General features: G+C 43.0%; 1 protein-coding gene across 1 annotated transcript; it reads left to right on the top strand.

Moving 5' to 3' along the window:
- Positions 1–51,236: 51,236 nt before the first annotated feature.
- si:ch211-236l14.4 (SITS-binding protein) lies at positions 51,237–136,442 on the top strand. The gene is made up of 10 exons (XM_035790381.2): positions 51,237–52,315; positions 64,464–64,635; positions 104,829–105,036; positions 105,495–105,645; positions 112,342–112,548; positions 113,011–113,255; positions 113,338–113,474; positions 115,136–115,257; positions 127,318–127,497; positions 128,443–136,442. Exons 1-10 carry the CDS (start codon positions 51,845–51,847, stop codon positions 128,617–128,619), a joined length of 2,070 nt encoding a protein of 689 aa, XP_035646274.1. The 5' UTR covers positions 51,237–51,844; the 3' UTR covers positions 128,620–136,442.
- Positions 136,443–144,179: the final 7,737 nt, after the last annotated feature.

Here is a 144,179-nt window from a genome sequence, read left to right as displayed (position 1 = left end):
TAAACAAATTAGTCAGAAAGCCCATACATATGGATGAGACCTAATACAGTATGTGGTGATAGTACATTTTTAGTTACTTGATGATGAATATTTTAACTTGTTGTTTGACTCGGTGAAAAAAACTGAATGGCGATAGTTTTGAGGAGAAATCTTTAGTGGTTTGTTTGTAATGATTTACCAAGGCAAATGTTCAACATATCTTGTAAAAAAAAAAAAGTGTATCCTAGAATGACATTCAAAAACATTTCATTTCAATTCAAATGTTTAGTTATTTGTTCTCTGTAAATTTAATCTCAAATCATTTGTAAAACAGCCATTTTACATGCATTCAGAAGTGTATTGACAGTAGATGTAATTGACTGACTTGCAAGCCGGATTTGTGTCGAGATCCCTGTGCTGACCCCTCCCCCTAGCGGTAGACAGGGGTACTCACACCTGCGTTTCTTGTAACCAGGAAGGGGGTAGTGAAGCGACCATAAGCCAACACCTAGGACCTCGTCAAGAGAGGTTGGGATCTCTTGGTGTAATGGCTCTGACTCTACTGAAAAATGTGGTTGTCCCATCTAGCTATCATGAATGCACTAACTGTAAGCCACTCTGGATAAGAGGGTCTACTAAATGACTCAAATGTCAAATAAAAATGTGTTGGGATGACAGTCTCCCTTCCCCCCTAAAATCGCTATATACTGATACCTCAAGTCCTGCAAGCCCTCCTAGTCCAACAGACAACTGTTTACTTCTTTACATGATTCGTTACACTGATTACCAGGGTTGGGGTCAATTCCATTTGAATTCAGCCAATTCCTGAAAAAATGTCCCTCATCTCATTTCCTCATTGCTTTTCAATGAGGAAAATTGGAATGTGACCCATACACTGGCAATGGCTGTCAATATTGTGGCAAATTCTAAGACGATATAGGCCTGATGCATGTTCAACGTTTATTTTTATCACATATTTTTCACATTTCAGAAAGTCAATACAATTCCATTCTGTCTGGACAGATGTGAAGTGAGAAAACGGGATAAAGTGCCAAGTATTCTGTAACTGTATCTGATATCTGATACAACATCATTAAATAGCTGATTAGGCTACACTGTATACCCTTATCTAATGGTTAATTGCTATGTCGTGTAAAGTGTTGCTAAAACCTAAAAGCCACATTAGACATCAGCAGCAGCAGTAGAGGGAGACCTCGTCCCATCGTTCCCCTTAAACCTCCACCAATACCTCCAGCCCCTGCCTCTGACCCTCACACCCCGATCCGGGGAGCCTGCTGTGGGGGTAAGAATGATGCAGAGCAACCTGAGAGGAACATGAGTCCCTGTCACCACTGGTTTTAGCCCTGGTAGGGGACGATAGCTTACAGCCCACCGACAAACCCTGTGTCAGGGAAGTTTCCATCACCTGAGAGACCTAGGTCAGAAGCAGCCCCGAGCCCCTGGCCTTCGATACACTTGTTGTGTAGATCTGAAAGGACTGGATAGGTATAAGCAATGCGGCAATCTATGGACCTAGCCTATGAGAGGGAAAAGTGGTGCTACTATCTTATTGTTGTTACCTACTGTATCAAGTTCTTTCAGATCTACTGTGCATACGTATTTCGTTTTTTTAACTTCTGGACAGGGTTCCTCTAGGATCTTGTTTTGTACATAGGGTAAATTGCACCCGAGAATTGAGAGGGAAAGTGATTTTCCCCTTTTGTCGTTCTCTTTATTTACTGATGGAATTAAAGCTCTCATTATTCTATTTACTGACAAATCAACAGATGCTCTTCCAAATATATGGACTCTCAAGTAACTTGTAAGAGTTATACATATTATTGAATACATTAAATACTTATTTCATTTAACCATTTAGTCATATTTAATCATGTGTAATAATGTTTAATAATGTTAAACATACAAAATGTTATTCATACAACTTATGTATTAATCACTGTACTTCATTTGTTTTTGTTGTTTAAAGGGTGTCATGAATAATGTACTTAATTTAATCCGAATTTGTTTTAGAAGCAGTTTTGGAAGCCTCCCTTCAAATTAGGTGTAACTAATAGCTACTATTCATGCAGTTATTCCATAGAGTGTGATCCCTCTGACACATAATACAGACACTTCTTCAGCAGTGCTACATCAGCCAACACGTGACCCACTTGTGACAGATCTTATTACTAGATTCATAAACAGGGACATTTAATACGAATAGTCATCCAGCAAGACCAGTTTGTGATGGCTATTGCTTGTTGAAATGAAAATGTAGTAAACATGTTTTACATTGGAAAAGGGTTATTGTTATCATGGTTCACTTTTTAAAAGTTTTAGCTTATTTTGCATAGGGTTTTGATGTTTCATCCAAACTGTTTTTAAGTTAGTTAGGTGGTTACATCCAGAATCATCTGACTAGCAAAGGAATAGGTTTCCTTTACCCTGTTCAGTCTATGGACAAGGTATGACAGCAATCCATGCTTTGGTTTTGTTTAGCTGGTCACTGTTTTAAATGCTAACTTTCTAATCCCAAATCCAATGCAAGACAATAGTACCTGTATTAGCATTTTCAGGCTTAAAGTCCAAATCATCCTAAAGTGTCTAAAAATGGATTGTGTAACTTAACTGTCACGTTCTGGCCATAGTTCTGTTATTTTATCTTTGTTTTAGTATGGTCAGGGCGTGAGTTGGGTGGGCAGTCTATGTTTGTTTTTCTATGTTGGTTTTTGAGTTCGGCCTGGTATGGTTCTCAATCAGAGGCAGCTGTCAATGATGGTCCCTGATGGAGAATCATACTTAGGTAGCCTGGGTTTCACTTTTGGGTGGTGGGTGTTTGTCTTCCGTGTCAGTGTTTGTCGCCACACGGGACTGTTTCGTTCATTTCACGTTTATTGTTTTGTATTTCTTAGTGTTCAGTTTATGTTTTAAATAAACATTATGGACACTTACCACGCTGCTTTTTGGTCCTCCGATCCTTCTCGCTTCTCCTCCTCAGAAGAGGAGGACGAGGTTCGTTACATTAACCCTCCTGTTGTGTTCCTTTCATATTAATTAATTCTGTGTTCCCGGTCCAAAATGACCGCTCCATTATAGCTGATTATAAATCCATAATAATACATATATTATCACCTAATGTTGTGCTAGATATTTTTATCAACTTAAGTTCTTGTGAACATTACACGTTTTGAACTTCTATGTGCTATTTATGGCCTGTAGGCCTCATTGACTTGAGCTCATACAACTCGTTTTTGAATTTGGCTATAACAAATACTCAGATGAGACATATTGTGCTATTTATCACAGACTACTTTGTGTCAAAGTCTAACAAGTACGTTTGTTTTGAAACAATTTTAAAAATGTAAATAGTGTCAGGATTTTATGTCATCACCCAGGATATGGCGTATCTCGTTGGCCCTGGGATCATCCTGATAACATTTTCAGCCGACAGCAGACCTCTCCTCTCAGCTGGGGATGAAGACCAGGACAAATTCCCATTCTTTGACCCGGAATGTAACAACAACCTCAGCAGGGCCCTCTTCCTCATCGCTGAATTGTTCCACATCGGTTGTCTCTTGGTCTGGATCATATTCTGTGTTGTCTTCAACTTCTGACACTTCCTCCTCTAATGCATCTTCACTGTCAGTCTCCTGGTCTCTCTCCTCACCGGTGTCATGATCAAAGATATGATCAAGAGCCTCACATACGTATACCGTTTGGTCATTGTGCGGCCACAGAATGAATTGTGAGCAAGGCCTCAAAAAAGCTTTATGTACCAGAGCTGCGAGAAAAGTTCTATATATTATTGAAACAATGAAGCAATTATTTGTGAGAATACCAACAGGTGTGGTTCCCTTGGGGGAAAGATTCTATTGGGGAAAGTTTGTCCTGTGTGGATAAAGTCATGGAACCTTCAGATTAAATTAACTACATTTTTTCAGAGAGAAAACTTGTAAATAGGTCCAATTTGACTAGAACACAGCAGGAGGGTTAAAGAAGTAACCTATAGATGATTTAGACATGAACCGTGAAAATGCTAATACAGTTACCATTGACCTGCGTTGGATCTGTGCCACCAGAACCCTTTGTCAGGTGTCGGAGATTTGCATTTGTGCCTGTTGATCTCACAGCTGATGTGTTTGTTAATGGGTCCTCCTGGGAGAGTGCACTAGAGCAGAATAGAGGAAGGGGGTGGAGAGGGGGGTATCACTGGAGTGGAGAGGAGAGGGGTATCAGGGTATCAAAATGGGTGTAAAGTGGGTGGTGGGTAGGGCGTGAGGTAACAGCAGGGATACCAGCAGCAGAAGGGTCAGAATATCGGTGGCTTCGTGGAGAGAGGAGAGCTGAGAGACAACCAGTGTGTGTGTACCTGTGCGCGCGCATGTGTGTCTGGATGTGTCTGAGAAAAAGAGAGTTGGGTTTGGCAGACCTGGAACCAATGTATTGTTTTGGGGGGAACAGAGGGTGTGCTAAAGCAGACAGGAGGTATCCTAGAGCAGTTCTGTTATGGGGACATGAGAGGGCCAGAGTCAGAATGGATCAGTCCAGTGAAAGGTTCTCTGAGCCTGGCCTGAACCATGTTCCTTGGGGCCCCCTTGGCCCTGATCCCTGGATCCTGGAACCTACTATGGGACCTGCAGCAGTAGCAGAGGTGGCCCTGTAAGGCTGCCAATGTTTAGTGAAGGGCCTGGCCAGGACAGGCCACAGACCCAAGCCGAGAGAGAGAAGGGGGAGATTTGTGGTGGTAGGGTGGGGGAGGGATGGTTTGTGGGGTGGTTGGAGGAGTGCAACACGACCCCTCTCAACCTTCAGCCCCGGTGGGGGTGGGGGGGATGCAACACGACCCCTCTCAACCTTCAGCCAAAGGTCTGCTCATACACCGTTGTCCAACTTTGCCATTTATAGACGCAGAAGGCCCTGAATGGCCAGTCTGTTGTGTCCAGCAGTAGCACTCTGTTAGACTGTGGAGAAATAAAATGGTAAAGTGAATTATATTATCTCATTTGACTGTTTGTGACATCAGTAATATGTGGATGGGGTTGCTGTAAATAGTTTTTTAAACTGTGCGGCACCATTTTATCAAATCGGGTTTCAACCAATGAGCTTCAGCCCCTCGCCATTTGAGTGACAGCTAGCAAGACGCAGACACAGTTGAGTGAGAGAGAGCGCATTTGTGATATATTACGCAATTTTCGTAATATTTTTATATACCACTTTTGGCTCGTGGGCGGGCACTGGTTAAAAAGTATACAAAAGTACCAAAGAATATCTTCATCCTTCTCAACTTCATATTCATAATCTCCAGCACCACCCCAACATCAACATATGTGAAAACAGCAGGTTTGTGTGTTTTGTAGTCAAAACAATGTGCACTAGATGATGTCAAAAACAAACAAAAAATAATGTTTCCTGATGATGTCATCAGAAATACTTTTGACATCATCTGCTGTGCATTGTGATTTTAACCAACTATGTGCCGGCAAAGACCCAGATTAACGTCAAAAGTGTTTCCAGGTGACATCATCAGAAACACGTATCTTCCTCTATCTTCCAATGTATGATGGCCCCATGTTTCATGAGCTGAAATAAAACATTCCAGAAATTTCTCATATGCACAAAAAGCTTATTTCTCTCAAATTTTGTGCACAAATTTGTTTACATCGCATTTAGTAAGCATTTCTCCTTTGCCAAGATAATCCATTCACCTGACAGGTGTGGCATATCAAGAAACTGATTAAACAGCATGATCATTACACATGTGCACCTTGTGCTTGGGGACAATAAAAGGCCAATCTAAATTATGCAGTTTTGTCACACAACGCAGTGCCACAGATGTCTCAAGTGTAGCCTAGGTGTGAGTGCAGAATATTTCCTTGCATTTAAGCCCTTGGTGTGCCAAAGTAACTTTAAATAATACCAACAACTTCTTCATTTCCGCGCTCATGTGTGTGGAATGTGGTGTCAGGGTTTGGGCCTTGTAAAATGCCTCAATGCCTCAAAAAGTGCGAAAGAGAGCGGGAGAAAGAGAGGGAGAGGGAAAAAGGTGGATGGATGGACGGGAAGGTGGAAAAGTTTGTCAGTTGAAGTGAATACTTGTTCTTGTAAAGGGACCCAGGGTTTTAGTGCATTTGTCAGAAGACATTAGAGTATTCTTGATTGATGGTGTTCTGCACTGTACTCTTTTTCCCATACAAAGAGTCAGACAAGGCTCTTTGCTGATAGTCACAGCCTTGACTGTGAAAGTGAAAGTGACTGGGTTTAATGAACATGGTAAATTCAATCGGCTTCAATTAGTAGCAACTGTCAACAAGCCATGGACATGAAGTATAGTTATGACATATTGTAATTTATGTCATTACTTTTGACAGCTAGTACATTGTTAAAATCAGGTACTTTGTAACATCAAAACTAGTGGCAACGGAAGGGAGACAAAACCTTAATTTTTATGGAGTATTGAAGCACATCATCCTGAGATGTTTTGAGAAATGACACGGTGTGTTGAAACACCACTTAATCAAGTGTTGTGGAACACTCTGCCAGGGACTGTGAGCACTAACGGAAAAGGTTGAAAAACCCATCCTCAGTACTGGGCCACTCAACACAGGGGCCCCACAAGGGTGCGTGCTCAGCACCCTCCTGTAATTCCTGTTCACCCATGATTGCATGGCCAGGCACGCCTCCAACTCAATCATCAAGTTTGCAGACGACACAACAGTAGTAGGCCTGATTACCAACAATGACAAGAAAACCTACAGGGAGGAGGTGAAGGCCCTGGCGCAGTGGTGCCAGGAAAATAAACTCTCCCTCAATGTCAACAAAATGAAGGAGCTGATCGTGGACCTCAGGAGACAGCAGAGGGACCACGCCCCTATCCATATTGAAGAGGCCGCAGTGGAGAAGGTAAAAAGCTTCAAGTTCCTCGGCATACACATGACTGACAATCTGAAATGGTCCACTCACACAGACAGTGTTGTGAAGAAGGTGCAATAGCGCCTCTTCAACCTCAGGAGGCTGAAGAAATTTATGTCACAGAAAGGCCAAAAAGATCATCAAGGACATCAACTACCTGAGCCACGGCCTCAATCAAATGTATATATAAAGCCCTTTTTACATGAGCCGATGTCACAAAGTGCTATACAGAACCCAGCCTAAATCCCCAAACAGCAAGCAATGCAGAAATAGAAGCATGGTGGCTAGGAAAAACTCCCTAGAAAGGCAGGAACGTAGGAAAAAAACTAGAGAGGAATCAGGCTCTGAGGGGTGGGCAGTCCTCTTCTGGCTGTGCCAGGTGGAGATTATAACAGGACATGGCCAAGATGTTCAAACGTTCATAGATGACCAGCAGGGTCAAATAATAATAATAATCACAGTGGTTTTAAAAAAAAGGTTTTTCATTGAACTTTTATTTAACTAGGCAAGTCAGTTAATGAAGAACACATTCTTATTTACAATGACGGCCTAGGAATATTGCATTGTTCAGGGGCAGAACGACATATTTTTACCTTGTCAGCTCTGGGATTCAATCCAGCAGCCTTTCGGTTACTGGCCCAACGCTCTAACCTCTAGGCTACCTGCTATTTTAGAGGGTCCAACAGGTCAGTACCTCATGAGTAAATGTTAGTTGGCTTTTCATAGCCGAGCATTCGGAGTTAGAGACAGCAAGTGTGGTAGAGAGAGAATAAAAAACAGCAGGTCCAGGACAAGGTAGCGCGTCCGGAGAACAGGTCAGGGTTCCATAGCCGCAGACAGAACAGTTGAAACTGGAGCAGCAGCATGACTCAGATAGTCCTGAGGCATGGTCCCACAGCTCAGGTCCTCTGGGAGGAGAGGGAGAGAGAGAGAATTAGAGGGAGTATACTTAAATTCACACAGAACACCGGGTAAGACAGGAGAAATACTCCAGATATAACAAACCCTAGCCCGACACAAACTATTGCAACATAAATGCTGGAGGCTGAGACAGGAGGGGTCGGGAGACACTGTGGCCCTATCCAAAGATACCCCCGGACAGGGCCAACCAGGCAGAATATAACCCCACTCACTTCGCCAAAGCACACCACTAGAGGGATATCTTTAACCACCAACATACTACCCTGAGACAAGGCAGAGTATAGCCCACGAAGATCTCCCCCACGGCATGAACCCGAGAGGGGCGCCAAACCCGGACAGGAAGGTCACGTCAGTTACTCAACCCACTCAAGTGACGCACCCCTCCTAGGGATGGGATGGAAGAGCACCAGTAAGCCAGTGACTGTAATAGGGTTAGTGGAGAGAGGCGAACCGGCCAGGCAGAGAAATGGTTCGTCGCTACAGTGCCTTTCCGTTCACCTTCACACCCCTGGGCCAGACTACACTCAATCATAGGGCCTACTGAAGAGATGAGTCTTCAATAAAGACTTAATGGTTGAGACTGAGTCTGCATCTCTACAGACCATTCCATAAAAATGGAGCTCTATAGGAGAAAGCCCTGCCTCCAACTGTTTGCTTAGAAATTCCCGGAACAATAAGGAGGCCTGCGTCATGTGACCATAGCATACCTGTAGGTATCTACGGCAGGACCAAATTGGAGAGATAGGTAGGAGCAAAGCCCATGTAAAGCTGGTAGGTAAGCAGTAAAACCATGAAATCAGCCCTAGCCTTAACAGGAAGCCTTAGAGGCTAGCACTGGAGTAATATGATCACATTGTTGGGTTTTAGTCAAGATTCTAGCAGCCGTGTTTAGCACTAACTTAATTATTTAGGGCTTTAAACGGGTAACCGGAAAGTAGAGCATTGCAGTAGTCTAATCTAGAAGTAATAAAAGCATGGATTAACTTTTCTGAATAATTTTTGGACAGAATGTTTCAGATATTGCAATGTCACGAAGATGGAAAAACCTGTCCTTGAAATAGTCTTGATATGTTCGTCAAAAGAGAGATCAGGGTCCGGAGTAACGCTGAGGTCCTTCATAGTTTTATTTGAGACAACTGTACAGCCATCAAGATTAATTGTCAGATCCAACAGAAGATCTCTTTGTTTCTTGAGTTTAAAAGTAAAAAATGTGCTGCCATCCACTTCCTTATGTCTGAAACACAGGCGTCCAGGGAGGGCAATTTTGGGTCCTCACCTTGTACAGCTGTGTATCGTCTGCATTAGCACTGAAAATTAACATTATGTTTACGAATGACATCCCCAAGAGGTAAAATATATAGTGAAAACAATAGTGGTCCTAAAATGGAACCTTGAGGGGCACCGAAATTTACAGTTGATTTGTCAGAGGACAAACCATTCACAGAGACAAACTGATATCTTTCCGACAGATAAGATCTAAACCAGGCCAGAACTCTGTATAAACCAATTTGGGTTTCCAATCTCTCCAAAAGAATGTGGAGATTGATGTTATCAAAATAAGCACTATAATGTCTAGGGGCACGAGGACAGATGCAGCGCCTCGGTCTGACGCCATTAAAAGGTAATTTGCCACCTTCACGAGCGCAGTCTAAAAACAGACTGAAGCGTTTCATATACATTGTTTGTCTTCAGGAAGGCAGTGAGCTGCTGTGCAACAGCTTTTTCTAAAATTGCAACAGATTTTTCAAAACCGCAATCACCCAGAAGGCGAGGTCAGTACAGCTCCATCAAAGCTGGAAGTTGGGGCACCAAGGAAAATCTTCAGTTTACAAAGTTATAAGTTTCCTAATATACAGTGGGGCAAAAAAGTATTTGGTCAGGAACCAATTGTGCAAGTTCTCCCACTTAAATAGATGAGAGAGGCCTGTAATTTTCATCATAGGTACACTTCAACTATGACAGACAAAAAAAATAATTAAATCCAGAAAATGACACTGTAGGATTTTTTTATGAATTTATTTGCAAATTATGGTGGAAAATAATTATAAGTACATATGATGAAAATTACAGGCCTCTCTCATCTTTTTAAGTGGGATAACTTGCACAATTGGTGGCTGACTAAATACTTTTTTGCCCCACTGTAACTCTTCAGATATTTTAACATCTGATCAATTAGTCTTCTTATTAATTAATTAATATTTACCTCACATCAGTCTCATTCCAAACGTCGTAAATTGTTGGTTATCTGCATGAACGCAGCCTTTACTACGAATCATCCATACACAAATTGGCTTAATCATTTATTTACTAACTAACAAAATAATCACAGAAATGCATAAACAAACAAACAGGAGATATGGTTACAAGGAAATGATAGGGGAGGTTCCCTAGTGGGCTCAGCCGATATGGCGGCTTGGTGGACAAAGGGAAGTGGGTGTGGACTGAGAACATGCGGGAAAGACGAAAGGGATCATTACACAGTTAATAATTATATGAATTGAAATGCTAATCCTTTACACATGAACGCTCACTCATTTGGGAATAATTGCAATATTTACACCCAATGTGTCGTCGTGATCTCTGTTGGAATCGTCAGTTCGTCTGTTGGAGAGTTCATCCGAGTCTCTTTCTCTCTCTCTCTGCTTCCTTGAAGATCAAAGTATTTTGTCGTTAGAATGGATACTTCAGAGTATCATTCAGAAATGTTCTCATAGAATAGATGTTTTGGCGGTTGTCGGTAATAGCATCCCAGGATTACGTAATTTTTAGCTGCAGACTAGTAGTTAGTATCTAAGATTTTCTCTTATTCTGTCGGGATCGATAGTCTCAGAGTTTAACCATTTCCCGCTGTGTAGCCAATACTACATGTGGTATGGTTAGGAATTCAATAACCATTGCAACCTTAGCTTACACTGAGGTTTTTGTGGTCTGAAGAGGATTTCCTCAGGAGGGGGTTTTATTCGTAACAACAGGAAAGGGCAGTTCCATGATGCCAGATCATGTCTGTGGTCACGGGGGTGGGCCAATGACTTAGTTAAACTTGAAAGGGAATACAATTCTCTCACATTAAAGAGTTATTAACATCACATTACATCATTTCACATATAGTTTCATCTTTACTCATTCATTTTATACAATAATTCGATGCAAACCCCATAATTGAGAAATGTACACATTCAGAGATATAGTTATGTGTGTTTCCTGTCCTCTCTGAGGTCACCAAATGAAACACACTCGTCATAACCGTCCCTTAAGAGTCCACAGACCATTCCCACCTTCTCACCAGTGTACATTTTATTTCAAATTCCCATTTTGGGGATTTAGGAGTTCGCCATGTTTGTCTCTCTGTGTCTCTCTTTCTGCATGACCAGGGGGAGAGAGTCTCAGCCAGGAATGTACGACCTGAGATAACAGAACCTGGATGTAGGAGAGAGTGAGAGAGAGGGGGAAGCCACTATCTATACCCAGAAAGGACCACGTCATGACAGTCCCCCCCTGGTGGTTTGGATCTTGTGATTATCCTGCAAGTTACTAATCAACATAAAAAATAATGACCACGTGATGTCCTGTTTGTAGATCATCGTTGCAGTCTGGTGGTTGAACTTGGTAGGCTCTCTGAAAGCAGAGCAGTCCACCACAAGGATGGGCAGTGGATGTCCGGTTGGTGATCGCCGTTGTGGTCTCCCTCTAGTTGTTTACCTTGGTAGGTTTCCTGGAAGCTGCAAAGTACCACAGGAATGGCCAGGGGATGTCCTGGTTTGTGATCGCAGTTGCGGTCCCCCCTCTCTGGTGGTTTACCTTGGTAGGATTGCTGACATTGGGGCAGGCCACCACAAGCATGGGCAGTGGGTGTCCAGATTTAGGATCGCCGTTCTGGACCCGTCGTCTGGTCGTCCAGTCTGGAAGATCTTGGCAGTAACTTATGCTGATGTTAACAATGCACACACCCCCACAACGCACACACACTCACGAAATATATATAAATACAGTAATTCCCCAATGAGCGATGTTGTGCCACTAAGTGATGGTTGTATATGGACTTTGTTTATGGCTCTATCACTTCTTAAGTGTCAAAGGAACTGAACCGAAAAGGAATGAAAGCATAAACAAAATATATACAAAATATAGGATTCACACCAAAATCATCTAATTGGACTGTATTCTATATTCGTCCAATGTCCTGGCAAAATGACTATCATGACATTGTCTCTAATGTCACGTCTAGGGTTTTCTTACTTGGTGTGTTGCTTAGGCACTATCCAAAGTTGATAACTACATGATAAGTCTACAGCTGTAAGGCACTAGTTTTGGTCAGTCTACAGGGAGGATCTATGGACTATTGGTAAACAAACTGGTGAGTGCTGTAGCTGTAGAGTCAAAGGCCTCAAAGTAAATGTTCAACTTCACTAAGGCTGGTATTTTGCTCGGACCCTGAAGTGATCCTAGCATTAATCCAATTGAATGTTTCGTTGTACACGTGCATTTATGCTTACACGTGCGTTTTTGCTTACACAAGCGCACATGTCAAGGGAAGAAAACCAAGTATCCTGGCAGATTACAACTTGTTCAGAATGAGTCTGACGTAATCATGTCATTTTCAGATCAATGCCTGGAGGTCAGTCAGAATTGGTGTTGAAGGAGTCTGTAGTGGTTTTACTACGAGTCACTGCATCTTCCACTATTATAACGGCGATATGTATGTGGAGATAAGTATGAAGAAGTCTATTCCGTAACTATGTTATCCACAGAGGAGCTAACCTCAAAACGGAAGTAGTCTATAAGCACTGGGCCAGTCGTACGCGGTGTGATCATGGCTCATGACTTCTAATAACTTTCCTCCTGAATGGAGGGTTCTATTTATTAGTGGCATGTGTGTTAACCATTGGAAGAGTGCTCTGGAGATTTCCTTACATGTGTTGCACTCTGAGTGACTCCTAACTACTATGTCGATGTTGTCATGGGCAATTTGATTGGTTAGTTCTATAACCTTCTTACTGATTGCAGCTGGTCTGACTGTTGCTGGCATTGGTACTGGTACTAAAGGGGACCAGTTATCCTACCGATTTATTCAGAAATATTATCCTACCGTAACACGTGATTAGAGCATTTTATTAGTTGTATTGTAGTTGAACCTACACATGGCAAGGAATGACTATTTTTGCCATTTGTTTGAGGTGGAAGTCTTCTTCTACGAACAGTGTGGTACACCTCAATAATATCTTAGATGTGTTCTAAGATTATCCCCGTCTAGGGTCCTGCTCTGCTCCTCACTGTTCTCATAGGGGAGTTTACAACTACATTTGTTTTATGCTCTGGTGGCCTCGTACGGTGTTGCACGTAGTCTCAACTCCCCCTTTTGTGTCTCGGGAGCCCCCCGAGATGCTGGTGCTGGTAGCCGAGGCGAAAAGTTTGAACCCTGTGTACGAGTTGTCAGCGGCCCCATTGTTATGAGAATGGCTGTAACCTTTCAACCAAATCTTCTGGTGTTTGTGCTTCAAAACGCTCAGTGGCTGTCGAGGGCTGTCAGTCATCACAGCGTCCGCGTGTGGCAACCTCTTCGGTACCTGCGAACTGAGACGAGGATATCTGTCTGTGATATCGTAAAGTGTTTCACCAGTGGGAGTCATCGGGTCAGTTGCTGGACTGACGCTATTAGTGTCATTGTAAGGGGTGACAGTACCCCACAAAGCGGAAGGTGTATCATCGGAAGCAGAGTAAACTCTGTGCATCAATGTTTTTATTTCTGAGACGCCTGTAGTGCTTGTCCTAATGGCAAGAGAAGTTCATCTCAACTACCGTATTGCTCGACTGCAAGGAGGAGGGAAGTTGCTCATTCACAGAGACAGCTGGCTCGAAATCATGAAAAGAATAGTCAATCAGGTTTGCTGATGGAATGTGGCAAGATATCGTAATATCTCCTTGGATTGGATTCTGCACCAAGAGGTTTCTAAACGTCTTTTCCCCAAGGGGTGCTTTCAACAGATACCCCTTGTGAATGACTGCGTTGCAGCTAGTGTTAGGGGAAGACAGTATGGTCAGTGGAGAAGGCTCTGTGGCCAATGACCATACATGGTTGGTTTACCAATCCATCAGTGGGAGTAACCGATCCATCAAGTCTGCTCCAAGTAGAAGGGGTTCAGATTCGAGGCTGGTAACACACACAGGGTGATCGATCCAACGAGCGATACGTCCTGGAAGTGTAGTTTCAGCATGACTTTCAATATGTGAGGCGAGGTAGTCTGAGCCCTCGAAGTGTAGTATTGCATCATTCCACTTTTAACCACCGTTTAGTTGGTTTCAAAGCTCTTTTGAGATCATTGAACAATGTTTGACAAATGAGCGATATTGTCGCGCCCGAATCAATTAGCACATCACAAGCTAAGCAGTCCTCCAGGACTTGGCTTTAACGAAGCATTTGACCTTTTTCTTCGCAACCTTTGTATCAGAGTCTATAGACAAAGCCCGTGGGCTTGTTTTTTGATCAAGCGGGCCCTGGATAGGGTCTCAAGAAATTTTAATTTTTTAACGTCCTTCATATGGGTGTTAATTCCTGCGAACCTGGTGTCCGTTAATTCCCTGTCTTCTCTTTTACCCTTTTCTCAAAATTTTCTCGCTTTAGTTCTTCACGTAGTGGAACTTCTGGAGAACATTGGTCTATGTTTTGATCGTCCTTTAACCCTTTGTTACCCTTGTGCTCTGACACTTTGTGTGGGTTCGGTGCAGGAACGTAGCGAACAGGTCGACTGTAGCGGTAGTCGTTTCGAAGGCAACGTACTTTACAGTTATTTAGACCGCAGAGGTTATTGGAATCGTGGTTTTGTGGTAGAAACCGTTGTTGTGTGTCATCTCTCTACGCTCCAATACCTGATAATGCACCCTCAAACTGGAGTGAGTGCTCCTGGTCAAACTTCAAAAAACCGACTGGTCAGGGCTCTTAGCATTGCGAACTTTTGATGCCTCAAAAGCTGTGCTTGCAAGCTCTCTGAGGTGTAAGATAGGCAAGCCAATTTTGGGCTTCAGGGTCCAAGTAGGTAATGAAGGTGGGATACATGTTTGACAGAAGCATTTGTTTGAATTGAAAAAACTCTTCCATTCCTGTTTCAGTGAGTAGACCAAAGTAAACTGAATGAAGCCTATGATAGTAAGCTTGTGGGTGTTCATTCCGAGCTTGTTTGACGGTGTTAGCCAGTGAGATATCATGTTTGTGAGTCGCATAACCACTGGATTCTAATTTCAAAGCTGTGGCAAGTTTAGCGTAGTTATTTAGCACCTGTTGCTGTTGTAGACGAATGAACCTCATCACGTGTCTATTTGACGTTCGCTTCAACAGGTAAACCCTGTCAAAACCCGTAGCGTTCAGGTAGTCATCCAATGCGTCCTCTATTTCAGCTAGGAACGTCTCAGTATCGTTTGGCTGACCTGGAACAGGGTCAAAGTTGTGGAAATTCTTGACGAGTTTGTCAAGGTATTCCGCGCCAAGCGGGCGGAGAGGGTTGCCTTCATCCTGTGGGGAAATTTGGGCCGAAGGACCAAGAGGAGAAACCAAGCTTTGGCTTTATTGGCCAAGACGCGCCATATTACTCAGACTTGGGGACACATGAGGGAGGCAAAGTCTGAAACTTCCTCCAGATGGTACCTAAGGGTGGTATTCTACTGCTTGACCACTTAGAGAACTGATTTTGGATACGTGAGTGTCGGACTTGCTCCTTTCGGTCTCAAACTTTTCCGTCATGATTTGCAGATAGAGGTCCTGAGTACGGAGCGAGAGATTCAGTGATGATATTTCCTCCGCTTGCCTAGAAATCAATATTTCCATCTTCATCACCCGAGTTCTCTCATCATTCATTTGGTCAGCGACTTCATTGAGATCTGCTTATCTGTCATCCAATTTAGCCATTGTGTTCATTAACTGATTGTCTTTGGTCTGCAGCATGTTGAGAGAACATTGTTACTGTGAGTAGCGTTCAACAAAACTGCATGGACATTATCAAGTTGAGCGCTCCTGGTTGTAGATAACTCTTCAGATTTATCTAGTTTGGCGTGGACATCATCGTATTTAGTTTTGGCTAAGTTTAGTTGTTCCTGTACCATACAATTTTGTTCCTGTAGAAGACGATTTTGTTGAAAAGTTTGTTCTTGTTCATCATCATAAGTTTTTGCAGTTACATTTAATTGTTCAGTTTTCAAACGCAGTTCCATAGCTAACAAAATGTTTCCCTTTTCGGCATTTGTCATTGGTTTCCCGGTTCTCTCCACCTGTCCCTTTATGTCTACCATTACCTGCTCGTGCTTCCGCTATGCACTCCGGTATTGGACCGATGCCAACCTCGGATGGCAAGACATCAAGGCTAGACTGGAGAGAACCTTCACAAGGCCTGTGCCCGATGGTTGATTTTGGAGAGCGTTGTTCATCTAGGTTAATGTGGAAAAAGTAAAAGATGTCTCATTGTAAAAACCCAATCAATTTGGATATTATTTAAAAGATCCACATGAAAAGGTCAATCTTGTCATTTCACTTGTTAGTTAAATTGAATGAGACATCGATATCCAATCAATTGATTTGCTGGATATCCAAAGTACCCACTTATTGAACATGATCCACAGTTGGGTGTCACCTAATTCTTTTTCCAAGAAATGTACACGCAATTCTTCACCACCAGAGGGGTCACTGATCGCAGAAAGCTGAAATCCCGGAAGTACAAAGGGCGGGACATCCGTCGCGCAAGGCGGAGGAATTTCAAAGTGACACAGGGAAAAGAAAATGTTGTTTACCTTTGTCAGCTTTGCATCTCATGTAAGCTAATCCTACTTTGTACAGAAAGCTCACTTCCAAGCACAAAATAGGGTCGCCTTCACCATGGAAAGGGGGGTTTACTAGGGACGTCTCACATTAACCCATCCGGCACACTATTTGCTTGCATTATACTCCCGGCACAACACGGTAAATACAGATACGCCTGTGGCCTACCTGCACTGGCAAAGCGCGGTAGACAGATAATACTATTCTCTAACTTCTAACACTACAGGCACTGTGCCCTTGCTCTAGAAATTAATATTGACTGACAGAAACAGTACCGTTTGGCCGAAATGACTAAATCTGGAATTTACAACTCATTGCTCTGACGCTATCGACCACGAACGGAGCCGCTTCCAAATAGCTTGTTCAAATGGAAACGCATACAACCAATATCTTTCTCTATTCACATACAACTGTCTGTTTGCACAATTCTGTTTAAACAATTTATATATACAGTTGAAGTCGGAAGTTTACATGCACCTTAGCCAACTACATTTAAACTCAGTTTTTCACGATTCCTGACATTTAATCCAAGTTAAAGATTCCCTGTTTTAGGTCAGTTAAGATCACCAATTTATTTTAAGAAAGTTACAGGTCAGAAGAATACTAGAGAGAATGATTTAATTTCAGCTTCTATTTCTTTCATCACATTCCCTGTGGGTCAGAAGTTTACATACACTCAATTAGTATTTGGTAGCATTGCCTTTAAATTGTTGAACTTGGGTCAAACGTTTTGGGTAGTCTTCCACAGGCTTCCCACAGTAAGTGGGGTAAATTTTGGCCCATTCAGGGCCACCCGGGTGGCGCAGTGGTTAAGGGTGCTTAACTGCAGCGCCAGCTGTGCCACTAGAGACTCTGGGTGTGGGCCCAGGCTCTGTCATAACCGGCTGCGACCGGGAGGTCCGTGGGGCAACAATTGGCCTAGCGTCCAGGTTAGGGAGGGTGTGGCCGGTAGGGAAATCCCCGCACAGTGCGCGCTAACCAAGGTTGCCAGGTGCACGGTGTTTCCTCCAACACATTGGTGCGGCTGGCTTCCGGGTTGGATGGAGCTGTGTTAAGAAGCAGTGTGGCTTGGTTGGGTTGTGTATCGGAGGACGCATGACTTTCAACATTCGTCTCTCCCGAGCCCGTACGGGAGTTGTAGCGATGAGACAAGATAGTAGCTACTAAAACAATTGGATACCACGAAATTGGGGACAAAAAGGTGTAAAATTCAAAACAAACAAAAAAATGTTTTTTAGCCCATTCCGCCTGACAGAGTTGGTGTAACTGAGTCAGGTTTGTAGGCCTCCTTGCTCTCACACACTTTTTCAGTTCTGCCCACACATTTTCTATAGGATTGAGTTCAGGGCTTTGTGATGGCCACTCCAAAACCTTGACTTTGTTGTCCTTAAGCCATTTTGCCACAACTTTGGAAGTATGCTTGGGGTCATTGTTCATTTGGAAGACCCATTTGCGACCAAGCTTTAACTTCCTGACTGATGTCTTGAGATGTTGCTTCAATATATCCACATCATTTTCTTTCCTAACGATGCCATCTATATTGTGAAGTGCACCAGTCCCTCTTGTAGCAAAGCACCCCCACAACATGATGCTGCCACCCACATGCTTCACGGTTGGGATGGTGTTATTTGGCTTGTAAAGCCTCCCTTTTTCCTCCAAATATAACGATGGTCATTATGGCCAAACAGTTCTATTTTTGTTTCATCAGACCAGAGGACATTTCTCAAAAACGTACAATCTTTGTCCCCATGTGCAGTTGCAAACAGTAGTCTGGCTGTTTTATGGCGATTTTGGAGCAGTGGCTTCTTCCTTGCTGATAAGCGTTTCAGGTTATGTCGATATAGGACTAGTTTTACTGTGGATATAGATACTTTGTACCTGTTTCCTCCAGCATCTTCACAAGGTCTTTTGCTGTTGTTCTGGGATTGATTTTCACTTTTTGCACCAAGGTACGTTAATCTCTGGGAGACAGAACTTGTCTCCTTCCTGAGTGATATGACGGCTGCATGGTCCCATAGTGTTTACACTTGCATACGATTGTTTGTACAGATGAACGTGGTATCTTCAGGCATTTGGAAATTGCTCCCAAGGATGAAACAGACTTGTGGAGGTCTACAATCTTTTCTGAGGTCTTGGGTGATTTCTTTTGTGCCTTTTTGTCAAGCAAAAGGCACTGAGTTTGAAGGTAGGCCTTGAAATACATCCACAGGTACACCTCCAATTGACTCAAATTATGTCAATTAGAATATCAGAAGCTTCTAAAGCCATGACTTCATGTTCTGGAGTTTTCCAAGCTGTTTAAAGGCACAGTCAACTTAGTGTATGTAAACTTCTGACCTACTGGAATTGTGATACAGTGAATTATAAATAATCTGTCATAAAACAATTGTTGGAAAAATGACTTGTGTCATGCACAAAGTAGATGTCCTAACCGACTTGGCAAAACTATAGTTTGTTAACTTCTTGAGTGTAGGCAGTATTTTTGTTTTTGGCTAAATAACGTACCCATTTGAAACTGCCTATTTCTCAGGCCCAGAAACTAGAATATGCATATAATATGTCAGATTAGGATAGACAACACTGTAACGTTTCCAAAACTGTCAAAATATTGTCTGTGAGTATAACAGAACTGATATTGCAGGTGAAAAAGCTTTATCCTGAAAGCTCCCTGTTCCATTGTATGCCTTGCCTCCATTTAAAGGGATATCAACCAGATTCCTTTTCCTATGGCTTCCTCAAGCTGTGAACAGTCTTTAGACATAGGTTCATGCATTTATTTTGAAAAATGAGTGAGAAAGAATCCATCGCATCAGTGGATGGCTGGGTGCCAGCAGAGTTTTTCATGCGCAACAGCCATTTTCTCTCTCTCGCCTATGGAAGAAAGCTACATTCCGGTTGACATATTATCGATTATATATTGTAAAAACAACCTGAGGATTGATTACAAAAAACATTTGACATCTTTCTACGCACTTTATGGATACTATTTGGAATTTTCGTCTGCGATGTCCTGACCGCTCGAGCATGTGGATTTCTGAACATAACGCGCCAAACAAATGGAGGTATTTTGGATATAAAAAATAATCTTTATGGAACAAAAGGAACATTTATTGTGAAACTGGGAGTCTCGTGAGTGCAAACATCCGAAGATCATCAAAGGTAAGCAATTTAATTTATCACTTTTCTGACTTTCGTGACCAATCTACTTGGCTGCTAGAGGTTTGTAATATTTTGTCTACTAAATGCTGCCCCCTATCCTAAAAAAGATTAAAAGTGAAGACTGTTATTTTATCAAATCAATACTCTGTAATTATTATTACGTGATTAAAATAATCGTGTAAATGTAATTAACTAGGAAGTCATGTGAACCCAGGAAAATCTTCAGATTACAAAGTTATAATTTTCCTAATATTACTCTGCAGATATTTTAATATCTGATCAATTAGTCTTCTTATTGAAGAATTATTATTTACTCATGTCAGTCTCATTCCAAACGTCGTAAATTGTTGGTTATCTGCATGAACCCAGCCTTTACTATGAATCATCCATACTCCAATTGGCTTAATCATTTATTTACTAATTAACTAAATAATCACAGAAATGCATAAACAAACAAACAGGAGATATGGTTACAAGGAAATGATAGGGGAGGTTCCCTAGTGGGCTAAGCCGATATGGCGGCTTGGTGGATAAAGGGAAGTGAGTGTGGACTGAGAACATGCGGGAAAGACAAAAGGGATCACTACACAGTTATATCATATTAATTGAAATTCTAATCCATTGCACATGAACGCTCACTCATTCGGGAACAATTGCAGTCAATATATATTTACGCCCAGTGTGTCGTCGTGATCTCTGTTGGAATCCTCAGTCCGTCTGTTGGAGAGTTCATCCGAGTCTCTTTTTCTCTCTCTGCTTCCATGAAGATCAAAGTATTCCCTGGTTAGAATGGATACTTCAGAATACCTTTCAGGAATGTTTTGGCGGTTGTCGATAGTAGCATCTCAGGTTTAAAATAATTTCTAGCTGCAGACTAATAAATAGTATCTAAGATTTGCTCTTATTCTATCGGGATCGATAGTTTCAGAGTTTAACCATTTCCCACCATGTCGCCAATGCTCCACGTGGTATGGTTAGGAATTCAACAACCATTGCAACCTTAGCTTACACAGAGATTTTTGTGGTCTGAATAGGATTTCCTCAGGAGGGTTTTTTATTCGTAACAATAGGAAGGGGCGGGCCAATGACTTAGTTCAACTTTAAAGGGAATACAATTAACATTACATCATTTCACAAATAGTTTTATCTTTACTCATTCATTTTCTACAAGAATTTGATGCAAACCCCACAATTCAGAAATGTACACATTCAGACATATAGTTATGTGTGTTTCCTGTCCTCTCTGAGGTCACCAAATGAAACACACTCGTCATAACCGTCCCTTGAGTGTCCACAGACAATTCCCACCTTCTCACCAGTGTACATTCTGTTTCAAATTCCCATTTTGGGGGATTTAGGAGTTCGCCGTGAGAAATCCTTTGTTCTCTCTGTGTCTCTCTTTCTGCATGATCAGGGGGAGAGATTCTCTGCCAGAAATGTATGACCTGAGATAACAGAACCTAGGTGTAGGTGAGAATTTCAAGGGCGGCTTTTTACATCTTCGATAACATTGCGAAAATATGAAACATTCCGTACAAAAAATGATCCAGATAAGAAAAGCCATGCTTATGCCACTTCTAGATTAGACTACTGCAATTTTCTACTCTCCGGCTACCCGGATAAAGCAACAAATAAACTTCAGTTAGTGCTAAACACGTCAGCTAGAATCCTGAATGGAACAAAAACATTTGATCATGTTACTCCAGTGCTAGCCTCTCTACATTAGCTTACTGTTAAGGCTAGGGCTGATTATTATAAAAAAATTACAACTATCGAACAAAGCATTTACATGGGCTTGCTCCTACTTATCTCTCTGATTTGGTCCTGCCATACATACCTATACGTATGCTACGGTCACAAAACACAGGCCTCCTTATTGTCCCTAGCATCTCTAAGCAAACAGCTGGAGGCAGGGCTTTCTCCTACAGAGCGCAATGTTTATGGAATGATCTGCCTATCCATGTGAGGGACGCAGACTCAGTCTCGACCTTTAAGTCTTTACTGAAGACTCATCTCTTTAGTAGGTCCTTATCATGGCTCAGGCTAAGACCCAGATGCAGACATAGGATGCAGATAGTCTGAGTCTCAGAGTGTATTATTGTACAAGGGGCAGACAAAAGGTAAGTCAAGACAGGCAAAGAATCATAATCCAAATGAGAGTCGGGCATGTTTACGACGGCAGGCAGGATCAGGGTCAGGACAGGCAGAAAGGTCAGAACTGGGAAGACTAGGAAAAACAAAAACTAGAGCACAGGAAACATGGGAACACGCTGGTAGGACTTGACGGGACAAGGCAAACTGCCAACAGACAAACAGAAAACGCACAGGAGAAAATGTGGACAAATGGGGGACACCTGGTGGGGGGGTGGAGAAAAGCACAAGACAGGTGAAACAGATCAGGGTGTGACAGTACCCCTCCCCTCTAGGGGCACCACCTGGAGTCCTACCCTGGCACATACCTGGTTGACCGGGGTACCGGCTCTGGACCCCACCCATGAGTGCTGGGTCCAGGATGTTCCTAGCAGGGACCCAGCACCTCTCCTTCCTGCCCCGAGGTTAAACACTCAGGAGGCGCCTCACCGTGTACGCCGGATGGCCGTCAAATGAGACGGGGCCGAGAGGTGGGCATGGAAACAGGAGACAAAGGAAGGTGAGACAGGGGTTTAATTCTAGATACATGGTGTGACGACCCTTCCTACATGGTGTGACGACCCATCTGCTGAATTCTTTAACTTTGCTCTTGTTTTCCTTAACAGGATGTCGGTGGGTGGAGCCGGGAGGGTCGTCAGCGAAATGGGACACACCTGTGCTCGGGTGTGTCCCAGGGATAAATACACCTTTCCCCCATTCATTGAGGAGACTCTCGCCACACAGGCACACTGTATTTTTGGTTGTGGCATTTGTGGCTTGTTTGTTTTGTCACCTCCCAACACCCCTCATTATCAAATCCCAAAACAATTTTGGGACAAGGCTGAACCTTCTAGAGCCACATAACTCACCGTGCAATACCGACTGAAGCCCTCGAATAGGTTTATACAATTTCAGAGTTCTAGGTCTGACGGTTCTTTGATAGTTCGAACCCAGGTAACTATTGCAGGCTTTGTGTGTCTTTAAGCCCCACACTGTTGTCACTCCACATTGACTGTGTGCATGTGTGTGAATACAGAAAATCACAGAAAATCTCGGAAATCACGTAGAGCTCCGAAACCCGCCTTAACGGATTCGCCTTAACATGCCGCTACTGGATCTATAACTTTTTTGAGTAAAAAAACACTTTTATTTAACTTGATGGGACAAGGCGAACTGGCAACAGACAAACAGAAACATAATACAGATAATGGGGACACATGGGAGACACCTGGTGGGAGGTGGTGACAAGCAAAAGACAGGTGAAACAGATCCGGGTGTGACAGTCCTATGATCGAATGTAGTCTGGCCCAGGAATGCAAAGGTGACTGCCCTTGCTGTCTCTGCCTGGCCGGCTCCCCTCTCTCCACGGGGATGCTCTGCCTCTAACTCTATTATGGGGGCTGAGTCACTGGCTTACTAGTGCTCTTCCTCGCCATCCCTAGGAGGGGTGCGTCACTTGAGTGGGTTGAGTCACAGACGGGATCTTCCTGTCTGGTTTTGTGCCCCCTTGGGCTTGTGGGTTGGATGAGATCTTTGTGGGCTATACTCAGCCTTGTCTCAGGGTAGTGTTGGTGGTCTGTTCATATTCCTCTAGTGGTGTGAGGGCTGTGCTTTGGCAAAGTGGGTGGGGTTACATCCTGCCACAGTATCCCATCACCCACCCTTGTTTCAGTCTCCAGTATCTATGCTGCTCTCCTTCCCCTCCCGGAGGACCTGAGCCCTATGATCATGCCACAGGACTACCTAGCCTGATGACTCCTGGCTGTCCCCAGGCCACCTGGCCATGCCAGGCCTTCCTGCGGCTATGGAACCCTGACCTGTTCACTGGACGTGCTACCTTGTCCCGGAACTTCTGTTTTCAACGCTCTCTCTCTTTACGGCACCTGCTGTCTTGACCTCTGAATGCTCAGCTATGAAAAGGCAACTGACATTTACTCGTGAGGTACTGACCTGTTGCACCCTCTACAACCACTGTGATTATTATTTGACCCTGCAGGTCATCTATGAACGTTTGAACATCTTGAAGAACAAGCATGTACTCTTATAATCTCCACCCGGCACAACCAGAAGAGGACTGGCCACCCCTCAGAGCCTGGTTCCTCTCTAAATTTCTTCCTAGGTTCCTGTCTTTCTAGGGAGTTTTTCCCAGCCACTGTGCTTCTACATCTGCATTGCTTGCTGTTTGGGGTTTTAGGCTGGGTTTCTGTACAACACTCTGTGATATCTGCTGATGTAAAAAGGGTTTTATAAAGACATTTGATTGATATATTCTTAATTCCAATCTTTTACTTTTACCTTTATTTGTGTGTATTGTTGTGAACTGCTAGATATTACTGCACTGCTGGAGCTAGGAACACAAGCATTTTGCTACACCCGCGATAGCATCTGCTGAATATGTATGTTACCAAAAAAAATTGAATTAATTTGATTTAAAGAGATTCTCTGGTACTTTTGTATACTTTTTATCCAGTTATTCTGAAAGTAGCACCCATGAGCCAAAAGTGCCCCCCTTGACTTTATCCACATTTTGTTGTGTTACAGCCTGAATTTAGAATTTATTAAATTGAGATTTTGTGTCACTGGCCGACACACAACACCCCATAATTTCAAAGTGGAATTATGTTTTTAGATTTGTTTTACTCATTAATAAAAAATTAAAATCTGAAATGTATTGAGTCAATAAGTATTCAACCCATTTGCCATGGTAAGCCTAAATAAGTTCAGGAGTAAAAATGTGCTTTTTAAATAGTTGCCTAATAAGTTGCATGGATTCACTCTGTGTGCAATAATCGTATTAAACATTACTTTCGAATGACTACCTCATCTCTGTAACACTCACATAGAATTATCTCAGTCGAGTGGTGCATTTCAAACACAGATTCAACCACAAAGACCAGGGATGAATTCCAATGCTTCGCAAAGAAGAGAGCCTGTTGGGTGATACATTCAATATCAATTTGAGCATGGTGAAGTGATTAATTACTCATTGGATGGTGTATCAATAGACCCAGTCACTACAAAGATAGTTGCAGGAGTGGAAGGAAACCTCTCAAGGATTTCACCATGAGGCCAATGGTGACTTTAAAACAGTTAGAGTATAACGGCTGTGATAAGAGAAAACTGAGGATGGATCAACAATATTGTAGTTACTCCATAATACTAACCTAAATGACAGAGTGAAAGGAAAGAATAATAAAAAAGAAAGAAAAGAATAAAAAAAGAATAAAAATATTCCAAAGCATGCATCATGTTTGCAATTAAATACTTAAGTAATATATGTAATGTAATACAAATTAAATGTAAATGTAAATGTAATACAAAGTGTTACATTTGGGGCAAATCCAAGACAACTCATCACTGAGCACCACTCTTCTTCACCACTCTTTCAAGCATGGTGTTGGCTGCATCATGTTATTGGTATGCTTGGCATCGGCAAGGAATAGAGAGTTGTTTAGGATAAAAAATAAATGTAATAGAGCTAAGCATAGGCAAAAACCTAGAGGAAAACCTGGTTCGGTCAGCTTTCCAAAAGACACTGGGAGACATAAATTCACCTTTCAGCAGGACAATAACCTAAAAAAACAAGACCAAATCTACACAGGAGATGTTTACCAAGATTACATTAAATCCTGAGTGGCCTAGTTACAGTTTTGACGTAAACCGTCTTGAAAGTGGCTGTCTGGCAATAATCAACAAACAACATGACAGAATTTGAAAAATTTGAAAAATAATAATATTCAAATAATGTACAATCCAGGTGTGTAAAGCTCTTAGAGACTTACCCAGAAAGACTCACAGCTGTAATCACTGCCAAAGGTGATTCTAATATGTACAGGTGAAGTCGGATGTTTACATACACCTTAGCTAAATTAATTTAAACTCAGTTTTTCACGATTCCTGACATTTAAACTTAGTAAAGATTCGCTGTCTTAGGTCGGTTAGGATCACCACTTTAATTTATGAATGTGAAATGTCAGAATAATAGTAGAGAGAATTATTTATTTCAGCTTTCAGTTCTTTCATCACATTCCCAGTGGGTCAGAAGTTTACATACACTCAATTAGTATTTGGTAGCATTGCCTTCAAATAGTTTATTTAAGCTTGCTTCCACAAGCTTCCCACAATAAGTTGGGTGAATTTTGGCCCATTACTCCTGACAGAGTTGGTGTAACTGAGTCAGGTTTGTATGCCCCCTTGCTCGCACATGCTTTTTCAGTTCTGCCCACACATTTTCTATAGGATTGAGGTCAGGGCTTCCTGGCTGATGGTCAAGGTCAAGCTTCCTGACTGATGTCTTGAGATGTTGCTTCAATATCTCCACATAATTTTCCTTCTCATGATGCCATCTATTTTGTGAAGTGCACTGGTCCCTCATGCAGCAAAGCACCCCGACAACATGATGCTGTTGCTGTTGTTCTTTGATTGATTTGCACTTTTCGCACCAAAGAACGTTCATCTCCAAGAGACGGAACGCGTCTCCTTCCTGAGCGGTATGACGGCTGTGTGGTCCAATGGTGTTTATACTTGTGTACCATTGTTTGTACAGATGAACATGATACCTTCAGGCGTTTTTAAATTGCTCCCAAGGATGAACCAGACTTGTGGAGGTCTAAAATAAAATGCTGAGGTCTTGGCTGATTTCTATTGATTTTCCCATGATGTCAAGCAAAGAGGCACCGAGTTTGAAGGTAGGCATCACGGCCGTCGAATGAAGTAGACCAAAGCGCAGCGTGGTGAGCGTACATATTCCTTTTATTTAGAAATAACGCCGACAAAAACAATAAACAATACAGCACAACCGTGAAGCTACCTTCAACAAAGTTAACTTCCCAACCTGAAAGGAGGGAAAGGGCTACCTAAGTATGGTTCCCAATCAGAGACAACGATAGACAGCTGTTCCTGATTGAGAACCATACCCGGCCAAAACATAGAAATATAAAATCATAGAAAACAAAAGCTTAGAATGCCCACCCCAAATCACATCCCGACCAAACCAAATAAAAACATTAAAAGGCTCTCTAAGGTCAGGGCGTGGCAGTAGGCCTTGAAATACATACACAGGTACACCTCCAATTGACTCAAATTATGTCAATTAGCCTATCAGAAGCTTCTAAAGCCATGACATCATTTTCTGGAATTTTCTAAGCTGTTTAAAGGCACAGTCAACTTAGTGTATGTAAACTTCTGACCCACTGGAATTGTAATACAGTGAATTATAAGTTAAATAATCTGTCTGTAAACAATTGTTGGAAAAATGACTTGTGTCATGCATAAAGTAGATGTCCTAACTGACTTGCCAAAACTTCTACCGACTTGCCAGCAGCATACCACCCTGCATACCACTGCTGGCTTGCTTCTGAAGCAAAGCAGGGTTGGTCCTGGTCAGTTCCTGGATGGGAGACCAGATGCTGCTGGAAGTGGTGTTTGAGGGCCAGTAGGAGGCACTCTTTCCTCTGGTCTAAAAAAATATCCCAATGCCCCAGGGCAGTGATTGGGGACACTGCCCTGTGTAGGGTGCCGTCTTTCGGATGGGACGTTAAACGGGTGTCCTGACTCTTTGAGGTCATTAAAGATCCCATGGCACTTATCGTAAGAATAGGAGTGTTAAACCCCAGTGTCCTGGCTAAATTCCCAATCTGTCCCTCAAACCATCACGGTCACCTAATAATCCCCAGTTTACAATTGGCTCATTAATCCCCCTCCTCTCCCCTGTAACTATTCCCCAGGTTGTTGCTGCAAATGAGAACGTATTCTCAGTCAATTTACCTGGTAAAATAACGGATAAATTAATAAATAAATATAGTTTGTTAACAAGAAATTTGTGGAGTGATTGAAAAACAAGTTTTAATGACTCCGACCTAAGTCTATGTAAACATCCGACTTGTATCGACTCAGGTGTGTGAATTCTTATGTAAATTGGATATTTCTTTGTTTCAGTTTCAATAAATTAGCAAACATTCATAATAACATGTTTTTTCTTATCATTATGGGGTATTGTGTGTAGATGGGTGAAAGATAAAAAATATATATTTGTATTTAAACCATTTTGAATTCAGGGAGGTAAACCAACAAAATGTGGAATAAGTTAAGGGGTATACTTTCTGAAGGCAGTGTACGTGCACCAAGTCATTGCTCTCTCTCTGTCTCTTTCTCTCTCTCTGCTGTGTCCACTGAGCCGTTCGGCCTGCCCTGCAACCTCATTGGATAATGCTGGGCAAGCCTCTTGCTAGCTGTCAGCTCATTGGCTAGAACTCAAATTGCTAGAGGGCTAGCCCACGTGGGGGTAACTGTAGAAGAAATGGCATTGCAGCTTCAAGAAAATAGTCATTTTCAAACTAGGGATTTCGGGCATAACTGAGACGACAGTAATTCTGATCATAGATTATGCATGTATGAACTACACATTGACCCAGGGGGTCAACTTTGGTATTAGAAGTGGAGGGGAAATATATATATATATATGTATATACGTACACTACCGTTCAAAAGCTTGGGTTCACTTGGAAATGTCCTTGTTTTTAAAAGAAAGTCACATTTTTGTCCATTAAAATAACATCAAATTGATCAGAAATACAGTGTAGACATTGTTAATGTTGTAAATGACTATTGTCGCTGGAAACGGCTGATTTTTAATGGAATATCTACATAGGCGTACAGAGGCCCATTATCAGCAACCATCACTCCTGTGTTCCAATGGCACGTTGTGTTAGCTAACCCAAGTTGATCATTTTAAAAGGCTAATTGATCATTAGAAAACCCTTTTGCAATTATGTTAGCACAGCTGAAAACTGTTGTGCTAATTAAAGAAGCAATAAAACTGGCCTGCTTTAGACTAGTTGAGTATCTGGAGCATCAGCATTTCTGGGTTCGATTACAGGCTCAAAATGGTCAGAAACAAAGGACTTTCTTCTGAAACCCATCAGTCTATTCTTGTTCTGAGAAACGAAGGCTATTCCATGCGAGAAATTGCCAAGAAACTGAATATCTCGTACAACTACTCCCTTCACAGAACAGCGCAACCGGTCTCTAACCAGAATAGAAAGCGGAGTGGGAGGCCCCGGTGCACAACTGAGCAAGAGGACAATGCATTAGAGTGTCTAGTTTGAGAAACACACGCCTCACAAGTCCTCAACTGGCAGCTTCATTAAATAAATTAGGTAAAATTCCAATGAAATTCCAATTAAATCTTACTGCCCCAGAAATCCATGGTCCAATTCCCACTTCCGCCTGTCCCACTTTCACTCAATAGGCACTTATCGTGAATAAATATTTAGACTTCACACCATTTGCATTTGTTAATCATTTGATTCTATGAGAAAAATATATATTTTGTGTGTTTAGATGCTGCCTTTTTCATCCACTGAAAACCCCCAAAACACTGTCTTAAAAACACCAATATTCAGTTTGAAGAACCACTTTGAATAAACTCTTTTGAATGTTTCAGAGTGTCTCTTCTGTTTGAAAACACTTTTTTTGCGTATCATAACGCTTACATTTACATTCAAACACCCTCCCAACACCAGATTTCAGGTTAGATGTACAACTTTTCATGGTTTCATTACACAATAATAGTGTTTTGAGTCTTTCTATTTTTACAGTGTAGAATTTGGGGTAGGGACAGTCGGAGACAGTAGGCTGTGGGGTAGGGACAGTGAGAGACAGTAGGATGTGGGGTAGGGACAGTCAGAGACAGTAGGCTGTGGGGTAGGGACAGTCAGACACAGTAGGCTGTGGGGTAGGGACAGTCAGAGACAGTAGGATGTGGGGTAGGGACAGTCAGAGACAGTAGGATGTGGGGTAGGGACAGTCAGACAGTATGATGTGGGGTAGGGACAGTCAGAGACAGTAGGATGTGGGGTAAGGACAGTCAGAGACAGTAGGATGTGGGGTAGGGACAGTCAGAGACAGTAGGCTGTGGGGTAGGGACAGTCAGAGACAGTAGGCTGTGGGGTGACAGTCAGAGACAGTAGGATGTGGGGTAGGGACAGTCAGAGACAGTATGATGTGGGGTAGGGACAGTCAGAGACAGTAGGATGTGGGGTAGGGACAGTCAGAGACAGTAGGATGTGGGGTAGGGACAGTCAGAGACAGTATGATGTGGGGTAGGGACAGTCAGAGACAGTAGGATGTGGGGTAGGGACAGTCAGAGACAGTAGGCTGTGGGGTAGGGACAGTGAGAGACAGTAGGATGTGGGGTAGGGACAGTCAGAGACAGTAGGATGTGGGGTAGGGACAGTCAGAGACAGTAGGATGTGGGGTAGGGACAGTCAGAGACAGTAGGATGTGGGGTAGGGACAGTCAGAGACAGTAGGATGTGGGGTAGGGACAGTCAGAGACAGTAGGATGTGGGGTAGGGACAGTCAGAGACAGTAGGATGTGGGGTAGGGACAGTCAGAGACAGTAGGATGTGGGGTAGGGACAGTCAGAGACAGTAGGCTGTGGGGTAGGGACAGTCAGAGACAGTAGGCTGTGGGGTAGGGACAGTCAGAGACAGTAGGCTGTGGGGTAGGGACAGTCAGAGACAGTAGGGGCAGTTTGGAAACAGTGGCTTGAGAATAAGATATTATATTAAACCAATCTCATCAGACTACATTAAATTAGATATAGTAAATAAATCAGATTATATTATCGAGTATAAAGTGCTCTAGCACCTTTATACTTTATATATTGGCTATAAAACAGAGGAATCTGACCTGAACCAGCCACAGCCACCAGCTAGGCACTGCACTAAGGGTTTTACTGGGGCCAATGGTTTGTGAGTTTGTGACAATGAGCTTTAACTTCATTGTAAGCTTATTAATACATTAGTAACACGTTAATAACTATAACTGACAGGTAAATATGTGGTGTTGTCAAGTATCCTATAATATTTATTGCCTTGTGATGTTGTGCCTGACAATGTGAGCTGTGTGAGCTGTCTGACAGTGAGAGCTGTGCGAGCTGTGTGACAGTGAGAGCTGTGCGAGCTGTCTGACAGTGAGAGCTGTGCGAGCTGTCTGACAGTGAGAGCTGTGCGAGCTGTCTGACAGTGAGAGCTGTGCGAGCTGTCTGACAGTGAGAGCTGTGCGAGCTGTCTGACAGTGTGAGCTGTGCGAGCTGTCTGACAGTGTGAGCTGTGTGACCTGTCTGACAGTGAGAGCTGTGCGAGCTGTGTGAGCTGTCTGACAGTGAGAGCTGTGCGAGCTGTCTGACAGTGTGAGCTGTGTGAGCTGTCTGACAGTGAGAGTTTGTAACTAGTACAGGCATGATGTATCAAATGTCGTTTTCTAAATTCATTGTCACAATAAATTGTTATGTCTGGCGTATTCTTCTTTTAGCCCATATTTAAAGTATAAAGGTGCTAGAACCGTGTGGCATGTCACAACACTCAGAGAGGGAGCGAGTGTATGCATGCCACACGGCAGCTCCCCGCCTATATTTAGTCTGGGGCGATTTGGGGGGTTCTGTTGATGTCATCACATTGACCTTTAACCCGGGAGCTGGGCAGCCACACGGCTGACGTGGAACTTGAATTTCAGGGGAAAGAGAGAGATACACACTCATACAGAGATGGATACATGCATGTGTACAACACAAATACACGGTAAAGATACAGCACATTATACTTATGTACTCGTGTACACTTTTATACACAGACACATTCTCTCTCTCTCTCTCTCTCTCTCTCTCTCTCTCTCTCTCTCTCTCTCTCTCTCTCTCTCTCTCACTGACGGTTGGGATGATAAAGTAGGGAGCTCACAGAGGGTGAGGTTCCCACAGCCTTATCCATTGACTGTGAACCTGCCAGAGATACAGTATGTGGTGGATCAGGAAGCCTGACATGCACCAACAGGGCCAGGGGACACTGATTTTTAATGCATTTGAGCCGACACTCACTGGCTACACGCCGCACTGCATCAGCACCGCACCACGACAGCTCCAAACCTAACAGACATTAAATTACAACACCCAGATATCAATTTATGACATTTAATGACGTTCTCTTGTCCATGCACAAAACATCAGCGATATACACAGTAAACTGATGATGACTTACAAGATAAACGATTTGTTTGTCCATTCTTAGTTGCTCATAAACATATATGAAGGCTATCTATGAGTTAGAGTAAATACATTTTATTACTAGCCCATGCACAGTATGCACGAAACAACAAACCACTAAAACATACTCGGAATGCATGGGAGAAAGAGACAGTAGAGAGGGGGGAGGCAGAAAGAGAGAGTCTGAGAGAATGAGTCAGAGCGGGGGAGAAGGGGAGTCAAATGCAATGAAAGCTTGAACAATTACATAATCAATGAGATGCCACCGTTTGTAGTGGGGGTGCCTCCAAGATGCTATGAGTACATTTTTCTGGCGGAAGAAAGTGTTTGTGATGGTAAGGTCGTACTCCATTGGAGTTGATGTTGCCAATGCCTTCTTTTCTAGTCTTAATGTAGTCTTAATGCATCTTTGTAGTCTTAATGGATCTTGTCTTACCAATTTTATTGTCCACAATAATTCTTCAGTAATGTCAACCACGTGAGTATCGAAGACATCGTGAAAGACAGACTTGGGATTTATACATACACTACATATACAAACGTTTGTGGACACCGCTTCAAATGACTGGATTCAGCTATTTCAGGCACACTCGTTGCTGACAGGGGTATAAAATCGAGCACACAGTCATGCAATCTCCCATAGACAAACATAGGCAGCACGTAAACAATTCTGTTTTTTATTTTAATACACTTGCAAAAATGTATTTCATCCATTTTGGAATAAGGCTGTAACGTAACAAAATGCACTGTAAATAACTCCTTAGTTCTCTTATTTGCATCTGGTGCTGTTGGCCCATATACATTTATCCCTCTTCATTTTGTTCCTCTGAAGAAGCAGTACGATATTGAATGATCGGTGTCTGCAAAGTCTGTTATTCTAAGCTCTTTTAGTTACATACCTTCTGCTGGAGACTTTGTTTCTCACCTTTCTTTTTAACATGGATTTGGAGTGGTGGTGGTGGTGGTGGGAACTAACTCTGGCAGGGAAGGGAGCAGAGGGGAGGGGGGCATTGGGGGAAGGGAATCATTGTCATCTCTCTCTCTTTCGGGGTTGGGGAATTAGTGCTGAAGTCTGATTTGCTCATGTCCTCAAAGGACACTTCTTCCTCATTCTCACTGCGGCTTGACCTGAAGGATTTGATAACCTCATCGACACCTTCGTCTGAGAGCTGGACAAACTCACATTTGGATTCAGCTCCCTTTCTCATTCACTGGCACGTGACTTTCAGCTGCACTCGGACCTGTCGTGGTGACCACCAGCTCGGCTGTGGCACGGGGGATGGAACTCCCTCTCTGGGTCAGTGGCTCTGCCACTCTCTCTCTCTCTCTCTCTCTCGCATCTTTCAGCTCTTCCTCTGGGCTAGATGGTGGACCAGCCCTCGCTTTGTAAGCATACGACTGGGGACACTTGAAGAAGTCGTGGTCCTCTTTTGCACACAGGGTCCACTTGCTTGGAGTATCACAGTACCTGGATTTGTGTCCAAGTTCTCCGCAACTCCGCATCTCATACTTCATATGTGGGAAATCCTTGACCTGTTGGCGGCCCCTGGCAGATGTAACACCGAGGGATCTGTCCAGGGTAGGACTTCCCATTGTACAGGCCCATGGAGATTTAGTTAGGGATTGTTGTTTACTGCCCACTGGTGGTTTTGCGCAAGAGCACTTTGTACTTGCCACCTCCATACCATATCTACCATATCCCAAACGTATCCACACGTTTCACTGCAGGTTGCAAAATAGTTTAGTACCTGTTTAGAAACACTTAATCGTTGTGATCTGGAACTCTTTCCGTCCAGAACTTTACAAAGACCATCTTAACGTCCAGCTTAATGGAAGATTCCATTGTCCAGTCCTTCCACTTTGCAGCTGTCTCTTGGGCTGACTGGACTTCTAAGAAGAGGCATAATGGAGGTTCTTCCTTGAAAGCAAGTATGACATCTCTCCAGTTAGGCAATGCAATGAATGAGTAAACATCAGCTGCACTAATCCAATTGATTGGAATAAGAGTGTCTCTCCAACATAGTCACGGTTTGGTGGATCTAGATTTCCGGTGGATTTCAATCTTGCCCAGTATTGACCAAAACGTGGCATATGCCACCCAAGGATGTGCCATATGGCTCTGAGAGTCCAGAGATACTACAATATTGGACTATTATTATGGGAAATTGTTGATCTACACTTTGTAATGGAGAACCGCAAGGTCGGCCAAACATCATGTTTACTAGTTGAGTTCAAGGGAATGCCTTCCGTTCCTGTCCAAATGTTGTGACCCCGGCCGACCCTGGCATTGAGGTCCCCAAGAATAATTATCTTATCCTAATTTGGGATGCTTGACAGTGTTGTGTCTAAGCTGTCGTATAAAGTCTCCTTTACTTCCTGCTGTGAGTCCAGAGTTGGAGCATAGGTACTCAAAACTGTTGCCATCTCATTGTTAGCAAGAACAATATGGATGTTCATGAGATGCTCACTGATCCCAATGGGAATTTCAGAGAGGTGGCTGATGAGCTGGTTCTTGATAGCGAATCCAAGGATCCTGGACTCATCAGCGGCTTTCCCTTTCCAGAAGAAGGTGTACACAACCTTCTCCTCCTTTATTTGCCCTCCATCTGCCAGCCGGGTTTCAGAGAGGGCAGCTAGGTCAATCTGGCAACAACTAAGTTCTCTGGCTATGATCGCAGTTCTCCTCTCGGGTCGATCACTGGTTGCACTATCCATTAGGGTGCACACATTCCAGGCTCCAAAATATAGTTTCCTTTGTTTCTGACCACATGTAGGTGATCCCTCTGGACATGGTGATCCAATCCGGATTTTTTTGAGGCAGGCTATTTTTAGGGCACCTTTTCTAGCCCCTTCCCCTACTGGGGTGAGCAGTGGATCCTAAAGAGGGCTGCTCAGTCATGGGCGCAGCTGCCGAAGGGCTCTGCTTCAGTCCAAGAGCCCAGCAATTGAATCTAACACCCACCGCTTGATGTGCCAGCTAGTGACTAGGAGCTTCAAGATCAGTGTTAATTTCATCAACAAAAAGAGTGACTAAAATATTAATAAAAAACACTGATTTTTCAGTGGCAATTGACGAGACTATAACTGAGCAAACAGAAAAAAACTATAACTAAACTTTCTGTTGACTAAAATGAGACAAAATTATCTCGGACTAAAATCTGACTACTAAGTGGACTGGACAATAGTTTATGGAGATATTGAGAGCTTTTCAGTGATAAGCACAATTAATATTAGCAGCTCAGATATGCAACGCAGTCCTGTTCAGCAGTGGGCACCCGGCACACACAAAGTGATGACTGTAGCCAGACATGCAGACCGGCTCCGCTCCCCGGCTCCAACTCCGATTAAACATTGATAACAATGGCAATCCTACTTTGCCAATACGTTGCAGAACCATCTGATGATGAACCACCTCCCCCTTGACCTTACCACCATGGGTGAACCTACCAGGAACTAGCTTAGCTCCAGACGGCATCGCTCTCGGGATCATTGGAACTGTGTAAGCTTCTCTACCAAGGCAAGGTGGCGATACTCTGAGAAGATGATATGCAAATGAATTACTTAAAAATCATACAATGTGATTTTCTGGATTTTTGTTTTAGATTCCATCTCTCACAGTTGAAGTGTACCTATGATACAAATTACAGACCTCTACATGCTTGTAAGTAGGAAAACCTGCAAAATCGTGAGTGTATCAAATACTTGTTCTCTCCACTGTACATGGCCTTCATAGATCTTACAAAAGCCTTCAACATAGTTGACCGCCACGCTCTCTGGCAGATACTCTCAAAATACGGCTTCCGTGACAAGCTTGTCAGAATACTAAGACGGCTTCATGATGACGTCTGCCACAGTGCTCAGCAACAGTGGCTCAGTCAGAGCCCTTCACTGTAGAGACAGAGGTCAAACAGGGCTGCATCATTATGCCCACCCTGTTTGCAATCTTCATTGCTGCCATCCTCCACCTTGTTGGCCAATACCTGCCACAGGGAATTCAACTCCTGTACCGGAAAGATGGCTGGCAATTCAACCTCATGGAGCTTCATTATGCCGACAACAATGTCATCACAGCAGACTCCGAAGAAGACCTTCAGTGTTTCCTGGATGCCATTGCCAAGTCATAGAGGCTCCTGGGTCTAGCCTTGAATTGAAAGAATACTAAAATCTTCACCAACCACCACCCAACAAGCCCTCTACTCCACCCACAATACAGGTTGACGATAACACCCTTGAAAATGTGTCTCACTTCCCATACCTCGACAGCCTTACCTTCTCCAACGCCGACACTGACTCGGCGATAAACCACCCCCTGAGTTGTGCCTATGGAGCTTATGCAAGAGCAAAGAACATTTGTGTTTGAAGACCATGACCTATACAACTAGTTCTCATGTCAGAATGATGTTCATCCATGTTTCTCAAACGTCAAATTTCGAAGTTCTTCCAAACATCAAATGTCAAAGTGTTTAAGGGTAGTATTAGTCATTAAATCAGAATTTTTAAGGTTACGGTTAAGTTAAGGCATTACATCCAAATTGTTAAGGTAAGGGTTAAGGTTTGGGATAAGCTTAAAACAAACATTTTTAAATTTACTTTCTATTGCAGGATTTTAACACACAACCTTTGGCATCAGGCAGATTCTTACAGCCATCTGGCATCCCTGTCCACAAAGATCTAGCAAACCGAAACCTACTTGAAGGTAACAGTGCTCACTGGCTGGTTTCTACGACATCTCCCGACATCCTCAGACATGGATGGACGTTGAATACTGACTTGTATCACAGGTGACCTGGCTGGACCTACAGGTCCAAACGAAACTCCTGGTCTACAGGACACTGCTCTAAACAGACATAACTGAAGAGAAAATACTCAAGAGGGAATTGCACTACACAAAAAAAGATATCCACCATGCCGCGGAGGACTAGTGGCAGCTACACAAGTAGAGGCCCAACCAGGAAGGCACAACCACCACCCCTGCCCACACTGCACCAAAATATGTGGCTCCCGGATTGGCCTCTACAGCCATCTGAAGACCCACAACTAGAAGGCACAAATGGAGGACAATCATACTTGACTTAAGTGATCGCCAATGATGGTGTATAAGTAGACTACCATGGTAATGTGAGTACCGGTATGTGTGCTAATAGCTCTATGGGTGTGCTTCAACAGGACATGCGTGTGGTAATGTGTATGTCCCCAGACCACAGTATTACTGTGACAAGCGGAGTGATTTCTATGTGCTTATTTTGGACCTAAGCTTGTCACCTCCTTCCCGCCTTTGGGACAATGACTCCCACTGTTAGGGTGGAAACATGAGCATCCCATAATTATATACAGAACTCTGGCTGTCACCAGCTGTCTACCACCTTAGGTATGGATAAAGTGATTAGCAGACGTGATCAGCAGAGATCGCACCATGGATAGAACACACGTTTTGATTGGTTTACAGTTTATTACTAGGCAGCGTTTGCCTGTCCAGCTAGCAAACATAAAAATAAGTATTTTACAAAAATGTGCAAGAATTGACATTGCCAACACATGGAAATGTATTCAGACCCCTTGACTTTCTCCACCTTTTGCGTTAAGTTACAGCCTTATTCTAAAATTGATTAAATCGTTTTTTCCCTCATCAGTCTACACACAATATCCCATAATGACAAAGCAAAAACAGATTTTTAGAATCTTGCCAAATTTACAAAAAAAATTAAAATATTACATTTACATACAGTTGAAGGAGGAAGTTTACATACACTTTTTTGAGAAATGAACTCTGGTCTCATGAAACAAACTTAGAACTGTTTGGCCATAATGACCATCCTTATGTTTGGAGGAAAAAAGGGGAGGCTTGCAAGCCGAAGAACACCATATCAACCGTGAAGCACGGGGGTGACAGCATCATGTTGTGGGGGTGCTTTGCTGCAGGAGGGACCAGTGCACTTCAAAAATAGATGGCATCACAAGGAAAGAAAATTATGTGGATACACTGAGGCAAAATCTCAAGACATCAGTCAGGAAGTTAAAGCTTGGTCGCAAATGGGTCTTCCAAATGGACAATAACCCCAAGCATACTTCCAAAGTTGTTGCAAAATGGCTTAAGGACAACAAAGTCAAGGTATTGGAGTGGCCATCACAAAGTCCTGACCTCAATCCTATAGAAAATATGTGGGCAGAACTGAAAACGTGTGTGCGAGCAAGGAGGCCTACAAACCTGACTCAGTTACACCAGCTCTGTCAGGAGGAATGGGTCAAAATTCACCCAACTTATTGTGGGAAGCTTGTGGAAGTCTACCAGAAACATTTGACCAAAGTTAAACAATTTGAAGGCAATGCTACCAAATACTAATTGAGTGTATGTAAACTTCTGACATACTGAGAATGTAATGAAAGACATAAAAGCTCATTCTCTCTACCATTATTCTGACATTTCACATTCATAAAATAAAGTTGTGATTCTAACTGACCTAAGACAGGGAATTTTTACTAGGATTAAATGTCAGGAATTGTGAAAAACTGAGTTTAAATGTATTTGACTAAGGTGTATGTAAACTTCTGACTTCAACTGTAAGTATTCAGACCCTTTACTCAGTACTTTGTTGAAACACCTTAGGCAGCAATTACAGCATAGACTCTTCTTGGGTATGACGCTACAAGCTTGTCACACCTCTATTTGGGGAGATTCATTATTCTCTGCTGATCCTCTTAAGCTCTGTCAGGTTGGATGGGGAGTGTTGCTGCACAGCTATTTTCAGGTCTCTCTAGAGATGTCCGATTCAAGTCCAAGCTCTGGCTGGGCCACTCAAAGACATTCTAAGACTTGTTCCGTAGCCACTCCTGCATTGTCTTGGCTGTGTGCTTAGGGTCGTTGTCCTTTTGGAAGGGTAACCTTCACCCCAGTCTGAGGTCCGGAGCGCTCTGGACAGGTTTTTATCAACGATCTCTCTGTACTTTGCTCTATTCATCCCTGCCTTGATCCTGACTAGTCTCCCAGTCCCTGCTGCTGAAAAACATAGGGATGGCCTTAGGGATGGTGCCAGGTTTCCTCCAGATGTGATGCTTGGCATTCAGGCCAACGTGTTCAATCTTGGTTTCATCAGACCAGAGAATCTTGTTTCTCATCATCTGAGTCTTCAAGTGCCTTTTCGTGAACTCCAAGCGGGTTCCGCCTGGCCATTCTACCATAAATGCCTGATTGGTGGAGTGCTGCAGAGATGGTTGTCCTTCTGGAAGTTTCTCCCATCTCCACAGAAGAACTCTAGAGCTCTGTCAGAGGACCACCGTGTTATTGGTCACCTCTCTGACCAAGGCACTTCTCCCCCGATCGCTCCGGCTGGCCAGCTCTAGTACGAGTCTTGGTGGTTCTAAACCCTTTTCATTCAAGAATTACGGAGGCCACTGTGTTCTTGGAGACCTTCAATGCTAAAGACATTTTTTGGTACCCTTCCCCAGATCTGTGCTTCGACACAATCCTTTCTTGGAGCTCTACGGACAATTCATTCGACCTCATGGCTTGGTTTTTGCTCTGACATGCATTGTCAACTGCGGGACCTCATATAGAAAGGTGTGTGCCTTTTCGAATCATGTCCAATCAATTGAATTTACCACAGATGGACTCTAATCATTTACATTTACATTTAAGTCATTTAGCAGATTATCTTGGCAAAGGAGAAATGCTCAGGGATGTAAACAAGTTTGTGCACCAAATTTGAGAGAAATAAGCTTTTTGTGTGCGTCTAGAAAATGTCTGGGATATTTTATTTCAGCTCATGAAACATTGGACCAACACCTTACATGTTGCATTACATTTACATTTACATTTAAGTCATTTAGCAGACGCTCTTATCCAGAGCGACTTACAAATTGGTGCATTCACCTTATGACATCCAGTGGAACAGCCACTTTACAATAGTGCATCTAAATCTTTTAGGGGGGGGGGGTGATAAGGATTACTTATCCTATCCTAGGTATTCCTTAAAGAGGTGGGGTTTCAGGTGTCTCCGGAAGGTGGTGATTGACTCCGCTGTCCTGGCGTCGTGAGGGAGTTTGTTCCACCATTGGGGGGCCAGAGCAGCGAACAGTTTTGACTGGGCTGAGCGGGAACTGTACTTCCTCAGTGGTAGGGAGGCGAGCAGGCCAGAGGTGGATGAACGCAGTGCCCTTGTTTGGGTGTAGGGCCTGATCAGAGCCTGGAGGTACTGAGGTGCCGTTCCCCTCACAGCTCCGTAGGCAAGCACCATGGTCTTGTAGCGGATGCGAGCTTCAACTGGAAGCCAGTGGAGAGAGCGGAGGAGCGGGGTGACGTGAGAGAACTTGGGAAGGTTGAACACCAGACGGGCTGCGGCGTTCTGGATGAGTTGTAGGGGTTTAATGGCACAGGCAGGGAGCCCAGCAAACAGCGAGTTGCAGTAATCCAGACGGGAGATGACAAGTGCCTGGATTAGGACCTGCGCCGCTTCCTGTGTGAGGCAGGGTCGTACTCTGCGGATGTTGTAGAGCATGAACCTACAGGAACGGGCCACCGCCTTGATGTTAGTTGAGAACGACAGGGTGTTGTCCAGGATCACGCCAAGGTTCTTAGCGCTCTGGGAGGAGGACACAATGGAGTTGTCAACCGTGATGGCGAGATCATGGAACGGGCAGTCCTTCCCGGGAGGAAGAGCAGCTCCGTCTTGCCGAGGTTCAGCTTGAGGTGGTGATCCGTCATCCACACTGATATGTCTGCCAGACATGCAGAGATGCGATTCGCCACCTGGTCATCAGAAGGGGAAAGGAGAAGATTAATTGTGTGTCGTCTGCATAGCAATGATAGGAGAGACCATGTGAGGTTATGACAGAGCCAAGTGACTTGGTGTATAGCGAGAATAGGAGAGGGCCTAGAACAGAGCCCTGGGGGACACCAGTGGTGAGAGCGCGTGGTGAGGAGACAGATTCTCGCCACGCCACCTGGTAGGAGCGACCTGTCAGGTAGGATGCAATCCAAGCGTGGGCCGCGCCGGAGATGCCCAACTCGGAGAGGGTGGAGAGGAGGATCTGATGGTTCACAGTATCGAAGGCAGCCGATAGGTCTAGAAGGATGAGAGCAGAGGAGAGAGAGTTAGCTTTAGCAGTGCGGAGCGCCTCCGTGATACAGAGAAGAGCAGTCTCAGTTGAATGACTAGTCTTGAAACCTGACTGATTTGGATCAAGAAGGTCATTCTGAGAGAGATAGCGGGAGAGCTGGCCAAGGACGGCACGTTCAAGAGTTTTGGAGAGAAAAGAAAGAAGGGATACTGGTCTGTAGTTGTTGACATCGGAGGGATCGAGTGTAGGTTTTTTCAGAAGGGGTGCAACTCTCGCTCTCTTGAAGACGGAAGGGACGTAGCCAGCGGTCAGGGATGAGTTGATGAGCGAGGTGAGGTAAGGGAGAAGGTCTCCGGAAATGGTCTGGAGAAGAGAGGAGGGGATAGGGTCAAGCGGGCAGGTTGTTGGGCGGCCGGCCGTCACAAGACGCGAGATTTCATCTGGAGAGAGAGGGGAGAAAGAGGTCAGAGCACAGGGTAGGGCAGTGTGAGCAGAACCAGTGGTGTCGTTTGACTTAGCAAACGAGGATCGGATGTCGTCGACCTTCTTTTCAAAATGGTTGACGAAGTCATCTGCAGAGAGGGAGGAGGGGGGGAAGGGGAGGCGGATTCAGGACGGAGGAGAAGGTGGCAAAGAGCTTCCTAGGGTTAGAGGCAGATGCTTGGAATTTAGAGTGGTATAAAGTGGCTTTAGCAGCAGAGACAGAGGAGGAAAATGTATAGAGGAGGGAGTGAAAGGATGCCAGGTCCACAGGGAGGCGAGTTTTCCTCCATTTCCGCTCGGCTGCCCGGAGCCCTGTTCTGTGAGCTCGCAATGAGTCGTCGAGCCACGGAGCGGGAGGGGAGGACCGAGCCGGCCTGGAGGATAGGGGACATAGAGAGTCAAAGGATGCAGAAAGGGGGAGAGGAGGGTTGAGGAGGCAGAATCAGGAGATAGGTTGGAGAAGGTTTGAGCAGAGGGAAGAGATGATAGGATGGAAGAGGAGAGAGTAGCGGGAGAGAGAGAGCGAAGGTTGGGACGGCGCGATACCATCCGAGTAGGGGCAGTGTGGGAAGTGTTGGATCAGAGCGAGAGGGAAAAGGATACAAGGTAGTGGTCGGAGACTTGGAGGGGAGTTGCAATGAGGTTAATGGAAGAACAGCATCCAGTAAAGATGAGGTCGAGCGTATTGCCTGCCTTGTGAGTAGGGGGAAGGTGAGAGTGTGAGGTCAAAAGAGGAGAGGAGTGGAAAGAAGGAGGCAGAGAGGAATGAGTCAAAGGTAGACGTGGGGAGGTTAAAGTCGCCCAGGACTGTGAGAGGTGAGCCGTCCTCAGGAAAGGAGCTTATCAAGGCATCAAGCTCATTGATGAACACTCCGAGGGAACCTGGAGGGCGATAAATGATAAGGATGTTAAGCTTGAAAGGGCTGGTAACTGTGACAGCATGGAATTCAAAGGAGGCGATAGACAGATGGGTAAGGGGAGAAAGAGAGAATGACCACTTGGGAGAGATGAGGATCCCGCTACCACCACGCCGCTGACCAGAAGCTCTCGGGGTGTGCGAGAACACGTGGGCGGACGAAGAGAGAGCAGTAGGAGTAGCAGTGTTATCTGTGGTGATCCATGTTTCTGTCAGTGCCAAGAAGTCGAGGGACTGGAGGGAGGCATAGGCTGAGATGAACTCTGCCTTGTTGGCCGCAGATCGGCAGTTCCAGAGGCTACCGGAGACCTGGAACTCCACGTGGGTCATGCGCGCTGGGACCACCAGATTAGGGTGGCCGCGGCCACGCGGTGTGGAGCGTTTGTATGGTCTGTGCAGAGAGGAGAGAACAGGGATAGACAGACACATAGTTGACAGGCTACAGAAGAGGCTACGCTAACGCAAGGAGATTGGAATGACAAGTGGACTACACGTCTCGAATGTTCAGAAAGTTAAGCTTACGTAGCAAGAATCTTATTGACTAAAATGATTAAAATGATACAGTACTGCTGAAGTAGGCTAGCTGGCAGTGGCTGCGTTGTTGACTTTGTAGGCTAGCTGGCAGTGGCTGCGTTGTTGACACTACACTAATCAAGTCGTTCCGTTGAGTGTAATAGTTTCTACAGTGCTGCTATTCGGGGGCTAGCTGGCTAGCTAGCAGTGTTGATTACGTTACGTTGCGTTAAAAGAAAATAGCTGGCTAGCTAACCTAGAAAATCGCTCTAGACTACACAATTATCTTTGATACAAAGACGGCTATGTAGCTAGCTATGTAGCTAGCTACGATCAAACAAATCAAACCGTTGTGCTGTAATGAAATGAAAATGTGATACTACCTGTGGAGCGAAGCGGAATGCGACCGGGTTGTTAAGTGGGAAGTTCTATTCAGTAGACGTTGGCTAGCTGTTGGCTAGCTAGCAGTGTCTCCTACGTTAAGGATGACAAATATCTGGCTAGCTAACCTCGGTAAATTAAGATAATCACTCTAAGACTACACACTCTAAACTACACAATTATCTTGGATACGAAGACAGCAAAGACAACTATGTAGCTACCTAACACTACACTAATCAAGTCGTTCAGTTGAGTGTAATAGTTTCTACAGTGCTGCTATTCGGTAGACGGTGGACGTTTGCTAGCTGGCTAGCTGCTGGGCAGATAGCAGTGTAGACTACGTTAGGACGACGAAATACGATAATTACGCAATTATCTTTGATACAAAGACGGCTATGTAGCTAGCTAAGAAGAAATTGCTAAGATTAGACAAATCAAACCGTTGTACTATAATGAAATGTAATGAAATGTAATGAAAAGTTATACTACCTGCGGACCGAAGTGCGAATGCGACCGCTCGCTCCAAGCCGGAAGTAATCAAGTTGTAGAAACATCTCAAGGATGATCAATGGAAACAGGATGCACCTGAGCTAAATTTCGAGCCTCATAGCAAAGGGTCTGAATACTAATAGATTTTAATAGATTTGCAAACATTTCGAAAAACCTGTTTTCGCTGTGTCAATATGGGGTATTGTGTGTAGATTGCTGAGAACTTAAAAACAAATTAATTTTAGAATGAGGCTGTAACTTAACAAAATGTGGAAAAAGTTAAGGGGTCTGAATACTTTCCGAAGGCACTGTATACACAATATGTGACCAACTGGCTCAATTTGGTCTTATGTAGCAATGTTTGAAATTGTGTTTTTTACATTGAATAAAAATAGAGACTGTGCTAGAAAATTGTATATCATACACAACAGTTGAAGAAACAATGGGAAAGTAATTATGCTTTGAAAGTTGAAACACTTGTAACCCCACTTTTGAGAAAATGTCATTGAATTTTTTCGTACACCTACTGGAGAGCTCTTCTTTGTCTACACACATTCAGCATCAATCACACCCTCGTAAGCCCTACCTCCACCCATCTCTTTAAAAAAAATATATATTTTAAGGGGTGGATCAGCTTAATATTGAGTAAAGAATGTTGCTTCCATCAATGTAATTGTCTGCATCATTTCCAATCCCCCATATATTTTTTTGTAAATATATATCCATATACATACATGCATGCATACATATACACATATATACATACCTATATAGACATACAGACTTTTTTTTAGAATATACCTTTATTATTCCCCGCAAACCCTACCACCCCCCCCCCAATTAGAGTAAACCAATAAACACTAAGGCTTCTAGCTTCAGTTTACATATCTTATACACAGACACTTTACAGACACAATCTATTTTACAATAGTTATATTTTGTTTGTTTTTAGTCCTTCCTCTATTTCTGATGTCCATCCAGTTTGATTTATATTTGTAACTGTGCTATTTCACAAAAGTTCTGAATCTATATACATACCCCCACTCATCTCTTTAAGGATTCACATGTGAGGCCATGTGTTAAACAGTGAGTACATTCGTGTACTAAACAACCAAAGATTTCAAGACAAAAGGCTGGTTTATACTACATCTATCGACATGTCTGTAAACAGTTCAATATTACAGGAAAATAAACTCACAACAAGATCATTATTTACAAGTTACAGAATATTAAAGAAAATAGCTTACAGTTGTGAGTGTGAAGAAACAAAAGCAGGGCATTCTACTGGAAGAATTTTAGAACATGGACTCTGTCTCGTTGGCCTAACGTTATATCCTGATTTGACTTTGGTGGGGGTAATGTTGTTCTTTACATTACTGTCTCTGGTAAACACACACTATATAAAAATGTACAAAAGTTTCTTTCTCACATGGACAGGATACAGAAGGTGTAAACGGTACAGTGAAATGGTTAGTTGCATCGTGGAGTCTTTTGTTTAGACATGTAGCTAGCTAGCTAACCAATTAACTATAATCTCAACTCATAACAATACTACCCTGCATGAATCTACAGGCAGCTAAACACTAACAAACTAGGTTCAATGTTAGCTAGCTAGCTAACATTAGGCTATAACTAGAAATGCAATTTGCTCTGAGATGCTAATAATAGTACTGCATAGTTCATACATGTAATTGTCACGACTCCTACCGAAGGTGGCTCCCCCTCCTGTTCGGGTGGCGCTCGGCGGTCGTCGTCACCGAACTACTATGTCACGTTCTGACCTTAGTTCCTTTGTTTTGTCTTTGTTTTAGGATTGGTCAGGGCGTGAGTTGGGGTGGGCAGTCTATATTCTTTTTTCTATAATTTGGGATTTCTGTGTTTGGCCTGGTATGGTTCTCAATCAGAGGCAGCTGTCAATCGTTGTCCCTGATTGAGAACCATACTTAGGTAGCCTGGTTTCACCGTTGAGTTGTGGGTGATTATTTTCTGTTCTGTGTTTTGCTTCAACGTTCAGGACTGTCCGATTTTTTTGTCATTTTATTGTTTTTTGTTCAAGTGTTCAGTATTCGTATGAAATACAACATGGACACCGACCACGCTGCGCATTGGTCTGACATTTCTTACTCCTCGTCTGAGGAGGACGAAGACAAGCGTTACAGAATCACCCACCACAACCGGACCAAGCAGCGTGGTACCCAGGAGCAGAGGGTTCAAGACTCCTGGACTTGGGAGGAGATCTTGGACGGCAAGGGACCCTGGGTACATCCGGGAGAATATCACCGCCCCAAGGCAGAGCTGGAGGCAGCGAAAGCCGAGAGGCGGCATATAGCATGGCAGCGCGGCTGGGACGAGAGGCAGCCCCAAAAATGTCTTGGAGGGGCACAGAGGGATTGTGGCTAAGTCAGGTAGGAGACCTGAGCCAGCTCCCCGTGCTTACCGTGGAGAGAGGTGGACAGGGCAGGCACCGTGTTATGCCGTGAGGCGCACAGTGTCCCCGGGGCGCAGGCATAGCCCGGTGCGTTACATAGCAGCGCCTCGTATCGGCCGGGCTAGAGTGGGCATCAAGCCAGGTGCCATGAAGCCGGCTCAGCGCATCTGGTCTCCAGTGTGTCTCCTCGGGCCGGGGTACATAGCACCAGCCCTGCGCATGGTGTCCCCAGTTCGCCAGCACAGCCCAGTGCAGTCGATTCCACCTTGCCACACTGGCCTGGCTACGGGGAGTATCCAGCCAGGTAGGGTTGGACAGGCTCGGTGCTCGAGGCCTCCAGTGCGCCTCCACGGTCCGGTCTATCCGGTGCCTCCTCCACACACCAGGCCTCCAGTGGCAGCCCCCCGCACCAGGCTGTCTCTCCGTCTCCTCCCTACAGAGTCTCCCGCCTGTCCAGATCGGCCAGAATCTCCAGTCTGTCCAGAGCTGCCAGAGTCTCCCGTCTGTCCTGAGCTGCCAGAGTCGCCCGTCTGTCAGGAGCTGCCAGAGTCGCCCGTCTGTCAGGAGCTGCCAGAGCCGCCCGCCAGTCAGGAGCTGCCAGAGCCGCCGGTCAGTCAGGAGCTGCAAGAGCCGTCCGTTACTCCGGTGCTGCCGGAATCGCCCTTCACTCCGGAGCTGCCGGAGTCTCCCGCCTGTCCGGTGACACCGTCCTCCATCGGATAGGATTCACGATGGACCAGATGATGGAGAGAATGGACCGATGGGAGAGGAGTGGTCTTCTCTCCATCATCTGGTCCATCGCGAATCCTATCCCTTCCCCGTGCACTCCCTAGACAGCCGGCCGTTAGGGTCAGGGTTGGTCAGGAGGCCAGGGGAATCGGCGAATTACATTTTCCACTGCTCTTATCCAGAGCGACTTACATGGTGACAATAGTGCATCTAAATCTTTTAAGGGGGGTGAGGGAATCATAGGTGGGGGGGCGGAAGGTGGTGATTGAGTGGCTCGTGAGGGAGTTTGTTGGGGAGCCAGAGCAGCGATTCACCAGCGTTTCCAGTGGTGCTGGGGATTGCCCTGGCTGGCTAGTCACAATCCTAAGATTTCGTGGAGACTGGGGGTTCTCCAGGGGTGGTCAGAGGAGTGTTCTGGAAGGTGTCTGGGAGTGGGAGGAGGACACAATGGAGTTGTCAACCGTGATGGCGAGAATTAGTCTTCGTTAACGATTCACCAGCGTTTCCAGTGGTGCTGGGGATTCCCTGGCCATCGGAAGGTGTCTGGGAGTTTCCATCGGTGCCACGTCGGTGGAGAGTCCAGACCAGGGTTCCACGGTGCGCATCCCCCCTGAAAATTCCGATTTGGCAATCGCTTTCAGTAAGAAAAGAGCGACTAAATTGCCACCTCATCGACAGGGGGATTGTGCGATAAATCTCCAGGTAAACGCTGCACTTCCCAAGAGTCACGTGTACCCCTTGTCCCAGGAGGAGACATTGGCTATGGAGACATATGTCACGGAATCTCTGGGGCAGGGGTACATTCGGCCCTCCATCTCACCCGTCTCCTCTAGTTTATTTTTTGTGAAGAAAAAGGAGGGAGGTCTGCAGCCGTGCATTGATTGGCCGACTCCTACCACGGTGAAGGAGGTGCAGCGGTTTTTGTGATTTGCCAATTACTACCGGAGGTTTATCCGGGGTTTTGGCCAGGTAACGGCCCCCGTTAACTCACTGCTGAATGGGGGGCCGGTGTGATTGCGTTGGTCAGCAGAGGCTGACAGAGCTTTCAATAGGTTGAAGGCGCTGTTCACAGATGCACCCGTGTTGGCACACCCGGAACCCTCTCTAGCATTCATAGTGGAGGCGGATGTGTCCGAGGCTGGGGTGGGTGCCGTGCTATCACAGCGTTCGGGTACGCCACCAAAACTCCGCCCCTGCACTTTCTTTTCAAGGAAGCTCAATACGGCGGAGTGTAACTATGATGTGGGGGACTGGGAGTTGATAGCAGTGGTCAAGGCCCTGAGAGTGTGGAGACACTGGCTTGAGGGGGCTAAGCACCCCTTTCTCATCTGGACCGACCACCAGAATCTGGAGTATATTCGGGCAGCTAGGAGACTGAATCCGCGTCAGGCACGGTGGGCCATGTTCTTCACCCGATTTAGGTTCACTCTGTCTTATAGACAAGGCTCCATGAACATAAAGGCTGACGCGCTGTCCCGTCTCTATGACACCGAGGATCGGTCCACCGAGCCTACTCCCATCCTTCCAGCCTCGAGGCTGATGGCACCAGTGGTATGGGATGTGGACTCGGACATCGAGCGGGCGTTATGGGCGGAGCCTTCGCTGGCTGGGCGTAAGTATGTGCTGCTTGGTGTTCGGGACCAACTGATTCGGTGGTCTCACGCCCTACCCTCCTCGGGTCATCCTGGGGTGGTGAGGACAGTGCGGGGCCTCCGGGGGAAGTATTGGTGGCCCACCTTGGTGGTTGTGGATCGGTTTTCTAAGTCCTGCCGTCTCCTCCCGTTGCCCGGTCTCCCTACAGCCCTACAGACTGCGGAGGCGTTATTTACCCACGTCTTCCGGCACTACGGGGTGCCGGAGGACATCGGTTTTGATTGGGGTCCCCAGTTCACGTCCCGGGTATGGAGAGCATTCATGGAGCATTCGGTCAGCCTGACCTCCGGTTATCACCCCGAGAGTAATGGGCAGGTGGAGAGAGTGAACCAGGAGGTGGGTAGGTTTCTGCGGTCGTATTGCCAGGACAGGCGCAGGGAGTGGTCGAGGTACGTCCCATGGGCGGAGTTGGCCCAAGACTCACTCCGTCACTCCTTGACGAACCTATCATGTAGGTTGTTGTACACGGCTGTAGGTCATGGTTGTCCGTGTATTTTGTATTTTGCTGGACTGTTTAAGTTGCCGTCGTTTTCACTGTTGTGATGCAAATAAAGCAGCGCTACCCTGAACTCTCTGCTTCCTGCGCCTGACTTCTTTCTCCACTACACCCCGGGCGTAACAGTAATGTTAGCTAGAAAGCCAGTTAACGTTAGCTATCAGTACGCTTTAACTTGCAATGAAAAACAACTCTCTGACAAAAGTAGAAAATTATAATATTTGAAAATGTAGCAAGCAAGACTCTTTCACCTGTAAACATGAATGAAGGCTTCTCCTTTTCTGTCATGGATGCCATGGTTGCCTTTAGTTTGAGGATGTGATCCAGAGAGGTGTTTTATAAACAGCCTTCTGTGTTCTCTTTTTGACTCCCTCCACATTTGCAATCAAACGCCTACATTTTCTCCATCTCCTTAGCTATCATACTCTGCTTCCACCTGGCATTCCACTGACTTCAAAATTTGGTCCTCCGGAAAGTGGATAGATATCTTTAAAATAAATCCCAGTTAGAAAGGATTACCTACAACAACTGAGCAGCTCATTATAGACAGAAGCGTGCTAGATGACAAACCAATCCTAACTTATCTCATCCGATCATGGCTAGCGGGAAGGTTCCTGGCTTTTTCCATTGCTAAATCAACTCGGCTCGTAACTTAACAATTGTATTCGTATTTACAGATGGCATACACGTTTGCTACTAAGGCACTTGAAAGTTCACATGTTCCAGAAGGTATTTCTGTCAAAAAACGCATTTTGAAAACCAGTCATGTAAAAACCAGCTTCTCCCTCAACAGAGATCAATCATCTCCCAAACTAAAGCAGATAGCTTGCTATGGCTCACCACCTAATTGTGACACACCCAAGACACACGTTGTTAGTGAAGCTGCGACTGCCTGTCTGTTACGCCATGCTCCGGTTCAGTAATAAATTACACAGTTTATAAAGAGCCACTTCTTCCAAGGCATAAAGAGTTCCATGTGTTATTACAATTTCATGTATCATTTTTTTATCCAAACATTTGGTAATTGTAAAAGCATCGATCTTGCCAAAAGGTTGCCTGTTTTCAACCAGTTTTACCAAGCTAGCTAGCTAACCAGGCTAGTGATGAGCTAAGCTAGATATCTAGCTAGCGCAGTTCACGTTGGACAATTTCAGTTGAAACTGGAACGAGAAAAGTCTGGGTTCACTTTTAAAATTACATTTATCGACAGCTAGACCATGTACATAATCCTTGACTAACCATGGGGTCTAGAATTTGTTATACATTTCTCATTTGGCATATATAATTTTGTTGTGGTTTGAAGCAGCAGTAACAGCTGTGTTGACAAGACAAATGGGTTCCTAACAGAATGGTATAGAGCTGACCAGCTTGTGGTCCTAAAAAACGGAAATGAGTTACCTCTGGTTCGTTCAGCCATTCATACTGTATGGGGGACATAAGTGGAAAAAGAATGGGGTTTTATGATAAATGCCAAAAATAAGGTCTGAGGTTAACACAGACTCAGTACATCTTACACATTTTATTCTATGATATAATATCAGTCAGTTAACATGACCTATATGAATTATGAAGCCTTTATGCTTGTTTTGATTACATAAACGCTTCAAAATTCACAAAAGGTTATGTTAGCTGAAGAAGATTGTCATAGAACAAAATGTATAAGATCTCCTACACCAGTTTTAATCACATACCTTAATTTCAGCATTTATCCAAAAACCCTACAGAAAAATCCATTCATTTCCCAATATGCTTTGACCAACGAGCCATGGCAGGGTTAGTACCTACAACAAGTGACCATTAGGCTATTGCTCTATGATTGATTTATATTTCTTGTGATTCAATTCAATTAAATTGCAGGCAATTTTGGAGGTTGAGACACTGACACTTATTTCAAGCAACATAAATTGCATCCAGATAGCTTTCTGTGAATATCGGCTTTTAAGGTCAAATTGAATTACAACTGGCCAAATGTAACCTACTTGTTGATGTTTTGCCCACTATAGGCCTACTCCATAGAAAGTCAAGTCAATTGTAACCTAAAGACATTGAGTTCCAAAAATTGTTAAACTACACCATTTTACCCCTCTCCAAATTAATATTTATTCGGCTGATATTAACTTAAGCGCAGTGTTGTAAAAACGTGCAATGGCGAGCCTGCCAGTTGGAGCGCATGCAAAGGGAGCGAGCACCGGTCACTCCCCACCGCCAATGGCCTGCTCGCCCCAACCGGCTGCTCTGGGACTGCCTGTCAAGCCAAGCTCCTCGCGTCTACCGGCTCCCTTATCACTATATCCTCTCTACTCTACCTTTCTGAAGAAACAGCCTGGCGTTACGTCAGACCCGGGCAAAAACCGCAGGGCAAGCAAGTCGGAGTCTAAGGAGCTAGGCATTGCTGCCAAACCCGAGTTAAGGCTGCTCACTCACAGCACAGCGTTCAATGTTATTAAAAAGGAACACTTTTAAACCGCGGCAGCATGTGGTAAGTCAATCTTTCCCTAATTCGTTTTTGCAGCGGTTGGGATTTTTTTTTTAACCGTTCTTACTCACATGACACTTTGACCAGTTGTCTCTAGCTGGCATAATTGCGCAAAACCTGCGGTAACACCGCGTGTTGGAGATTGTTGAAAAGTAGACTAACAAACGTTCAGCCACTTTGAAACCTACATGACATGATGATGAGGCACCCAAGCTTTTCAACAACCACTTGCAGAGATTTTTTTCTTCATTTTTAAAATTTGATTCTTGATCATTTCAAAAACAAACATGCCTCACGCTCGAAATAGGAACCCTAGCCCCATCCCTGAGGTAACATGGGATACGGGATTGAAGGAGATGAACGAAACTTGGAAGGGAGCTATTGCCTGTCTCGGGGTGGCAGTCTTTTTCGTCATGACCATTGGGATCATATACTGGCAAGTGGTGGATCAGCCTAACAAGAACTGGATCCTAAAGGGGAGTTATAGCGGGCTTATCTGGGAGAGACGGACTCACTCTCTGGTCATACAGACACTGACAGAAGACAAGACCTACGTGGAGATTGACGTGGGCAACGTGGGGAACCCCGATATTGAAGTGCCGTTTGTCAGGAACCTGTGCTGGCTCAATAAGACGGAGTTCTGCTACACATGGGATTCCGTGGCGGACGTTAAAATCTCTTTGGAGGTGAATGAGGCGACGGAGACGGAGTGTTATAGCATGACATGGTCGCCGGTGCACTGTCATGTGGAGCTGAAGGTACGGGAACGGTTTCTCTCTCTCTCTATCTCTCTCTCTCTCTCTCTGAGTGTGTGGCATACACACAACCGGTTCAGCCTGTCAGACAGATATCAGCCTATTCATATAGGCGTTTTATTCACATAAACCCATCAGGATATGTTTTCCAAAATGGTCGTTTCCAAATCAATCAATTTTACATACATAAGTGGCTTTTATGATGGTTGTCACACTTTTTATTCTTGTGTGTATTTGTCAGCACCTGTATATTTTACATGAGTCTTTTCAATATTATGAGAAAGACCAAGGTCTTTGGTTGAAATGGGGTCCCGTTTTATCCTGCATATCTTATTCCAACATGGAGTTAGTTATAAGCCATCAAACCCCTCTGTCCACTTGTGACAACCAGCCCCATTGTGGGGTTGGTTGTCACACAGTATGGGGGTTGATTGTCACAATGTTTGCTAGTAGCTTATTCCTTTTGTAACAGGAAAATAAGCAATATAGCATATAGCATATGATTTAACAATATTCCTAACAACATTCCGCATTTTATCCCTTGATAATAACATGACATATTGAGTAAATTTGTGCGTGTGAATGTCAATTTACGAGTGCTGTCATATTTTTGTTCTAAAAAATATGTGTGTGAGAGGGAGGCAAGGAAGTGAGCTCTCTATAGTACTAGCAAAAAAAGATCTTAGGATTTATTGTAATGTCCCTGAACAATATGCCCAGCAAACCAAAATTGGTTCTGTGAAAGTGCCCAGAACATTCGTTAGGTTGTGGCAAATGTTCTCATAACACAAAAACTGTAAAAAAAAAATAAAAAAAACATTTTCCTGATGTTGCAAGAATGTTCCCAGAATTTTGTTCTCACATGTTGTCGCAGCAGTATGTTAATAGTAATAACCCGGTCCAAAAAAACATTACTGTTACATTGTGCTATTTATTACATTACCTGGAAACCTAATGAGAACGTTTGGGTTCGGGGAATGTTATTTTGTGGTTGTTACATTTTAGGGAATGTTAGGACAACATTCCAAGGATATTTTAATTTAAATATGAATGTTTTTGGTATGTTGTCATCCTAATGATTTCTGGTCAAACAACATATGGAAGAGGGGTCTTAGAAAACAGTAGAGTATAGTTCAGTACAATACAGTACAGTAGACTAGAGTTCAGTACAATACAATAGAGTTCAGTACAGTACAGTACAGTACATTTGAGCACACTAGCGTAGAGTACAGTATGATTGACTGTAATTGTACTATACTGTACTGTACTCTTTTGTACTGTACTCTTTTGTACTGTACTAAACTGTGCTGTACTGTTCTCTACTGTGCTGTTCTGTGATGTCCAAACCTGTGAAACATAGATGTCTATGATTGGTACAGATTTGGTCCAGTCCGGGCTCAACCAATTTTGGTCTTTTTTGGAGGTGAAGCTCATTAGAATAATAGCCAGTATATAGAATAATAACCACGCATACAAAAGGACGATTCTACATTTTTACCATGAAGATAATGACATTCATTATTATGCATTTCTGTATTGTACAGAACAGGGACCAATGATGTCATTCTGTTACTGTCACGTTCTGACCTTAGTTCCTTTGTTTTGTCTTTGTTTTAGTATGGTCAGGGCGTGAGTTGGGGTGGGCAGTCTATTTTTGCTTTTCTATGTTGGTTTCAAGGTTCCGCCTAGTATGGTTCTCAATCAGAGGCAGGTGTCGTTAGTTGTCTCTGATTGAGAATCATACTTCGGTAGCCTTTTTCCACCTGTGTTTCGTGGGTGTTTATTTTCTGTCTTTGTGTATGTTGCCAGACAGGACTGTTTCGGTTTTCCTTCGTTCACTTTATTGTTTTTTGTATTTCAGTGTTCAGTTTGATTAATTAAATATTACATCATCAACACTTACCACGCTGCAAATTGGTCCTCCGATCCTTCTCACTACTCCTCCTCAGAAGAGGAGGACGAGAGCCATTACAGTTACCATCATTATGTTACCATAGAATTGCCCACAATCAACACCAATTTGTTTTTATAATGGAGTTGATTATGACAACCACCCACCCAACGCTAATTAAGATGCTAGTTACCACATGACTTGACTTAGGAACTCAGAAATAGTTTTGAAATATATCTCTCCCTTTCCTCTTTTCAACGAACATAATTGTTCATGGCTACAGCTGCACCATCTACAGCTGCACCATCGAGAGCATCACTGCCTGGAATGGCAACTGCTCGGCCTCCGAGTGCAAGGCACTACAGAGGGTAGTGCGTACGACCCAGTACATCACTGGGGCCAAGCTTCCTGCCATCTAGGACCTATATATTAGGCAGTGTCAGAGGAAGGCCATAAAATTGTCAAAGACTCCAGCCACCCTAGTCATAGACTGTTCTCTCTGCTTCCGCACGGCAAGCGGTACCGGACACCAAGTCGAGGTCCAAAAGGCTTCTTAACAGTTTCTACCCCCAAGCCATAAGACTCCTGAACAGCTACTCAAAGGGCTACCCCGACTGTTTGCACTGTCCCCCCCCCCCCTCTTTTACGCTCTGTTTATTATTTATGCATAGTCAATTTACCTCTACCTGCATGTATATATTACCCCAATTACCTCGACTAACCGGTGTCCCCTCACATTGACTCTACCGGTACCCCTGGTATATTGCCTCGCTTGTTATTTTACTGCTGCTGTTTAATAATTTGTTACTTTGATTTTCTATTTTTTACTTAACACTTATTTAAATGTTTTTCTTAACTTAAGGCATGGTTGGTTAAGGGCTTGTAAAGTAAGCATTTCACTGTAAGGTCTACTACACCTGTTGTAGTCGGGGCATGTGACAAATACAATTGGATTTGATTTGATACCCACATTTTCTTTCACTGTCACCTACGCTACTGTTCAAAAGTTTGTGTCTAATTTTGTTGTTTTTGTCCATTAAAATATAATCAAATTGATCAGAAATACAGTGTAGACATGGATATTGTTGTAAAGGACTATTGTAGCTGGACACGGATGATTTTTAATGGAATATCTACATAGGCGTACAAAGGCCCAATATCAGCAACCATCACTCCTGTGTTCCAATGGCACGTTGTGTTAGCTAATCGATGTTTATCATTTTAAAATAATAATTGATAATTAGAAAACTCTTTTGCAATTATGTTAGCACAGCTGAAAACTGTTGTGCTAGTTAAAGAAGCAATACAACTGTCCTTCTTTAGACTAGTTGAGTATCTGGAGCATCAGCATTTGTGGGTTCGATTACAGGCTCAAAATGGCCCGAAACAAAGGACTTTCTTCTGAAACTCGTAAGTCTATTCTTGTTTTGAGAAATGAAGGCTATCCCGTGTGAGAAATTGCCAAGAAACTGAAGATCTCGTACAACACTGTGTACTACTCCCTTCACAGAACAGCGCAATCTGTCTCTAACCAGAATAGAAAGATGAGTGTGACTCCCCGGTGCACAACTGAGCAAGAGGACAAGTACATTAGAGTGTCTAGTTTGAGAAACAGATGCCTCACAAGTCCTCAACTGGCAGCTTCATTAAGTAGTACCTGCAAAACACCAGTCTCAACGTCAACAGTGAAGAGGTGACTCCGGGATGCTGGACTTCTAGGCAGATTTGCACAGAAAAAGCCATATCTCAGACTGGCCAATAAAAAGAAAAGATTAAGATAGGAGAAATAACACAGTGCCTGGACCAAGGAAGATTGGAAAAAAGACAAATCTAAGACAAATCTAAGTTTGAGGTGTTCGGATTACAAGATGAAAGAACAACATTCATGAGACGCAGAAAAAAAGGAAAAAATGCTGAAGGGGTGCTTGACACAATCTGTGAAGCATGGTGGAGGTAATGTGATGGTCTGGGGGTGCTTTGGTGGTGGGAAAGTGGGAGATTTGTACAGGGTAAAAGGGATCTTGAAGAAGGAAGGCTATCACTCAATTTTGCAACGCCATGCCATACCCTGTGGCCGGCGCTTAATTAGAGCCAATTTCCTCCTACAACAGGACAATTACCCAAAGCACAGCTCCAAACTATGCAATAACTATTTAGGGAAGAAGCAGTCAGCTGGTATTGTGTCTATAATGGAGTGGCCAGCACTGTCACTGGATCTCAACCCTATTGAGCTGTTGTGGGAGCAGCTTGACCGTATGGTATGTAAGAAGTGCCCATCAAGCCAATCCAACTTGTGGGAGGTGCTTCAGGAAGCATGGGTTGAAATCTCTTCAGATTCCCTCAACAAATTGACAACTAGAATGCCAAAGATCTGCAAGGCTGTAATTGCTGCAAATGGAGGAACACAATTATTATTTCAATTAAAAATCATTATTTATAACATTGACAACGTCTTGACTATATTTCCTATTCATTTTGCAACTCATTTCATGTATGTTTTCATGGATAACAAGGACATTTCTAAGTGACCCCAAACTTTTGAATGGGAGTGTATGAAAAACATTTATATCATGCTGACATAAATTAACCAGGTGGATGTGTTCTTTCAAAGAGTTCACATATTCAAACTTTAAAAAATAACAAACAGAGCCATTTTGAGAGTAATTAGCACTGTGACAACCAACTCCTGAGACAAATAACCCCAGTCTCCTCTATACTTTAATATTGTGCCTATTTTTCATAAATAACTGAAGCTTTTTGGATTGTGTGCACTAGGCCTACTGTTTGTAGCCTATTGTTTGTAGAAGTTTTGGGGGACTGACACATTAGTTCATTGATTGTTAAAATATACCCTGGAAACAGTTTCATTTGTGACTTGTTTCAGCATGTCGCGGGTCACTACTCTAGAGGAGATCTGCATGGAGGAATGGGCCAAACTACCAGCAACAGTGTGTGAAAACCTTGTGAAGAATTACAGAAAACGTTTGATCTCTGTCATTGCCAACAAAGGGTATATAACAAAGTATTGAGAGAAACTTTTGTTATTGACCTCATACTTATTTTCCACCATAATTAGCAAATAAATTCATTAAAAATCCTACAATGTGATTTTCTGGATTTTTTTTCTCATTTTGTCTGTCATAGATGAAGTGTACCTATGATGAAAATTACAGGCCTCTCTCATCTTTTTAAGTGGGAGAACTTGCACAATTGGTGGCTGACTAAGTACTTTTTTGCCCCACTGTATACAGGTAAGATAGTCTCGCTAGCTACATTTTCAGATATTACACATTTCTAATTTTGACAGAAAGTGGTTTCATTTCAAGCTAAATTGTACTGTTAGCCATCTAGCTGACGTTAGCTGGCTGGCTCCCTAGCTAACGTTACGTGTACGATATTATTATTCGTATCCCAGAGCCGTTTGCTTGGCTAGTTAGAGCCTAATGTTAGCTAGCTGTGGCTGGCTTCCTAGCTAACGTTACGTGTATGATATTATTATTCGTATCCCAGAGCCGTTTGCTTGGCTAGTTAGAGCCTAATGTTAGCTAGCTGCCTGGCTGGCTCGCTAGCTAACATTACGTGTATGATATTATTATTCGTATCCCAGAGCCGTTTGCTTGGCTAGTTAGAGCCTAATGTTAGCTAGCTGTGGCTGGCTTCCTAGCTAACGTTACGTGTATGATATTATTATTCGTATCCCAGAGCCGTTTGCTTGGCTAGTTAGAGCCTAATGTTAGCTAGCTGCCTGGCTGGCTCGCTAGCTAACATTACGTATATGATGTTATTATTTGTTTCTCAGAGCCATTTGCTTTACTTGTTAGCCTAATGTTAGCTAACTAACATTGAATCTAGTTGGTTATCTTCCATCTGATTCATGCAGGGTAGTAACGACATTATTTGTTGTTTAACTAGCTAACGTTAGCTGGCTGGAACGCTAGCTAACGCTACGTGATGTGTATGATCTTACACTTTATTTACCTAGCTAGGTTCATTGTTTACCTAGCTAGCTAGCTACATTTCTTAACAAAAGACTCCACTATGCAACTAACCATTTCAGGTTAGTTTGTAAATTCAATCTGAGTATGCCAGAGCCCCTAATAACTGATGAATTTATAAATGCGTAACACCCATTGAATATGGCCAGTGTCAGTAAACGTCGGCAAAAAAGTGTAATGCAATTGTTGCCAGCAGAGCTGGTTAGGCTGTTTTCATGTTATCCAGAGGTAAACACATCATCGGCCAGAGCGTCAAGTCTGCGTTCCGAACACTCCGACAGCGAAACGAGATGGGTGGGGCTAAAGCTTAAGAGGGTGTGAATGATGCTGAATGGTTGTAGACAAAGAAAAGCTCTTCACTAGGTACCAAAACTTTCAAAGGCCATTTTCTCAAAAGTGAGTTTACAAGTTTATCAACTTTCAAAGCAGAGTTACTTTCCCATTGTTCCTAAAAAAATGAATTGTATGATATACCATTTCTCTTTTTTTTTATCCAATGTAAAAAACACAATTTCAAATGTTGCTACATAAGACCATTTTGAGCCAGTTGGTCACATTTATACTAGACATTTATATTATTTGGTTGAACTTGAGAACATTTGAATCAGATGTCCAGTGCACGTACGATGTACAGACATGGCTGTGGAAGGGAAGCAGGATCTTGAACGTCCAGTCTGCTTCGTCATGGCACTGGGTTCTAAGACCACAGAATTACTTCTCCTTCGATCCCTCTTGCTGCCTAATGATTAAACGCTTAACAATTCAGATGTTTTGAAAGTTTAATCCTTGTATTGGTACATTCCCTGGCACACGTCTGTTGTCCCGTGTCATTTGGGGATTCCAGTGGCTTCATATCCTAAAAGATGGTCATTTCACAAGTCCCAAATCCTATCACGTGTGTGAGAGAAATTACAAGATTATGTTATAATGCTGTTATTGCATCAAATGGTTGTTTTATGCAACAGAATAAGGGGTTGTTAGAACACTCATCTAGAGCACTCAATCGATTCACTTTATATGTGTGTGTTGTCTTGATCTGCTCCCGTATTAATAAACAAAATCTTTATTCACTTAAGTATAACTCTGACCTGTGTGATAAGTTTGTCTCTCCTCATTTGATAGTAAAGAAAGTAACTGTCACACGTGTCTCAGGTGACCGCCTGGCACTTGTATAAATTCCTGGCACGGAGTGGAAAATACTTGGGAGGAAATGCAGAATGAACATCATGGAGGCTAGGGTGAAAGACTACAAATGTGGCGTGATGGGGTTTACGTGGACATATTTTCTTCTTTAGGCTACAGTAAAGCAGTGAAGTGGAGATAGATTCAAGAGCCACATTTGAATTCATGTGGAATCATATTGCCGGCCAGCAGACCATGTTCTCTGCACAATTTGAAGGAAACGTTATGTAATATTGTAGGCCTGTCATTTTTCATTTGATTCAACGTCACATGCCATTATTATTGCACATAATTCACCAACTTTACTATAAGTGGAATATTGATCAGGTATATATATTTTTTTAATTTAACCTCATTTTGATGCTCAAAAATTACAAAACACAGTCGCTTACAGCACTATAGTACTTATCACAATTGGATTAGAGTATGTAATGAGAATGTGAAGTGTAATATTTTGCCAGTTACACTGTAAAGAGGATGCCATGAATTTGACAGTAACTTACAGGAAGAAAAGTGGCAAGTAAGTAACTGTATTTTATATTGCAGTAAATCTACTGTAATCTAAATACATTATCAAAGCAAGTACTGTGTAATTACACACAGTACGATACCAAACAATTGCATGTATTATACTGTAAAAAAATAAATGCTACTGTAATCATAATGAATGAGTGAATGAATGGATAACTGAATGAATGAAATTCATTGAGGGGAGGGGTTTGTATTTCACAATATTTTACTGTAATTACATTGGATTGGTGTAAGCAGGTTGGCTGCTAGGTAATGCGTTTGTGAATATTTGGTGTTTTATATTACTTGCACTACTAGAGGCCTTAACAAAGGCTTCCAAAATGGCAGAGACTACAGGGCAAAACAGACCAAAAAGAAATGGCAAAATGTTCAACCATTTAAGGCTTAAAGGCCCAATGCAGCCATTTTTATATACATTTTAAGTCATTTCTGTGTAAAAATTAAGTAGATTACTGTAATAGTTTTCCATTCAAAGGGTTAAAAAATGATCATAAATAGCTTTTTCGCAACAACTTTTTCTCTCTTTGTTATTGGTTTATTAGCTATTTTAGAAGCCAAAACCCCACCCATTCAAAACATGCTGGTTATATACACTGAGTGTACTTAACATTAGGAACACCTGCTCTTTCCATGACAAAGACTGACCAGGTGATTGCAGGTGAAAGCTATGATCCCTTATTGATGTCAGCTGTTAAATCCACTTCAATCAGTGTAGATGAAGGGGAGGAAACAGGTTAAAGAATAACTTTTAAGCCTTGAGACATGGATTGTGTATGTGTGGTATCCAGAGGGTGAATTGACAAGACAACATATTTAAATGCCTTTGAACGGGGTATGGTAGTAGGTGCCAGGCGCACCAGTTTGAGTGTGTCAAGAACTACAATGCTGCTGTGGTTTTCACGCTCAGCAGTTTCCCGTATCAAGAATGGTCTATCATCCAAAGGACATAACACTGATCACATTTGTTCACACTTTTACAGTGTTAGTTTCATCAGCTGTAAAATGTTTCACAGTATTTTACTGTTGATGATACACCAAATTACTCTATAAATGACAGTTTTACGTCACAGCGTACAGTTAAGTCAAGTGGATGTAGCGATCACTATAATTAAGATTTCATTGGATACATTTGTTGTAAAATTGTTCTGACAGGTTACACCTAAGTGTATCCTGACCAACTGGCCCTCCAAATACACCTCCGCTGTCTTCAATCAGAATCTCAGCGATCACTGCCTCATTGCCTTGTATCCGCTACGGGCCCACAGTCAAACGACCACCCCTCATCACTGTCAAACGCTCCCTAAAACACTTCTGCGAGCAGGCCTTTCTAATCGACCTGGCCCGGGTATCCTGGAAGGATATTGACCTCATCCCGTCAGTTGAGGATGCATTCTTTAAAAGTAACTTCCTCACCATCTTAGATAAGCATGCTCCGTTAAAAAAATGCAGAACTAAGAACAGATATAGCCCTTGGTTCACTCCAGACCTGACTGCCCTCGACCAGCACAAAAACATCCTGTGGCGGACTGCAATAGCATCGAATAGTCCCCGCGATATGCAGCTGTTCAGAGAAGTCAGGAGCCAATACACGCAGTCAGTCAGGAAAGCAAAGGCCAGCTTTTTCAAGCAGAAATTTGCATCCTATAGCTCTAACTCCAAAAAGTTCTGGGACACTGTAAAGTCCATGGAGATCAAGAGCACCTCCTCCCAGCTGCCCACTGCACTGAGTCTAGGTAACACGGTCACCACTGATAAATCCATGATAATCGAAAACTTCAACAAGCATTTCTCAACGGCTGGCCATGCCTTCCTCCTGGCTACTCCAACCTCGGCCAACAGCTCCCCAGCTACTCGCCCAAGCCTCCCCAGCTTCTCCTTTACCCAAATCCAGATAGCAGATGTTCTGAAAGAGCTGCAGAACCTGGACCCGTACAAATCAGCTGGTCTTGACAATCTGGACCCTCTATTTCTGAAACTCTCCGCCGCCATTGTCGCAACCCCTATTACCAGCCTGTTCAACCTCTCTTTCATATCGTCTGAGATCCCCAAGGATTGGAAAGCTGCCGCAGTCATCTCCCTCTTCAAAGGGGAAGACACCCTGGACCCAAACTGTTACGGACCTATATCCATCCTGCCCTGCCTATCTAAGGTCTTCGAAAGCCTAGTCAACAAACAGATCACTGACCATCTCGAATCCCACCATACCTTCTCCGCTGTGCAATCTGGTTTCCGAGCCGGTCACGGGTGCACCTCAGCCACACTTGAGGTACTAAACAATATCATAACCGCCATCGATAAAAGACAGTACTGTGCAGCCGTCTTCATCGACCTGGCCAAGGCTTTCGACTTTTGTCAATCACCATATTCTTATCGGCAGACTCAGTAGCCTCGGTTTTTCTAATGATTGCCTTGCCTGGTTCACCAACTACTTTGCAGACAGAGTTCAGTGTGTCAAATCGGAGGGCATGTTGTCCAGTCCTCTGGCAGTCTCTATGGGGGTGCCACAGGGTTCAATTCTCGGGCCGACTCTTTTCTCTGTATATATCAATGATGTTGCTCTTGCTGCGGGCGATTCCCTGATTCACCTCTACACAGACGACAACATTCTGTATACTTCTGGCCCTTCCTTGGACACTGTGCTATCTAACCTCCAAACGAGCTTCAATGCCATACAACACTCCTTCTGTGGCCTCCAACTGCTCTTAAACGCTAGTAAAACCAAATGCATGCTTTTCAACCGTTCGCTGCCTGCACCCGCACGCCCGACTAGCATCACCACTCTGGATGGTTCCGACCTAGAATATGTGGACTTCTATAAGTACCTAGGTGTCTGGCTAGACTGTAAACTCTCCTTCCAGTCTCATATCAAACATCTCCAATCTAAAATCAAATCTAGAGTCGGCTTTCTATTCCGCATCAAAGCCTCCTTCACTCACGCCGCCAAACTTACCCTAGTAAACTGACTATCCTACCGATCCTCGACTTCGGCGATGTCATCTACAAAATAGCTTCCAATACTCTACTCAGCAAACTGGATGCAGTTTATCACAGTGCCATCCGTTTTGTTACTAAAGCACCTTATACCACCCACCACTGCGACCTGTATGCTCCAGTTGGCTGGTCCTCGCTACATTTTCGTCGCCAGACCCACTGGCTCCAGGTCATCTACAAGTCCATGCTAGGTAAAGCTCCGCCTTATCTCAGTTCACTAGTCACGATGGCAACACCCACCCGTAGCACGCGCTCCAGCAGGTGTATCTCACTGATCATCCCTAAAGCCAACACCTCATTTGGCCGCCTTTCCTTCCAGTTCTCTGCTGACTGTGACTGGAACGAATTGCAAAAATCGCTGAAGTTGGAGACTTTTATCTCCCTCACCAACTTTAAACATCTGTTATCTGAGCAGCTAACCGATCGCTGCAGCTGTACATAGTCTATCGGTAAATAGTCCACCCAATTTACCTACCTCATCCCCATACTGTTTTTATCTATGTACTTTTCTGCTCTTTTGCACACCAGTATATCTTCCTGCACATGACCATCTGATAATTTATCACTCCAGTGTTAATCTGCTAAATTGTAATTATTCGCCTACCGCCTTTTGCACACAATGTACTGTATATAGACTATTTTTTAAATGTTTTGCTACTGTGTTATTGACTTGTTTATTGTTTACTACATGTGTAACTCTGTGTTGTCTGTTCACATTGCTATGCTTTATCTTGGCCAGGTCGCAGTTGTAAATGATAACTTGTTCTCAACTAGCCTACCTGGTTAAATAAAGGTGAAATAAAAAAATAAAAAAAGTGTTTTCCAGATATGGCAGATTTGTCTGGATAATTTGTTGAGAATTTCTGCAGCATCTATGTATTACACCTCTCTTGGCCGTATGAAATCAAAAAGAGCTACTTGTGATTATTATTAATATATTTATTTAAATCACAGCTCTTGGTAGAAAAGTATGTTGCCCTCAGTCAAAACCAGCTCATTATTTTTGTAGACTTTTTAAGTTAGATCTTCAACGCTCGTCCGCTCTTACATTGCTCCTCCTTTTTCTTCTTCCTTATCCTCCTCTTCCCCCTTTTCCTTCTCCTCCCCTTCCTCCTTTATTTTTTATGAATATATCTATTAGTGTGTGAGACTGATTCCTGATGACACTAAAGACCTCAGATCAACCCCTTTAGATTTTCCAACTCTGTCTCAATCTCTGTTTTCTTCCACGGTCTATTTGTTATCATTCAACTACCTTTCATCTATCTCTCATCATTTTCCTCCCTCCTTCTTTACCCTGTTCCAATTCACCTTTCTCTCCCCGTTCTGTTTCTTTAGAGGAATATTCTCTCTTCCTCCCGCCTTCCACTGTCACAAGCCCAGTCTCTTTTTTCTTTGTCCATCTCTCACTCCCTCTTGCTGTCATTGTATTAATCTCCTCTCTCCTCTCTCCTCTGTCTTTTCCAACCATCTACTTCTCTCTCTCCTCCTCCTATTTCACTCACTCTTTAACTGTATCTTCTCTGTGTTTGTGTGTGTGTGTGTGTGTCCCTTCCCCCAGGACTGCTTCTCCATGGCTAACATGTCGTGGTACGGTGGCGCCAGCGTCCAGAACCAGAGCTGGCCAATCAACGAGCAGAATGTCACCATGCAGCCGTTCACTGTTAGCAACCTCAGGGACAACCCGTCTGGCTTTGGCTCAGTCCTCGAACGCTACTTCCTGGGCTCGTCAGGTAAGGGGTCTTCGCCTTGACAACGAGCGCAATATCTGGTCCGTCGGCTTAATAACGGGTGCAGAATGAGAATGTTGAGCCAGATTGATTTAGCTAAAAGTTGCCCCTATTCACTTATACAGCGTTAGATATGTTTTCCATCCCCTAATGGTTATGGTTAGGACAGGGGAAGAGATATCTGAATCTATATCTGTGGTTATTGGTGACTTGATGAGTCACAGGGACAGGGGAAAGCCCTGTCGTTGTTCTTTTGTTGACTTACTGTATCACTTACAGGCCTAAGGGACACATGCTCTGTAAATAGAGTGTAACACAATACAGGTTGTCCCTGGGTTTATTCATTGAGAGATTATACTACAAAAGGCAGGAAAACCACCACATTTACACGAACTCCTAGGGATGCAGCACTAATTGCCTTTTATTTCTATTATTAGAAGCAACAGATTACTTTATTGGAAAGGTTATTTTGGGGGGGGGTGTTGGTTTTGTCGGGATAGGAGTGTGGGGAATGCCATGCTAGTGGTCCCAGCCGGATGTAAATGTGTGTGTGTGATGAGGGGTATTGCAATGACCCCCGGGGACTATGGACTACCACGCCTGCTATGTGTGGCATGTGTGACAGGGCCTCTGAGCTCCAAACCCAGTCTCTGCTTAAAGTGAGCCATATGTAAATGCCAAACACACACACACTCACACAAACACACACACACACACACACAATGAGAAAAGGGTACAAAATACAAAGACATCTTAATGCAATGTCTGTGAGTCGAGGTTTGTTTGTGTACGTGTGTGTCTGAGTTTGTGTGTATGTGTGTGTACGTGCGCGCACGTGTGTCTGTGTGTGTGTGTGTGTACACATGTGTGAGTGAGAGAGTGTACCATGACTGTGTGTGTTTGTTGGAGCTAAAACATGCTAATCTTTGTCCCAGACAGCTTTGCCAGTCCAGATCAGAGCATGGGGCAATGCATCAACTAAAAGCCATAATTATCATCATGTGATACAAACAAAAGCCCTTTGTGATTCATCACACCATTGTTTCCCCACTCACACACACACACACACACACACACACACACACACACACACACACACACACACACACACACACACACACACACACACACACACACACACACACACACACACACACACACACACACAGTCTTATATAACACAGTAGCAGGGGCTTAACTGTCACATGACTTAAATCTCTTCTCCACCTTCTGAGAGGGCAGCAGTAATGTCCAGGACCTTTTAACCCACTATCTATCACTGTGCTTTGAAGACAAATAACAAAAGTGCTCTGGGCTGAAGCTACTGCCGCTATCTCTGGGCATAGCAAAGCTGATCCCCAACCATGCCAGACATGCTAATGTGATACTAATGCTAACATTTTGCAGGTAATATTTCCTCATTCAAAAATGTAGTGCCGGTTTCCCAGACACAGATTAAGCCTAGTCCTGGATTAAAAAGCTCCACTGAAAGCGCTTTTCAAATCAAATTGTATTGGTCACATACACATATTTAGCAGATGTGATTGATTGTGGGTGTAGTGAAATGCTTGTGTTCCTAGCTCCAACAGTGCAGTAATATATAACAATTCACAACAATACACACAAATCTAGAAGCAAATAATGGAATTAAGAAATATACAAATATTAGGACGAGCAATGTCGGAGTAGCATTGACTAAGATACAGTAGAATAGAATTACAGTCACACCTGCTCCCTCTCTCCCTCCCTGGCACTCGAGGGCACCAGGCTGCCCTGCATTACTCACTCCTGACACCATCATTACACACACCTGCTTAACTCGTCACGCGCATCAGCGACCATTTGGACTCACCTGGACTCAATCACCTGTATTATTTCCTTCCCTATATTTGTCTGTCCCCCAGCTCTGCTCGCCGCTTCCGCATTGATTGTCGTATGTCTCTGTTTTACCCGGTTCTGATGCTGTTCCTGTCCTGTTCCATGTCTGTGTAAATGAAATGTTCACTATCTGTACCTGCTTCTCATCTCCAGCGTTGGTTCTTACAGAATACAGTATATACATATGAAATTAGTAAAGCAGTATGTAAACATTATTAAAGTGACTTGTGTTCCATTATTCAAGTCACCAGTGATTCTATGACTATGTACTGTATATAGGGCAGCAGCCTCTAAGGTGCAGGGTTGAGTAACCGGATGGTAGCTGGCTAGTGATGGCTGTTTAACAGTCTGATGGCCTTGAGATAGAAGCTGTTTTTCAGTCTCTTGTTCCAGCTTTGATGCACTTGTACTGAGGCGAGGATACCGCCCGACAGGATGCTCTCAATTGTGAATCTGTATAATTTTGTGAGGGTCTTAGGGGCCAAGACAAATTTCTTCAGCCTCCTGAGGTTGAAGAGGCGCTATTGTGCCTTCTTCACCACACTGTCTGTGTGAGTGGACCATTTCAGATTGTCAGTGATGTGTATGCCGAGGAACTTGAAGCTTTCCACCTTCTCCACTGCGGTCCTGTCAATGTGGATGGGGCGTGCTCCTTCGGCTTTTTCCCGAAGTCCACGATCAGGTCCTTCGTTTTGTTGACGTTGAGGGAGAGGTTATTTTCCCTGGCACCACTTCGCCAGGGACCTCACCTCCTCCCTGTAGGCTGTCTCGTCATTGTTGGTAATCAAGCCCACTTCTGTTGTGTCGTCTGCAAACTTGATGATTGAGTTGGAGGCGTATGTGGTCACGCAGTCATGGGTGAACAGGGAGTACAGGAGGGGGCTGTATATGCACACTTGTGGGGTCCCTGTGTTGAGGATCAATGAAGTGGAGGTGTTGTTTCCTACCTTCACCACCTGGGGGCAGCCCTTCAGAAAGTCCAGGACCCAGTTGCACAGGGCGGAGTTCAGACCCAGGGACCTGAGCTTGATGATGAGCTTGGAGGGTACTATGGTGTTGAAGGCTGAGCTATAGTCAATGAACAGCATCCTTACATAGGTATTCTTCTTGTCCAGATGGGATTTGGCGGTGTACAGTGCAATGGCAATTGCATCGTAAGCAAATAGGGGCGGTAAACAAATTGAAGTGGGTCTAGGGTGTCAGTTAAGGTAGAAGTGATATGATCCTTAACTAGCCTCTCAAAGTTCTTCATGATGACAGATGTGAGTGCTACGGGGTAAAAGTCATTTAGTTCAGTTACCTTTGCTTACTTGGGTACAGGAACAATGGTGGACATCTTGAAGCAAGTGGGGACAGCAGACTGGGATAGGGAGTGATTGAATATGACCTTAAACACTCTAGCCAGTTGGTTTGAGGACGGGGCCAAGGATGTCTTCTGGGCTGGCAGCTTTGTGAGTGTTAACATGCTTAAATATCTTCCTCACGTAGGCCAAGGAGAAGGAGAGCCTTGGGAAGGAGAGCCAGTCATTGGGAGCAGTCCGCGTTGATGGCACTGTGTTATCCCTAAATCGGGCAAAGAAGGTGTTTAGCTTGTCTGGGAGCAAGACGTTGGTGTCCGCAATGTGGTTAGTTTTCTCTTTGTAATCCGTGATTGTCTGTAGACCCTGCTACATGTCTCGTGTTTGAGCTGTTGAATTGCGACTCCACTTTGTCTCTGTACTGAGGTTTTGCCTGTTTGATTGCCTTATGGAGGGAATAACTACACTGTTTGTATTCAACCATATTCCCAGTCACCTTGCCATGGTTAAATGCAGTGCTTCGCACTTTCAGTTTAGCGCAAATGCTGCCATTTATCTACGGTTTCTGGTTTTGGTCGGTTTTAATAGTCACAGTGGGAACGATATCCCCTATACACTTCCTGATGAACTCAGTCACTGTGTCATTGCATACATCAATGATATTATCCAAGGCTACACGGAACATATCCCAGTCCATGTGATCAAAACAATCTTGAAGCATGGATTCCAATTGGTCAGACCAGCATTGAATAGACCTTTGCATGGGTACTTCCTGTTTTAGTTTCTGCCTATAGGAAGGGTGGAGAAAAATGCGGACATTATCTGATTTGCTGAAAGGAGGGCGAAGGACCTTGTAGGCATCCCAGAAGAGAGAATAGAGTCTGTGTGTTTAAAGAACTTCGGTATCATTTTCCTCTAATTTGCTGTGTTAAAATCCCAAGCAACAATAAATGCGGCTTCAGGATATGTGGTTTCCGGTTTGCATAGTCCAGTGTAGGTCCTTGAGGGCTGTCGTGGTATCGGCTTGAGGGGCAATATACACGGCTGTGACTATAACCGAAGAGAATTCTCTTGGGAGGTAATACGGTCGGCATTTGATTGTGAGGTATTATAGGCCGGGTGAACAAAAGAACTTGAGTTTCTGTATGTTATCACAATTGCACCATGATTGGTTAATCATGAAACATACACTACCACCCTTCTTCCCGGAGAGATCTTTATTCTTGTCTGTGCGATGTACTGAGAACCCAGCTGGCTGTATGGACAGGGACACTATATCCGGAGAGAGCCATGATTCCGTGAAACAGAGAATGTTACAGTCCCTGCCTTGAGCTCATCTACATTATTATCCAGAGACTGAACATTAGCGAGTAATATACTTGGAAGCGGTGGATGGCGTGCCCGCCTCCTGAGTCAGACTAGAAGTCCACTCCGAATACCTCTTCTTCGCCGGCTGCGTTTTGGAGCAGCCTCTGGGATAAGTTCAATTGCCCTGGGGGGCCGAACAAAGGATCCAATTCAGGAAAATCGTATTCCTGGTCGTAGTGCTGGTGAGTTACCGCCGCTCTGATATCCAAATGTTATATCCAGCTGTATGTATTAACACAAAAAACGTTCTGGGCTAATAGTGTAAGAAATAACACACAAAAAAACAAGATATTGCAAAGTTGCTTAGGAGCTAGGAGCAGAGCTGTCATGTCTGTCAGCGCCATTTTTCACGTGGTTCTCTATTCTATTTGTTTTACATTAAATGCATTGTATCCATTTCTTTGGCTCCTTTGTCTCTGCCCTCCATTGAAAATGTGTGATTTTGTAGAGTGAATCCACGGTAACAATGAGCTCAGGTTTCATTGTTCTACTGTATCTACTGAACGTGATAATAGTAGCAGCTGATCAAGCTGAAACGCAGACTGTCTTGGGAAAATCAGTGATCTGTCACTGTAATATTGGTGAAAGCAAAAGGGTGGAAACCATGTTTTTACCTATCCACTCACTTACAGATCAGTGGTCTATCATCTCTATGGGAATAGAAGTACCCAGCTGGCAAAACTGGTAACAATGACATCATGGTCAGATTACATACTGGTTGTATAAAGATGACATCATGGTCAGATTACATACTGGTTGTATAGAGATGTTTTGCTACAAATAACAACCAGAATATGACGTCATTCCCATAATGTCTTGATCTTGTCATTAAAAATACCATCGGTTACATTGTTAAGATCAGGGGGTTGTAATATGGTGTAAGATGTTTACAATCAGACAATGACCTCATTAAGATGTCACACCAAAACCTGATCAGGTAAGTTGATCAAATGGTTTTGAGGAAACCGATTGCCTTGAGCCATTTGAGTTGGCAAATGAATCATTTGATTATACTGTACTGTCAATGTTTGAGTAAGCAATGTACTAAGCAAAATGTAAGCAAAGTGTTCCTGTTAGCTGTTCTTCAATAAACAACGTAAATCGATTGCCTTAAACCTATTAAATGAATGTATATGAAACAATATATCTGTAAAAAACTTGTAAAACAAAGTTACTTTTGTCCTCCGGATAGGGGGTACAAAAAGCACAGCTGATTGGGGGTACTTAGGGACTGGAGTTGGGAAACAATGACATAGGCTTACTAATATAACCTGGTACATCAACAGTATATCATTGGTAATAATTGACAAAATATCCACCAGAGAAACATTTGTATATTTTGCCTAAAATCACTTGTGATAAGTGCTGGGCTTGGTTTAATTTGCCTTGGTTTAATTGAACATTTACAAAAAGTCAAACTCTTTGCTACCTTTCAAATACTATTATTATATTTTCAAGGTGTAACAAGTAGTTGATCTTTGAACCAGATCTGATTCCAGCTTTATATGCAATGCCCTAAAGATCCGAGTCCTCCGTCTTGCCTGTAGCCTAGATCATGACACCTCAGAATGTCAACCAAAGCGTCAGCGATCCTTCCATTCTTTGATGCCCTCTGTCAGTACAATGTCTAAAAATCTAATAAAACAAGGGGTGTGACGGTCGAGCGCAGAATCGAAGGTGTTCGGCATGTCCTGGTACGTTATTTGCAGAAACTGCAATACACCTACATTTGGAAATGACAGACGGCAAAGAACAGTTTTTAGCAATATTATCACAAGTTTGGCACATCAAAACAATTGTTATATTTGTGTAAAAAAAAATATCTGTGGAATTTTACCTTCGACTACCTTCCACCTGTAAAGGAACTCCTTTACAGGTGGGCTGTAGGTGACGTCACAGGGCAAATGTCATCTGCATCAAGGCTATACTTGTGATGATAAGAATAGTCCATCATGTACTGGATTCTGTTTGTCAATGTCTTCTTGAAGGTCTGAGTGTCATGGGGAGAATCTCAATTGCATTTCCTCTCTCTTTGTTTCCATCTCAAAACCCCATTGGGTGAGAAGGTCATAAGGGAGGGAACTCTTACCTTCTCGTCCATTTGGGTTTTGATAAGGAGAGAGGATCTGATGACGTCATGTTAGCTATTACGACGTAACGTTAGCCCTGGCATGCCAGTTAGCAGCCTGATTACTAGCTTGACAGATTATGCTTTGAAATTGTACAAATTAACACACATGGTTCAAATGAACAATGACAAAACTTTATACCATTGAGAAAGTATCCACTGTTGCCGGCAATAGTTGATAACAGGTTGCTATGGAGACAATACCGATTTAAGGAATCGTGGCGGTTTTGCCGCCTTGTTGGAAGTCATTTTTCGGAACTTGACAAATGTGCCTTTGGAACGTCAACGTGCATGACGTCAGACGTAATCAAGGTCACACTTGAAAGAGCTTGCATCTATAACTAATTTGTTCTATCAAATACACTCAATCTTATTGAGTGCAACCTATAATAACTCATAATTGACAAATAACTACTGAGTGAAAGTGAGTCAATTTTACTTTTAGTAACCTTTTAGTAAATTGTACTTAATTCTTTTAGCAAGATATACTGTTAGGTTTCACAGTGCATGTGCCATGGGGTTTGCCAGCTGGGAAGTCGGAATGCATGTTAAAGGTATTCAAACAGGCCCTGAGACTCAGGCATTGGCTGTGAGAGACTCTGTCTGTCTGTCTGTCTGTCTGTCTGTCTGTCTGTCTGTCTGTCTGTCTGTCTGTCTGTCTGTCTGTCTGTCTGTCTGTCTGTCTGTCTGTCTGTCTGTGTGTGTGTGTGTGTGTGTGTGTGTGTGTGTGTGTGTGTGTGTGTGTGTGTGTGTGTGTGTGTGTGTGTGTGTGTGTGTGTGTGTGTGTGTGTGTGTGTGTGTGTGTCTGTGTGTCTGTCTGTCTGTCTGTCTGTCTGTCTGTCTGTGTGTCTATACTCATGGAGATTATTTTAAATTACTAGAGGGGCTATGTCATAAATACTCAAAGTTCCAGAATGGAAATCCAAAACCAGTCTAATTGGAATGAATGGCAATAGAGGCATAGGTGATGCATGTCCTGCTTTTACTTATGCAAGAGAATAAAAGTAAGGCATGTGATGTATCAGAAATGGAGTAATGGAATTAGAGTCAACTTAAAATATTGTAATATAATTATTAATGCAGTTTATACAGGTTTTATGCACATTTTCTGTATAAAAAGCCTTTCAAATATATGTAAACAGACCATAAATGTCTCAGGAAAGCTGTGAGTGCTATTATATGATACAACCTCAGTACTTGTTGCATTTGCTACTTGTCTACGTCCTATCATCAACTGATTCGAGCCAGTGTATGCATGTGGATTGACTGCATAGAGGGCTTGCAGTTGACGTATGATGCCTCCTGGCGGCCATGTTGGAAGACCACCGCATTAATTATTCCGGCAACAACAGTTAAGTGGCTACCCCAAACTGCATGATAACAGTGCCTTAAACTAGTTGATCCATTACCACGATCATTTTCTGTGCAGTATTTGGCTGCTCTAACAAGGCAGGAAAGAAAATATGAAAAACACATGTTTACAGATTCCCCGCAATCATGAAACACCATTGGTGACATCAAGAAGATAAGTCTCAGGAACTGTCAGAAATGCGAGAAAAAAATAATTTTGCCCGTCAAGACCTGAAACCAGATAGCTGTCAGTACAAGGTCTGCTACGATAATTTCATCACTGGTATGTCAAGTCTGATCGATTTTGAGTGTAGTTTAGCTGTTATGCTAAGCAGGTGTTAACAACAACAGTAAATTAGCTAACTAGATAGCTGGTAGTCTAGCTATTAGTATGTGTCCCAAGAGTCTCAAGTTTTGGGGAAGCAATTTTTTCACCATAAAAATGCACCTTTATAACAATGGATCGCATGCGTCTATCATCACATTTGCAGACTAATTGTATGCCTACTATTCCTAATGTTATGAGTAGATTGGATAGTCATAATTTAGGCTATTAACAAGTGCTTATTGGCAAAGACCTAAAGGCTATACCAGAGACTTTTCTTTCCTTTGTACAGTTTGTAAGTCGCTCTGGATAAGAGCGTCTGCTAAATGACTTAAATGTAAATGTAAATGTACAGGAAACGTGGCCTTTGATAAAAAAGTCAGACTTTTACTACACTTTATATGACTGAAGACATTAGCAGAATAATTCTGTATTTGATGGTAGCCTAGGCCTACTCTGCTGACACTGACAACAGATCAATAAAAATGACTATGTCTTGAATGTAACCATGTAATCTAGGCCTATGAAAAAGGGTCATGGCTAGAATGGATCTAGCTTTTGTCAAATTAATGTCAAAAGTACATTAACCCTAACTCTTTTCCTTATCTTAACCTAATTATCCTAACCTGCTACATTAATTATCCTAGTCTGCAGCGTAAATTACGTTAATTTGACAAAAGATGGATCCCTTCAAGCCATGACCATGAAAAGGGGAGACACAAATTGTGCAATATTAGGTCCATATAGCCTGGAGGAGGACATTATTATCCAAAACAACTCCAGTGACACTGAACCACTCAATCATTTGTTGAGAACTTTATTAGTAAGAGGAGGGAAATTGTATAGACATTACAGCATAGGAAAAATGCCGCAATAGGACTTATCCCATTGTTCCTATATATATCTATATATATATATCTATATATGACACTAAAACACCTGAATGAATTAAACACAACCCAACAAGAGCCCGGATGGTTTAGGTGACCTAAAGAAGTGATATTCTAACATCAGGTGTGATTTTCATTTGTTTATGTTCTGTTCACCAGCTGACCTTTATCAAGACACCAATGTCAACTGGATTCCCCCTGTGAAGATGAGGAATTCTGCAGCAGCATCAGTTTCTACTTTTACTACGTTGTCCTTTTCCAGATATGAAAGGAGACATCCCTCAGTTATACGAGATGGTTGTTAAATGCTGTGCTTTGGTTAATCTGAATGATTCTGTTGTGCAATATGAGTAGAGCACCTTCACCTTGGCTTCATGACCAAATAAACCATTTAAATATATAAAATGTAATTTGGAACAACATGTAAAAGACTTGTTAATGATATTGTAAGCTCACAGTACTTTAATAATAGGCTATATTGTTGTATGGGTGAAATTAAAAGTATTTTGTTTGTCATATATTTAATATAGCCTAAAATTTTAACACATTTAGCATAGATATTATAATTGTTGTGGTAGTCTTAAGGCAAACTATTATCACAGTGGCACCTCCAAGTGCCACTTAGACATTCTGGTTGAAAAGTATCTGGAATTGAACTTGGTAGTAGTAGTGTGAATGTTTCAAACCTCTACAGGATCAGTGGGTTCACTGCGGGACAGGTTTAGCTAACGTAGGCTAATGCTATTATCACGAGGTTGTAAGTAACAAGAAACTTCCCCAGGACATAAACATATCTGATATTGGCGAAAGCTTCAATTATTTTTAATCTAACTGCACTGTCCAATTTACCATAGCTATTACAGTGAAATAATACCATGCTATTGTTTAAGAAGAGTGCAGTTATGAACTTGAAAATGTCTTAATAAACCAATTTGGCACATTTGGGCAGTCTTAATACAACATTTCGAACAGAAATGCAATGGTTCATTGGATCAGTCTAAAACGTTGCACACACATTGCTGCCAACTAGTGGCCAAAATGGAAATTGTACCTGGGCTGGAATAATACAGTATGTCCTTTCTCTTGCATTTCAAAGATGATGGTACAAAAAAAGAAAAAGAAACATGTTTTTTCCTTTGTATTATCTTTACCAGATCTAATGTATTACATTCTCCTACATTAATTTCAAAGTTCCACAAACTTCAAACTGTTTCCTTTCAAATGGTATCAAGAATATGCCTATCCTTGCTGCAGGGTCTGAGCTACAGGCAGTTGGATTTGGGTATGTAATTTTAGGTGATTCATTTTTTTAAAAGGGGCTAATCCTTAGAGATTTTAAAGCTAAGGATCCCATCACTTCCTGCTTCCAGACATTTCACCAGCTAGATTACAAGGGTTGGATTTGCACTAAACAATTTCTTGTCAGCACAAAGTAACATCAAGTTCTAGTATAATGATTAGTACACTATATATACAAAATAATGTGGACACCCCTTCAAATGAGTAGATTCGGCTATTTCAGCAACAGCCGTTGCTGACAGATGTATAAAATCGAGCACACTGCCATGCAATCTCCATACACAAACATTGGCAGGAGAATGGCCTTACTGAAGTACTCATTGACTTTCAACGTGGCATTGTTATAGGATGCCACCTTTCCAACAAGTCAGTTCGTCAAATTTCTGCCCTACTAAAGCTTCCCCGGTCAACTGTAAGTACTGTTATTGTGAAGTGGAAACATCTAGGAGCAACAATGGCTCAGCCGCGAAGTGGTAGGCCACACAAGCTCACAGAATGGGACCGCCTAGTGCTGAACCGCTTAGTGCGTAAAAATCATCTGTCGTTGGTTGCAACACTCACGACTGAGTTCCAAACTGCATCTGGAAGCAACGTCAGTACAAGAACTGTTCATCATGAGCTTCAATGGTTTTCCATGGCCAAGCAGGTACACACAAGCCTAAGATCACCATGATTAATGCCAAGCTTTGGTTGGAGTGGTGTAAAGCTCGCCACCATTGGGCTCTGGAGCAGTGGAAACGCGTTCTCTGGAGTGATGAATCATCCTTAACCATCTGGCAGTCTGACAGACAACTCTGGGTTTGGCAGATGTCAGGAGAACGCTACCTGCAGACACAGACACAAATGTGAGCAGTTCAGTCATCTGCACCCAATACAGCTAGCCATATTTTTATAGCATACAGTACATATTCTTACCTCTGTTGATTGATATCTATTGAATTGTGTCCATTTTCTGATTTTAGAAAGATTTGCACAAATATGAAAAAATAGATGGTATCTTCATAAAACAAAATCACTTCAGATCATACAAGGGATAAACCTTACCTTAAATTGAGGAGAACTTTACATTTTTCAGTTAAGTACCTCCACCTGCTGTCCTTTCATATTCAAATCCAAATGTTTCAGTTGGGCAGGTAGGTTCCTACACACAACCACCACCAACTAAGAGGTTCCTCGATGAACCCCACCTACTATGGGGTTCTTGGAAGAACCTTTTGGCGGCAATTTTCAGTACCAAGAACCCTAAGGTTCTTCGAAGAACTTCGAGGAACTTAGAAGAACCCTTGTTGAACCCCTAATTCTTAGAGTGTATGTTGGGCCCTAATCTGGCAATGCCATTTGGCTGTGGGTTACACTAGTTCATTTAGCAGACAAAATTTGCTTAGAATTCTGTGGCATTATTTTATATAATTTTATAGTATGAAGAATACAATTGAACATAACTGAATAAAATAGAAAGGACATTTTCTCCAAACGATTTGAGGGAGTGTGCACATGTGGCTGTTCTGTGTTTAGCGGTTAACAAAAAAACAGGTACTCTTCTATGCTTAACTTAGAGTTATTTATGTAACTGTAGTTGTGATAAAAATGTTGAGCTATATGTTTTGATTGTTAATACATTGTAAGGCTGCATGATGCAACTCTAATGATGATTTGAAAAAAATCACATGTAAGGCATGAGTTCTGCTTTGTTTTTTTGTGCAGGCTGTACACACTTCATCAGTCTCTCGTTTACAATTTGACAAGCACTTGATAAGGTCTCAAATTTCCTGGCTGCATCCTCTTTGTGTGGCTATAATCCCCCTAAAATAATCCATGCCTTTTGTGGCCAGTGGCCGTTGTTCCCTTTGGCTGAATGTAATAATTATAATTCCCTTCTCCCCGCTGGGTGCCGAAGCACCTCTCACTTACATGGCTCTCAGTCACATGATCAGTTCTTTCTCACGATTCTGACTAGTCTCCCACTCCCTGCCGCTGAAAAACATCCCTACACCATGATGCTGCCACCACCATGCTTCACCATATGGATGGTGCCAGGTTTCCTCCAGAAGTGATGCTTGGCATTCAGGTCAAAGAGTTCAATCTTGGTTTCATCAGACCAGAGAATCTTGCTTCTCATGGTCTGAGAGTCTTTAGGTGCCTTTTGGCAAACTCCAAGTGGACTCAAGGAAAAGTCTTGGTTGTTCCAAACTTCTTCCATTTAAGAATGATGGAGGCCACTGTGTTCTTGGGAACCTTCAATGCTTTTGGTACCCTTCCTCAGATCTCTTCTTCGACGCAATCCTATCTCGGAGCTCTACGTTTAATTCCTTCGTCCACATGGCTTGGTTTTTGCACTGATATGCACTCCCAACTGTGGTACCTTATATAGACAGGTGTGTGCCTTTCCAAATCATGTCCAGTCAATTCGAATTTGCTACAGGTGGACTCCAGTCACGTTGTAGAAACGTCTCAGGGGTGATCAATGGAAACAGGATGCACCTGAGCTCAATTTCGAGTCGCATAGGGTCTGAATTAGAGGTTGACTGATTATGTTTTTTTACAACGCCGATAACGATAACGATTATTGGAGGACAAAAAAAAGCCGATACCGATTAATCGGCCGATTTTTCAAATGTATATATACACACATTTTTGTAGTAATGACAATTGCAACAATACTGAATGAACAATGAACACTTTTATTTGAACTTAATATAATACATATGGGCTTTTGGATGGGTGTTCTTAAGGTGATTCCACAGGTTGGTGGTATTTTCTGATTTAGCCGTTGCTGACCCCATGCTTACATCTTTATCACAAATAAGACACCTTGCTTTCCCTGGTGCCAATTCCATGTCATTGTCCCACACTGGTGCTCTGCTTTTCTCTGCCATCTGTAAAACACACACACAGCTCTGAAATGACAATGATACTGAAGAGTCTGCTTAGGAGACAAATACTCTCAACTGTTTGAATAAAAATAGAGTTTAAGTTACCTGTGATGAATGTTGAAAACAAAAACTGTTATTTCTATATGCAGGAAATCCTATTTTAATAATGGACATGGTAAGAATTGACTACCAAAGTACGAGTCATAATTCCCATGACACCTTCTAGCAAAATCTGAAAAGCGGTTCCTTCATTCATTTATTCCATAGGATATTTTTAGATTCACTTAAAATAAGGTCTGTGTTTCGTGTAGGCTTACACCACCTTGCCAATTTTATAACTGTGTCGATATCCATAGGACAAGGTAACTCTGATCAATATTGGCTAAATATAAGCAAAGATCTTTTTTATTTGAAGAGTTGATTTATGAAAATATTTTGACAAACGTTACTTTATCCTAGTGAGATTTACACGGGTATCAAAACGCTGAGGCGGTTTAAGCACGAAACACAGACCTTATTTGAAGTAGATCAAGACATCCTCTATGGAAGACATGAATGGTAAAATAATGAAGGCACCCCTTTCAAGTTCAGCCGCAAGTTATTACAGGAATTATAACACGTCAACTATTTATCTCAAAACCATATACCTTTGACTATTACGAGCCTGCTGCTGCCTACCACCCCTCAGTCAGACTGCTCTATCAAATATCACATCACAGACTTACTATAATAAACACACAGAAATACGAGCCTTAAGTCAAATCCGGAAACTATCACCTCGAAAACAAAATGTTTATTCCGCTCCATATTTTATGGGTGGCATCCATGAGTCTAAATATTCCTGTCATAATTATGTAAAATTCTGGCAAATTAGTTCGCAAAGTGCCAGGTGGCCCAAACTGTTGCATATACCCAGACTCTGCATGCAATGAGAAGTGACACAATTTCACCTGGTTAATATTGCCTGCTAACCTGGATTTCTTTTAGCTAAATATGCAGGTTTAAAAATATATACTTGTGTTTTGATTTTAAGAAAGGCATTGATGTTTATGGTTAAGTACACATTGGTGCAACGACAGTCGTTGATTGATTGTTATTTGTAAGATAAGTTTAATGCGAGCTAGCAACTTACATTGGCTTACTGCATTCGCGTAACAGACGGGCTCCTCGTGAGGCTGGTGGTTTGAGCGTTGGACTAGTTAACTGTAAGGTTGCAAAATTGGATCCCCCGAGCTGACAAGGGAAAAATCTGTCGTTCTGCCTTGTACCTAGGCCGTGAAAATAAGAATGTGTTCTTAAATTACTTGCCTAGTTAAATAAAGATTAAATAAAGGTGTAAAAAATAAATAAGAATAAAATCGGCAAAATCGGTGCCCAAAAATACCGATTTCCGATTGTTATGAAAACTTGAAATCTGCCCTAATTAATCGGCCATTTCGATTAATCGGTCGACCTCGAGTCTGAATACTTATGTAAGTAAGGTTTTTCAGTTTTTTATATTTAATACATTTGAATAAAAAAATGTAAAGCTGTTTTCACTTTGTCATTATGGGGTATTGTGTTTAGATTGCTGAGGATTTAAAAAAAAAATGCAATCCATTTTAAAATATAGCTGTAACGTAACAAAATGTGGGAAGAGTCAAAGGGTCTGAATACTTTCTGAAGGCACTGTATTTATGCCAGTTAGGCTCTACACCCATTGTAAAGCAGATTAATATGCTTAATTTTAAGAAGTTATTTGGCCACTTTAGTTGTGATACAAACCTTATCAAAACATGTATGCCTATGGGCTAGGCTACATGAGGTGTGCGACTATGATTTGAAAGTTGCAAAAAAAAAGCCTGCTCTATTTGCCTTAAGCTGGTGATAATGTCATTCATAAGTGATAGGCTAATATTGTCACCCATCACACTATTCTTGATTGAATAATGTCTTTACATATACTAAATTATATATGTGTGAAATTTGTTTTGATTTAGAATGGACCATTATCATGCGCCTGTCTCAAATCAGGGGCAGCGTAAAATAATACATGTATTCTATGCACTTAAATACCGAATAGAGGATGTTTTTCCTGTGGTTCATTTTCATGCCTGCCAGGTAAGCTATACTCCTGTTTAGGAAGGAGGAAGGTTGAGAAATAAATATAGTAGGCCTAGCATACACAACGCTGATGGGATCCTCCTTTTTTTAATAGAGGCTATCACTCTGTTTTCTCACACAATTGCATAGCCTAATGAAATGTTGCGCAACGTTGAGAGCTCATGGGCTCTCATGAAGTGTTTGATTAGATGTTGCATTACGTTTGCATTAATGTCAGAGTTATAAGAGGGACAATAGAGTTTGGAATACCAGGCAGTTAGCAAGTTTGGTAGGATACTAATGACCATCAGCAGCAACAGAACTTGGAGAAGCCTAATTACGTGACTAAACGGTCACATGGAATTTGACTGACACCATGACTCGTGACCGCCGGTGTGACAGTAATACGGTCACCGTAACAGCCCAAGGTACACATATAATCCATGGTATACAAGGATTTACCCTTATTCTCTTGGGACATTTATTGGGACCTCTTATAGGGTTTCATGGCTCTCTTTATCTGAGGACAGAAAACATCTCAAAGAAACAGGCTGTATTATACTCAAATTAGACAGCACTGAATATTATGTTGCTCAATCGCTCTGTCCTCATAGTTTTTCTCGCTAGGGACTGGAACTGGATAATCTTTTCATAATGTCCTCTCACAAAGGTAACTGCTCTATCTAGAATAGCCTACTCTCCCTTCTATGACAGCTGGAACTGCTAGCTAATCCTTTCACCCTCTTTCATGGCTATTAGCTAGCTACAAATGCATTTCGAGTTACAACAATAAATACATCAAGATAGGTAGCTAACTAGCTTATATGAAGTTAGCTAGCTGGTGATATTTAATTCACTTGGCTAGCTATACAGTATGTAAAGTTAGCTAGCTAGCTAACATCACGTTAGCAGCCCTTTTGAATTAGCTTGCACACAAAGTTCCTGTAGCTATCATTTTCAAAATTAAATTGACTTACTTCTATAAATGCCTCCACTTTCTAGATCCTTATAAAAACGAAATAATGGGCAATCTTCCTGAAGTTTCCGGTGATAGCAAAACGCAGCCACCCATGTGGACGATTGGTCTTCGGACATGGCACCTGGTTCGGTTGCTCGGTGATTTGTGATGTAACTGCAAGCTCTCTATTGTTTGAATGTAATTTTGGCAGTTAATTTGAACAAATGTATGCAATCATTCCTTTAAAACTGTCTGGCCATCTAGATAATACACATACAGTGCAGAAACATTCTAAACATTCATTGTTTCACGCAATATCTTATCACAGCACTGGCAAACCATGGTTGACCAACATGGCTGACCTTTGGACTGTCATAAGAAGGTTCATGTCCATTCTAGTATTTTAATTCCTAATTCTATGTCTATACTTCTGTCTGTCTGTTCGTCCGTCTGTCCAGCAGCAGCTGAATACCACGTCTTTGTCTTGGCTGGTAAAATGAGCTTCCCTCGACCCAGTGGTAACCTTTTTATCTCTTGCAGCGGTACCCCATGCATTTTAAGACATTGGGACAGTCGAGGGGTGTGTTGTTGTTTTTTTGCAGTGGGCTATTGTTGTTTCTGAGTTGTCTAACCTGGGACCTGTCAACTGTGGCCTAGTATCCTCTTAGGTCCAAACCAGGCTTGGCTTTGGCCTTGAGACACTTTGGTAGGTAACGCTTCCTTCTGAGTTCTGAGAGAGAGAGAGAGAGAGAGAGAGCAACAGAGAGAGAAGAGAGAAAATGGGAGAGATAGAGAAAGTCCTAAAGACAGCACAGGAGAGAAAGAGCACACGGGGAAGAGACAGAGACGGGAGAGATTAAAAAAAAGAGAGGGTAATGGAGAGTACACGAGGAAGAGAGAGCAGGAAAGTGACATTTGAGCTAGTTGCCAACTGGGGGAGCTTGTCCTATGCCCACCTGTCTTAAACTGTACAGAACAACTGGAAGTACTGGAGTGCAGATTAGATATCGCTGAGATGCAAGATACCTTTTTTTTTTGGAGCTATCACGCGAGCCTTCTAAAGCCCAAAGGCTTATTCCTATATTTACACATCATTAAGTAATGTAGATACACGTTACAGGGGGTTACCACAACCAAGACGTAAGCATTATTGGTGTAAAGTATACTATAGGATAGGTGATATACTACCGGTTTATAACAGTTGATGATACGTAAACATTGTCACCTACTCATATTAGTGATTCATTAGTGATTCACTACTCATATTAGTGATTCATTAGTGATTCACTACTCATATGTGATTCATGAACTTGGTCTCACTAAGGCTGGGATTAAATCCGAGGCGCATTGTGATGTAGAGCGCTTGACATTAAAGGTGCGTGTTTGCGATTTAGCTGACATTTGCAGCATTAACTGTGAATGTGATCTCTGTGAACATCGGGAACATTGCCTTAAAAAGGTGCATTGTTGGCCGTATAGGGCACTGCTCTATAACGCCCCTCAGATTGTTAGTTAAGTTCAAATCCATCTCTGATTGGTAAGGTAAACTTTCACAGATGGGCTATACCTGGGGAAACAAAATATTATTGAAAAGAGTATTATTGAATGGAAAAATGAATGTTTTGCCAAGTAAAGTGTTTTGTCTGAGAGCAATTAGATATTTGGTTAATCTTGTATATTTCATATTTTATGTGTTTGAAACTCTGAAGTGTGACAACGATTGTACAGTAAATGTTAATGTTTGTCAGATGATAAGCAAAGTAATGTGTCTAGGTATGTGTGTGTGTGTGTGTGTGTGTGTGTGTGTGTGTGTGTGTGTGTGTGTGTGTGTGTGTGTGTGTGTGTGTGTGTGTGTGTGTGTGTGTGTGTGTGTGTGTGTGTGTGTGTGTGTGTGTGTGCACGCATGCGTGTGTTTGCATTTATTTTACTAGCTTTGACTTGAACATCGTACATTTAAGAGACATAATATCATAGCATACTATTTTCCACTCAAATATAATTAGCCTATTTTCCATTCTCTTTTTTTCTGGAGGTCCATAATTCACAGACAAAGGGTTTCTCTTCAAATCCCCTTATGCTGACATACCTAAATAAGACAGATCGCTTGGCTCTCCTCAAAGTTTCCACAACCCATCATTGCAAATAAGGCCCAGAAAAGATCCTGTCCTTTGTTGTTTTCCTAGCAGGCTCTTTTAAATGATGGCCTGATAGCTCCTCCAAAGAGATCACCTGTCTTAGAATCAGTCTGGAACCAATAAAAGTAATTCATTCGGCTGTCTTCTGATATCTGTTATTTTTTCCTCCATTCCCTCCTTCTCCCTCTTTAAAGAAGTTGCTATCAGGGATTAGCGTTTGAAATTAATTCTAGACAATGAACAAGACCTCAGATCAACTCTGTGAGACTTTTCCACTTCTCTCTGCTCTCCTCTTTCTCTCGTTCTATTCCCTGCTCTCTGTCCCTCTTTCTCTATACCTCTCTCTCCATCTCTCTCATCTCTTTTTCTTTCTCTCCATCTCTTTTTCTTTCACTCTCTGTCTCTCAAACTATATCTTTCCATCTGTTGATCCTCGAGAAAGAGAGACTCTCCTCCTTCTTTAGTTGTTTTTCTAGAAGACCTTGCCAAGCACCGCTCAGAGACAGTAAGGACAGAGTGGTCATACATAGAAGTGGTCTCAAATGTCTTTCAGAAGCAGGTTTACCTCTAGGGCAGTGTTTCCCAACTCCAGTCCTCGAGTACCCCCAACAGCACACGTGTGTTATAGCCCTGGACAAACTGTTGCAGGGAATCGAGGACTGGAGTTGGGAAACACTGCTCTAAGGTACCCCAATCTAAACCACTGGAAACCAGGGTTGTGTTCAATAGCCACCAAACCAATTAAAGTTTTCTGTGAAATACCATGAGAACATCTAGTTTATTCACGAATACAATGATGGGCTCATCATTTAGTGAAAACAGGTTTTTAGAAATGTTTGCTAATTTATTAAAAATAAAGAACAGAAATACTTTATTTACATAAGCATTCAGAACCTTTGCATGAGACTCGAAAATGAGCTCAGGTGCATCCTGTTTCCATAGATCATCCTTGAGATGTTTCTACAACTTGATTGGAGTCCACCTGTGGTAAATTCATTGGACTATTTGGACTTGATTTGGAAAGGCACCCACTAGTCTATATAAGGTCCTATAGTTGATGGTGCAAATACCAAGCCATGAGGTTGAAGGAATTCCATAGAGCTCAGAGACAGGATTGTGTTGAGGCACAGCTCTGGGGAAGGGTACTAAAACGTTTCTGCAGCATTGCAGGTCCCTAAGGACACCGTGGTCTCCATCATTCTTAAATGGAAGAAGTTTGGAACCACCAAGACTTTTTCTAGAGCTGGCCGCCCAGCCAAACTGAGCAATCGGGGCAGAAGGTTCTTGGTCAGGGAGGTGACCAAGAACCCGATGGTCACTCTGAAAGAGCTCCAGAGTTCCTCTGTTGAGATGGGAGAATCTTCCAGAAGGACAACCATCTCTGCAGCACTCCACCAATCAGGCATTTATGGTAGAGTGGCCAGATGGAATCAAATCAAATCAAATGTATTTATATAGCCCTTCGTATATCAGCTGATATCTCAAAGTGCCGTACAGAAACCCAGCCTGAAACCCCAAACAGCAAGCAATGCAGGTATGCAAGCTCAGTGGCTAGGAAAAACTCCCTAGAAAGGCCAAAACCTAGGAAGAAACCTAGAGAGGAACCAGGCTATGTGGGGTGGCCAGTCATCTTCTGGCTGTGCCGGGTGGAGATTATAACAGAACATGGCCAAGATGTTCAAATGTTCATAAATGACCAGCATGGTCCAATAATAACAAGGCAGAACAGTTGAAACTGGAGCAGCAGCACGGCCAGGTGGACTGGGGACAGCAAGGAGTCATCATGTCAGGTAGTCCTGAGGCATGGTCCTAGGGCTCAGGTCCTCCGAGAGAGAGAAAGAAAGAGAGAAAGAGAGAATTAGAGAGAGCACACTTAAATTCACAGCAAGCCCATGTAATGCTTTGTAGGTTAGCAGTAAAACCTTGAAATCAGCCCTTGCTTTGACAGGAAGCCAGTGTAGGGAGGCTAGCACTGGAGCAATATGATACATTTTTTGGGTTCTAGTCAGGATTCTAGCAGCCGTATTTAGCACTAACTGAAGTTTATTTAGTGCTTTATCCGGGTAGCCGGTAAGTAGAGCATTGCAGTAGTCAAACCTAGAAGTGACAAAAGCATGGATGAATTTCTGCATCATTTTTGGACAGAAAGTTTCTGATTTTTGCAATGTTACGTAGATGGAAAAATCTGACCTCGAAATGGTCTTGATATGTTCTTCAAAAGAGAGATCAGGGTCCAGAGTAACGCCGAGGTCCTTCACAGTTTTATTTGAGACGACTGTACAACCATTAAGATTAATTGTCAGATTCAACAGAAGATCTCTTTGTTTCTTGGGACCTAGAACAAGCATCTCTGTTTTGTCCGAGTTTAAAAGTAGAAAGTTTGCAGCCATCCACTTTCTTATGTCTGAAACACATGCTTCTAGCGAGGGCAATTTTGGGGCTTCACCATGTTTCATTGAAATGTACAGCTGTGTGTCATCTGCATAGCAGTGAAAGTTAACATTATGTTTTCGAATGACATCCCCAAGAGGTAAAATATATAGGGAAAACAATAATGGTCCTAAAACGGAGCCTTGAGGAACACAGACATTTATAGTTGAATTGTCAGAGGACAAACCATTCACAGAGACAAACTGATATCTTTCCGACAGATAAGATCTAAACCAGGCCAGAACTTGTCCGTGTAGACCAATTTGGGTTTCCAATCTCTCCAAAAGAATGTGGTGATCGATGGTATCAAAAGCAACACTAAGGTCTAGGAGCACGAGGACAGATGCAGAGCCTCGGTCTGATGCCATTAAAAGGTCATTCGCCACCTTCACAAGTGCAGTCTCAGTGCTATGATGGGGTCTAAAACCAGACTGAAGCATTTCGTATACATTGTTTGTCTTCAGGAAGACAGTGAGTTTCTGCGCAACAGCCTTTCCTAAAAATGTTGAGAGGAATGGAAGATTCAATATAGGCCGATAGTCTTTTATATTTTCTGGGTCAAGGTTTGGCTTTTTCAAGAGAGGCTTTATTACTGCCACTTTTAGTGAGTTTGGTACACATCCGGTGGATAGAGAGCCGTTTTATTATGTTCAACATAGGAGGGCCAAGCACAGGAAGCAGCTCTTTCATTAGTTTAGTTGGAATAGGGTCCAGTATGCAGCTTGAAGGTTTAGAAGCCATGATTATTTTCATCATTGTGTCAAGAGATATAGTACTAAAACACTTGAGCGTCTCTCTTGATCCTAGGTCCTGGCAGAGTTGTGCAGACTCAGGACAACTGAGTTTTGAAAGGCACATCACAGCCCGCTTGGAGTTTACCAAAAAGCACCTAAAACTCTCAGACCATGAGAAACAAGACTCTCTGGTCTGATGAAACATAGATGAAACTCTTTTACCTGAATGTCATGCATCATGTCTGGAGGAAACCTGGCACCATCCCTCCGGTGAAGCATGATGGTGGCATCATCATGCTGTGGGGATGTTTTTCAGGGACTGGGACTGGGAAACTCATCAGGACCGAGGGAAAGACGAACAGAGCAAAGTACGGAGACATCCTTGATGAAAACCTGCTCTAGAGCGCTCAGCACCTCAGACTGGGGCAAAGGATCACCTTCCAACAGGACAACGACCCTAAGCACACAGCCAAGACAATGCAGCAGTGGCTTCGGGACAAGTCTCTGAATATCCTTGAGTGGCCCAGCTAGAGCCCGGACTTAAACCTGATTGAACAACTCTGGAAAGACTTGAAAATAGCTGTGCAGCAACGCTCCCCATCCAACCTTACAGAACTTGAGAGGATCTGCAGAGAAGGTGTGCCAAGCTTGTAGCGTCATACCAAAGAAGACTTGAGGCTGTAATCACTGCCAAAAGTGCTTCAGCAAAGTACTGAGTAAAGGCTTTGAAAACTTATGTAAATGTGCAGTGGCGACCCGTCATTCAGGGCAGTTGGGGCAGAGCCCCACTTGTTTTGAGCCCCACATTTAAATGTAAAACAATGTTACATTTTAAATTTTGGCATTAATCCATGTCACATATCAGTTTGCAAACAATGTAAAAAATCTATATGTAAATATATAATTTAAATATATAAATATATAATATCATTGGGCTAATAAAGCCTCATACAATCATGATCTCTTTTTTGTTTTCTTGAGTAAGGCAGCTCCAAAATGTAGGTGTTTCAGCCAAGCTCAGTGCTTTCTGTGGTGGTTGGACAAGCCAGCAGATAATATGGAGCGTTGCACCATGATTGGCTCAGTGATTCTGTCAGTGATTCTGTGACAAAAATTCTAGCCCTATGGGTGCTGACATAGAGTTTCATTAGAAGTGCCTATCCAAGAAGGCTCAAGGTCATTGGCCACAGATACAATTACATCAAATCACGTTATATGCACACTAGCTTTAATTGGACTGATCATGTCAACATCATACTTTCAAAATCTTAGCTAGCAGTCATCATCATGAATCAAGTAGACAATCTACTGGCAAATCCTTTTCAATCCGTGTCATATGAAGATAAATAATGAAGAGAAATTGTAGATGAAATGTGTCGGTGCACATCGGCCATTGGACACAAACATTACATAGCAAGTTGGAAATCGCAAATTCAACAATGAGTGGTTTGGAAGAAAGTGAGCACAGCACAACAAGACGAGTCCAAAAATGTATTGTATGCTGCTGCATAAATTATGTAATATGTGTACTGTAGCTAAGAAAGTAATACTAGGTGAATGTTGTGTAGTAAGCTGTTAGTAGCCCATGTGCCTCATGCTAATAGTTTGGTCCCTTTTCCCCTCTTAATTTTGCCTTCTGTTCTGACTTTGCGGTGCACATGTAGCCTATAGACTTTTAGAGAAATGTAATCATTGAATATTGTAAGACCTTTCATTGTCTGCTTATATGCCCCCGTTATTTATACTATGGTTCTGACATGGTGTACAGGGAGAATACTGTAAGAATGACCCACGTTTTGAATTCTGTCTCTGTACATGTCATAAGTGCTGAACAAAGTTATATTGACAACGTCCATCCTAGCTCGCTCATTAATGTCTTAATCAAAATGATGGATTGCCTTATATCCGCTCATCGTTCCCTTATGCCATAGTTTGTACATCTCCATTGTCAGTAGAAACCATATTTATTTAAACAAATCAGCCATATCAGCTATCTTTTTTTTAAAGGCAGTAAATGAGGCTGAATGAACTGTTTCGCTGCCAGACATGGCTCCGCTGATAGCCAGTTGTAGTAGTGGTAAGGTGTTGGGACAGCTGTTGGGACTCTGCTGTTGGGACAGCTTTATGTAGGCCCTAACAGTTTGCGGGCACCGTTTGTCACTGTTATAGTTTTGTGTGGTGGCTTTGCTGGCATGCATGAAATCAATTGTTATTTTTTTGCATTATAAGATTTACATGCTAATATCTCCACTGTAATTGTAATATTTCAGTAATTTTATTTATTTTTTGGTAAAAACTGTTTTTTCTTTGTCATTGTGGGGTATTGTGTGTAGATTGACGAGGAGAAAAAAACTATTTAATCCATTTTAGAATAAAGCTGTAGAGTAACAAAATGTGGAAAAAGTCAAGGGGTCTGAATACTTTCCGATTGCACTGTAAATTTGAGAGTGCATGCAGACACACACACAAACACACATTTTAACAGGATGCCAAAGCCATCCAAGAAAAACAAGAAAGGCTTCTTAAAAAGTAAATGTGCTTCACTCCTCACTTCCTGTCCCTCTGTAGTGAAAGGTCAAAGTTAAAAGGTGACATTTGAAGTGACCCTGTGCTCATTGTGAAGGATTAGGTGGGTTTTTACAGTGGTGGCTAGCCACCGATGAATGGGGGAATTGGGGGCGAATGCTCCAGCCTGACTCCCTGCTGCTGCTGTGGACCAGATGGGCTGCAGTCTTTTACCTGTGAACAAGGGTTATAAAAATCTGTATTCAAACACTGGGAGAGCATTAGAGTGTGTGTGTTTGTGCGCATGTGTGTGTACATGTGTGCAATGAGTGAATCGTTGTGAGAGACAGAGAGATGGTGTTTGATTTATGTTCCAGCTCAACAGCTGTAAAACCGATACATGTGTGAGTGCCATATCATTCACGTCTGCTCAATAAAATTCATTCACTTTATTTTCTTATTTTTACTTCTATGCGTCTGCCGGCTTTGAAGGTAAAAGGATACGGTCAGTCTGACATTCAATTTTTCTTTTAAGAGCTAGTGGAAAATATTTCATGGAACCTGGTAGTATTTAGGGAATTGTTCTAAAAATAAGAGGCACCCCTGAGTGCCCTCCAATATACCATTAAACTCCTGAGGAAGCCACCTTGGATGTAACTCAAACCCTAAAACTCGTACATTTCAACAAATTACAGTTAATGATTCTCTTATTGGTTGGATTCCTGTCTGTTACAGGCATCATAGGCCACTGTTCAACCCAAAAACACAGACAAGATTTTCCAGCAAGGGGTATGAAAACAATTTGGGGTGAGGTAAAAAGAAATTTTTTCTATTTCTTCTTTCTGTTTCTATTTCACCATGAACACGTTATTTGCTGTGTGGGCAGAAAAGCCAGATTAACTTCATATTCCTTCAAACAGCTCTGTTGTGCATGTCTTTAGTCTGTATTTAGTGCAAGCCTGTATTTAGACCTGACCTGAAAACCTGGTGACATGTTTAGATTTAGTCCTGCCCTATAGAGTACCTATTCAGTACACTCTTAGAATTAAATATGCCTGGAAGAACCTTTTGTGTTGCCACATCGGCAGAACCTTTCCAGTTCTTAGAGGGTTTTTGAGGAACCCCTGTATAAAGGTTCGAACTGGAACCTTTTTGTAACGGGAGAGGTTACATTTCAAACTTTTTTAATAATATATTGTAGAGATGGCAGCCTATCAGAGGCGTGGCTTATTGGAGGTGTGGCTTTGAGATAGTTATTTTGGGCCACCCTTCAGTGTAAATGTAATTCCTGTTCATCATGTTAAGTTTGTACATTGCAAAAAAATATGTATTCATATTACATATTCTAATATAATATGAAGAATATTAACATTGCTAATCACATATAGCTATTATGTGGTAGCTATTCCAACTTTGGGATTTGCATAGGCTCTTGAGAAACTCATACGCCTCTGTTAGCCTCATTGAGGCTACAAAACTGTCAGTGTTCAACCCTAACGTGATGACAATACAACAGAACAGAACAGATGAACAGGAATGACGTTTATTTTTAAAAAATATCTTAAAGTCACGCCCCTACTAAGCCACGTATTCACTCCAAGGTTCCTCCAGGAACCCAATGCTACATTGAAGCATTAAAGGTTCCTCCAAGAACCCCTCAATTAACTGAAGGTGCAAATATGAACCATTGACTAGCAATGGTTCCTTGAGGAACTCCAGGGGTTCCTCGAATCACCACTAATTATAAGGGTGTAATTATATCCCCCTTCCACAAAACACGTGTAAATATTTTTTCTATAAATTGTGCCTTTCTGTATTATACTTGTGCTAAAAATGATATTCTACTGAGCCGTTTACTTTGTTCGTATTCTTATATTTTCTTATTTATTATTGTTGTTGCATTGACGAGGAGTTTAAAAGTAAGCATTTTGTTGGATGGTGTATACCATGTGTATCCTGTACATATGACTAATAAAACTTGAAACTATTTACTTACATCAACATAATCGGTGACATTTTACTGTTCCTATTCCTTTTCACGGAGTGCAGAGATTTGTGACAAGTTTAGGTCAGATCTATGCAACTTCGTTGTCACAGGACAAAAACATAAGAGTTGGCAGCTCAGACCAGACGTATAAAGGACCAGGATAAAAGTGATATGCATTGATAGCAAATTTGTCCATGCTATTTGAATGTATGCAAAATGTTAGACCCTGCATTCTATGAACCAGTGGAGACAGCAATCCACTAGCTAATATTAGCATTTGCTAATTAAAAACAAGGTCAATTTCCCCCTTTTAGTATGCTTTATATGTCATGACCCCCCAAAAAACTGTAAATTAAATTACATGACCAAAGGTATGTGGACACCTGCTTGTCGAACATCTTATTACAAAATCATGGGCATTCATTTGGAGTTGGTCCCCCCTTTGCTGCTATAACAGCCTCCACTATTATTGGAAGGCTTTCCACTAGATGTTGGAACATTGCTGCGGGGACATGCTTCCATTCAGCCACAAGATCATTAGTGAGGTCGGGCACTGATGTTGGGCGATTAGGCCTGTTTTGCAGTTGCAGTTCCAATTTTTACATTACATTTAAGTCATTTAGCAGACGCTCTTATCCAGAGCGACTTACAAATTGGTGCATTCACCTTATGACATCCAGTGGAACAGCCACTTTACAATAGTGCATCTAAATATTTTAAGGGGGGTGAGAAGGATTACTTTATCCTATCCTAGGTATTCCTTAAAGAGGTGGGGTTTCAGGTGTCTCCGGAAGGTGGTGATTGACTCCGCTGTCCTGGCGTCGTGAGGGAGTGTGTTCCACCATTGGGGAGCCAGAGCAGCGAACAGTTTTGACTGGGCTGAGCGGGAACTGTACTTCCTCAGTGGTAGGGAGGCGAGCAGGCCAGAGGTGGATGAACGCAGTGCCCTTGTTTGGGTGTAGGGCCTGATCAGAGCCTGGAGGTACTGAGGTGCCGTTCCCCTCACAGCTCCGTAGGCAAGCACCATGGTCTTGTAGCGGATGCGAGCTTCAACTGGAAGCCAGTGGAGAGAGCGGAGGAGCGGGGTGACGTGAGAGAACTTGGGAAGGTTGAACACCAGACGGGCTGCGGCGTTCTGGATGAGTTGTAGGGGTTTAATGGCACAGGCAGGGAGCCCAGCCAACAGCGAGTTGCAGTAATCCAGACGGGAGATGACAAGTGCCTGGATTAGGACCTGCGCCACTTCCTGTGTGAGGCAGGGTCGTACTCTGCGGATGTTGTAGAGCATGAACCTACAGGAACGGGCCACCGCCTTGATGTTAGTTGAGAACGACAGGGTGTTGTCCAGGATCACGCCAAGGTTCTTAGCGCTCTGGGAGGAGGACACAATGGAGTTGTCAACCGTGATGGCGAGATCATGGAACGGGCAGTCCTTCCCCGGGAGGAAGAGCAGCTCCGTCTTGCCGAGGTTCAGCTTGAGGTGGTGATCCGTCATCCACACTGATATGTCTGCCAGACATGCAGAGATGCGATTCACCACCTGGTCATCAGAAGGAGGAAAGGAGAAGATTCATTGTGTGTCGTCTGCATAGCAATGATAGGAGAGACCATGTGAGGTTATGACAGAGCCAAGTGACTTGGTGTATAGCGAGAATAGGAGAGGGCCTAGAACAGAGCCCTGGGGGACACCAGTGGTGAGAGCGCGTGGTGAGGAGACAGATTCTCGCCACGCCACCTGGTAGGAGCGACCTGTCAGGTAGGACGCAATCCAAGCGTGGGCCACGCCGGAGATGCCCAACTCGGAGAGGGTGGAGAGGAGGATCTGATGGTTCACAGTATCGAAGGCAGCCGATAGGTCTAGAAGGATGAGAGCAGAGGATTCATCCCAAAGGTGTTTGATAGGGTTAAGGTCAGGACTCTGTGCAGGCCAGTCAAGTACTTCCACACCGATCTCGACAAACCATTTCTGTATGGACCTCACTTTGTGCACAGGGGCATTGTCATGCTGAAACAAGAAAGGGCCTGCCCCAAATTGTTGCCGCAAAGCACAGAATCGTTTAGAATGTGCTTTAGAGTTCAGATTTCCCTTCACTGGAACTAAGGGGCCTAGCCTGAACCATGAAAACATCCCCAGAACATTATTCCTCCTCCACCAAACTTTACAGTTGGTTATATGTATTGGGTTAGGTAGAATTTTCCTGGCATCCGCCAATCCCAGACTTCATAGTTGAAGTGTACCTATGATGAAAATGACAGGCCTCTCTCATCTTTTTAAGTGGGAGAACTTGCACAATTGGTGGCTGACTAAATACTTTTTTGCCCAACTGTATGGACAAGCGATATCAGAGCTGAACGGACTAAGATACAATAGAATAGTATAAGAAACAGTATATACATATGAGATGAGTAATGCCAGATATGTAAACATTAAGTGACTAAGATACCACAGAATAGTGTAGAATACAGTATTATAAGGGCACAGGGTGAGACCCAGATGCAGACACGGGAGGCAGATGGTTTGAGTCTCTGATATTTATTAGTATCCAAGGGGGGCAGGCAAGAGAATGGTCGTGGACAGGCAAAATGATCATAACAAGGTCAGAGTCCAGGAGGTAGAGTGGCAGGCAGGCAGAAATGGTCAGGCAGGCGGGTTCACTGATAAATATACCGGGGAAAATAAGTGACACCTGGAGGGGGGATGGAGACAATCACAAGGACAGTTGAAACAGATCAAGGCGTGGACATAATGGACATACACAAAATAATCCAAATTGGTGAAATGAAATGAAAAAAATAACTTGTTTAAAAAAACAAACATTTAAACGGAAAAGTGGTGCTTACATATGTATTCACCCCCTTTGCTATGAAGTCCCTAAATAAGATCTGGTGCAACAACCAATTACCTTCAGAAGTCACATAATTAGTTAAATAAAGTCCTTCTGTGTGCAATCTAAGTGTCACATGATCTCAGTATATATGCACCTGTTCTGAAAGGCCCTAGAGGCAACAACACCACTAAGCAAGGCACACCACCAAGCAAGCAGCACCATGAAGACCAAGGAGCTCTCCAAACAGGTCAAGGACAAAGTTGTGGAGAAGTACAGATCAAGGTTGGGAGACTCCCCAAACATATGGAAGAAGGTACTCTGGTCAGATGAGACTAAAATTGAGCTTTTTGGCCATCAAGGAAAACGCTATGTCTGGCACAAACCCAGCACCTCTCATCACCCCGAGAACACCATCCCCACAGTGAAGCATGGTGGTGGCAGCATCATGCTGTGGGGATGTTTTTCATTGGCAGGGACTGGGAAACTGGTCAGAATTGAAGGAATGATGGATGACGCTAAATACAGGGAAATTCTTTAGGGAAACCTGTTTCAGTCTTCCAGAGATTTGAGACTGGGATGGAGGTTCACCTTCCAGCAGGACAAAAACCCTAAGCATACTGCATAAGCAACACTCAAATATTTTAAAGGGAAACATTTACATGTCTTGGAATGACCTAGTCAAAGCCCAGACCTCAATCCAATTGAGAATCTGTGGTATGACTGTGGTATGACTGTGGTATGACTTAAAGTTTGCTGAAAACCAGCTGTCCCAACTTTGATGTACCTGTACTGACCTCACCTTCTGGATGACAGGCAGTGGCTTGGGTGGTTGATGTCCTTGATGATCTTTTTGGCCTTCCTGTGACATTGGGTGCTGTAGGTGCCCTGAAGGGTGGGTAGTTTGCCCCCGGTAATGCGTTGGGCAGACCAGCGCCACCCTCAGGAGAGCCTTGCTGTTGTGGGCAGTGCAGTTGCCGTACCAGGCGTTGATAAAGCCCATCAGGATTCTTTCAATTGTGCATCTGTAAAAGTTTGTGAGGGTTTTACGTGATCGTCTGTAGTCCCTGCCACATTTTTTTTATATACCTTTATTTAACTAGGCAAGTCAGTTAAGAACAAATTCTTATTTTCAATGATGACCAGTGGGTTAGGAACAGTGGTTTAACTGCCTGTTCAGGGGCAGAATGACAGATTTGTACCTTGTCAGCTCAGGGGTTTGAACTTGCAACCTTCCGGTTACTGGTCCAACGCTCTAACCACTAGGCTACCCTGCCGTACGTCTTGTGTCTGAGCCGTTGAATTGCTACTCCACTTTATCTCTATGCTGACGTTAAGCTTGTTTGATTGCCTTGCGGAGTGAATAACTATAACTATTCTGCCATATTACCAGTCGCCTTGTCATGTGTAAATATTCAATTCATTTTTTTATTTTACCGTTATTGCAAAATCCAGTGTGCAAAGCTCTTAGAGACTCAGAAATCCTCAGTTGTAATCGCTTACAAATGTGATTATAACATTTATCTACTCAATGGTGTGAATACTTATGTAAATGAGATATTTCATTGTTTTTCACTTTGTCGTTATGGGGTATTGTGTGTATAAAGGTGATACATATTTTTTAATCAATTTTTAATTCAGTCTGTGACACAAAATGTGGAATAAGTCAAAGGGTACACACACACAGTTTGTGTTTGTTGTCGGTGACTCAAGTTCAAACTTTTCAACGGTGTTCATACTTTTTTCATACTAAACAGTACAGAGTATCGCCACCACAGTACTGATACTTAAATAATACCTGTTTTAAAAGTAGAAATGGGTGAAGTGAACAGTAATAACATCCGATTTCTGCAACAACGACAAATAGAAATAATACCTGTTTTCAAGGTAGAGTCAGCGATGCATGAAGTAAATAGTAATATCATCAGATTTCTGCAACAATGAAGAATATGAATCACAGCGCTAAACTTTCTCTGCTGTTTTGGTCCCACAAATATCACTTTGCAGCAGCAGGAAGCGCACCCATGCACATATATTTTTTGCAAGTGTAACATCGCTCATCAGCATTTCATCCGGCAACGTCATATCGTTTAAGTATCAGTTTAAAATATGAACCCAATTGCAGTATAGTTAACGTGAGTACCATTAGTGCTTAAAGTGGACTGAAATAGTTACCCATAATCAATTCGGGTGCCTGTAGACGTTATATTTAGATGCTGATCCACAATTAAAACTTAAGAAATGCAATGTATTTGGTCATTAAGAGTGGGGTGGTGACTTAATACCTTGGGAAAGGCGGCTGAAGTGTTACCACTATCCCTTTGACATTCTCCATTGCACACACATGCTCGCACCATCACTGTTATTTTATTGAAAATGTATTGACTCATTTTGTACCGTGCTTTCGGACCACACTGAGAAAATGTTTGTGGTCTGAGGCGTTTCACTTCCCATGAGGTGCCGGACCGAATAATTCATGTATTCATTGGCATTTTGATATTAGAATTTTTGAATGAAGTAAAACAATATATGTCAAGGTACTGTGTTGTTGGAGCATTGGAGTACGCATAAAGACAGAGAAATCCATCAGCATAGTCATGTTATGAGTTAGAGAGCATAGTCCTTGTTGTTACACAGCAACAATCAGAGCCACTGCTATTTTTTTCTGATCACCTGGCATATAATAGACTTTATATAGTACAGCATGTACAGCGGACTATTCATCTGATCTTATTGTGATCAATTGCCGTGGTGATCACAGTAAAGCCATTGAAACAAGAGAGACTCACGTTTGAGTCTTAAGGAGCTCTGTTCTCAGGGTTCTCGGGACTCTCGGACACGGCCTAAATTGACCTTAGTTAGGCACAGATTTAGGATTAGCCTACCCACCCATGATTGTAACCTAAACCATAATGGTGGGGGAATGCAAAACTGACCTTAGATCAGTGTTTATAAGGGTAACTATATAGGATTCTGTCCTGGTGTATGGGGCAGGGCATGGAACAGTTTCATAAGAGAGACCTGTTAGAGACATGGATGGTGGAAAGGAGGTTGGTGGGGGTGAGGTGAGGAGGGAGGTAACCTGAGAGGCAGGAGGCATTCCTGGTAGGGCAGCTACATCTGTGGACACAATTATCTGGTTCACATAATCTCATTTCACATGAACACCATACATACAAACAGGAGTGAGGGAGAGAGAGAGGATATGAGAGTACAGAAAGATATGCTGTAGGTTAACTGTCTCAAGAAAGCAATAGCGAAGTTAAGTAGATTTGATTTTGCTGTGTAGAAAAATGGTCTGTTAACGTGTACTTCGTTGTGGATTTCTTAAAAACTGAAAGTTTACATTTTTTATTTGCCTAGGTGGCAGCAAACCATTTTTTGCTAACCAAGTTCATTAGCTGGTTATTTAGTCATTTTTGTGAATTGCCTTGGTGAAACGAGTTAAAATAACCTGCTTTCCAACTTCAAAATGGTTTAGAAATAACACTTATTTAGAAATAAGATTTAACTTCAACTAAAGTTAACTATCCCTTAAAAGCCATAAGAGTTTAAGCCCTGTCTAAGCTGGGAAGTTCTACTACACTAAATGGAGTGTCATACCAAGGATAATTTAGCTATTTGATTTTTAATTTAGAATTATAAAAACAAATAATACAAATATATGTTTAAATGGGACCTTACTGCTATTAGCCCATACAAACACATTGAATAACAGGGGGTTTCTACTAAGCTATACCAAGGATAATAAGAAAATAGCTTACAGTTGTGCGTGTGAAGAAATAATAGCAGGGGATTCTAACAGAGAATTTTAGAACATGGGACACCGTGTCGTTGGCCTAACGTTATATCCTGATTTGAATTTGGTGCAGGTCATGTTGTTCTTCACATTACTGTCTCTGGTAAGCACACACTATATCAAATAAAATGTGCGTTTATTTCTCATATGGACAGGATACAGAAGGTGTAAACGGTACAGTGAAATGGTTACTTGCATAGTGGAGTCTTTTGTATTGACATGTAGCTAGCTAGCTAAACAATGAACCATAATCCAAACTCATAACATTACTACCCTGCATGAATCTACAGGTAGCTAAATACTAACAAACTAGGTGCGATGTTAAACTAAAATGTTAAATGCTAACAAACTAGGTGAAAACTAGGTGCAATTAGGCTATAACTAGCAATGCAAATGGCTCTGAGACACAAATAATATTACTACACAGATCAAACATGTAACATTAGCTAGCGAGCCAGACAGTTAAAGTTAGCTAGGTAGCTAACAGTACGCATGAATTAAAAATGACTTTCTGACAAAATTAGAAACGTATAATAGCTTAGAACATTTCGCTAAATGTAGCTCTTTTTCTTCTGAACATGGATGAAGGCTTCTCCTTCTCTTTCGCGGATGCCATGGTTGCCTTTAGTTTGAAGATGTAATCCGGAGACAGGTGTTTTATACAACAGCCTTCTGTGTTCTCTTTTCGCCTCCCTCCACATTTGCAATCAAACGCCTGAATTTTCTCCATCTCCTTAGCTATCGTACTCTGCTTCCAACGGGCATTCCACTGATTTTAAAACTCGGTCCTCCAGAAGGTGGATAGATATCTTTTTTTAAATCTCAGTTTGAAAGGATAACCTACAACAACTGAGCAGCTCATTATAGACAGAAGCCATTATCTCATCCAATCATGGCTAGCGGGAAGATTGCATCCTTTTTCTGTGGCTAAACCCAATAGGTGTGTAATTTAACAATTGTATTTGTAATAACAGATGGCCAACATCCGGTGAAATTGCAGAGCGCAAAATTCAAACTACAGAATTATACATATTTAATTTTCATAAAATCACAAGTGAAATACATCAAAATAAAGCTTAACTTCTTGTTAATCCAGCCACTGTGTCAGATTTTAAAAATGATTTACGGCGAAAGCACACCATGCGATTGATTATCTGAGGACAGCGCCCCACATACAAAAGCATGAAAAACATATTTCAGACAGGTGCGACACGAAATTCAGAAATAGCGATATAAAAAATGCCTTACCTTTGATGATCTTCTTCTGTAGGACACTCCAAAAGATCCCAGTAACATCACTAATGGTCCTTCTGTTCGATAATGTCCTTCTTTATATCCATAAAAACTCAGTTTAGCTGGCGCGCTTCAGTCAATAATCCACCCAGTTTCCCTCCATCAAAATGCATACAATATGAATCCCAAACGTTACTAATAAACTTTTCCAAACAAGTCAAACAACGTTTCTAATCTAACCTTAGGTACCCTAATACGTAAATAATTGATACAAATTTAAGACGGAGAATCGTTATTGTCTTTACCATAGAAAAATAACAAAGAATGCGTTCTCATTCACGCACTTGGAAACACTACAGCCAAAATCCACCTCTGGCCTGCTCGCCTCCCTACCACTGAGGAAGTACAGTTCCCGCTCAGCCCAGTCAAAACTGTTCGCTGCTCTGGCCCCCCAATGGTGGAACAAACTCCCTCATGACGCCAGGACAGCGGAGTCAATCACCACCTTCCGGAGACACCTGAAACCCCACCTCTTTAAGGAATACCTAGGATAGGATAAAGTAATCCTTCTCACCCCCCTTAAAAGATTTAGATGCACTATTGTAAAGTGGCTGTTCCACTGGATGTCATAAGGTGAATGCACCAATTTGTAAGTCGCTCTGGATAAGAGCGTCTGCTAAATGACTTAAATGTAAATATAAATGTAAAAATGGGACCCAACTAGAAAAACAACCAATTCCGGCTCATTTTTCCAAAAACCAGCATGAAGCTCTTTCTAAAGACTGTTGACATCTAGTGGAGGCCCTAGGATCTGCAATCTGGGAGGACTTTGCTCATAATAAAATAGTGGTAGGCTGAATTATTTTGGGTGGGGATGGTTTGTCCTCGGGGTTTCGCCTGCTATATCAGTTCTGTTATACTCACAGAGAGAGTGTTTTCTATGCAATCTACCAATTATATGCGCATCCTAGCTTCTGGGCCTGAGTAACAGGCAGTTTACTTTGGGCACGCTTTTCATCCGGATGTGAAAATACTGCCCCCTACCCAAGAGAGGTTAAGGTACATGAAAGTTTACATGTTCCAGAAGGTATTTCTGCCAAAAAAAAACACATTTTTACATGTGACATATGCCTGAAACCAGTCAACTATATATATGTATATATATATGTTTTTACACATGTATTTTACACATGTATTTAAACCCTTATTTGTGGAACTAAACAGTCTCCATATATACTTCCATTCATTTTTTCAACTGGTACCAGGGGACCTTTAGATGAGTCTTGAGGCCTGTGGCCATCCTAGAGCAAAACAACTGACATGTACAGTATATGCTACAGATAGAAGATGGCAGATCGGCTATACCAACTTCAGACTAGTCCCAAGACGCTTGTCGGGGTCATAGAGCAAAACACAGAACACCATGGTGTTTGTGAGAGTCTCTTCTTTCCATAGAGGAAAAGATTTTGTGAGAAGACCGATTTTCGGGATGTCTCATGGTCTGACAAACACTGCTCTAGCTCTGTCACCTTTCACTCTAAACACAGAAGTGCGACATATGCAGATGCGGTGGATTGAGACTCATCCAATGCAAAAAAAACTGATCTCTAGCTTAAACTGACAGATTGTGATGATGCTAATTAGATCTCTGTGATGGCGTGGCATCGAATTTAGGGGGTTTAAGATTGTGGTTGCTTGGTTAGTTGAGCAGAATTGAGCACTATGAAAGGATGTATGATGGGGCACCTACTGTAGGGGAGTGTAACTGGTAGTAGTTGGAGGTTTTTGCACAGTACCCAAGACCAGTATTTTAGTATATTTGACCAAGCTTGAATACCCCAATGGGGGTTGGATTGATATCATCCTAAAGATGCTTCTGAGATCAGCTGACTACCACCCACTCCCCCACCCTTGCCACAACACCTTTCTTCCTTCTCTCTCACACATTATGTCACCCCTCTCGCTCTCTCACACTATGTCATTTCACTGGCATCTGACTGTCATTTCCGAGCCTGTGACTCTCAAATGTTCCTGCATCGTGATTTGTGACTCACAGTTCTCTGGTGACCCATCAGGTAAACAAAACACATGTGAATAGGCTGTTGCAAAACAGGTACAACCCAATAGGAACTAAACACGATGCACCATTTGAGAAGCATTGTCAGCAGCAAACCTGCATCTAACACATTATGTCAAATACGTTCAAATACTTTAGCTGTGGCTGATGTAGACAATGTGTGTAAGGGCTCTATATGTTGTGGGTCTCTTAACCCGCGGTGGCAGTGTAGCCTAGTGGTTAGAGCATAGAACTAGTAACCGCAAGGTTGCAAGTTCATATCCCCGAGCTGACAAGGTAACAAAAAATATGTTGTTCTGTGCCTGAACAAGACAGTTAAACCCACTGTTCCTAAGCTATCATTAAGAATTTGTTCTTAACTGACTTGCCTAGTTAAATAAGTAAAAATTACTCACTCCCTTTCATGATCAGGCTCATCCTCCCTCTCTATTTCTTTATCATCAAATGAGATTCTAATGGTGAGCAGGAAATGCAGAGTGAAGGGTAGACAGGGATTCAACCCCTGTCTCAGGCTTGTTGTACATATGCATAGAACCAGAACTGTATTTCCTTCTCTCTCTCTGTATTTATTATTGAACCTTTATTTTACTATGCAAGTCAGTTAAGAACAAATTCTTATTTACGGCCTACCAAAAGTCAAAAGGCCCCCTGTGGGGACGGGTCCTGGGATTAAAATAAATAAATAAATAAATAAATATAGGACAAAACTCACAACAAGAAAGACAACACAACACTACATAAAGACAGACCTAAGACAACAACATAGCAAGGCAGCAACACTTGACAACACAGCGTGGTAGCAACTCAACATAACAACATGGTGGCGACGCAACATGGCAGCAGCACAGGGTACAAACATTATTGGGCACAGACAACAGCACAAAGGGCAAGAAGGTAGAGACAATAATACATCACATAAAGCAGCCACAACTGTCAGTGAGAGTGTCCATGATTGAGTCTTTGAAATGAAGAGACAGAGATAAAACTGTCCAGCTTGAGTGTTTCTTGCAGCTCGCTCCAGTCGCTAGCTGCAGCGAACTGAAAAGAGGAGCAACCCAGGGATGTGTGTGCTTTGGGGACCTTTAACAGAATGTGACTGGCAGAAAGGGTGTTGTATGTGGCGGATGAGGGCTGCAGTGGATATCTCAGATAGGGGGGAGTGAGGCCTAAGAGGGCTTTATAAACAAGCATCAACCAGTGGGTCTTGCGATGGCTATACAGAGATGACCCGTTTAAAGTGGAGTAGAGAGTGCAGTGATTTGTCCTATAAGGAGCATTGGTGGCAAATCTGATGGCCGAATGGTAAAGAACATCTAGTCGCTCGAGTGCACCCTTACCTGCCGGTCTATAAATTATGTCTCTGTAATCTTGCATAGGTAGGATGGTCATCTGTATCAGGGTTATTTTGGCAGCTGGGGTGAAAGAGGAGCGATTACGATAGAGGAATCCAAATCTAGATTTAACTTTAGCCTGCAGCTTTGATATGTGCTGAGAGAAGGACAGTGCATCGTCTAGCCATACTCCCAAGTACAGTCGTGGCCAAAAGTGTTGAGAATGACACATATTAATTTCCACAAAGTTTGCTGCTTCATTGTCTTTAGATATTTTTGTCAGATGTTACTATGGAATACTGATGTATATTTACAAGCATTTCATAAGTGTCAAAGGCTTTTTGTTGACATTTACATGAAGTTTGTAAGTCGCTCTGGATAAGAGCGTCTGCTAAATTACTTAAATGTAAATGTAAATGTAAATGTAAGTTGATGCGAAGAGTCAATATTTGAAGTGTTGACCCTTCTTTTAACTTCTGGGCCACATCCTGACTGATGGCGGCCCATTCTTGCATAATCAATGCTTGGAGTTTGTCAGAATTTGTACGTTTTTGTTTGTCCACCAGCCTCGCCACAAGTTCTCGATGGAATTATGGTCTGTGGAGATTCCTGGCCATAGACCCAAAATATCGATGTTTTGTTTGCCGAGACACTTAGTGATCACTTTTGCCTTATGGCAAGGTGCTCCATCATGCTGGAAAAGGCATTGTTCATCACCAAACTGTTCCTGGATGGTTGAGTGAAGTTGCTATCGGAGGATGTGTTGGTACCATTCTTTATTCATGGCTGTGTTCTTAGGCAAAATTGTGAGTGAGCCCACTCCCTTGGCTGAGAAGCAACCCCACACATGAATGGTCTCGGGATGCTTTACTGTTGGCATGACACAGGACTGATGGTAGCGCTCACCTTGTCTTCTCTGGACAAGCTTTTTTCCGGATGCCCCAAACAATCGGGAAGGGGATTCATCAGAGAAAATGACTTTACCCCAGTCCTCAGCAGTCCAATCCCTGTACCTTTTGCAAAATATCAGTCTGTCCCTGATGTTTTTCCTAGAGAGAAGTGGCTTCTTTGCTGCCCTTCTTTGATGCACTCTCACCTGCCTGCTGCCATTCCTGAGCAAGCTCTGTACTGGTGGTGCCCCGATCCCGCAGCTGAATCAACTTTAGGAGATGGTCCTGGTGCTTGCTGGACTTTCTTGGGCGCCCTGAAGCCTTCTTCACAACAATTGAACCACCCTCCTTGAAGTTCTTGATGATCCAATAAATGTTTGATTTATGTGCAATCTTACTGGCAGCAATGAAGCCCTTTTTGTGAAGCCCTTTTTGTGCAAAGCAATGATGACAGCACGTGTTTCCTTGCAGTTAACCATGATTGACAGAGGAAGAACAATGATTCCAAGAACCACCATCATTTTGAAGCTTCCAGTCTGTTATTCGAACTCAGCACGACAGAGTGATCTCCAGCCTTGTCCTCGTCAACACTCACACCTGTGTTAACGAGAGAATCACTGACATGATGTCAGCTGGTCCTTTTGTGGCAGGGTGAAATGCAGTGGAAATGTTTTTGGGGGATTCAGTTCATTTGCATGGCAAAGAGGGATTTTGCAATTAATTGCAATTAATCTGATCACTCTTCATAACATTCTGGAGTATATGCAAATTGCCATCATACAAACTGAGGCAGCAGACCTTGTCAAAATTAATATTTGTGTCATTCTCAAAACTTTTGACAACGACTGTACTTTTATGAGGTGACTACCTCAAGCTCTAAACCGTCAGAGGTAGTAATAACACCTGTGGGAAGAGGAGTATTCTTCTTACCAAACCACATTACATTTGATTTGGAGGTATTTAGGACAAGGTTAAGGGTAGAGAAAGCTTGTTGGACACTAAGAAAGCTTTGTTGTAGAGCATTTAACACAACATCCGGGGAAGGGCCAGCTGAGTATAAGACTGTATCATCTGCATATAAATGGATGTGAGAGCTTCCTACTGCCTGAGCTATGTTGTTGATGGAAATTGGGAAGAGCGCGGGGCCTAGGATCGAGCCTTGGGGTACTCCCTTGGTGACAGGCAGTGGCTGAGAAAGCAGAATATCTGACATTATACACTGCACTCTTTGAGAGAGGTAGTTAGCAAACCGGCCCAAAGACCCCTCAGAGACACCAATACTCCTTAGCTGGCCCACAAGAATGGAATGGTCTACCGTATCAAAAGCTTTGGCCAAGTCAATAAAATATCAGGACAACGGTTACTTAGAGTCAAGGGAAATGGTGACATCCCATTGAGGACCGTTAGGCTTGCAGTGACACATCCATAACCTGAGCGGAAACCAGATTGCATTCCTGAGAGAATACTGTAGACATCAAGAAAGCCATTCAGTTGATTATTGACACGTTTTTTTCAACACTTTAAACAGGGCAAAATAGAAATAGGCCTATAACAGTTAGGATCAGCTTTATCTCCCCCTTTAAATAAAGGACGAACCGTGGCTGCCTTCCAAGCAATGTGAACCTCCCCAGAAAGGAGAGAACGGTTAAAAAGGTTGGAGATAGGCTTGGCGATAACAGGGGCAGCAACCTTATTTTAGTGCTTTTTCCTATACAGCCCCCTTTGGTAAGACATAGGGTTTGACATTCCTTATTTATTTACTATAGATCTTAACCTGAGTCTCTTTCTCTTTCTCCTCCAGGTGTAGCAGTGCTGGTGTCCCCAGATGTTCCTCTTCAGGTGGGAATGGAGAGCCGACAGCATTTTTGCCTGCAGACTCCCTCCAGCCTGGAGCGCACCCCGCTTCAGTACACTGTGTGTGTGGGCCACAACATCAGGGCTGTACACCAGGAGGCGCTGCAGCAGCTCTCATCGCCCAGCAGGGAGCTGCCCAACATGGACGTCTTATGGTACAACTCCCTCATCTTCGTCTTCCTAAATTGTATTACATTTCATTTAGATGACAGTGGACATTTAACATAAAATCTAACTATGTGTGATAACTTATGGATGGAGATCATTACCTATTCTTAACACGACTAGATGCATCCACAGGCAATGTCTACGATTGGTATAACTCCGGTAGCCGCTTATGGATCTGACAGCTCTAACGCAGTTCCACTTCCAACACTGCCAAGACAACAGCTATGTGGGTGTCAGCTAGCGCGGATTGTTTGAAACCCAACGAGATCTCACAAATGTCCATTTCAGTTGGAATCCTAACTTGAGATGCCTGTGCTTTAACTCAGCAGTCGCATAATTTATGCATAACGCATTGATGTCAAAAACGTATGCATGTGATCTCAAGTTCGAATTTCGGTCTACTTGACCAAATATCTATCTGTCTGTCCATCCGTCCCCCATCCAGGTTGCCTTTCTGGAAGCTTCTGGCCAGTGTGGACTCAGGGCCAAAGGTAGAGAGGGAGTTGAGGACCTTCTCCAACCGTCTGAGGAGACACCAGCTGGGAGAGGGGGCCATCAGCCTCAACGAACATTCCACCGCCCTCCTCGCCGACATGGTATGTCCCTTATCTCCTCTCCTTACGTCAAAGAATTCAACCCAAATGGTTACCATTATAACAAGCAGTTTCTAATTAACTACCTGGTAAGCAGCGGCCTAATTAACTACCTGGTAAGCAGCGGCCTGAAAAATAAAGTGTTATCCTCCTCCCTCATCTTCATTTTGACCCTCCTAGGTGTTTGATTGACAGTCGCTGGACCCAGGTTTGAGTCCTGCTCGAGGCTACCCCCAAAAAGGTTTTTCAAAATAAGGGGTAGTATAGCAAACTTTATTAGCCCAACAGCACCTCACAAACAAATCGAGAGGTTCGGATGTGTGTTTGTGGTGCCAAGACAACAACCCCTCCCTCAATGTGAGCAAGACAAAGGAGATGATCATGGACTACAGAAAAAGGAGGGCCGAACACGCCCCCATTCACATCGATTGTGCTGTAGTGGAGCGGGTCGAGAGATTCAAGTTTCTTGGTGTCCACATCACCAACAAACTATCATGGTCCAAACACACAAGTCGTGAAGAGGGCATGACAATGCCTTTCCCCCTCAGGAGACTGAACATTTTTGGCATGGGTCCCCAGATCCTCAAAAAGTTCTACATCTGCAACATTGAGAGCATCCTGACCGGTTGCATCACCGCCTGGTATGGCAACTGCTCACCATCCGACCGTGAGGCACAACAGAGGCTAGTGTGTACAGCCCAGTACATCACTGGGTCACACTTCGTGCCATCCTGAACCTATACAATAGGTGGTGCCAGAGGAAGGCCTAAAGAATTGTCAAAGACTCCAGTCACCCAAATCATAGACTGTTCTCCCTGCTACCACACGGTAAGTGGTAGAGGAGCGCTAAGTCTAAGTCCAAAGGGCTCCTTAACAGCTTCTACCCACAAGCCATAAGACTTTAATCGTGAAGAATGCTCTCGATGGTGCAGCTGTAAAACCTTTTGACGATCTGAGAACCCATGCCAAATCTTTTCAGTCTCCTGAGGGGGAATAGGTTTAGTCGTGCCTGCTTCATGACTGTCTTGGTGTGCTTAGACCATGTTAGTTTGTTGGTGATGTAGACGCCAAGGAACGCTACAGCCCCGCCGATGAGAATGGGGGCGTGCTCGGTCCTCCTTTTCCTGTTGTCCACAATTATCTCCTTTGTCTTGATCACGTTGAGGAAGAGGTTGTTGTCATTGCAGTCATGAGTGAACAGGGAGTACAGGAGGGGACTGAGCATGCACCCCTGAGGGGCCCCCGTGTTGAGGATCAGCGTAGCGGATGTGCTGTTACCTACCCTTACCACCTGGGGGCAGCCCATCAGGAAGTCCAGGATCCAGTTGCAGAGGGAAGGAAGTGTTTAGTCCCAGGTTCCTTAGCTTAGTGATGACCTTTGAGGGCACTATGGTGTTGAACGCTGAGCTGTAGTCAGTGAATAGCATTCTCACAAAGGTGTTCCTTTTGTCCAGGTTTGAAAGGGCAGTGTTTAGTCCAATAGAGATTGCATCATCTGTGGATCTGTTGGTGCGGTATGCTTATTGGAGTGGGTCTAGGGTTTCTGGGACAGTGGTGTTGATGTGCGCCATGACCAGCCTTTCAAAGCAGTTCATGGCTAGAGATGTGAGTGCTACAGGTCGGTAGTCATTTAGGCAGGTTACCTTAGTGTTCTTGGGCACAGGGACTATGGTGGTCTGCTTGAAACATGTTGGTATTACAGACTCAGACAGGGAGAGGTTGAAAATGTCAGTGAAGACACTTGCCAGTTGGTCAGCGCATGCTCGGAGTACACGTCCTGGTAATCTGTCTGGCCCTGTGCCCTTGTGAATTTTTACCTGTTTACTTCTAATGGACGGTAGCGTCCCACCTGGCCAACATCCGGTGAAATGGCAGGGCGCGAAATTCAAACTACAGAATTATACATTTTTAACTTTCATAAAATCACAAGTGTAATACATCAAAATAAAGCTTAACTCCAGCCGCTGTGTCAGATTTCAAAAAGGATTTACGGTGAAAGCACACCATGCGATTATCTGAGGACAGGGCCCTACATACATAAGCATGAAAAACATATTTCAACCAGGCAGGTGCGACACAAAAGTCAGAAATAGCAATATAATAAATGCCTTACCTTTGATGATCTTCTTCTGTTGGCACTCCAAAAGGAGTGGTCCTTTTGTTTGAAAATGTCCTTCTTTATAGCTATAAAAACTCAGTTTAGCTGGGGCACTTCAGTCAATTATCCACCCAGTTTCCGTCCATCAAAAAGCATACAAAATTCATCCCAAACGTTACTAATAAACTTATCCAAACAAGTCAAACAACGTTTATAATCAAACCTTAGGTACCCTAATATGTAAATAAACGATCACGAACATTTAAGACGGAGAATCGTTATTGTCTTTACCGGAGAAAAATACAAAAGAACTCTTCCACGCATTTGGAAACACTACACACAAAGGGAGCCACCTAGAAAAACGACAATTTCTGGCTTATTTTCACATCTAGGGGAAGCTTTAGGAACTGCAAATTTGGAGGTTTTCGCCTTCAAATAAAAGTCACAGCCGCTGAAAACAGTGGTAGGCTGAATTACATTTTTGGGGGATGGTTTGTCCTCTGGGTTTTGCCTGCCATATCAGTTCTGTTACACTCACAGACATAATTCTAATAGTTTTAGAGTGATTTCTATCCACATCGACCAATTATATACATATCCTAGCTTCTGGGCAGATTACTTTGGGCACGCTTTTCATCCGGACGTAAAAATACTGCCCCCTACCCAAGAGAGGTTAAAGGTCTTTCTCAGAACACCTGCGGAGCACAGTCTGCCGGAGCAGCTAATTGCTCTCATGCATGTTTCAGTGTTACTTGCCTCGAAGCAAGCATAGAAGTTATTGGTAAGCTCGTGTCACGAGGCAGCTCTCGGCTGTGCTTGCCTTTGTAGTCGGTAATAGTTTGCAGGCCCTGCCACATCCGACGAGCGTCGGAGCCGGTGTAGTACGATTCAATCTTATTCCTGTATTGACACTTTGCCTGTTTGATGGTTCTTTGGAGGCCATAGCAGGATTTCTTATAAGCTTCCAGATTAGAGTCCCGCTTCTTGAAAGCGGCAGCTTCCAGCCTTTAGCTCAGTGCGGATGTTGCCTGTAATCCATGGCTTCTGGTTGGTGTATGTACGTACGGTCACTGTGGGGACAACGTCATCGATGCACTTATTCAATGCCATCGGAGGAAACCCGGAACATATTCCAGTCTGTGATAGCAAAACAGTCCTGTAGCTTAGCATCTGCTTCATCTGACCACTTTTTATTAATCTAGTCACTGGTGCTTCCTGCTTTCATTTTTGCTTGTAAGCAGGAATCAGGAGGATAGAATTGTGGTCAAATTTGCCAAATGGAGGGCAAGGGAGAGCTTTGTACGTGTCTTTGTGTGTGGAGTAAATTTTTGACATTTTTTTGCACATTTATGTTAATAGAAATGAGGTAAAACTGATTTAAGTTTCCGTGCATTAAAGTCCCTGGCCAGTAGGAGTGTCTCCTCTGGATGAGCGTTTTCCTGTTTGCTTATGGCGGAATACAGCTCATTGAGTGTGGTGTTAGTGCCAGCATCGGTCTGTGGGGGTATGTAGACAGCTACGAAAAATACAGATGAAAACTCTCTAGGTAGATGGTGTGGTCTACAGCTTATGAGATACTCTACCTCCGGCGAGCAAAACCTCGAGACGTCCTTAGATATCGTGCACCAGCTGTTGTTTACATAAATGCATAGGCCCCAGCCCCGTGTCTTACCAGAGGCTGCTGTTCTGTCCTGCCGATAGAGTGTATAACCCGCCATGTTCTTAATGTTGTCAATCAGCCACGACTCGGTGAAACATAAGATATTACAGTTTTTAATGTCCCGTAGGATGAGCGTTTCGTCCCATTTATTTTCCAGCAACTGAACGTTAGCTAGCAGGATTGAAGACATGGGCAGATTATCCACTCGTTGCCTGATCCTCACAAGGCACCCTGATCTCCTTCCACGAAATCTGCGTTTCTTTCTGCAGCGAATAACCGAGATCTGGGCCTGGTCGGGTGTCTGTATTATATCCCTGCCGTCCAACTCATTGAAGAAGAACTCTTCGTCCAGTTTTAAGCGAGCAATCGCAGTTCTGATGTCCAGAAGCTATTTTTGTCATAAGAGATGTCCTACAGTCCTACTCGTATTTTCTATGCATAGTCACTTTACCCCTACCTCTACTAGCCTGTACCCCTGCACATTGATTCGGTATCAGTACCCTCTGTATATAGCTTAATTATTGTTATTTTATTGTGTTACTTTATTTATTATTATTTTTACTTTAGTTTATTTAGTAAATATTCTCTTAACTCGATTTTCTTAAAACTGCATTGTTGGTTAAGGGCTTGTAAGTACGCATTTCACAGTAAGGTCGTATTCGACAAAAATGTATTTGATTTGATATCTTGGTGTAACGGCGTAGTTGTTGGGTTGTGCTGGTCAGGTACTACCCCCCCGGTGTCTGCAATACTTTGACATCTCATTAAAACAAATACATCTGTAGGAAGAAAAATAGTCCTATGCCCCCGGCTGATAGTCAGACAGCCGAGATGTTTGACTGAGGCTGGTCTAGGCGGGGCAGGGAGCCAAGAGAAACTAGTTTAGTTGAAACTGACACCTCGCTAGTGCAGTGATCTGCCTCAGCTACATGGGAGAGGAGTCGCCAGTTCATCTCCTGTTATTCTAAATTCACTGTCTATCATAACACACCAGGTTCGCGTTCCATCTCCACAGTCACTTTCCCACAGATGGAAGGGAGATGGGGAGGGAAGATAGAGAGTAAAGAGAAAGAGAAAGAGAGAGAAAGAGAGAGAGAGAGAAAGAGAGAGAAAGAGAGAGAAAGAGAGAGAAAGAGAGAGAAAGAGAGAGAAAGAGAGAGAGAAAGAGAGAGAAAGAGAGAAAGAGAGAGAGAAAGAGAGAAAGAGAGAAAGAGAGAAAGAGAGAGAGAGAAAGAGAGAGAGAGAGAGAGAGAGAGAGAGAGAGAGAGAGAGAGAGAGAGAGAGAGAGAGAGAGAGAGAGAGAGAGATGGGAAAAGAGAGGGAGCGGATAGAGGGACATAGAGGGTGTGAGATGGAAAAGACAGAAACAGAGAGAAGGAGGGAGAGAGGGAGACAGAGGTGAAGAAAGTAAGGAACGGAGAGATAGACCAAGAAGTGAAATAAAATAGGGATAATGGAGAAAGAAACATTGCGAGAGAAAAGAGAAGGATAATATTTTTTAGATTCAGAACAAGAGCGTCTCTTAAGCGGATTTAAAGTTTTTTTTTTCAACTTGATCAAAGGGCGTTCTACAGTTGCTGAGGCCACCCAGTTCACTTTGCTAATAACGTAAAATAATCCAAGGGTACAGTTAGCGTATGGAAACTTTGGCACGATTGGCAAAGTAGCGTAAGTGTGAATGTGAACGGCAACAATGAATTGCTGCAAGGACTATGCCTCTCTCTCGTTACATTTTTACAAGTATTCATGAGTTATCAGTCAAGCCACAAGTTTTATTTTCTAGTTTCCATATTAGCTTTATACAACGGACTCTTGAGTTGGAACAACCACTTGGCGTAGAGCGAATTGGGATATAAATAGGACTGCCAGGTTTCTGCCTTTATTGCTGAAAAAACTCTGTGTAATGTAAGGTTGGCCAAACAAAATACAATCGGATCATACATTTTTGTTAGATAAGCATTATTCAATTGTACTTTTACATTTTAGTCATTCAGCACAGGCTCTTATAGAGAGCGACTCACAGCTAGCTAGTATGATAAATAATATAAAGGACTAAAGACTTTATAGAGCATTCATAGTCTTTATAAGCACTACATATCGGTAGATATTTCTCAAATAATTTACAAGCTACATTTACAAGCTATACTCAGTCCTTACATCTGTTGCTCTGTCAAATACGGTACAACCCTTTTTCCACCCTTTATGATATTTGCTTATGAAGTGTCTACATAGGCAAAAATTGTAATAATTACTGTGTAATGGTCATGGGGTCAAGCTCAAAAGGTCAACTTTTATAAAAAGGCTTTCTTAGTTATGCCATTACATAAGCAGAAATCCCCTTCGCCCTTTTTTTCTCACGTCTCATCACCAGATGATTAAATGAGATGTTAAACAGTCGAGGTCATATCGCCATAGTTACATCTTTACTTAGTAGTTATAGCAGCCACAGAGTCCAAAGGCAGCATGAGTCAGCTACTTTCCTCAATAGTAGAATTTAGAATAGTGGAACTTCTGTTCTTTTCAACCAATGGTGTCCTTCAGCGTCCCTTTCTTGGTTCTTTTTTCAACAGTAGTATTATTGTTATTTGATACTGTAGCTGTTCTTGTACATGTCTTACTTTGAAATGTATTTATTGAAGTGATGAAGATTAGGTCTACCTAAACAAGTAACTTCAATAAAAAAAAATGGAAACTTTGTCAGTAAGCAAAGCGGCAAAATCTTGTTTTCAATCAGGTTATAATTTTCAAAGAGTAAAGAAAAAGAAAGAGAAGAAAGGTCCGCTCACTGATTTGCTGCTCCCAAACACAATTTTTGTTATGAAGCTGAGGTGATATGATCACAGTGTTTGGACCGACATGGTCTTCTTCAGTTCCCAGTTCATATCCTGCATTGTCTCTCTTCCAGTCTTCTGCTCCAATATCTCTTTCTCTCTCCCTACAGGACCAAGACTACCTCACCAGCAGGAAAAGGGGGACATCCAAGAGACAGACCAGGGACTTCAGGGACCTCTCACTGATCAAGCTTCTAAACATTTCCATCACCCTGTCCCCGTTCCTGAGCGTGGACACCACCCAGTTCCACAAGTCCCTGCTGGACGGCACTGAGGCCTATTGGCTCAGCCTCCCCGTAGCCCCACAGGGGCGACTGGTAAGCAGCCTAGCCCAGCCAACCTTCACCTGCTCTGGGGAGTGGTGGACCTCTACACTCAGAAAAAAGGATTACAAAAGGGTTCTTTGAGAAGGGATCGGGTTTTATCATGAACCGTTTTCATCTGAATAACCCTTTTTGGAAGTTTTTTTTGTAAAGGGTTCCCCTATCGGGACAAGCCAAAGAACGCTATATGGTTCTACTTAGCACCGTTTTTTTCGACGAGTGTAAATGGGTGATCCATTGGACCCGAGGGAGGTGTCCGTTGTGATGGGGTGGCGGGTGGTTGTTATCTGGAAGATAAAAAGAAAAAAACTGTCATCCTTGCATTTGATATTTATTGTGGTGTTTATTTCCTGCTTGTCCTCTTCAGGTATTGTCCAAGTCAGGCATGTTCTAATGTTTTACGTATGTGAAGGCCATACAATGACATATCGCCCAATCTACTCTCTCTCTTTCCAGGTGCCTGTGCTGACCCAGTGGCGAGGGCAGTTCTGCGTGAAACTGAACATCAGCAACCCAGAGGCGGTCAGCTGGTTCCTGGACCGGGTGGGCTTACTGCAGGCTCGTCTGGGCATGGAGTCCATCCATCTGGAGGGGGCAGAGGGGAACCCGCTGGACCTAGGCGGGGGAGACCAGTATATTGGCCAACTGGCAGATGTGGCAGCCAGGATAGAAGAGTCGGCTATCATGAATGCAGGGACTAGGTGAGGGCTGAGGGAGGACACACACACACACTCACAATACACTGACAATATGCATAACTATCATCTATCTCTCTTCCCCCAGGTCGAGCCACAAGCCTGTGTTTGTGCGGATGCCTCCTTTGCAGTCTGACTGGAGCTCCTCTGGACTGAAGGGCCTCATTCCCTCCTTGCTGCACCACACTCTGCTGGGGTACAACTTACTCATTCCCGACGCAGTAGGTAATACCACAGCTACTCACCATCACTATACCGTCAGTTCAGATTGTTGTACCAAAGACACTCACACTCTTGCTAGTGATCAAGCAAGCAAACGAGTGAATGTTGACTCACTCACTCATTAATTTGCTCACTCGCTCTATTCATCAATCAATTTATCAATCCCATACCTTTAAGCAGAACTATCAGTCAGTTATACCCTGAAATAGTCTATAGAAAACAGTAAGTCTGGGGCCTCCCGGGTGGCGCAGTGGTCTAAGGCACTGCATTGCAGTGCTAGCTGTGCCACCAGAGACTCTGGGTTTGAGCCCAGACTCTGTCGCAGCTGGCCGCTACCGGGATATCCTTGTCTCATCGGGCGCAGTGCACGCTGACCAGGTCGCCAGGTGCACGGTGTTTCCTCCAACACATTGGTGCGGCTGGATTCCTTCTGGGTTGGAAGCGCGCTATGTTAACAAGCAGTACTGCTTGGTTGGGTTGTGTTTCGGAAGGACGCATGGCTTTCGACCTTTGTCTCTCCCGAGCCCATACGGGAGTTGTAGCGATGAGACAAGATAGTAACGACTAACAATTGGATACCACACAATTGGGGGGAAAAAGAGGGTAAAAAATAAAAAATGTTAAAAAAGAATACATTAAGTCTGATTCAAATGCTCACTGCTTTTACATTGTTTGGATAGTCCTGCATAAAGGGAAAGTTCAGCAAAAGTACATGTTAGCATATTTGTTTCCTTGCCCTGAAAAGGAGGGACTGCAATCCACACTTTAGTTTAGTTACGGTCTTGTACCATGGCTGCAGCTCTCGTACAGACTCAGGAGAGGCGACGGTCGAGAGCCATGCGTCCTCCGTAACGCGGCCCTGCCAAGCCACACTGCTTCTTGACACACTGCTCGCTTAACCGAAGAAGCCAGCCGCACCAATGTGTCGGAGGAAACACTGTACAACTGGTGTCAGCTTGCAGGTGCCACAAGTAGTTGCTAGAGCGCGATGGGACAAGGACATCCTGGTTGGCCAAACCCTCCCCTAACCCGGACGATGCTGTGACACACTGGGATCGAACCCGGGTCTGTAGTGATGCCTCAAGCACTGCGATGCAGTGTCTTAAACCGCTGCGCCACTCAGGAGGCCGCCCAAATCATCTCTTGAATGAATTGTGTTGATCAATGACTTGATTTGAAGTTATTTTGAGATGGTTTGGTCATGGGTTCACTGCTATTTCTGCCATAAAGTCTGCAGTCAGACTTGATTCTATTTAAATTAACATCCATTGGACCACCTTTGATATTCTGGACGACTGCATATTCCCAAAGGTGAAATATCCTTGGACTTTGGCAAAAAAAAAACATATTCCCAAAATACTCTGAATTCCGGTTAGGGAACATATCAGACAACTATTTACTTTGATGTTGAGAAAACAGAAATGTGTCAGAGAGAGGAAGGATAGATGGGCTGGAAATCACACTAACTTCTATCACCCTCTCAGACTAAAAGGCTGTATTAATAACAGTTGTATTTCACGCCTTCAGTGAAATGTCCGTCTACCTCTACAGTATATGGGCATAGCAAGCTGGTTTGCTAAATTCTAACTCTCCCCCCACACCCTTCCCCTACATATTCCTCCCCACCCCCACCCCCCGCCCATCTCTTTCTTTCTTTCTTCCAGGTGGTTCTCTATCTGGGGACCTGGTGACTGACGAGGAACTGTTCATCAGGTGGCTGCAGATTGTAGCCTTCCTCCCCGTCATCAGCTTTGAGACTCCTCCCTGGGTCTGTGGGGAAGACCGGGTGAGTGAACACCACCCTCACAAGACACCGTAAAGTCTCCAAATAGGGTTTCATCAACATTTCAAAAACGTTCCCAGGGTTTTCAAAACTCCTCGTTCGAAAATGCAACCCTGAACCGTCATTCACTCAAACACCCAAAATGTTCAGACCTCCTGGAAGACTACAATATTTGGGACTTTAGACCGAAGACCTTTTTACATACTCACCACCACACATTCCTAACACAGTTGTGAGGTGGGGAGTGAATTTGGCCAATTCCATGTGCTGGAGAGATGTTCTTTCATTCTTATAGGATAGTTTAGCTAGTGTGTTTAGGGTTACGGTGTGTGCTCTGTGGAGGCCTGATATTCTGATAGTGTGTTTATTGATCCAGCAGCCTCTCCCTTTGCCTCTGGGTCACTCAGCCCTTTTCACACCGCTTTCGTCCATCAGTCCATCTGTCTGTCTTTTTGTCATTCACTTTTGTGTGTTTGTGGAAGTGTTTAGAGTACATTGAGCACATTGTCCCTGGGTCTATACAAACCTAGGCCTTTCTCTCTCCCTTCCTCTCTCCCCTCTCTCTTTCCCAGCATGATACTGGATCACTCCCCGTCCTTACCTCTCTGATGGACATCAGAAATATACACTTCTCCTAGTGGGCAACGAAAACAAGGGATTAGGGCTCCAAGGGTAGTCTCAGGGTGTCTGGTCACCAGGGGCGGACTGAAACAATAATTCAGGCCGGGAATTTGACTCCATCCCAGGCCACCCTGTTCACGCAAACCACCAGACCTCTAATTTTGTAGGCTCACCCTATTTGTTGATGTAACTAACGGGTTCCAAGCTAGTTATAAATTTGTCCACTATGTTCATCTGGGAAGAAAGCTTTCCACATTACAAAATACAAACACTTGGGACTGACCAACATGTAGCCTATCTGAACACTGAGTTTTCAAGGTATGCTATGGCTATGGGTGCACCCTCATAAACTCACTAGGAATACACCAATCATAGCACATACAAATGTACAAGGCGAGGCACACAAAACAATTAGCCTTCACTTTTTAAAAAGAGAATGAGATATACAGAGTTAGCTCAAATGTTCAAATGATTACCTTTATGTTCAAGCATCAAGCATATCAAAAGTCGTAAAACAAACTTCACACACACACACACACACACACATTCACAGAACTTAAACATAAGCTACAACAGTGTAAGTAAGCATAATAAAAAATGTCCAAAAAACATGCCTCTGTACAAAAGCTTTTAACTCACAGCAAATGTTCTTTCCCCTTGTCAGCCTGTTACGGAAGAGTCATAACATAGCTCCTTCAGCGTAACCAGGAAGTAATTACCACTAGTAACAATATAAGCTCAAAACAACAGCTATGATTGTCGCCGATGTTTTCCACGTTATATGCTGCTTCGTGTCTGTGTCCTCTGTAGCTAAGCCCACATTTTCCAATCATTTTAACTACATCAATCACACGTTCCATGACCTGCCTCCTCTTTCTGACCTGGTCTCGTTGAACTGACATTTGCTTATCACTCAGAAGGGTACGGATTTTCTGGCTCTAAGGGAAAAGGCTTCTGCACTTTCTCTATGTTCCTGTACTTTCTGATGGGCATGTTTCCAGGCCTCCTTTGACAAATGCACTATCACCGACTGAAGGTTTTGCGAATGCAAGACATACTGAGCAGAACAAGGAGTGAGTTACTTCCTTGTATTGTCAGCCATTTTCTGTTTGTGCCATCGTTGAAGTGGAATACATTGGGAATGACTCTTTGAGGGGTTTGTTTTGGGTGGTACTGAAAAAAGAAGTCAAAATCCTTGGATTGAGGACGGGCAAAATAATCAAATGGATGTTCAGTGCTTTCGCTGTCCCTTTCTATTTTCTCTGTACTGGGCTCTGAACTTGAAGAAAAGACTCTATTGTCATACTCACAATCATTAGTGTATCAGCAGGCTACATTAATACGGCTCTGGAAAAAATGAAGAGTGGCCTCTTAATTTGGAGTGGTCTCTTAATTTTACTCAGAACTGTATATTATTGTAACTTGTAATGCTGGTACTAATGGCGCTAATGATCTTTCTCATTGCCTGTGTTGTGTCACGTTCATGGATGTATTATGGATACGTTACTGTAGCCTGTTTCTCTGTACAGTGTATGTGCACTTTCCCTAGCTTATGTGGCATGAGTCATGACCGAATGCTGGCAAGTCCATAGTTTAGGTATACTATTTTTTACTAGTTGAAACATATTGCCTTCAATGTCATATTATGATCGCTATGTTGCACTCATTGCTATGATATAATTCCTCCGCGAAGACATAAGACGTGTCACTATTATTAGCTAGGCTACTTAGCTAGTCATGCTAGGTGTCGGGTGTGTGGTTTAGCTTGTGTTTTTGACTGACCTGGTCCCTTACTGGTGAACATCTCTTTTTTTATTCTCTCCCTCTCTGCTCCACCTTTCCTCTTCTGACTGTCCATTTTGCCGTGCGACTTGTCTAACATGTTATCCGTAGAGAGGCAGGTAGACGGTTGCTATGTGCGTCGCGGAGAGACCTGATGTCATTTTTGGTGCGCGCACCCTCGCGCGGGGACACTGCAGCGAGTGAGTGAGAGTCGCGCCTCATGCGTGGATTCTCCGTCAACTCATTCCTGCTTGCTATATTAGTGCTGGTCAATTTAACAATTCACCGCAGGCCCAAACGACCCCCAGGCCAACGGGAAATGTCCCGGTGCTCCCGACGACCAGTCCAACATTGCTGGTCACTGATATCAATGGGCCTATAGCAATGAAGATTGGCCACTAGATTATCATATGGTACAGAGTCAATGTGCGGGGGCACAGGTTAGTCGAGGCAATTGAGGTAATATGTAGGTAGAGTTAAAGTGACTATACATAGATATCAAACAGAGTGTAGCGTCAGCAGCGTAAAAGAGGGGTCTGGGTAGCCCTTTGATTAGCTGTTCAGGAGTTGTATGGCTTGGGGGAAGAAGCTGTTAAGAAGCCTTTTGGACCTAGACTTGGCGCTCCGGTACTGCTTGCCATGTGGTAGCAGAGAGAACAGCCTATGACTAGGGTGGCTGGAGTCTTTGACAATTTTAGGGCCTTCCTCTGACACATAGCCTGGTATAGAGGTCCCGGATGGCAATAAGCTTGGCCCCAGTGATGTACTGGGCCGTACGCACTACCCTCTGTAGTCACTTGCGGTCGGAGGCCGAGCAGTTCCCATACCAGGCAGTGATGCAACCAGTTAGGATGCTCTCGATGGTGCAGCTGTGGAGCCTTTTGAGGATCTGAGGACCCATGCCACATCTTTTCAGTCTCTTGAGGGGGAATAGGCTTTGTCGTGCCCTCTTCACAACTGTCTTAGTGTGTTTGAACCATGATAGTTTGTTGGTGATGTGGACACCAAGGAACTTGAAGCTCTCAACCTGCTCCCCTACAGCCCCGTCGATGAGAATGGGGGCGTGCTCGGTCCTCCTTTTCCTGTAGTCCATAGCCATCTCCTTTGTCTTGATCACATTGAGGGGGGAGAGGTTGTTGTCCTGGCACCACACGGTCAGGTCTCTGGCCTCCTCCTTATAGGCTATCTCATCGTTAGCGGTAATTAGACCTACCACTGTTGTGTCATCGGCAAACTTGATGATAGTGTTGGAGTCGTGCCTGGCCATGCAGTCGTGGGTGAACAGGTAGTACCGGAGCGGACTGAGCACGCACCCCTGAGGGGCCCCCTGTGTTGAGGATCAGCGCAGCAGATGTGTTGTAACCTACCCTTACCACCTGGGGGCGGCCAGGAAGTCCAGGATCCAGTTGCAGAGGGAGATGTTTAGTCCTAGGGTCCATAGCTTAGTGATGAGCTTTGAGGACACTATGGTGTTATCACTGAGCTGTAGTCAGTGAATAGCATTCTCACATAGGTGTTCCTTTTGTCCAGGTGGGAAAGGGCAGTATGAAGTGCAATAGAGATTGCATCATCTGTGGATCTGTTGGGGCGGTATGCATATTGGAGTGGGTCTAGGGTTTCTGGGATAATGGTGTTGATGTGGGCCATGACCAGCCTTTCAAAGCAGTTCATGGCTAGAGACGTGAGTGCTACAGGTCGGTAGTCATTTAGGCAGGTTACCTTAGTGTTCTTGGGCACAGGGACTATGGCGGTCTGCTTGAAACATGTTGGTATTACAGACTCAGTCAGGGATAGGTTGAAAATGCCAGCTGATCTGGAATTGTTTGAAGATGGACGTACCATGGATCATTTAGCTATTTAAAATGCATTGAATATCACGTTCATAAACGGCACAAAAAAAAAGACATTCCTTCTGATGTATTTTTTTACAAAAGTTTTGAAGTGTCTGTCCAATATCTAGGAGATATAAGAAAGGTCAGGAAAAATGTGACCGACTGTCTTGATTCAGTCTTATGTAATAGCAACATTTGAAATAGTTGATTATTATAAACTTGTAACCTCACTTTTGAGAAAATGGCCCTTGAAAGTTTTGGTACACCTACTGGAGAGCACTTCTTTGTCTACACCCATTCAGCATTGTTCACACCCTCTTAAGCCTTAGCCCCACCGAGCTCTTTAAGGATTCACTTGAGGCCATGTACTAAACAACCAAATATGTCAAGACTAAAGGCTGGTTTATACTACGGGTGTCTTCGTAAATTCAATCTGGAGTGCCAGAGTGTGCTCAGAGTGCGCTTTGTGCATTCGTAAACTCAGAGAGTTGTCAGATTGTCCTTTTGTAAATTCAGAGCGAACACTGGACGCTCTGGCCGAGGAGTAGGGTTGATCCAAGCGTTCTGACCTAACAACAACAGTCAAGCACCCAAGCTAACTGGCTAATGTTGGCTAGCTTGCTAGCTACTTCCGGACACAAATGAGGGAACAGCTCACTCTGACGATTTTACTAGTTTTTATGTTATCCAGAGCGTTGGTGACTGCAACTGTGCTGTTGTTAAAAATTGAATTACTCTTTTTTTGCCAATATTTACTGACACCGGCCATATTCAACGGGTGTTGAGCTTTTGTAAATTCGTCAGTTATTCTGTGTTCTGGCACACTCAGACGAGTGCTCTGAAATCGGAGTAGATAGCCAGAGCGAATTGTCGCAGTGACATTGTCGCAGTGACATCATGAACATTACCGACACATACTCACCCGCTCATGTTATAGACAGAAGCGTGGCATACGGGAAGGTTCCTGGCTTTCTCTGTGGCGCAACCAAATAGGCTCGTAATTGAACAATTTTATTTGTATTAATAACAGATGACATACAAGTTTGTTATTAAGGCACTAGTGGGGGTCGTAGAGCAAAATAGGCCAAATTGTTAGTTTTCGTGTCTCATGGTCGAAACAAACAAGTTTGTAGCTCGGCCACCTTCCACCACAGATGCGGAAGACCAATATAGGCGGATGCAGCGGATTGAGACGCAGCCCAAGCTTAAACTGATGTCATTATGTTGCTTAGATTGATACACAGGTGCGTCAATAGACACTTAAGGATTTTAGGTTGCACAAGAAGTTGCACAAATTGTACTTAATTGAAGAAACAATGTCTGAATTGGAAATAAATGTGGTATGGGAGAGTAATTTCGTGTTATTTGGAAGATGTTATATTAACTTAGCATTTCCCAAAATTGGTTCTGGGGACCCGACGGGATGCACGTTTAGTTTTTTTGCCCTACGCACTACGCAGCTGATTCAAATAATGAACAAGATCAAGCTTTGCAAAGTGCTTTGTTTCATAGTGATATTTAAATTGTCTATCACACGTTGCGGCATTCCATATCACTTTCATTTACAATGTGGAAATGAAATACAAGTTAGTCTTCAATAACTTTATTTTTGCAGAAGAGTAGCTTTGATGTAGGCATAATTTGTCTTAATTGCAACAACAAAAAATTGGTGTGCAATTAACAAATGTATTCACTAAATCATCGTAATTGACAGGTTACATTTCTGGTTGAATAATTTTATTTCAGTTGTAAAATGTAATTCTTCCACTTGATCTTTTTCATATTTCGATTTCGTCGTTCCTAATAGGGATGTAATTTAATTGGGGCGGGATTTTGAACGCAGACAATTACCATTTCCCATGCCATTTCCTCTGTATGGTATCAAGAAGGCTTGACACGGAGCTCCTCGTAATATCCCTTTAGTAGTGTGTTAAGAAATCCAGTGGTAACCTGCAGGGAATACACTACATGGGTAAATTTATATGGTCACCACTTCATATTAGTGGTGACAGGTGTATAAAATAGAGCATACAGCCATGCAATCTCCATAGACAAACATTAACAGTAGAATGGTCTGACTGAAAGGCTCAGTGACTTTCCACATGGGAACATCATAGAATGCCACATTTCCAACAAGTCAGTCAAATTTCTGTCCTCCTAGAGCTGATCCAGTCAACTGTAAGTGCTGTTATTGTGAAGACGAAACGTCTAGGAGCAGCCTTGAAGTGGTAGGCCACACAAGCTCACAGAACGTGACCGCCAAATGCTGAAGAGCGTAAAAATAGTCTGTCCTCGGTTGCAACACTCAATACTGAGTTCCAAACTGCCTTTGGGAGCAACTTCAGCACAAGAACTGTTTGTCGGGAGCTTCATGAAATGGGTTTCCATGGCCGAGCAGCTGCACACAAGCCTAAGATCACGGTGTGCAAGGCCAAGCGTCGACTGGAGTGGTGTAAGGCTCGCCACCATTGGACTCTGGAAGAGTGAAAGTATGTTCTCTGGAGTGATGAATAATGCTTCACCATCTGGCAGTCTGATGGACGAATCTGGGTTGCAAAGTGCCAACTGTAAAGTTTGGTGGAGGAGGAATAATGGTCTGGGGATGTTTTTCATGGTTCAGGCTAGTTCCTTTAGTTCCAGTGAAGGGAAATCTGAAAGCTACAGCACACAATTACACTCTAGACGATTCTGTACTTCCAACATTGTGGCAACAGTTTGGGGAAGGCTCTTTTCTGTTTCAGCATGACATTGCCCCCACGCACAAAGCGATGTCCATACAGAAATGGTTTGTTGACATCGGTGTGGAAGAACTTGACTTGCCTTCACAGAGCCTCAACCCCATCAATCACCTTTGGGATGAATTGGAACACTGACTGCTAGCCAGGCCTAATCGCCCAACATCAGTGCCCGACCTCATTAATGCTCTTGTGGCTGAATGGCAGCAAGTCCCCGCAGCAATGTTCCAACATGTAGTAGAAAGTCTTCCCAGAAGAGTGGAGGCTGTTAAAGCAGCAAAGGGGGGGACCAACTCCATATTAATGCCCATGATTTTGGAATGAGATGTTTGACGAGCAGGTGTCCACACCATTTTGTTAATGTATTGTACGTAAGAGGTGGCTATGTTTTCCCTTCACCAAAGCACAGTGGCCGTGGCCGAAATCATTCTTGCCTATACTACTTCGACTATATACGGTGTACTAACCATACTACATACTTTACTGAACAGAACATGTACAGTGGGGCAAAAAAGTATTTAGTCAGCCACCAGTTGTGCAAGTTCTCCCACTTAAAAAGATGAGAGGCCTGTAATTTTCATCATAGGTATACTTCAACTGTGACAGACAAAGTGAGAGAGAAAAAATCTAGAAAATCACATTGTAGGATTTTAATGAATTTATTTGCAAATTATGGAAAATAAGTATTTGGTCAATAACAAAAGTTTATCTCAATACTTTGTTATATACCCTTTGTTGGCAATGACAGAGGTCAAACGTTTTCTGTAAGTCTTCACAAGGTTTTCACACACTGTTGCTGGTATTTTGGCCCATTCCTCTATGCAGATCTCCTCTAGAACAGTGATGTTTTGGGGCTGTTGCTGGGCAACACAGACTTTCAACTCCCTCCAAAGATTTTCTATGGGGTTGAGATCTGGAGACTGGCTAGGCCACTCCAGGACCTTGAAATGCTTCTTACGAAGCCACTCCTTTGTTTCCCGAGCGGTGTGTTTGGGATCATTGTCATGCTGAAAGACCCAGCCACGTTTCATCTTCAATGCCCTTGCTGATGGAAGGAGGTTTTCACTCAAAATCTCACGATACATGGCCCCATTCATTCTTTCCTTTACAGGGATTAGTCGTCCTGGTCCCTTTGCAGAAAAACAGCCCCAAAGCATGATGTTTCCACCCCCATGCTTCACAGTAGGTATGGTGTTCTTTGGATGCAACTCGGCATTCTTTGTCCTCCAAACACGACGAGTTGAGTTTTTACCAAAAAGTTATATTTTGGTTTCATCTGACCATATGACATTCTCCCAATCTTCTTCTGGACCATCCAAATGCTCTCTAGCAAACTTCAGACGGGCCTGGACATGTACTGGCTTAAGCAGGGGGACACATCTGGCACTGCAGGATTTGAGACCCTGGCGGCGTAGTGTGTTACTGATGGTAGGCTTTTTTACTTTGGTCCCAGTTCTCTGCTGGTCGTTCACTAGGTCCCCCCGTGTGGTTCTGGGATTTTTGCTCACCGTTCTTGTGATAATTTTGACCCCACGGGGTGAGATCTTGCGTGGAGCCCCAGATCGAGGGAGATTATCAGTGGTGTTGTATGTCTTCTATTTCTTAATAATTGCTCCCACAGTTGATTTCTTCAAACCATGCTGCTTACCTATTGCAGATTCAGTCTTCCCAGCCTGGTGCAGGTCTACAATTTTGTTTCTGGTGTCCTTTGACAGCTCTTTGGTCTTGGCCATAGTGGAGTTTGGAGTGTGACTGTTTGAGGTTGTGGACAGGTGTCTTTTATACTGATAACAAGTTCAAACAGGTGCCATTAATACAGGTAACGAGTGGAGGACAGAGGAGCCTCTTAAAGAAGAAGTTACAGGTCTGTGAGAGACAGAAATCTTGTTTGTTTGTAGGTGACCAAATACTTATTTTCCACCATAATTAGCAAATAAATTCATTAAAAATCCTACAATGTGATTTTCTGGATTTTCTTTCTCATTTTGTCTGTCATAGTTGAAGTGTACCTGTGATGAAAATTACAGGCCTCTCTCATCTTTTTAAGTGGGAGAACTTGCACAATTGGTGGCTGACTAAATACTTTTTTGCCCCACTGTAATTTGTTGGTCCTGTTTCATGAGCTGAAATTAAATAAATTTTCAATACGCACAAAAGCGTATTCCTCTCCAATTTTGTGCACAAATTTGTTTACATCCCTGTTAGTGAGCATTTCTCCTTTGCCAAGATAATCCATCCACCTGAAGCTAATTAAATGGCATCATCATTACACAAGTGCACCTTGTGCTGGGAACATTAAAAGGCCAGTCTAAAATGTGCAGTGTTTTCGCACAATGCCATCGATGTCTCAATTTTTGAGGGAGCGTGCAATTGGCATGCTGGCTGCAGGAATTTCCACCTGAGCTGTTGCCAGAGAAATGTAAGGTTTGTTGCTCTACCGTAAATAATTTACTTAGAGAATTTGGCAGTACGTCCAACCAGCCACACAACCGTAAACCACATGTAACCATGCCAGCCCAGGACTTCCACATTCGGCTTATTCACCTGTTGGATCGTCTGAGACCAGCCACCCAGACAGCTGATGAAACTGAAGAGTATTTCGGTCTGTAATAAAGCCCTTTTGTGGGTAAAAACTCATTCTGAATGGCTAGGCCTGGCTCCCAAGTTGGTGGGCCTATGCCCTCCCAGGTCCACCCATAGCTGCGTCTCTGCCCAGTCATGTGAAATCCATAGGGTCAAATGAATTCATTTCAATTGACCGATTTCCTTATATGAACTGTAACTCATTAAAATTGTTGCAGGTTGCATTTATTTTTGTTCATTATATTTCAGAATACTGTTTAGTAGAAATGGAACAAACACACAAATTATACAGAACAATAAGAACACCTGCTCTTTCCAGGATATAGACTGACCAGCTGAATTCAGGTGAAAGATATGATCCCTTATTGATGTCACTTGTTAAATCCACTTCAATCAGTGTAGATGAAGGGGGGGAGATGGGTTAAAGAAGATTTTTATGCCTTGAGACAATTGATAGATGGATTGTGTATGTGTGCCATTGAGGGGGAATGGGCGAGACAAAATGCTTCAATTCCTTTGAATAGGGTATGTTCAACATACTATTGCTTATCCATACTAAGAAGTTGTCATATAATGCACAATTGGGTTGTTCCCTGCAATTAATTCATTTTGCAACATCCCCTTATTTATTATTCTGTTTTTGCATACCCACTGAGCCTACTATTTAGAATGCAAGCTAGGCCCAGTGGCTTTTCGGGGAGGTTGATGGTAGGTGGGGTGATAGTGTTGGGGTTTTGGGGGTTGTGGTAGTGGAAGCGAGGGGGTGGAATTGTCTGGATTGGGTGGCTAGGTTTTGCCGGCTTAAGCAAAGCACAGTATCTTTTTAGACAGGATAGAGGGTGAGGTGATGATGGTGGTGAAAGAGTGTTTCCCCCCCTTCTGTCAATGGGAGCAATCGGTTGGCCCCCTCCCTCCCTCCGGCCCAGTATCACCTGTGGTTAGGAGTCCATCTGGTCGACATTAGGACCTTCCTCTAGATTTATGACTCCCTCACTCTCGGGCCATGACGCGAGCCACTTCGGCAGGAATGATAATGAATTTGAGGACAAGTCTTGGAAAAAGACTTTATTACCGTCATTAAGGTTCCCATGTGTAATTGACTAGTGTGACAGGGCTGAGGGAGATCAACTTATTTTTCCACACGTTTGGGAAGCGAAGAGAGGGAGAAAATATCCAGAGAGAAACATCATTTGCATGACAATTATGGAGAAATGGGACATGTGAAAATATTGGTCAGTTAGTGATTGAGGGACTGCAGTTTTTCCATGTCGGTCCTTGGCTGTATCTCAAATGACACCCTTTTCCTCCATATGTGGTTCTGGTCAAAAGTAGTGCACTGTATGGGAAGTAGGGCGTCATTTGTGTCTCAGAGAGCTTGAATTAAGTGGTGTTCTGCTGGATATACACATGACAAATTACAGTAGATATGTCAGACTGCTATTATTGTGTTGTCGTGAGAAATACCTTGGACTACCTTTACTTTCCATAGTGTGCGTGTGTGTCTGGGTGTATTTGCATTGGCCATCATAGTGTGTGTGTGTGTGTGTGTGTGTGTGTGTGTGTGTGTGTGTGTGTGTGTGTGTGTGTGTGTGTGTGTGTGTGTGTATGCGCGTGCATGCGCAACACCCTTCAGAGACTGTTACATCAATCACCGTTTTGAGTCCAAATAGGAATACAACCATGGTTTAAACCGCATGCCTGTTTTCTCAATTAGAGCTCCAGTCTTAGCCAGGCTATGATTCTTCCACATTCATTTCGACAAATGTTTTCCCCCCCTTGTCAAAATACATAGTTTTATGGTTGTGGTTGGGTTTTGTTTCCGTCACGGGAGACTGGAGAGAACGTTAACCCGGGTGTGTGACCCTTCCTGGAATGTCCGAGAGGTTTGGCCCGAGCCGGAGAGAGGAGACGGACACTGTTAGACCACAATGTTAACAATGCTCTGTTCTTTATTCCTGCATGTCTGAGAAGGACAGCTGAAATTGGCCCACCTCTCTCTCAACTCAAATGCATTTACAGGTCTTTAATGTACACTGAGGACCAGTTTCAGCAGCCAGATTAAGCTCACTCCTGGACTAAAATACATGCTCAAAGAAAAATCTCCACTGAAAGTGCTCCGCACAGACATGTTCAACTTCTATTTTTGATTTACATTTGATTTAGTTGTCAACTAACCTGAATTCATGTGAGATCAACAGAACATGTCACCATGTCATTGGATTTAGGTTCAAAGTTGGGTGGGGGAAGAAGAAAAAAGTCCCTTACGTTAATGACTTTTTTCAAATTCAATCAGTTTGTTCAACCATGTTGTTTCAACGTCATTACATTATATTTCTTTTGTTGAAATGACTTGAAAACAACTTTGATTCAAATCAGTTTTTGCCCAGTGAGAAAGGCTAAATCTGGTTTAAGACTGGCCCTCAGTACTGCTTAGAGCTTTGGCAGTTCCAATGATTGTTCAAAAGTATGTTGTTTCTGTGTATTTCTATGTGATTGTCCCTCCACCCTAGGTGCTGAACTTGACACGGGCTCTCATCGCGTTGCACCAGGACTTTGTGGTTCCACTGGTGACGAGGTATGCAGAGGACTGGATGACCTCGGGGAGCCCAATTTACCGGCCCCTGTGGTGGCTCAGCCCTGATGACCCCGCGACCTTCACCATTGATGACCAGTTCCTCATCGGAGACGAGGTGACCAAATGACATGGCATTGTTTTATACATGTTCTGATTCTGCTGGTTAAGATTGAAGGACGCACAGCGATAATAAACATTATTATTGCATAAATTCTGGTACAACTTCTCCGTTTATAAAGCCCTCTTGCACGAACTTCAGCCGTACCTTACTTCATTGTTAACCTACAGACGTACGAGCTACCAGACCCGGTCCCAGAGATGGCCAACTCTGGAGATCCTTTTGGGAGTTAGGTAGATCTGCATTTGTTTTTTTGTTTTTTTTTACGTTACTTCAGAACTCTCTCAAATTGGATGTTTTGGTACCGCTAGGGTAACTTTAAATTGAGAATAGTTTTTATTTTTCTCATGGTCGTTTCATGAAGCTACTTTTCTTAAATTGCTTGTAAATATTGTATGTTTTTATTGCGTTGGAATTGTACATTTGTATGATTGATTGCAGGGTACTTTTTGTAAAAGAAGCATGGGTCTCAATGAGGTTTTCCTGTTTAAACAAAAGTTTAAAAAACTTTTTTTTAATTTTTTTAAATATGCCGTTTGGGGCCTACTGAAGGAGACCCCCCCGGTTTCCAAGTGTAAGAAAGAGGCCTAGGGCCTCAGTATTCATCTCAGACAGTCTCCTGCGTGGATTCCACTTCTAACACCAACGTCAACTAGTGGCCAATGCCATCCCAGAAGACTGAGGCCCTAGGCCTCTTTATTACAGTTGATGTCAGAAGTGGGATAGACATGTGTTGCATGCTCCTATCACTCCCATAGATTTTTTAGCTAGCGGTGGCTAAAGTTAGAAAATGTTTATCGTAGTTTAATGAAAACCAAATCATGGAGTACAGTTTCTCCTGGCCGATAAACTACTTTCAGGGTGAGGAACCATCTAACATTAAGTTTTAAAATACTGAACTTCTCCTTTAATGTATTGTTTGTTATTTTGATGTTTTTCCAGGTCCTTGTTGCCCCGGTAATAGAGAGGGGGACAGTACGGAGAAATATTTACCTGCCCGACGGGGGCTTTCAGTGGCAGGACAGCCGCAACGCCCAGGTGTTCGACGGGGGAACTCTCTTGGAGGACTACCCTGTCGCCCTCGAGGAGGTTGCCATTTTCTTACGGAGGAGATCTTGAGGCTCAAGTCACGTGATTTATACGTGACCTATCCCGGATACTAGTTTGGAATCTTTTATTTTATGTTTTACTCGTGCTGTTCTCAAGTTGCACTTTTCCACAAAGACAATTGACAGAGGCTCAAGACCTCTTCTTGAGATTAGATGTGAATATTTTTATACTTGCACTTTACAATTCAGAACGATTTGTATTTTATTGACGTCGTTTTCTTCTCTCTTCTTCCTTTTTTAAACTTTAATCTGCTGTACCTCTCGGCTGATTGTTTCAGGACTTCTTTTTTGTTTCTTCTAATCATTGCTGTTCTTGCTTTTTTCTATCTAAAGAAAGAAACCTATGTGTTTACATATGATTCATTTCTAACGTTTAACTGCTGCCGGTTCTCATGGAGACATGGAGTACCAACGCATGCCCCTCGTTCGCTTAAAAAGAAAAGATATGAATTTCTAAAGAAGACCAAACGAAGGAAAAGAAACAGAAGAATATGGTTTCTGCTAACGGAGAGCCTGGAAGGAATGAATGAGATGTTTGCTTAATATGAAAGAGGCTGAAGCAGCTTGGTATGTCTCTTTCATTCTTTGGAACAGCTTTTACTTGACCTAGGCTTAGAGCTGATGTATGATGAATGTACCTCAACTTCAGTTTTTTTCATTGCTTTACTACCCTAACAAGTCTGTCAATCAACACTTACACACTTCAAGACTTCGAGACACCCCTTCCTTTAAAGCACTTATTTTTTCAACTCATGCTCAAACAATATGCAGAATATAATGCTAATATTCTTTATTGTACTTTACAACCTTAACATACACTACTTGACCAAAAGTATGTGGACACCTGCAGGTCAAACATCTCATTCCAAAATCATGGGCATTAATATGGAGTTGGTCCCCCCTTTGCTGCTATAACAGCCTCCACTCTTCTGAGAAGGCTTTCCACTAGATGTTGGAACATTGCTGCGGGGAGTTGCTCCCATCCAACCACAAGACCATTAGTGAGGTCGGGCACTGATGTTGGGTGATTAGGGCTGGCTTGCAGTCAGCGTTACAATTCATCCCAAAGGTGTTCGATGGGGTTGAGGTCAGGGAACTGTACAGGCCAGTCAAGTTCTTCCACACCAATCTCAACGAACCATATCTGTATTGGGTCTCGCTTTGTGCACGGGGGCATTGTCATGCTGAAATAGGAAAGGGCCTTCCCCAACCTATTGTTGGAAGCTCAGAATTGTCAAGAATGTCATTGTATGCTGTATCATTATCATTTCCTTTCAAAAACAGCCCCAGACCATTACTCCTCCTCCACCAAACTTTACAGTTGGCACTATGTATTGAGGCAGGTACCGTTCTCCTGGCATCCGCCAAACGTCCATCGGACTGCCAGATGGTGATGCGTAATTCATCACTCTAGAGAACCCGTTTCCACTGCTCCAGAGTCCATTGGTGGCGAGCCTTACACCACTCCAACTGATGCTTGGCATTGCGCATGGGGATCTTAGGCTTGTGTGCTGCTATTTGGCCATGGAAACCCATTTCGTGAAGCTCCCGACAAACACTTCCTGTGCTGACGTTGCTTCCAGAGGCAGTTTGGAACTTGTTAGTGAGTGTTGCAACTGAGGACAGACATTTTTGTACGCTCTTCAGCACTCAGTGGTCCCGTTCTGTGGCTGTCTGCTGAATTTTTTTACACTTGTCAGCAACGGGTGTGGCTGAAATTGCTGAATCTACTAATTTGAATGGGTGTCCACATACTTTCGTATACATAGTGTAGCTTTTCAAGCTCTATTCTGGTATAAGCAACCCATTTGAGTGCCTTTTTTATACATGAACTTGAACCTAAACCACTGTCCCAGCAAGAGCATGCACCATACGCAACAGATGTTGCTTATAGCAGCTGAGCCTCCTACTCAATATGCTGTCTGTCTTAAAATGTTTTAATCGTATGGTCATGTTTTACTGGCACTGCTGCTGTGTTGGTGTGCTCTTTCGTGGTAGCCAGAGGAAGCTCTAAAGAAAGACGCCGGGCTCTAAAGGTGTATAAAGGAGATTCAAATAAGACAGGGATGTTCTGGGTCTATTATAACCCCGCCCCCAAAATAATAAAGATCTATGTACTGTTTGCGCTGTCATAGCAACCGTTGCAGCACAGTTCAGATGCAGATTAGAATGACTATTGTCAAAGAATGCAAGCCCCTCCCCCAATTGTATACAGGGTGGATCGCCATTGAGACCAGGATCTCATTTGCAAGGGAGCCCGGTGAACAGGAACATGCAATAAATAATATCAATACAGTAAATACAATAAGAGTCATCAAAACAAACAACTCACATATCACCTCCCCTTAAACTCAATCTAAACTGTCCAATTCAGACAAGCGAGTCTAATTTCAAGGTGGCCTGAAGGTTATTCCATGACCTGCGGGGAATAGAAACATAAAAACGAAAGGCATTTTTACCCAGGTCAGTGGAGACCCGCGGGACCTCTAGAACCAGCCAGTCCAGAGAGTGCGTCTGAAAAAAGCTGGATCTCCAGTTAATACGGGAGCTGAGTTAGAAGAACCGCTTTATATATACAAAAAAGTAGCCACCGCTGGGCCCTTCTGGTAGTCAGAGGCTCCCAGTCAACAGAGCTATAGATAATGCAGTGGTGTGGAAAAAAAACATTGATAAAGCGCAGTGCTAAATGATAGACTGATTCGAAAGGGTTTAAAGCAAAGGCTGCGCATGCATGTAGATTATAACGCCATTATCAAGTACTGGGAGAAGCGTGGCTTGAACAATCTTCCTTCTACTTTCCCAAAGTGAGGAAGGATTTATTTCTATAAGAGAAAGCAATCTACGTTGTTTTTTTCAACGTGTGCTTTAAACGAGAGCTTATTATCGTCAATCCAAACCCCCAAGTATTTTTAAAGGGGGAACTTTGGGCTCCATTCAATGAGCAAATATGCAAGTCCTCAGGGTCAATATTAAGAGACCTAGAGAGCAACATACGTGTGTTTTTTATTAGCATTTAGCATTCATTTAAGATCACTAAGTGATTTTTGAATTGAGTCAACAACCAGGATGAATGTCATGAATGGCCTGCTGTAATGAAGGCACACAGAAGTAAATAAACTATAATCCACGTAGAGATGAATGTTACAGGTCTTAACAGATAGACCAATATTATTTACATAAATAGTTGACAACAGGGCCCAAAATCGCCCTCTGGGGCATACCTTCGTAATATTGAGAAAACTAGATTTGATACCGTCAGTAAGCACACATTGTGTCCTGTCCGTTAGATAGTTCCTGAACCAATTGCGAGATGCCTGATTTCAGACAAACTTTGAACAAGTAAAAACATATCAAATGTTTTCGATAGGTCAATAAATAGGTCACATGTTTTTACGTTCGAAACAATATAGCACATCATCTAAGACAAGTGTAGCCACTGAAACAGGGCTATGTTCGGGTCTAAAACCAGACTTATGGTCATCAAGAATAGAATGAGAAGTAAAGAAAGGTTCAAGCTGAGAGTTGGCTAGGGACTCTAAAACTTCGGCAAGGCAAGATAGCTTGGAAATTGGATGGTAGTTATCCAAGTCAGGAGGACTGTGTAGGAGGAGGACTTATGCCGTTTTCCAGATAACTCCAGAAGCAATTGGCAAGTAAAAAATATAGGATAAGGATTCTGCAATAAGTGGGGCAGAAATCTGCAGCAGAAAGGGATCAAGTGAGTCAGCTACAGCCAATTTTTATTTTTATTTTTTTTACATCGATCTTCAATAAGGAACCTAGTACATAATGTAGACATCCAATGGTTGAAATGAGGAATGTGTATCTGGGAATGTATTGTTCTCTGCAACCTGGCTCGAGGCGGAATCAGACTTTTCAGAAGCCATAAAATCAAGGGCAAAGTGGTTACTAAAAATGTCCATCACAAATGTCCATCTTATCTGTTATGGGAACAGAGGCTGTCATAACATGCTGGAGTAATGAGGGGATGGAGTTTTGTTTCGGAGATTTGACTCCTTTCCAGACGGCAGCTGGATTCTCACCAGTTCAAGAAGTATGTCGATTTTTGCCTTTTTAACCAGGCATAGACATATTTCTCAAGCGTCTGAAGGACTGCCAGTCAGACTTAAATTCAGCCATCCTAGCCTTAGCCCAAGCTACATTTATCTCCAGAAGTATTTCTGATAGTTCATGCGTGAACCAGGGATTAGCTTTATCCCTTACCCTTAGTTTCTTGAATGGAGCATGCTTATCTGCAATAGAGCAAAGAAGTAAAACGATGCGAAATGCCTATAATTTATCTTGAAATAATGTGAGGGCGAGGTGTAGGTAGCTTTGCATCTCTTATGCAGACAATGGAACAATGGTCACTGAACTCACTAGCAAAAATACAATTGGCTGTATGGGGAACTAAAAGCTAACATTATTACAGTAAGTAAGCGGTAGGTAACTGCACACCTGTTCACACCCTTGCACTGTCTACTTTGGGCATAGGGCGCTGGTTGGTCCTCCCAGCTCCTCTCCTTTCCTTTCTCAAAATAATATTTAAAAGAGTAGATTTTTCAGGGTGTTCAAAGATGGGGTGGGTTAGTTCAATTATCAACTGAGTTACATTTAGCTCAATGCAGATATGTTTCCGCCTATCAGAGCTACAATAGACTCATAGCCAGTCGTACAATGCCAGCAACCTACTGAATCTTTCGCTGCCATGACTCCAAGATGGCACTGGGCCTGAAATAATCAGTTCTTTGAAATTCCGTTTCAGCAGTTCTGAGCTTGCCTTCCTAATGTCATTAGAACCCACATGGACTACCACAGCGACAACCCACGTTTTCTGGCGTAAAAAGAGTAGGATGTAGCCCAGTAATGTCCTGAAGCTGAGCCCCAGGATAGCACAAGGTTTTTGTCCCGGGAACGGAGATGTTTCACACCATAAAGCTAGCGATGATAAAGGCTGGTGAGATGGCAGCGGAGGTCCGGAGATTTTTGTGCCTCCCTCCAGCCACAAAACCCATTATGGCTGACATAGGAGCCGGTGCGTCAAGACACCCTCGACGTCCGGTGAGAAGAGGAGTGCAGCGGATCAGAATCTGGGACAGTACACCCTCGGGAACTTAGAGAATCCGAGGCAGAATCCCCCTCGGAAAGAGTCCGGATAGGGGGCAATGGCGCTGGAGTCTCGGGAAGCCAAGATGGTAAAGCTGTTTGACAACTGGATTTGGGTCGGGCTTCCCAGCACCAAAGAAATCCCACTTGCCACAGGCCACTTCCCTCCATTTGGCCTATGGCGGGTGACGTACTTTACATTTACATTTAAGTCATTTAACAGACGCTCTTATCCAGAGCGACTTACATAGACAACCTGGTGGTCCCGGGCTCCCCCAGGAACACCATATCGATACAGAACTTAGTGTGGACACCCGTTCGACGTAGTGTGCTGCAGCCCAGAGCTCCTCAGCTCACTTGATCCACCAACCTCAGCCTCCCAGTGACTTGGATTACAGGCACATGCCACCGCACCCGGTACTTCCATGGTTGGGCAGCAGAATCGTGAGAGTATTATCCTCGAAATCCACCAGAAGCAACGGTCCTGCTCCATTTCCCAGGGGAGTGGGAGGCTTCTTTGGGGAGGGGTCCCTGGAAGGCATTGGCCATTCAGTCAAGGAGTGTTGAGATGGTGGTGATACTCTCAACACATTGAAACGACGTCCAGCCTGTGGTGTGGAGAAGGTAGGCGTGGGTACTTTCCCCTGTAGATTGTGCAAGTTTTTAATCTGTTTACTAAGAGTAGTCACTTCTTTCCTATAGTCTTCTGCAAGTAAACAATTGTTGCATCGAAACTCCGGTCAGTCCACATTGTCCCGGAAGAGAGCATAGTAAATACAGCTCCTGGAGCACAAGAAATGCTCGCTTTTTCCCTGAACGGGAAAGCATCCATGGAAAGAGACATAGGAACTAAAGAGATAGTGATTTCAGGCAGAGTAATAAAATAGACAATAACTGATTTTCCGGACCTATACAGGCGGTAAATAGACCCGGTAAATGCACCAAATACAACAAAAAAAAAAAATATTAAACGAAATAGACTCCAGCCTGTTAAACTTAACTTTCTTCTACAAACAATTCAGTCTCAAATAAATGTGTGCGCTCTCTCTCTCTTTCCAGTAACCCTAACCTTCATGGGATAGTTCAGGGAAATGACATATTTATATGTGTTTCCTTGAAAGCAGTCTAGGTACAATGAGTGACTGCAATCCACACTGCAATCCACACTGCAATCCACACTGCAATCCACACTGCAATCCACACTGCAATCCACACTGCAATCCACACTGCAATCCACACTGCAATCCACACTGCAATCCACACTGCAATCCACACTGCAATCCACACTGCAATCCACACTGCAATCCACACTGCAATCCAAATCATCTCCTAAATGGATTGTGTTGCTCAATGGTTCAGATGATTTTGGCAGAACATTTGAAATGGGGATACTATTTGGTCCCAAAATGCTAATATGAACAAAACCAAATTGTGGATTGCAGTCATTCAAAGTCAGAATTGTATAAATATCTAAATATGTAATTTCCCTTTAATGTGATAGTTCACACAGCTACATCTTGATTGCTTAGAGTAGAAATTCAATGTTTCTGTATTATTCTTTCGTAATATGATAGCATATTAGTCTAACATAAAGGGCTGGTGGGAACCATTCATTGGATCCATGAATTGGCATCAGTGCCCTTATCAAGATAATATTGAGTTGATCTCTATGAATTATTAGCTACATCCTCTCCTCAAAGCATCTGATTAATTTACTGCAGTAAAGTAGAGTTTTATGAAAAAAATTCGCAAATATATTTTTTGAAGGCTACACAGCAATTGAAAGACGGATCTACTGTAAAGATGTTGAATTAACATTTGAGTGAGTTGTCAGAGTTACCTGCTATACAGTTAGATAGACAGCCAATCTGGTTTAGAAAGCATGTGATTTTTATAGAGGCTGTCCAAACATAGAGCAATTGTTCTCCACACATTTACAGACCTGCTAAGTGATTTGGTTAGTGAATTCATTATTTTATTTACTGTAACTATACCCTCAGTTCACAGACAGATTTTTCACCTCATTATATCCAGCACCATACCAGTGTATGTTAAGTTTTGTAGTCAGAAAGAAAGGTTTTCATCAAAACGTTTCCTTCGTAAGAAACCAAAAAAAACAGTCGTTGCTTAACAAATCAAACCTCGGTACGGATTCTCTCTGTTTTGTTTGTCATCCTGGGACCTGAACTGCGTCATTTAATTACACCTTTCACTTTGACAACTGAATTGATTGACTTTAATTTGACTTGTTTACTTCATACAGAAAGAACACTCAGGTCTACTGTTTAGTAGCTAATCAAATCACACAATGTCTTAGTGCCACAGCACATTGTGGGCATGTGTCTTAAACGTCTTAAACCCTATTAGAGATTCATGTACTTAACCGTTATGGCCCAAATGTAGTAGAACTAACTGTTTATGTGACAAGCTTTTCTTTTCTCCTGCTTCTGTTTTTCAGAGTATGCTGTTTTATGGTACTGTAGATGGCAATTGTTAAGAAAAGCTTGGAGACACTTTTCCCACCACACGCTGAGCAAGCGTGATGATATGTACCTTGTTGTCAGCCCTCTCTTATACAGTAGGAGGACGGACCGGGTATTACTATAACCACATCAGCAATGTACATATTTCAATGACTGTGCAATTACATGTTTTCTTTTTCTCTTCTGTAAATTAGAGAAATAGAATCGACAAAAACTGCAATAAAGTTTACATTTTCTTAAAGAAGCTGTTTTTTTTTACTTTGTTAAATGACAGATCATGATATCTCAAGATTGTGTTACTATGTACATGGTCAATGTGTGTCTTTGTTAGAGCTCTTGTCTGTAGTTATTGCGTGATTATAGTATTATCATCTGTGCCTTTGGACAGAAAATAATGTGTGGTTCCTTGTTTCTGTATGCTTGGCTGCGTTTTGACCATGCTTGTTTTCTTATTTGTCAGTGTATGTGTGTGCCGATGCAGTCATCCTTATATTTTTGTGCATGTGTGTGTGTGTGGTTTTACTATCCTTGTGGGGACCAGAAGTCCTCACAAGGATAATAACACATGGAAAATTCAGACAAGTGGGGACATTTTTGCCGATTACCACAAGGACAAAGGCTGTTTTAGGCTTAGGGGTTAGGGTTAAAATTAGGGTTAGAATTAAGGTTATGGTTCAAATATCATTTTCAATGGGAATCAATTGTTTGGTGCCCACAAGGATAGCAAAACAAACGTGTGTGTGTGTGTGTGTTTTTCCTGCTTGCTTGTGTATTTCTGTGTGCTCATATTCATGATTGTGTGCTTCGTTTTTCAAGTGTGTGCTATCTTGGTTTTGTGAGTGTGCGCTTGGCTAGTTTTGTGAATGTGTTTTTGCTTGGTTGTACGTGTGCTCACTTGCTTGAGAGTATGCTCATGGTCATGTGCTTGGCTTTGTGAGTGTGAATTATCTTGCTTGTGCATTGGTGTGTGTGCAGTCTGCATATGGACGTCACTCACTCACTCTACCTCCCTCCGTGTCAGCCAGTCTGTCACTGTATATCTGCGTCCATGCTGACTACTAACATCTCCACGAATTCCTCTTAAAGCTAATAAAAGTTATTTATAGTGGCGTTGAGCATGCGGTGGTGGCTGAGATTCTCTGGGGAATCACATTCCCCCATGCAGCCCCCCCCCGCCCCACCCCACCTTTCAGCTCCCTGCCTGGCCAGGATCCACCCAGGGGCCCCTTTCTCGCTTCTCTCTCCTTCCCTCTCTACTCCTTTACTTCAGACCGACGGGTGCAGCAGGCCACCGACATCTTACCTTCACCAAATCACCCTACTCAGCCCTATTTAGGATTTATGTAATCCCTTTTATACTAGGTATTTCTTAAAGCAGGATCAATGAGTTAGCTTGCCAGCTTTTAACTGGTAAGGTTAAGGTTAATTCTGCCATGTGAAATACCAGCCAGGTCTCTGGAGGTATTTTTGGAGAGCGACCTGGGTCATGTTCATTAGGCACCAAATGGTCGAAAACAGAGTGAAACATGGAAAGACGCACATTTTCGTTTCCATCGCAAAACATTTTAAAGTGTTTTCTGTTGTGTGCCCTATTGAACACAACCCAAGAGGCATTGAAAGGGCAAAATTCCAAGTAATTGGTTGTTACAGTGTTAAGCGGAGCGACACAGGGGAACCCAAGAGCAGTCTCAGATGAGGAAACAGGGATGAATGAACCAAACTATTTGTTACACAGAGAGATATGGAGTGCAGATCCGGGGAAGCTCGGATGAGTATCAGAAAAACCTGATGTGGAGACTGCGGTTGGAGTTGGCTGAGTAGAACAGGGTAAACAGGTCCTGAGGGGAATCCAAGGTAGTGGTGGTGAGTAAAATCCAGAGCAAGGTAGTTGGGTGGTGAGATGTGGAACAGGAAACAGGAGCCAGAGCGGTAACTGCAATACACGGTGTCATGCAGGGAAACAGGCACACGGAATAACAGGATCTTGAATAATCATAAATGGCTAGAATCATGAACTGACTGAGCAGAGATTACAATCTGGCAAAATGGAAGTGGCAGGACTGAGTATTTGTAGAGGTCTTGATTATGGAACGAGTTGCAGCTGGTAGGGATCTGCTCTGACTCAGCACACCTGTCTCCAACCACACAGAGAGGGAGAGGGAGAGAGAGAGAGTGTACAGGGGGAGTAACTGCAGGTCAAGAAGACACCGGATGAACACCAGAGGGCATTGCAGGAGCAGATGTGACATACAGTTTAGATAGTCTCATATCTTAGTCATTCTGAATGCAAGTTGCAGGTGAATGAAATTTCAGAATGTTGGCTGTCCCAACTCTTTTTGGATTCCGATAGGAATTACACGTCACTTTGCAAACCTGCATAATGTGACTTACAGGCCTGATGAGTGTTAGGGTAAAACTAGGCCCTGAAAATAACACCTTATGAAATATGCATTGTATTGTGTTAAATCATTTTATTTGAACTATAATATGTTTGCCTAGAATCTCACTTGAAGGTCACAGGGCTGAAAATGCATGTTTGCAACAACCATGTCTCTGTCACTAACAGATACAGTCATGGGTGGTAAACTCAAAGGTTTACTTGAATGGCAAGGCATTCTGGGAAATATGTCAATAAAACTCTTCACTAAGCAGTGTGTTAATTTAACACTGAAAAGTGTGGACCTGTAAAGACACTGGACATGTGTTAAATTTAACACTCGGTGTTGATATAACACTGGAGAATTTGCTGTCTACTCAATTAGCTTTGAGCTTAACACAACCTTGCCAGCCCGGCATGAAAAACAAATTGTACAGCCAAACCCGAATCAAGAATGCCACGAATGAAAAACTTTGATATCCAATCTACATAACTGACATGAACCGACAATGTCGTTCACTCTTTCTTTGCCCATTTCAGAACGGCAAAGACTATGAATGAATGGTCACTTTGGTTTAGAATGTGGACACCCCTGGCCTGTATTAATGGATCAAAGCACATGACGATTGGCCAGCCAGCACACACAGCAGACAATACGGTCTATTTCTTTAGGGTGTTGTGTACTGGGAAGACAGGCAGATGAATTAAACTGGTGACAAGCAGAGGCCCGAGACCTCTCGCTCAGTCTACTTTTAGAAAGTGCAAGTCAGGTTTTAGGTTTCAGTGTCTGCCCCAGAGTGAATGGGTTTTCCAGCTTGCCAATTAGACATACAATTTAAAAGCCTCTTGTCCACGGGCCAGTTGGTTGGGAGCCTCTTGTGCAGTGCAAGGCTAGTGTCAGTATGTGTATGTGTGTGTGTCTTTGCATTTTTGTGCACATGTGTGTGTATATTTGTGTATCTGCATGTGACTTGTGGTTCGGTGTGGAGTATGAGTCTGTGTCCCGTCTGGCTTGTAGTCTGTTATTCATTCTCAGCAGATAGAATAAGGTATATTGTGTAACAGCAGATGTAATGAATGCAACAGACTCAATCTCTTAGAGATATGTATTCAAAGAAAGTGTTTTGAAATTTTGATTTACAAAGGCCCTGCCTTTGAAAGTGATCCTTTTCCCCCAAGCAGCCAAGCTGCAGGTTCCCAGAGTTGACGAGGGGCAAGTAGACCTCAGGAATGCGGCCTTGAAACATTAGCCCACCAGCGGAAGCCCAGGGCTGGGTGACATAGGGGCGGGTGTACCATTCTGGAGGTGTGGGATTTAAAGGGTGGGGGGGGTCCCATCTAATCATTTCCTGTTCCTGCCCTGCTTGGAAATCTGTCACCTCGTGATAGAGGTCTGTGCAGGACTGATTTATTCATCCCTTCTAGGCAATGTAGTAAACCAGGGGCGGACTTTGCCCAAAATGCCAGATGGGCTGGTTTATTTTTTAGCCCAGTGGGCCTGTCTAACTTGGGTTTTTTGTTTTAAATTACTATTATCTGGCTAATATTGGGGGCCATAAAGAAAAAAAATGGGCTTGTGTGGGGGCCTTGAGGAAAAATATGGGCCAGTGTGGGCTAGTGTAGGGGCCTCAAAGGTTAAAAATTGTCCGGTGTGGGGGCATAAAGGAAATGCCAGGGCTGATTTTTGGTTCCAGGCGGTCCTTGTAGTGAACTATAGCCTAATCATATTTAGGAAGTACATTTCCTCGGAAAGAAATCTGCCCCGTTGTTCTCCACCCATGCATAGGCTATAGCCAAGCCTGCTCTATTTAAGTGAGACCACACGTGCTCCTGATCTAGCACATATGGCCACGAAACTTGAAGCAGCGAATGATGAGAGCAGACACTTGCACTTTCTCTTGAGCTATGTTTTGCATATGGAATATAGGCTAACTTTTAGGAGGAAGATTTTGCAGGCAAAGACAAATAAATGGGTAATCAATATTTATTGAAAATGAAAAGTTGCAATGCTCGCTTTTTGCTTTTCAATGACGATCACAATTTTTGATTGCACCTCCACTTCTTTACATGAGCGATATTTATTTACAGACACTGAGGTAAACTGTAGTCTAATCATATTTAATGTCATTTCCTTGGAGAGATAGCTGATACGCAATTCTCCGCCAATGCATAGGCAGCCTACCCTTTTTCATTGAGACCACACATACAGGTAGCAGGCACACTCAACTCGGACCCGAAGAGGTAGGCTACTTAACTTGAAGCAGCGAATTCTGAGTGTGTGAATAATACAGTAGGTAGGCTAATGCATACAACGCAGAAAGATGACCCGTATCCAAACTATTTGCGGGACGACAACAAAATGTTTTCATCCCAAAGTTGTCTGTGTGACCACCTGCTCCCAACCGCAGCGCAATGATCTCTGTCCAGACTGCATGTCCCTCGGACATCCCGCGGTAATGCCGCTGTCTACCTCCTGGCGCCTTTAAAAGTTTTCCTTTTCATTTGGGTTACCGAGGAATAACGGCAGGTGGATCTGCCTCCTCTGTGCGGTCTGCATTGCCTTGTAAGCAGGAAGGATTCCATTTTCCTACAGTCTTCATTTCAAGTGATTTTCAATTTTCTCAAAGAAGAAGTGAAGGATGTAGGGCCTAGTTACTTACGCATGCTAGCTGGTAGCTCCATTCTTTGATGGTTTTTGTCTGTATAATATTATATATATATATTAATACTGACTTAACCAAATGGTGTCTAGGTGTTGTTGTGTCAACGATGTTTTGCTTGGGTCTGGAAGAACACCAACCAAGACAATGTTCAAAGCTAAGGACCACATACTCACCTGTTTGTTTTGAAGTAGCTTCAGACACCGTTTAACTATCACTACCTTTCTCTCTCACACACACACACACACACACACACACACACACACACACACACACACACACACACACACACACACACACACACACACACACACACACACACACACACACACACACACACAAACATAAAAAATAAAACGTTATTTAAATCCACAAATCACATGACAGTCGAGAAAGACTGAAACATTTCAAAGATCAGGGATATATGGATGCCAAAAAGCACTTTCTTCTCCATACAGCTAGGCTGACCATGACTGCTGACAGGGAGCAGCACCTTGCAAGCTGCTTTGCTTTTGTCCTATGCAGGCATGCAATCTGTATGCCACGTACTGTCAGCCAATGTACAGCAACGTGGAGACATACTGTATCAGTACCACTAGTTTGCACTAGTACACAAGGTGTGATACAACGGGTGCATGTTTAAGTAGCTTGGCAGCAGAGATCTTCTCCGTCAATGGGTAACAAACGTCAAAAATAGCAGCCCACATAAAAAATGAGCATCTCCCTCTGACCTCCCCCAACAACAACACATTCTGGTGTGTTTAGCACACAAGGGAACACATCATGAACATCAAAACAGATGCCTCTGACAAGAGAATGTTGGTGAATGTGCACTGCTGGTGGTAGTGCCTGTCTCACCTCACAACGGACCAGGTCAACAAGGCATGTCTTGCTACAGTATTTACAGGTTCTTAAACACACATCCACCGTTTTATCTTGGAGTCCAAATGACCCCAGTTGGTAATCCAGGTAAGTAAAATATGTTGGTAGGGTTAATGTATATATATATATGCCATTTAGCAGACGCTTTTATCCAAAGCGACTTACAGTCATGTGTGCATACATTCTACGTATGGGTGGTCCCGGGAATCGAACCCACTACCCTGGCGTTACAAGCGCCATGCTCTACCAACTGTGCTACAGAAGGACCATGTATGTATGCAGGGAACCACGGTACACTGAAATGAGTGAAGTCGGAAGTTTACATACACTTAGGTTGGAGTCATTAAAACTTGTTTTTCAACCACTCCAAAGATTTATTGTAAACAAACTATAGTTTTGGCAAGTCGGTTAGGACATCTACTGTGTGCATGACACAAGTAAATTTACCAACAATTGTTCTCAGACATATAATTTTACTTATAATTCACTGTATCACAATTCCAGTGGGTCAGATGTTTACATACACTAAGTTGACTGTGCCTTTAAACAGCTTGGAAAATTCCAGAAAATTATGTCACGGCTTTAGAAGCTTCTGATAGGCTAATTGACATCATTTGAGTCAGTTGGGGTTGTACCGGTGGATGTACTTCAAGGCCTAACTTCAAACTCAGTCCCTCTTTGCTTGACATCATGGGAAAATCAAAAGAAATCAGCTAAGACCTCAGAAGAAATTGTACACCTCCACAGGACTGGTTCATCCTTGGGAGCAATTTCCAAATGCCTGGAGGTACCACATTCATCTGCACAAACAAAAGTATGCAACTATACACACCATGGGACCACGCAGCCGCCATACCTCTCAGGAAGGAGACGCGTTCTGTCTCCTAGAGATTCATGTACTTTTGTGCAAAAAGTGCAAATCAATTCCAGAACAACAGCAAAGGACCTTGTGAAGATGCTGGAGGAAACAGGTACAAAAGTATCTATATCCACAGTAAAACGGGTCCTATATCGACATAACCTGAAATGCCGCTCAGCAAGGAAGAAGCCACTGCTCCAAAACTGCCACAAAAAAGCCAGACTACGGTGTTCAACTTTACATGGGGACAAAGATCGTACTTTTGGGAGAAATGTCCTCTGCTCTGATGAAACAAAAATAGAACTGTTTGGCCATAATGACCATCCTTATGTTTGGAGGTAAAAGGGGGAGGCTTGCAAGCTGAAGAATACCATCCCAACCCTGAAGCACAAGGGTGGCAGCATCATGTTGTGGGGTGCTTTGCTGCAGGAGGGACTGGTGCACTTCACAAACTAGATGGCATCATGAGGAAAGAAAATTATGTGGATATATTAAAGCAACATCTCAAGGAAGTTAAAGCTTGGTCGCAAATGGGTCTTCCAAATGGACAATGACCCCAAGCATACTTCCAAAGTTGTGGCAAAATGGCTTAAGGACAACAAAGTCAAGGTATTGGAGTGGCCATCACAAAGCCCTGGCCTCAATTCTATGGACAATTTGTGGCAGAACTGAAGAAGCGTGTGCGAGCAAGGAGGCCTACAAACCTGACTCAGTTACACCAGCTCTGTTAATAGGAATGGGCCAAAATTCACCCAACTTATTGTGGGAAGCTTGTGGAAGGCTACCCAAAACTTTGACCCAAGTTAAACAATTAAAGGCAACGCAACCAAATACTAATTGAGTCTATGTAAACTTCTGACCCACTGGGAATGTGATGAAAGAAATCAAAGCTGAAATAAATCATTCTCTCTACTATTATTCTGACATTTCACATTCTTAAAATGAAGTGGGGATCCTAACTGACCTAAGACAGGGAATTTTTACTTGGATTAAATGTCAGGAATTGTGAAAAACTGAGTTTAAATGTATTTGGCTGAGCTTTATGTAAACGTCCGACTTCAACTGTAATTGTTTACCACAGCAAATCTACTATGGCAATATACCGACACTGTATGAATGGAAACTAATCCTGGTTTGGCCTATTGCTTCCTATTTATGTTATCCAAAAGTGTCAAGATCGAGGGTAAAATATCTTCAGACTGT

Source organism: Oncorhynchus keta, chromosome 17 (assembly GCF_023373465.1).
Source record: "Oncorhynchus keta strain PuntledgeMale-10-30-2019 chromosome 17, Oket_V2, whole genome shotgun sequence".
Taxonomy (NCBI): Eukaryota; Metazoa; Chordata; class Actinopteri; order Salmoniformes; family Salmonidae; genus Oncorhynchus; species Oncorhynchus keta.
The sequence above is the reverse complement of the archived record's forward strand: the minus strand, read 5'-3'. Positions and strand labels throughout refer to the sequence as shown.

Excerpts from the sequence above, each read along its gene's own strand:
- si:ch211-236l14.4 (XM_035790381.2), top strand. The coding sequence starts at position 51,845 with ATGCCTCACGCTCGAAATAGGAACCCTAGCCCCATCCCTGAGGTAACA. Across the intron at positions 52,316-64,463 it reads ACTGTCATGTGGAGCTGAAG|GACTGCTTCTCCATGGCTAA; the intron begins GTACGGGAACGG and ends CCCTTCCCCCAG. Across the intron at positions 113,256-113,337 it reads ATCATGAATGCAGGGACTAG|GTCGAGCCACAAGCCTGTGT; the intron begins GTGAGGGCTGAG and ends CTCTTCCCCCAG.